At 39.5% G+C, this 144,179-nt stretch overlaps 6 protein-coding genes and 1 long non-coding RNA gene across 11 annotated transcripts in view; 3 read left to right on the top strand and 4 right to left on the bottom strand.

Annotated features, from left to right (window-relative positions):
- TP53BP2 (tumor protein p53 binding protein 2) overlaps positions 1-26,493 on the bottom strand; it is a 49,533-nt gene extending 23,040 nt beyond the window's left edge. Inside the window, exons 1-3 of one of the 2 annotated variants that reach the window (XM_027738966.2) lie at positions 26,331-26,493; positions 6,874-7,021; positions 1,226-1,339 (exon numbers count right to left, since the gene is read on the bottom strand). In XM_027738966.2, coding sequence (XP_027594767.1) covers positions 1,226-1,339; positions 6,874-7,021; positions 26,331-26,357 — 289 coding nt within the window. In that variant the 5' untranslated portion in view covers positions 26,358-26,493. Of the gene's footprint in view, positions 1-1,225; positions 1,340-6,873; positions 7,022-13,359; positions 13,460-26,330 lie in introns of those variants that run through there. The other variant, XM_027738967.2, reaches the window with a different exon arrangement.
- Positions 26,494-33,127: 6,634 nt separating this feature from the next.
- LOC120324706 lies at positions 33,128-34,193 on the bottom strand. The gene is made up of 2 exons (XR_005566211.1): positions 33,372-34,193; positions 33,128-33,270 (listed from the first exon to the last, which is right to left on the bottom strand). It is a non-coding gene; the product is annotated as an uncharacterized LOC120324706 (long non-coding RNA).
- A 3,507-nt stretch (positions 34,194-37,700) lies between these two features.
- Positions 37,701-51,231, top strand: FBXO28 (F-box protein 28). 2 transcript variants are annotated; one of them, XM_027738968.2, is made up of 6 exons: positions 37,701-38,018; positions 43,815-43,924; positions 44,876-45,014; positions 47,477-47,672; positions 48,929-49,036; positions 49,536-51,231. In XM_027738968.2, exons 1-6 carry the CDS (start codon positions 37,716-37,718, stop codon positions 49,928-49,930), a joined length of 1,251 nt encoding a protein of 416 aa, XP_027594769.2. In that variant the 5' UTR covers positions 37,701-37,715; the 3' UTR covers positions 49,931-51,231. The 2 variants fall into 2 exon arrangements, with proteins under 2 accessions (XP_027594769.2, XP_027594770.2); XM_027738969.2 differs by lacking the exon at positions 48,929-49,036.
- Positions 51,232-55,328: 4,097 nt separating this feature from the next.
- DEGS1 (delta 4-desaturase, sphingolipid 1) lies at positions 55,329-60,323 on the top strand. Its single transcript, XM_027738962.2, has 3 exons — positions 55,329-55,509; positions 56,236-56,978; positions 59,098-60,323. The coding sequence occupies exons 1-3, from the start codon at positions 55,428-55,430 to the stop codon at positions 59,242-59,244; spliced, it is 972 nt and encodes a 323-aa protein (XP_027594763.1). The 5' UTR covers positions 55,329-55,427; the 3' UTR covers positions 59,245-60,323.
- A 5,268-nt stretch (positions 60,324-65,591) lies between these two features.
- On the bottom strand, positions 65,592-103,582 carry NVL (nuclear VCP like). The gene is made up of 23 exons (XM_027738960.2): positions 103,489-103,582; positions 101,505-101,578; positions 100,323-100,375; positions 100,142-100,235; positions 99,205-99,259; positions 98,411-98,677; positions 96,889-97,012; positions 96,519-96,595; positions 96,099-96,233; positions 94,956-95,057; positions 93,014-93,131; positions 92,417-92,561; positions 89,480-89,750; positions 87,023-87,241; positions 86,286-86,390; positions 85,435-85,497; positions 84,126-84,245; positions 83,321-83,420; positions 76,266-76,372; positions 72,532-72,608; positions 70,947-71,035; positions 68,045-68,115; positions 65,592-66,494 (listed from the first exon to the last, which is right to left on the bottom strand). Exons 1-23 carry the CDS (start codon positions 103,567-103,569, stop codon positions 66,450-66,452), a joined length of 2,592 nt encoding a protein of 863 aa, XP_027594761.2. The 5' UTR covers positions 103,570-103,582; the 3' UTR covers positions 65,592-66,449.
- Positions 103,583-103,602: 20 nt separating this feature from the next.
- Positions 103,603-135,682, top strand: CNIH4 (cornichon family AMPA receptor auxiliary protein 4). 3 transcript variants are annotated; one of them, XM_027738964.2, is made up of 5 exons: positions 103,603-103,729; positions 105,054-105,122; positions 106,159-106,271; positions 110,837-110,977; positions 111,520-112,620. In XM_027738964.2, the coding sequence occupies exons 1-5, from the start codon at positions 103,661-103,663 to the stop codon at positions 111,545-111,547; spliced, it is 420 nt and encodes a 139-aa protein (XP_027594765.1). In that variant the 5' UTR covers positions 103,603-103,660; the 3' UTR covers positions 111,548-112,620. The 3 variants fall into 3 exon arrangements, with proteins under 3 accessions (XP_027594765.1, XP_027594766.1, XP_039244484.1); XM_027738965.2 differs by lacking the exon at positions 111,520-112,620 and adding an exon at positions 130,236-135,682 and having other exon boundaries at positions 103,624-103,729; XM_039388550.1 differs by lacking the exon at positions 111,520-112,620 and adding an exon at positions 118,359-120,099 and having other exon boundaries at positions 103,624-103,729.
- WDR26 (WD repeat domain 26) lies at positions 116,213-142,932 on the bottom strand. Its single transcript, XM_039388548.1, has 11 exons — positions 139,593-142,932; positions 138,898-138,995; positions 137,933-138,089; positions 133,246-133,384; positions 129,076-129,216; positions 127,664-127,783; positions 126,753-126,898; positions 126,175-126,253; positions 125,474-125,603; positions 122,689-122,874; positions 116,213-121,232 (listed from the first exon to the last, which is right to left on the bottom strand). Exons 1-11 carry the CDS (start codon positions 139,724-139,726, stop codon positions 121,207-121,209), a joined length of 1,356 nt encoding a protein of 451 aa, XP_039244482.1. The 5' UTR covers positions 139,727-142,932; the 3' UTR covers positions 116,213-121,206.
- Between the last annotated feature and the right edge of the window lie 1,247 nt (positions 142,933-144,179).

The following is a 144,179-nucleotide window of genomic DNA, read 5'->3' as shown; positions in this document are numbered from 1 at the left end:
TAGTTTAAAAGCACATTTTTTTTTCTCTTCTTAGCAGTCATTGTGTCAGTAAAGATGCTACTTAACTAGACTTCTACTTTAATGCTTCTATCAAATTACATACAGTGTTCAGATACCAAATACCAAACTCGTTTCCCTGTAGGACATACATGTACTACAGGATGAAGCCATGACTGCTACCTTCTTGCCCATTTGATACCTATTTAAAGACCATCTTTCTGTGAGATTAACTGCAGAGCTCAAATATATTGCTTAGCAATGCTATGGCCAATAAAATGACAATAATCCTAATACTACAAGCACCCTGGACTTGAAAAAATACATCTTGACAACTAAACTGCTCTGTAAGATCCTTAGTAGGTAGAAATGGCACAGCTTCAGCTTTTCGTGCACTCATTCTATCATCAGTACACATTTCAAACATCAAGATATGTTTAGTCATTTAAAATATGCTGGATACAAAGCCACTTAACAGAAATGCAGTATTTCCAACACTGAGGAAGATTATTAAGGATGAAAACAGGAAAAGAGGATGAAGAAGAATCCAGTAGACTGTTTTAAAAGTCTTAAAGATTCTAATGAAAAGATAAATGTAGGATGCACAGAAAACCCTTGAAAAGCAGAAAGTAACTTCCTAAAAACCTTCCTAGGTTTTACATTTAAATTTACAATGCACAGATATTACATTCTCAGAGAACATGACCAGGCTGTTCAGTCCTGAAAGTAATGCAAATGTGTAGATTGTAGGAGAAACTTTGAAGAACTCCATCTTTTACCAAGTATGCTAAGTTTATCACCCTGGTAAAGTATTATCCAGGTGAAACATCCTGAGCCCAAAATATAGATTACATCACTAGCTAACAGTTTGGTTACTAGATTTAAAAGAAGAGACCATCACACATCTCTAGATATTTTGCTGCAGAAAATATATTTAACACAGGACACCCTCAGACGATGCAGGGATAACCAACTCTAGAAAACCTGCAGGAATTTCAATCTGGATTTAATATTCCCAGATATGGCAAGGAAGGATGAAGTCTTCACAAAAATAGCCAGTTTTCTGTTGCAAGCCTTCTTGGTTCATAGGAAAATAATGGTCATACAAGAGGGACTGCAACACTGTACTAACTACGAACGTTAATAAGTTACATATGCAAGCTGTTTCCTTAACCTCGAGGAATGAAATGAGACTTGAACAAATGAACCAGCTGAGACCAACACATACCTGCTTCCTGGCAGGGAGAGCGTTCATGCCGAAGGAAGAAGCGAACTTCACTTCTCTGCATCCCAAAGCGCTGCAGGATATCCAGCATCCGTTCATTATCGGCTATGGGACGCTCTGAAAAGGTAAAAAAACAGCTGACTACTGCATCCCATCATAGCTTGGGCACATACCAAAACAAAAATATCCATCCATCATCTTTCATTTGAACACCTGTTATTACACAGGTGCAGTGGGTACACATAATCCTTGCCCTCACCCAAGGCATTTCTACTTTTCCCTTAAGAAGCCACAGTATCACTCATTGCTTCTGAAACTAAACCAACACCTCTGAATAGCAGACCTTTAAAAGTCCACCCCTGAAGGGAAAAGCTGAGGAATTGTCGAAGCCTGAGGGAAAACAAACAGGGAATTTAGACCTTTCAGCTCTAGTGCCTTTCTTTTGTATTTGCAAATCATCTTGCCCACTCACCACTACAGGAAATGTGCTGGTGCACCTTTTGCTCCACTTCTTCAGTACCCCAGACAAACTTATTCCTCAGTCATTCCCACACCCTCCTCAAGGGCACTGCTGCTTTGATTCCTACAGGGACTCATTTACTTCTTAATTCCAACAAGAATTAGGAGAGATGCAAAGATAAACTCTAAGGGAAGAGGGAATTCTTCCTTTTACTTCCTAAGGATCACAATCCAACGCTGGATGGCAGCCCTTGCGCTCAAGCTCAGGCAGCAGCACTCAGTACCCCGAAAAGGCTCCCAGGCAGTTCCCAACAGGCCTGATCCTCAGCGTGCCAGCACAGCTCCTGTCACTTCAACTGTTCTCCTACAGCTCCTGTCAGACATAGATCTGGCTCATTCTCTTGGACAGCAAATTTCATGAAGTTCAGATCAGACGCATTTTGAAAGCCCTATTTCTGATAAACCTTGAAAAGCTGAACTACTCTGGATTCACAGCTCAAAGTAAAAAAATGATCAGTGAAAAGTGAGTCCAATAAGAACTTGCCATTGTCTTTCAGACAACTGAGATGAAAAAGTTACATGCACAAGTTCCACTGAATATCCTTTCCTGCTCCTATTCCCACATTCAGGATTCAGTCATATATCCTATTTTTAAGCCGTACTCATCGCCTTTTGATAATACAAAAATCTAGTGTGAGCCTATATCTACCAACTCCATTTAGTAGTACTGCTATCTTTCTGTATTATCATTCTTTCAAAATTGACATACTTCATAGCTGGGCATTCACAGACAGGATATAATTAGAATTATTTATTGGCCTCTAAATCTTCACATAAAAGCAATTTCTTTTGCTATTCTAGACATTTTGCCATAATTTTTTCTGCCTATTTTAAATGTGATGGTGATGGTGTGGCCAATATATCATTGTAGTGAACTTTACATAGTCAAGATACTGTCATAATATCTTCTAACAGCATTGGGGCTCATGATCAGGTTGGACCCATTTGTGCTAGATGTCAGACAACCAGAAGAAGTTGTTCCTGGCCTGAGAAATGAGACAAAGAGTGAAATTAAATACCACCATTTTTGCACTAGTTTCATTTTTCCTGACACGGCTTTTGTTGAAAGTTTCCTTTCATTATTTATGCAAAGGGAGGAGAAGAAAAAAAGAAATCAGAGAGTAGTTCATTCACATTCAATGGAGTCTTTCAAAGTCACTATCTTAATATGAAATAATCTTTTCATCAGGAAAAATTGTTGGCATTAAGTATAAATGTTTTCAGTTTCATAAGAAAAGGAGCTACTAACATGTTTTCAGCATGTGGAAAGCTCTTTTTAACATAAAAGCATTTCTTTAAATGAAAATGCTGCAGCTGTGCTCAAGCAATCTAGGAAGGAAAATTTCTGGAGTCACTGTCAAAAGAGATTAGCTTTACAGAATAAGCAAGTAGGTCACTGTTACAGAAAAAGCAGTCTCTTGGCGGTTACTTGTCTAGACAGCTAAAAAAGCTCCTCATCTGCTAAACCTTAATTCAAGAAAAAAAAAGGCAAAAACAAAACAAAACAAAAAAATCAACAGTACCACTGTCAGATTTCTGACTTAGAGGATATATAGCAGGCTTATGAGACAGATTTCTAGCAGCTCGGCAATACCTCAACTGAAACTCTATAATCAAGGGAGATGCCCTTTACACAAGGATTCTGTCAATACTGACTTCAAAGGAAGGTCAGAGAGATTGTCAAATACCAAACAAACGTACATTTGGAAAGCTCAAGAAGAAAGAATAATCAGTTTTCTTTTTTAATTCCCTATCTGTCTCATAAAGACAAAAAAAACTTTTATAAACGCACACACCTTTTGACTCCTTTCCACAGTGGCCAAGGTAGTAACCTAACAGAATTCTGACAAAAATAGGAAGGTCAAGAAATTTGAAGAATATCAGGGCAAAATTTCAAGCAAAACTGGCAGGACAGGGAGAGTAGTAAACTTGCCCTCTTCAGGGAGCAGAGTGCCTCAAGCACACTTGCAGTAATCTTTCAAAGTATGCTTAATAAGGTCTGACAACAGAAGCTAAAATTCCTGAGCAAGAGTCAGAAAGGAGAGGAATGATGTAAGAAGGATCCCAGTAAACTCAAGTCTGAGAAGTTGTTTTCCAACATAAATCTTTTGTTTCTACTCCAAAAGGTTAGCTGTCCTGCACCATGTTTGTTTTAAAGCAGTTTCATTTGTTCAGTGTAATATGCAAACAAAACAGAAGTCATGGCTTATCTTGGTAAAACAAAACAGCAAACTTCGCTGACATCTAAAATGAGATTAGCTAAAAGTATTTCTCTTCCTTGCTGCCCCCTCCCCCCAAAAAAATCCAGGATGTACATGGAAACATATCTTGTAAATAGTTGTTCCTGGATGTTATAGAGATGCTTAAGAAAAAGATATATTTTATCCAAAACAACTTGCATGTATCCAGTACTAAAGTATTTAATGTTACTGATTTGCGACTACTGCATTTGTCGTTAACAAGTACAACTTGAAACTGTATTTGAAACTTCAATAAAAGTCCCACACTTTGGTCACAACAACCACACACAGTGCTACAGCCCAGGGCAGAGTGACTGGAAAGTGGTCCAGCGGAAAAGGATCTTGGAGTTGCTGTGGCTGACAGCAGCTGAACATGAGCCAGCAGAAGGCCAAAGGCATCCTAGCCTGTATCAGCAACAGTGTGGCCAGCAGGACCAGGGCAGTGACTGCCCCCCTGTACTCAGCGCTGGTGAGGCCACATCTCAAATCCTGTGTCCAGTTCTGGGCCCCCCCAACACAAGACAGACACCGAGGTGCTGGAGCGAGTCCAGAGAAGGGCAACGGAGCTGGTGAAGGGTCAAAAGCATAAGTCCTATGAGGAGCAGCTGAGGGAGTTGGTGGTGTTTAGCATGGAGAAGAGAAGGCTCAAGGATGACCTTATCACCCTCTACAACTACCTGAAAGGAGGTTGTAGCCAGGTGGGGGTCGGCCTCTTCTTCCAGGCAACCAGCAACAGGACAAGAGGACATAGCCTCAAAATGCACCAGGGGAGGTTCAGGTTGGACATCAGGAAGCACTTCCTCACTGAAAGGATAATCAGGTATTGGAATGGGCTGCCCAGGGAGGTGGTAGAGTCACCATCCCTGGAAGTGTTGGAAAAACAACTAGTTGACACAGTGGTATTCAGTCAAACGAATTGTATGGTCTTGGAGGTCTTTTCCAATCTTAATAACTCTGTATTCAGTTTTACACACACTGCCCAGTGTTTGTATACAGAAGTAAATAACTAGCAAATATGACAGAATCAGTGGAGGTAACTAGAATAACTTGATTTCTAAAACAATTGTCAATGTGTTCACTGTAGAAATAGATGAAATGTTGTCTTATGACAGTAGCTGTGCAACTAACATTTAGATATCTGTTCTCATGTATCTCATGACGTCTTTGCAAAGACTAATCTCAAAAAAATTCTCTGCTTCACACTATGTTTCTGTATCCAGATTTATTTTCTTACATCTCCTTGACTATCAGAGAAGCTGATTACTTCATCATATGAATAAACCTCTACCTATTATAAGGTCCCACTCACCTAGAAGTTTACTTTTCAGCTTAACATGACCATTTGGACACTGAGTACTGGCACACTTCACTTTTCTTTTACTACAGATGCTATCCTTTGATTTCAGGACAATCTCACTGCCCTTTCTAGTATACTCTACATCAACATCTCCAAAGCCAGTCAAGAATGCAGGTTCAAAAAACACAAGGAGAGGAGCTGCCTACTCTAGCAGGGCTCCAACTTTAGTAAGGACAGGAAAACCCTGTACCTCATCACAACCACCTGTACTCTTTAACAAGCTGTGGGCACTAAGGCTAACTATAAATTCAGTAGCTTTACCTAAACCTTTATTTTACTTTTCTTTCACTGTAGACTTTGTGTTGATTTAGACAAAGATGTATGATAAAAATACATTCCTAAAAGAACTCTTCCCATGCTGAATTGACAATTTTACTTTACTATTATTTATGAAAAGATACTCTATTTCCTAAGGAAAAGAAAAATTCTGTTCCATTTTTTCAACTTAGAAATATCAGAAACATCTCTGTCAGAAGCAGCTAAATATCAAGAGACAACCCAGGCACCTCACACTATTAAACAAACATCTATCTCACCAGAGACTTCTTCGAACAGATGTGAGCCTGAGCCAACAGCAGAGGAAGACAGGAATATAAGCCCTTATTATCTGATTCTTTTACAATCTTGTCAAAGTATCTCAAAAAAGTTGGCTCAAGCATAGCGATTTTTCATGACTTAAAACCCTGTCCAGGATTCATCTATCTTATGCCTCTGGATGGCTACCAGCATCTAAGTAGTACCATGGAGACAGGAGATAGTCCAGAGTCCTTTCCCATTTAAGCCATGAGACTTCAGCCATACTTTAGCTTTTCGTTTTTTTGTTGACATGTTCTCCAGTTCCGGTGGAGCACTGCAAGCTAGGCAGATTTGAACTTCCAAGACAAAAATCAGCCAGAACACAGAAAAACAAAAATGACCAAACACAACCCGCTTTTCCACAGGCTTAAAAGGATAGGGGTTAGTCAAAAGTAGCTTCTATGTCCTCCCTGCCACCCACTTTCTTTAGAGAACTTCAACATCAGGTCACTCCTACTAATTATGCTAACACACTCCTTCCCATCCAAACTCAATTAACACAATTGGTAACAATGAAGGTGTCATCTCAAAAAGGAAGTTTTCTTTTGCCACTGCAAGTGAAAATAGCTGTGAGGTTAAAGAAACAATTCTGAACTGGTCACACAACTGCTAATACTTAGTACTTCAAAACCCCCACAGAGGCCACTGGGACCCCACTGCAGGGAGAAGGGGGAAGAGAAAACAACTTTCTCAAACCCATCAGAGATTCATGTAAGGCAGAGAAGGGTTGCATGGATAAAAACATCTGCATGCTTGAGTCGCCTCCTTTTGCTTTGAACTCATTTTTGCAGAGTGGGCCTTTCTGTGGGTGCATCATCACACAGCCGGTCTGATGGACAAATTAACAAAATGGTAATGCAGAAACCCTCTGGGACAGGATCACTTCTGTCAGATCTCCGTGTGCTACCTTATCAGAAGCAGTGAATGCCCATTAATTCACCAAGTGCCAGCTGACCTACCTGAGCCACACCACACTTCAGCCAGGTGGCACTCGCTCTCACCAGGCTCCTTGCACAGCTCCACCACATCTCTGCAGGTTGTTTCGGGCGTGACTGGCACCTCGGTGAAGTGCTGCTCATTGTTACTGAGGTATACGGTCAGAAACATCTGGAAAAGACAAAGGCAACAGCACACAGTTACTTTGTAACACAAAGGCAGACTGCAGCTTGGAGTCACAACCCTCTCAGTAAATGAATTCTTTCCAACACAATTACGTAATTTGTTATCAACTACCATGCGCACAGATTTCAAAACAAAACCAAATTTCTTTTTAAGGTAGAAGCGAGAGATATTAAAGAAGTAATCCCGTTTAACAAAATTACATTGCTGGAGGATTAGGTGGTTTTAAATCTGGACCTATTGGTCCTTGCTTCTCTCAAGGTGATGTGCCAGAGCTCCTCCCACCTCACTATGTGTATATACTGCACCCATTTGACACAGCAGTAGGAGAAACAGTCATCTAGAGCTCAGAAGTACTCTTTCTAGTGAAAAACAATGGTAATTAGGTCTGGTATTCCCAAAAAAAAAAAAAAAAAAAAAAAAAAAAAAAAAAAAAAACAAAAAAAAAAAAAAAAAAAAAAAAAAAAAAAAAAAAAAAAAAAAAAAAAAAAAAAAAAAAAAAAAACACCAGAGCTTACTATGCAGGCAGTGAAGTGGAAACGTAACTTGCATTTCTGTAACACATTTCATCAGAAGGTTTCTTAGGAACACAAGTCAACTAGTCAACTTGCTATTCCTTAAGTTAAAGTCTTAATACAAGGTCCCCCCAAAGGCCATTCACAGAAAAGCAAGGATATTTCACTTGGCTTCCTCTTCACAGCTGTCGAAGGATCCTTGATTTTTGGTTATTCTGTTTAAACATACCACACAGCTACATGTTATTCTTGCTCGCATCTTTCCCGCCACAACTACAAAACGACCACTCTAAAATATTTGTTGCCATATTTTATAGAAAATATTGATGATTACTGCCACTGAACACCATATTGCTATATACTATTAATATTAAACTGCTATCAAAGTTGAGCTGCCATCTAAAAATTCACATCAATTCTCTTCTGAGACCTGTCCTCAACTTCAGTATCAACTGGTTGCTATTACATGAATTCCAGGAACACAAAAAAAAAAAAAAAAAAAAAAAAAAATCAGTCAAATATCTCCAGAAAGCAATTGCTCCACTAAGCATTACAAGCAAAAGAAACCTACACAATTCAGTCTTTTTCATATAGCTGGGAAAGGTGTTTCCTCAGGAAAAGACAAATCCTTGCTGGTTCTCATTTTTTAGAGGGTGAAAGGGGTACACATCATTACAAACAATAGTCCAAAAGTCAAAAAAGAGGGGAAAAAAGGGAATCAAAATCGAACAAGGCAAGAGAGATATAAATATCCATCTAAATAAATTTAAGCAATGATAAGTCCCACAACGAACCCACTACCAGAACCATTATTTCTGTGATTTTGTGTAAATACACTGGAGCAAGTACTCTTTATGCCACTGCAAAGTGAAATTTAGCTTCATGGTTTTAAGAACCCACTCTGGGGAATTCTTCTGGAATACAACCATGCACACACACATTCCTGATGTCTCCGAAGTCTTTCCAGGGCTCTTTTGAGTGCCAAGAGCCCCCCTCCACCCCTACGAGAGAAGCTGCCTTTACTCTTAAAAAAGTCTGTGAAAACACTCCACACACAGCATGTCTTGTTACAAGTACTTGGCCCACTCGTGGCAGTATAAACACTTGCAAACAGTGCTTTGGGCCCTGGCACTGCACCAGACTTAGCATGCAGAATTTCTGACCTCTGGTTTTGCCTGGCTCCCCCAGACAAGGGTCTCTGATAAATTCCTAAACACCTTTCTTCAGAAAGGAAAAAGCCCGCAGAGAGCGAGCTCAAAACTGCCTGTAATCCTTAGGAAAATAGCTGAATTCCCCCCAACCCTTTCCTTGTCACATTACTGGGGGGAACAAAAACAAACAAAGAAAAAAACGAACTTGGAGCTTGTAAAGAGGGAAATTAGGAGAGAGGATGTGGAAAATGCAAAGGCAGCAACAAAATTCTGGTTACTGTCCCGACGACAGAAGCCAGTGAACTCTTTAACCCTGTGGAGAGCAGGCAGGCAGATGGAGCAGGACACCCAGTGCTTGAGGATTTTTAGCTTGAACCAAGGCTGCTGCTCCTTCCACAGTCCTGCTCTTGGAGGGGAACATCCTGCCTGCCAGCCAGGGTCACAGCTGCTCAACCACGGGCAGCAAGGAATTTGTTTTAGCACTGCTCCCCTCTCCAGGATGCTTTGTGTGGGCCAGAGCTGTGGCAGGCAGGCAGGATCAGTTTACCACACACACTTATTATATAGGAGAGACAAGCACAACCATTCTGCTGTTTACAGCACAACGAGGTACTGACCTAAATTAAGACAAAGCTTTCCAAGCAGGAACTCTGACACTTGGCTTTAATCTTTTGTCACTGAACATGCTACCTCCTAGATGCAGTGTTTCTAGAGGAGGCTGACAGGGAAGGATGCCAGGTGCAGCCAGGTAAGAATATCTCCTAATCACAAAAACTGGGGCAAAAGAATATAAAATAAAACAAGAGGCTCCCAAATAGCTTTATAGCAGGGTTATATAGGTGTGTAAAGCACGTCAGCCCTTCACATTTAATGCTGTACAACCTCGCATTCAGAACACCACTAAATCACACAGGCTGTGTATCTGCAATAACATTTGTTAGTTTTAAAAGATGAGCTCACAGATGGGAATTAAGAGAAAATTATAAAAACCATGGCATTATACACAAAGCAGACCTAATTTGACCCTAGCACGGCTGTTCACTCTTCAGTGTGCCTGTCTATATCCAGTTGTTAATCCTTAGGATTTAGCAATACAGACAACTACACAGGAAGGATCACGAGTTGCCATTTCTATCCACAATGCTCAGGATAATTACTAATACATTAAGCCAAGAGCACTCAAACCTGCTGTGTGGGGGCCATTTCTGGGACTTTGTAGTGTCTGCATTACCTCTATCCCACATATTCTAGGAACTAAGGGGGGGGAAGCAAACAAACCCTGCAAATTCCCTAAAAACATACCTCGAAGTCCTTAACTAAAAGGTTATGATATTGGTGTTACCTCATTCTGCTTCCCTTTAGCTCCAGGGACAATGCTGAGATGACTAAGTTCTCTAAATAGCTGTGTTCCTCCTCTCACACCAAAACAGTCCTCACATTTATCACCACTGCCTGCACATCTGCAAGGTCTCCTGGGGTACCCTGCTCCCCACCCGGCCACATCAGAGCTCTGACCAGAGAGTATCCATCACAGAGATGTCTCTCCTCAGAGAAGAGTGGAAATGGTAAAGAAACTGATGTGAACCAAAAGCCTACTCTGGCTTCTGGGTGCTGCCCATCACCCTTGGTGGCCGCTGTGGTTTGCACCACCTCACACCGAGATCCCAAGAACTCACCCTCCTCCTGGGAATGGTTCAACTGTGACATGCATTAACCACCCTAACAGATTATATTGCAGTTTTATTGCTGTGCGGCAAAGAAAAACAAAGGAAATAAGAACACTCTCATGTCACCCTTTTCACAAGTTGGAATCCTATAGATTTCACCAAGCTGGAGCACAAAGCAGCCTCTTGCTCCTCTGCAAAACCAAAGTGGTTAAGACAGTTGTATACAGGCATCCAAGAATTCAGGGAAAAAAAAAAAGAAAAAGATTCAGTTTCAAGCTAGATATAAGTGAAGGACTTGACAAAAGAAATGAGAAGACAAATCACAGTCAGACCATGAACTTCTCTTTAAGACAGCATCAAGGCAAACACTGAAATAGCTGACAATTTCATATAACCCTGGATCAGGGCTTTTTTCCTCTACAGACTTTTAAAGAATGAGTTTTAGGAATGCCCAGCATATAGACTGAGCATTTTTAAACCAAACTCAGGTCACTAAGTAAGCTCTAAACTAAAGATTTTCCCCTCATTCCTCACCTCGAAGACAAACTCATTATTTATAGGTACTGGAAAGCTTTAAAATGTGAAAGCACTGCAGTACTGTGGCATACCTGGGAGAAACCAGGGATGTGTTGTGTACCTACTGAAGCACTTCCTTTTAAAATCACATCACAGATTTCAGCTGACTCTGCTACAGCTTAGAAAATAAAAGTTTGCAGTTATGGAGCCACCAAACGAGGCAGTTCGATCGGCTGCACCAAGGGCAAAGAGATGACCAAGGTCACATGAGCTAAAGGAAGAAAGAGCTCTTGCACAGAATGACTGCAGTGTATGACTTATAAACAACTGGATGGCAGAATACTGAACATAAAGGAGGACTTCATATCTCAAAAAAGCCTGCCACTTAAGACACAAATATAATAAAATCCAAATTTGAGTCTCCTCAGCATGAAATTTTGTTTCAGCTCATATTACTCATGCATCACCTCAACTACAGCCTCCAAGTCTGGATGGTAGCACACCCATGAACAGAATATAACAAGAAAGGAACCAAGCAGGAGGACAGAAGAGGGCATCAAATCAAGCAAGTCACACCCTATTTTATAATCCTCCATCTCTCTTCTGCACCGCAGTCCCAAATAGCCTTACATTTGCCTGCAAATCTGACCTATTCATTGCTAAGCTCATCAACAGGAATTATACGAGTATTAAACATAACAGATCTCAACATCTGCAAATACATTTTCAACTGAAAGTAAAAATTTAGGAATGGCTAACTCTACAGAAGTGCAAGGCTATGGTCACACCACATTTTGGCTCCTGCTTTGTTGCAATACACACACACACACAAAAAAACACCCAAAAAAAGCACCAAAACCAGAAGAAATAGCTTCCAAACACATCTGGAATACTAACCTGAGCAGACACATCTTATAATTTACATCCATCCAATGAAATATCATTTCATATCAAAGGCCTCACATCACTCTTCTCCTTAGATCAGAAGGCTTCAATTATTGATTAAAGGGGGAAAAACAGTAATGCAATTTACTTTTCAGCTTTGATGGTGTTTCTCTAAGGATAAGATTTCTCTTACTCCTTAGTTATTATAAAGCTGATGTCACACATCTTAGGTATTAAAAGATGTTAGACTGGACATTTTCTAACTAAAATACTAATAACATTCAATTATTTGGGATGCAAGTATTCAGGGGAACACTATTATGGTGCATGGTCCAAATTAAAATACAAGCACTTCATTAATTCCTGAAGCTACCTGAGTTTAAAGGCACATCCTTCCCTCCTCCCCCAGGTTTCTAGTGAAAGATCTAACTCAGATCATAAAATGTCAGCAATGAACAACAATCAGCAAAACTCAGTCCCTTGTAAGATATTATAACCAAGTAGAGAATATATTTTAAAAAATAACAACCCTGCTTTTCAGTATTTGCTGAATTCCTAACTTTATGCAGTCTTCCTGCACAGCATGTAATATACAATACAAACTGTGGCATCTATTCACATAGTATTCTTCATCTTCAAAGCATCTTGTGGCCAGGAAGTCATGACACAAGCAAGCAGTTTCCTACTTTACAGGCAGCGAAACTGAGGTGTACAAGAAGGCAAAAACAGAGACAATCACATTATTTGATAGCCAAACAAGCATACTGCCTATGGAAATCATGATTCATTTCATTACCTTGCATTAGAGCTAATACCATAATTCTGTACCACATTCCATATTAGCTGCATTTTAGACTGAAACCCAATACCCTTGAACCACTCATTACTAGTGTTCAAGGTTTTTATATTTCCCTAGCACAGCTAAATAATGGTCTTAGCTTGCATAACACATTTTCTTAGCTCTCATTTTTAAGGACGCATTAAAAGTCACTCTTTCGGTATTTTCAAACCTAAACAATTCTAAGATTCTATGAATTTACATTGTGAACTAAAATGTATTTTAGAAGTTAGTTCTAGTTAGCTGAAAAACTAGCAATATTGAAATTTTATAATTAATAGACTATCATATTTCAAGCAGGTGACAAATAAATAACTGCTTTCACCCACAGTTTCAACCGTAAATGAGCCTTCCCTGATAAACAGAAAACCCCTTCAAATAAAGAGTTTTAAATGGAAGTCTTGCATCTTACCTAGTGGGTACACTGATGCTGCACCTTCCCAGATGGCCACAAAGAAATCAGCAGCTAAAATAGGTATTTTTGCTGACTTGATGCAACTTTCTAAACAACAGAAGACAGCCTGCACAACAGTACATTTTCCTGATCTGATAAGCAGCATTCAGAGCTGGTGCAGTTACAGCTCTCCATTCAATGCAAAATATACTACCATAATAAAGTAATTCAGCGATTCTTTTGCATGAAGTTCCTCAGAGCCTGAAAACAGTCCTTCAGGAGGCAACATCCTCACTTATTGTGCCTAAAGATTAAGGTAAGCGAAAGATTAAGGTAAGCAAAAGATAATAATAGACTTACTAGAAGACAGGCACACAGGATGACTGCTATCCCTGATCCTTTTCATATTCAGCTGTTCAACAAAGGTTCAACAGAAATGCAGAGTAAAGTTTAACATTTGTCTACAGCCACACCCAAACGCTTGGAGTTCAGTCCTTGCCATCTCACCCGCCGCATACACTACTCCGTTTATATTGTACTGGCTTTTGGCCATAAATACGAGAAAGGAAGTTATGATGCAAGGTAGGTGGAGTACAGTAGGAAGCACCATGGGATTGTTCAGATTATTCCCAGTCTATATAAAGCACAGCCCTTTTCCCTTTCAATTGTATCACAGCAGAAAACAAGACTGAGCTTTTACTCTCAATGGCACGGTAGTTTCTGCTTGTATAGATTATTTTAAGGATAAGTTTATCATGTATTTGTATTCTATCTTTGGTAAAAATGTCAGTTTTTTCCAGGACTTAAAATACAACATAGATCTATGTGCACTTTGGGGGAATGGGGAAAATAAACTGGAAACAGCAAAGAAGAAGCTTCCTTTTATTTCTCCCTCTTATCCTTAATGTAGAGAGAACAGAATCAAAGCCATCTGCTTTTGGTACAGGCTAGTTAAACTGGGAAAACACTACAGCACAAATGCCACATTACATCTCACTATCAGGCATGCATCTGAATCATCATTAGGGGAATCTGAAGAGCTGCAAGGAAAACAGCCTGAGTTCTGGCCAAGTATCGTTACTGCCTGAAATTAATGGATGCAGGTTTGCAGTCCTCCTACTTCACGGACTTCAACCTCAAAGACAGAGCTCAGTGCTTCAGTTCAGACTTACTAATGAGGAAGATGCAGTTACAATCTTCATGCCAAACCTTGTAGGAAATCATCACCTTAGTTTAGCCATTTTGATTTTGTGAAATCTATCAGGCAAAGCTCAGGACTGGTAAATACAGGATTCCTGACCTACATACCCCCTCTTTCAGCAGATTATTACGCACGAGGTCATTAAGAGAGCTTTCCCAACAAAGACTTACTTTGAACCCAAGTTATGGTTTTCGACTTGACATTTTTCTTCAGGCATTTTCACACACAGGAAAGTAAAAGCCCTCCCATAAGTCCGACACCAGAAGGGTCTACGCAAATGAAGCTCACTATTTTGGATGAACACTGAGCGCAGCAGAAACGTAATTCCCCTCTCCTTAGTTGAGATACCACATAGCACACAAGGTAAGAATGCTTCAAGCAAACTCAGCTTTTAAAGCCACCTATACTTTTGCAAGTAATTTTTGCATCATCAGCATTTAGTAGGAAAAAACAATATCTAAAAGATACAAAGCAAACAAACCGGCCTGTAAGATATATAAACTAAGTTGGTTTCAGTAACACATGTAGGAAACCACAGCCTTTTACTGAGCACCCACATTTGCCAACACATCACGTAGAGCTCATTCTGCTCAGACCTGAATCCACACTTGGATTTGCACCAACGTAGTTAAACAACTGCAAGAATTCAGGGTAAACAAACCCTGAATATATTCTTCATATTATACCACATGGCAGCACGTTGACAGATCCCTTACCACTGCCATCTGTGAAGATCCTCTCCTACAATAAAATTGCCTCCTACCCCACCGTACTCTTTCCCTTTCTCCCCAAATCCTTCCTCGTGGTTCCTTACAGACACTCCTTTTGCGCTGTTGTACACTTCACTGCTGCAAGCTGACAGTCAGAAAACCAAGTCTACACATGGTGTTTGGGCTTGTACTGTTGGTGTCCTACTTGGAGCCTGCTCCTCCTCCTCCTGGAGTTAGTAAAGGAGAATTGGATCTTTGGAGGCCTGCTCCTTCAGGCAGACTCTGCCTCAGCCTCTGCGTTCAGCACCAAGTTACAGACACTTGGTACACAAGGAGAAAGAAATTAATATTATTTTCAGGCAGATAAAAAAAAACGATACCATGCAATTCTTACAATAGATACCGTGGTGTGGAAAACAGTCCAACTCATTCAACATAACCACAGGGGGTTATAGTTCCTCCTCCTCCCATTCTTCACTATCGCAACACGCATTGTGCCCAACAAGAGCCTAAAGCCAAGGCAACATCCAAGCATAATGAGTGGGGTTATGAACTCAGGCTTAAGCCTGAATCATCCCAATTTTCTGTACTTGCGTCAAACCCAGAGGCAGTCTTTGTACTAAAAAAAAAAGAAAAAAGCAATAACTAAATAAAGGAAAATAAAAAAGAAACTGATTTCCTCTCGCTGCTCTAGAGCTTTGCATCCATCCCCCCCTCACTGGGAATAAGCATTAGGTTCTCCTGGCCTCCTAGATGGCCAGAGGCCAATAAAAGGGCATGCAAAGCGTGCCCTGTTGGGACTCCATGAGAATCACACCTCTCAAAACAGTCCCTTCAAACACATGGACACTTTCACAGTGAAAAGAAAGCCTAGTGTTTTTACTGGTAATAAAAAAAGATTTAGTACGAGACAAGACCTTTCATGGAGAACAGCAAAACCAGATCGACATCAGGGATGAAAGCATATTTAACACAACCTACACAAACAACACAGGCTATCACAGTAATTCTGGCACCTGTGCCACCCACAACACACGGCCCACTGTCTAAGACACCAACTCTTCCTTGGTTTAAAAATACTCATTTTCTCCTTTTCCAGCCAACACATAATAATCTCACCAATAAAAAGACAATGAACATTCACACCAGGAAGCACTCCAACCTCAGCCCATCAGTACGTGCAAGGTTAATGCAAATTTGTCATACAACAAGTGTCTACCCATACATCAGGCTAATTTATTACCTTCTATTTACTGGTACCAGGGTGCTGTGCTGGTGGGAGCACCCATGGGGGAGGTGGGGTATTGAAGCAGAAAAGATGATTTTTTTTTTTTGCGAGTCAAGGTCCATCTAAAACAGTTCAAAAAAAAGAACAAGAAAGCAGATGGTTTGCGATATAATAGCAACACAAATCATGTAGCGAGTCAGTAAAAAAAGAAGCATAGAACACTCATTTACTCCAAATCCAGCAACTTCATAGAGCTCAGTGCCAAACACTTTTGAAAATACATCATGTCAGTCACTCCCCCAGGAAAATAGCTGCCAAAATCTGTGTCCCACCTCCACGAAACAGATCTACAACCAAACCAAAACACTCATGATGTGCACAGGTAGGTCAGAGGATACATCATTTCAGGCACCTGCAACAGTGACACATTTAACCACATGGGCAATTCCAATGTGGAAAAAGTCACAGGACACACTGTTTGGGCTGTTCTGTGACACAGTCTGATCAGTTTGGTATCCTGAGGTGCATTACTACAACATGAAATTCAGAGGCATTTTAACACACCACAGGTTGACATCTCCTTTATGCTGTAACCTCAGAACACGCTATTCAGCCACCCACCTTCAGGACAAACAAAAACCAAACCAACACAAACCAGGAATTTCAGACCACACAGCACAACAGTGTGCATGCTTTACTGCTTCCAAAATCAGATCTGACTTCCTACATATTTGCTGCTACGATGGAGAGGCTTCCTGTTACGTGAGCTCCTCGGCCTCGCCAGAATAAATTATATGTATGTTAGTCCAAATTAACCCCTGCAGCGAGAGACGACACAGAGATGGTGGAGAAATTCCCCTCTATTACCAACTCTCAAGACAACATGGAGGTTAAGGAAAGCATAAAGTACCATTTGACTGCTACAGCTCAGCCAACCTAAATGGTGAGCTGAGAGAGGCACATTGTGGTCTTCTCAAATCTGCCCCCTTATGTATGATTACGCAGCCACACGGCAAATCGCTTCCACTGTATGTCTTTTAGTTGCTTGTTGCCTTTAGTGTAGGCAGCATTTCCAGCCAACCATCACCGAACTCCTTACTAAATTCAAGGGGAAGCTACAAGAGACACGTGGCTTTGGGTGTGGATGGAAATCAAAGGAACAACACCATCCATTTCAGCAGCATCCTACTATTAAATTAATTAGGTGTAATGTCACACCACAGCTTCGCAGAAGGGCAGCTCTTTCCAACACACCACCAGCTCTGGGTGGGTACGCTCCTGTTGCAATGAAGTGCACCTTGAAGAATGACCTTCACTTGTCAGATCCAGATGACTGCCAGCACACATGGCATTGCAGGCAACCAACACAGGCACCAGCCATGCCAAAGATGACCAGCATGAAATGCCTATGCTTGGTGATCATATCTATTTGACAACAGCTGATGTTATTATTCAAAGCCATAAAGGGGTTTTGTCCTACTACTTCTGGGCTGCAAACACACGGGAAGCCATTAGTGACTGAAACAGCACACATTCAGCTGGCACAGGGGACGCATCGAGCTTCTGCACCAAAACAGACCGATCCTTTTCGTTATTTTGCAAGTTAAAAGAGGTTGGTAGGGCTATTCTAACACTGAAAATGATGGATTGCCAGATGGTCTTAAGTCGACTATAATGGGATATGTACAACCACAGCAGAACTGGGAAGGAGAAACCTTGCCCCTTCAACCAGCACATTAGCTCAAGCACCCTGCTTGATCTAACCTTTGCTCCTGTAATGTGGAGCTCTACATACTTTAACTTCTATCGAAAACATTCAGCTACTGTAACAGAAGCTGCAGAAGGGTGGCAGATTGTAGAGTTGATCACTGTCTGACAGGTTTTATTTAAGTGCCGCTCACTCCCCAGAGCTCTTTCCAGGCAATACCAGGCTCTACACAGACATGCCAGATGAGAAGTGAAAGGAGAGCAGTTCATCAGGGCAAGGCAGCAGGCCCGCCTGGGTGGCTTTTGGCTTTACATGTTGTCACACCAAAGTCAGACAAAACGAGCTTTGCAGATGGACTTGTGTGAAATGGTGGTTGCTTAGGTGGTGTCACACCTATTTCAAATGAATTAAACAGAGTTTAGTCAAATAACATTTACATTATGCCAGGCTCCTCTTGCTCGAAGAACTTCAGAAATTGTCCCTCTCAGCCTGTCACTATTTGGTTGCTCATTCAGCTTCCCTGGAGGTAGAAAACTCCTCTAACCCAACATCACTAAATACTATTTGCAAGACAAGCACTCTAAATAACAATGGGTTTTGTACAACACAGGTAAACCACTCTGCAGAAGGGTCTCTTGGGCAAGACCTACATACAATAGCAGAGGAATAACAATGCAGAAGCAAGAAGCATGGAGTGCTGTTTCCATAGCTTCCCTGTACAAACCTTTACTTGCAGTAAAACATGTTCTCAAAAGGCTGAAAGATACAGCAGGGGTAATGCTGATAAAGTGGTTATGGGGCAGCATGACAAGCAAGCAAAGTTCTTCAGGAACACAGCTTATACATGACCTCTACAGCTTTTGGGATTTCACAGGAAAGCTTCATAGCATTCTCCAAGGAGGTTTGGAGCATTTGGCCTGGCCCCTACACATTCTGCCTTTCACAACTCAGCAACACCTCCCTCCCTTCCCTCTGTTACAGCCAGAAATCCATCATTCCCTGCTACGTCAGCTTTTCCTGAACACTTGATTATGTTGAGAGACACAGTTTTACTACAGCTGAGATCAAGAAGCTCTAACAAGTTCTAGGAATACCATCCTTTAGAGGGTCTACCCTGCCCTAGGAGACCCAAAGATGGCAAGAATGGGTTTCACTTTCCTGGAGAAGTCTGGCAGGAGCTGTCAATCACTGCTCTCCATGGCTCAGATACTGATTTGGGCAAGATTCTGCGTTCAGGGCAGCACACACTTATATAGGATGGAGAGCAGGGTAAAGAAAGGTCTTTGCACACACTTGAAAAAAGGAAAAAGCACATCAGACAAGCCACCACTCTCAGGCAGCAAGGAAAATAGGAAGTTATAACTGTGCACAGGTATGACAGAAACAGCTGAATGAAGACCCAGCTACAGGGACTAAGAGCCTTCCTGTAGATTTCTGTGTGATTCACTAGCCCAGCCAATTTCCACAGCTTCAACTTTGTCCAACAAAACTAATGAATAGGGGTTGAGATCCCTGTGTGTGTCACTAAACAGTCTTGTGGCTAACTAAACCCAAGAAGGGGACAATCATCTTTGCAGAAGTTCAAGCCTCCACACTTTTGAGAATGCAAGGGGGATACTCTACACCCGTGCTTATGTGAAGTCTTCCAGCTCCTTGTTCACACACAGCATGTCTGCAACCTCTTCACACACTCACAGGTTGCTGCTACACTGGAGTTATTGAGCACATTGGTGGTTTGGTGCAGAATAGAGCTCAAATGGGGTAAAAATTACAGCATTAAAAAGGAACCCACTGAAGAAGATGAAAAAAAAATGGATTTTTCTCTTCTAGATGACAGAAGGAAAATGAAGGTAAGAAAAATACACGCTTTCAGAGACTCTTCCTCAGCTTTCAATTTGAAGAAACAAAGGGATTTAACACTCTTAATGCAATAGAGGAAAATTAGTAATCTAAGCTTAGATCTAAATTACTCCTTAAGCAGTTAAGCCTCACAAAATAAGAGTATCAAAAGACAAGGGAAATCTCACTTATTCAACAACAACAGAAAACCCCAAACCAAAACCCTCACGCTGCCTCATATCCAAGATATGCCTTAAACAAGGAAATGGGAACATTTACATGTGTGTGAAGTCAACTCTTTTGAGGACTGTTCTCAAATGTGGAACGCAACTACCGCCAAGGTTCTCTCCCCATTTGTGATCAACCCTATAGAAACAGAGGTGCAGGTGATGCAATTACTGCAAGATCATTTTAAAACTTACACTGGATACAACAGACTTGTATTCCAGACGCACCACAATGTACCAGTTGGTTTGACTCGGTGGGTCTCCCAAATCCCAGGCTGAACTCACCACATGACCTTTAACAAGGAGCTTGAGCTCCCTGCAGCTTCTGCTCACTTTATTAAATGTTATAATCACATCAGTCAGTATTTTACAGACCAAATGTTTGATATGGAATAACTCAACGTCAGGAGCTTTCAAGTCAGCTTTCAGTCAATTCCATGTAAATGTGCCCATGATTTTGCACGAGTTTGGGTATTATAACCCAGATATACTGCAGACAAAGGCTTTTAAGAATCAATTTTATAATAAAGAGAACCACATAGAATGAGGGATAACTGTAGCACATGCTTGATTTTAAAATATCTATACTTTACTTTGCAAAAGGATGAAATAAAGACATAAGAGTAGGTTTTAAAAAAAAAATTAGAAAAAAGTAAAGTTTGCCCCAATCCTCCTTTTTAAAACATACACCAATAAAAGCTAAGGCATTGCACACAGCCATCTATTGAAAAGACCATATCATATGATATGGAAGCACCACGGTAGCAGAGAAGAAATTGGTACAGAAACAACATAACCAGCTCAGCTAAAAAAATCCTTGGTATTAACGCCACAGCAACAAAATCCAAAAGGTTCATCTTCAGACAGCCCTGGGTTCAACATCCACACAATACCACTGCTGTGGTTAAACAACTGATGAGGACACATGCATGACTAACTCTAAACAGCAGCAGCAAGATCCTGAATATTAATGATTAACAAAATGCAAACAGCAAAAGCGGAAGACTAGTTTCTGCCCTGTAACATGCCAGAGTCACAGTTGCTGTTCTGTCCCTAATTCACTCCCTGTTTCATCTCCCATGAACATTTATCCCAAACTACAGCAAGTTATCTTACAGTCTTTTAAACAACATTTCAGATCTTTCATGTTTCACAGAAAAGTCTGAAACCTCTACAACAGTTAAGCCATAGTGACTAAGGTAATTAAGTATACTTCACGTGATGTCCAGAATTTCCAGTGACCTTTATACACAGTATCATCCAACTGTTTGGAACTGAAGATCAAAAAGACTTGGCCTGACTCACAAGTGACTAAGCTGAGAGAAACCAGGCCTGAAGATAATAAAACTGTGAGCAAAGAGAACAGTTTTATCTGCTCTTTACCTCACGAATAGGAGCATCCTCCAGAGCATTGAGTTAGTTTTTACACTTCAGAAGACGGTGAAAGCCCACAGATTAAAAGGATCTGGTGGTTCCTTTGTTATGAGTGGGCACGTGCAAAAGGAAGCAAAAAGTCCTTCTCCAACGGTGCCACCAAGCCACAGGAGGCAGCTTGAGCCCGTTTCCTCGGGGTTATCCGACTCCTTCTTCAGAGACGCTGTACGGCAGCAAGGCACAGCTCTGCCCATAATTAAACAAGCTCAATAACACGCACAGTGGGAGAGAAAGGAGCGTCCCCAAGGCAGACTACTAACAAAGACAGAGGCTAGACAAATGGAGCACTTTCAGCACTGTTTCTTAATCAATAATTTGAAAGGAATGCCAGGCACATTGCCATTCCGGTAGTTTATTTTGCTGAAATAACCTTTATACCTGCCTCTTTCAAAGTCCAACTGACTTGCATGTAAATTAATCCCACAAAGCAGAGATCCCATCTGACAACACTCGGAAGGAAGGAGAAAACAAAACAAAACTCCATGAATTATCCACCCATCCCAAACCTCATGACTGCACATTAGCCCTTGAAACTGTAAATGCAAGAGCCCCACAAGGCACTCACACCCCGAACTGTTGAACAGATCAGAAGCAGCATAATTAGCTATTCCCACGGCCTCCACAGCTTGATCTGGTATGAATTTGTAATATTGCCCTTCCCCCATTTCTGATAAAAGCCACACAAAGAAACAAAGATATTTAACATACTGTTGCATAATATAACACAAATTGCAGATGGAGGGCTAAGATATTTAAAAAGTCATATGAGAAATTAAATGCATTTAAAACTATCCCTGAAAAGATTTTTAACTGGATGGGGAAAAAAAAAAGTAAAAAAGATCTTGTAACAACATGAAGGGAGGGGAGGGGAGAAAGAAAAAGCACTGTGGGAACCTCAAGGCAGAGTTCTCTGTTGAGAACAGGTCACAATCTGTAAGGGAAGTGCACAAGGTTTGATAAGTTTAGAGCTAAGAAAGCTCAACAAAACAATCACCTAAGCTTTATTTAGCATTCTAGACAAGATACTTAAGCACTGAGTACCACATTATACTGTTTTAATACAGTATTAAAACTTTTAAATTATTAAGGGAAATTCAGTTAAAAGAAGACACAACAAGCTAAATCCTCCAATCAGATGAAGATACAAGGCATATTCTCAGAACAGCTCACAGTCTGAAATCCCATTCATGCATTGAAATCCATGAAAGGGGACAAGAAAAACAGTGTTAATGACTGATAAACCTGATCAGAGATTAAATAATTCAAAGACCACAGGAAACAAGCCTGAGATCCTACAGTTCACTTACTGTTATCATAACAAACTCTACCAGGGGTCAGTTTGTTTATAAACTTATAGCTGCTCATCTTACAAAGGGCAAGAGATTCATTTCTGCTAAAAGTTCCTTAGTTAAACTGCCAGAAAAGTGTTTCCTAAGAAAACTGCCAAAGATGAGCTACTACTATACTTTCAGTAATTCAGAATCCATATGGCAGTTCCAATTAACAACCTAACGGAACAAGTAAAAAACCACTACAATTAAAGCTGTTTTGAAGATAAAAAACACACATATCCACCGAGTAGTGAGCATTCTGCAATGAAAAGATGTACTTTAAGTGCAGTGCTCACTGGACATAGCAACTCTGAGAGGACCACTTGGGACAAGACGTTCAACAGACCTTAGGAGGAAAGCCTAACTCCTTGTGGTATCAAAGTTGCAGTGTTACACTTAAAAGCGCAGCTTAACCTTTTTAGAAAAGAACACATCATCGTCAGGAAACTTCAGATTCAGAAATTTCAGTCATTTCTGATGATAGGAGGCAAAACTTAAGGAATTTAAGTGCTCTCCAGTCTGCCAAGTTACTCCCTAACAATACAGCTGTATGTCTGGATCCATCCTGATCTCAAGGAGGCCCTCCAGTAACTACTGCACATAATTCAAATTGCAAAATGGACTGTTATCTAGATCAAGGGGGTTTGATCCAACAACTTCTCTGGGCTTTAAAGGGTAGCTCAATCTGTTTTACCTCCCACTATCTGACAAAAACAAAAAAAGCCCCAAACATTTATCCAGCATGTATAATGACGCAAATTGTTTCTACATGCTCATTTTAGGGTAATAATGTAAAATAAGGGAGAGAGATCAATTATGCTGCAGAAAAATATGCTATTTTAGAAAATGTTTCCAGCTCCTTTTCACTACTTAACAGTACTAGTCACACTCCCACAAGCCTTCACAGATGAAAGGTGAGACAACTTCACACAGCTTGCCAGCATTAACCCTGTTATTACCTTCATCAGTACAGCTACACACAAATTACTTCACAGTACACCCTCATGCAGAATTTCAATCACTGTCCTGCCATATGGTTACAGCAGCAGTTGAGCTCCTATCTGTCATTACCACAAGGAAAACATTCCCATTTCAGGGTAGTCTCCCAAGAGCACGAGTAGTTATGCTGCTACAGCAGTTTCCCAGCTTTGCCCTGGCAGCTACTCAGAGGTGAATTCCTGGCTGGGCTCACATTGCCTGTATTCCCCAGTTGGGGTCACAAACCGTTGTTTAATCCCTCGCCCACGCTATTCTTCTAGAACACAGGAGATGGACCTGGAGCTGAGAGTTAAAAAAAATCTTATACTGACGATTTTATTTGCAGGTGGGAAAAAGAAAGAGACATCTTAAGAAACATTAAGAAAGAAACAAAACATTTTGTAGATGGCTTGAGGCCAGCCTACTACTCATTCAAACAATGCGGATAAAGATACTCAAGTCCATGAACACCTCATTATCACATAAATACAAGAGGACTTTCTTCAAAACCCTCATTCTCTCCCACCTCAAACTCTTTTAATTTCTTTGTTAAAAGAGGAACGAGGTTTTATTATTATTAAAGATGAGGAAATCTGCAGAAACACTTACCAAAAAAAAAATAATAATGATTTCTGACACTGCATTTTCCAGACTTTCATATTCGCATTCATGTAAGAATACTTGATATAAAATGCTTTCAAAGTGGCAAGTGACTGTTTATGTGTCCTGCAGTCAATGGACCAGTGCACTTCTGTAACACCCTTAGGCACTTTTGGAAATCTTATCCCTCTGAAGACTATAACAAAACTGACATTTTTTTGTTTTGGGCTGCTGTTGGTTTGGGGGTTTGGGTTGGTTTTTTTTTAGTTGAATTTAAGTTCTAATACTCACAATACCTATATTTTTAATTCCTTAAGCCACTTTCAACCTTCACGTATCTTTCATTATTCACAGTAAACACAAACTGAAAAGGCTGCATTCATCCCTTTATTTATGTGTTAAAAAACAGAATCACTAATGAGTTGAGTCATGAGCCAAAGAGAAGTCTGAGCCATCGGGGCAATGCATATTCTGGAACTTGTCACTTGCAAATGCTGATAGGGTAAGACTGCTCCTGCTTGTTTTCTCCTTTATTTCAACTCAGTGACAAGGAACTCACCAGCAACAGGAGATTTCACTGTTATATGAGGGCGCTTACCTAGCTTAGTTTTGACAGGGATTGAATTAACACCTTATTATATTTACTGCTTGTTTTCCCAAGTTTTCATAGGCAGACACCACCACTGTTGCACAACACATTAGCTATTTAATCTGTAGTTGGGCTCATATTCTGTCTGTTCCTCTTCATTAGCTACAGCAATAGTCACCCTACTCAAGTGTTCTGCGAGATCAAATTATCGCTCATTATTTCCGCCTAATTGCAGAGGAAGAACCTCACACCTATAGCAAAACAAGCTTCCCTGAAACACCCATACCCTTTCAGCACGGATTCCCAGTTTCACCTTCCAGTACAGTTCCTTCCTCGCTTGATTCACCCCGTTCCTGAAGAGTTAAACTGGAAATAATCTTCAATAGAAGAGTGCTGCAGAAAGAACTACCTATGCGTGCAAAGCTACTCGGTATCGAGCCCGGTAAGACAGGCCGTATCGCCCGGGGGAGGATGGCACAGAGAAGACTTTAAAGCACCCTCAACTCGAACTAAACAGGTATTAAGCTTGTTGGAAATTTCTGCAAATTGTTCAGTTTCTCTAACAACAGACTACGGATTTCATGCGGCATCCCTGCTGGTAAAACCAGGTATTCAGTGGCAGGTGTACTTTCAAAGGAAATTATTTTACGCCACCACCTTCACATATATTGTGCTGGAAACTAAGCAAAGCTTCTGTGCTTTGCTTTCATCCAACCTCAGCTGACAAAAACGGTGTAGGTTTAAAATTCATGTATAAACTCTTAGAGGAGGTGGTGCTCCCTGTGCCTTTTGAAAGTGCTAAAACAAGAGACACCTCCCAGAGCAGGGCAGGTTTAACACACACAGCCGCCAACAGCTCCCGAAACTCTCCCGGCCGAGGTTGGGAATACCTGCCCCCGAGAGCTCCTAATCACTTTGAACCGTAAACAACATGGACACCATCTTCCTCTGGGAGTGCGGGCACTCCAAAACAAAACCACCCCAGCCCACAGGAGCAGCAGAGGCGGCTCAAACCAACTTCAAGAACTTCGTACTATTAAAAAAAAAAAAAAAAAAAAAAAAAAAAAAGCAAGCAGGATCCAGAGTCGGTGCCCGTTTACCCCTCCGGGCGAGAAGCCTTATCCCGCCGGGAGCAGGGCGAAGGGAAAAGCCCCCGGGCGCTGTGGGCCCCCCTCCACCGCCGGGGCCCCGCCGCCCCCCCCTGCCCTGGCCCGGCTCCAGCGGGCCCGTCTAACAAGTTGATCCCGGCGTGAAAGAGGAAGAAAAGGAAAAGCTGCGGGAGGGAAAAAAAGCCGGGAGGGGGAGGGGAAGCCCCCGCGAGGCCGCGGAGCCCCGTCGGGTGGGAGGGACGCGGGCAGGGAATGCCGCCGGGAAGGAGGGTCGCCTCCCGCCCCCCTCCACGTCCACAGGATCCATTTTCCCTCCCGCCGCCCCGCTCCAACTTTCCGCGCCCCGGGCAGCCCCCTACCCGCGCCCCGGGACTCACCGGCATCATCTTGGAGCCGAACCGCATGGGGGCGGCCGGTCCGGCCCCGCCGCGGGAGTCCGGCGGCGCGGGGGAAGGAGGGGCTGCGCTGCCGCCGGCACGACCTGTTGCGGGAGGCACCGTGCCCGGCCCGGTCACGCCGCCCGCCCTCCGCTTTGTTCCCACCGGGAACCGCTCTCCCGCCGCCCCCGGCTCCGCTCCGAAACTAACCCCGGCCCGGCGAGGAGGAGCCGCCGCGCCCCGCCCGCCGCCCACCCCCGGGAGGGGCCGGCCCGCCCCCCGCGCCCGCCGGGGGCGCCGGCCCGCAGCTCCACGAGGGAGGTCGGAGCTCCCGGGGCTCGGGACAACACGAGGTACGTGAGAGTCCCCACGGGTCACCTCCTCCTGCACATCCCGCCGAAACGCGCCGGTTTCGGGGCCCCACGCGGTGCACGGGCACGGCCACACACAGCACCACTCTTCCGTAGACCGGCAGCGGAGAAGCGAGGGTGGGAAGCCATCGGCCAACGTCGGGCTTCAAGAACAGAGCCTCCCCTAGTCTGATCTGCGAGTCCCTGCCTTCCCTGCTGCCTCAGACGGACAGTCCTACCGATAATCCCCTTTTAGCTCCTCGTGTACCTTGCCAGTGGAGCATCCCTGCCCAAAACGTTGTGGTTGGACCCGGCAGTCGAACTACGGTGGTCAAGTCAGACCTCGCTGAGATGCCAAAACAGTCTTTAAGAGACCCATATTAAGGTTGGGCTGCCCAAAAAAAATATCCCCGCGAATCCTTTACTCCCACTTAAGAGTGGGGGAAAGAAAGTGTTCTCTTCCCTGAACCAGTGTGCAGGACACCCGTTTCAAACTCAGGCACTTTGCTACACCACTTCAAAAGCTCAGGGAAGGCTTGGAAGAAAAGTATGTTCTATCAGCACCGTTACAGGGCTCTCTCGGCAGGAAAACCAGCTCCATCTGTTTTTCCTATTCGCATTAGAATCTTCGCAGTAATTAGAAAGGATAAAAGCGGAGAGGATTAGAAGTTCCCCGATGAAGGAAGAACAAAACTAGGACCTAATTTGTGTACAAACATCTCTTTTTCTAAAGCAGTAAAGAAACTTTGAGAGCGCTGACAAGCCCCCCAGGGACTCTTGGGCGATTACCAAGCACTGTTTAATGCAATGCTGCTGCAGCGGGGGGGAACGGGGCAAAAACCCGGCGCGGCCCAGCCCGGCCGTGTCCCGGGACCGTGACTGGCACCGGGACCCGCCTTCCCTCCTCGCCCCCGCGCCGCCGCCGGCCAATGAGGAGGCGCGGCCGCCGGCATGACGTCACCTCCCCCGGCGCCCATTGGCCACCCGGCGAACACAACGCGGTGTCTCCCGGCAACGCCGTGACGTCACGGCCCCGCCCTGTCACCCTTCGGGTCCCGGGCGGCGGATCCCTGTATTCCAGGGGGAAAACCCGCCGCTGCCTTGTTTCCACGCGGTTGTTTGACCCAAGGACTGCAATCACCCAACCTGAACCGCGAGCAAAGTCCCGCATTCCTGCTCCCTATGGCTGCAGAGCCTATCTCTGAATTCCAGCTCTTTCCCGTGGCCCCGATTTGCAGCTGTTATGATTCACTTTTCCACACACGGGGGCCGACCTGCCCACAGAAGGTTTATAAGCCCAGTTTTCATTTGGTAGTTTGGGTCTGATTTTTTTTTAAACTTACACTTTAAATTTATTTTACAAGATAAAAATGTTACAGGCCAAAGTACATGGCAACGGAGAACCAAAAGTCTTAGAATCATAGAATCATTAAGGTTGGAAAAGACCTCGAAGATCGTTGAGTCCTCAACCATTAACCCAACACGGCCACATCTTCCACTAAACCATGTCCTCAAGCACCACACCTACACATTTCCTGAACAGCTCCAGGGATGGTGACTCCACCACTTCCCTGGGCAGCCTGTTCCAATGCTTGGCCACTCTTTCAGTGAAGAAATTTTTCCTAATATCCAATCTAAACCTCCCCTGGTGCAACCTGAGGCTATTACTTCTTGTCTTATTGTTTGTTACCTGGCAGAAAAGACCAACCCCCATGTCGCTACAACCTCATTTCAGGTAGAGCGTGATAAGGTCCCTCTGATCATCCTTTTCTCCAGGCTGAACACCTCCAGCTCCCTCAGCTCCTCTTTATAAGACTTGTGCTCCAGACCTTTCACCAGCTTCATTGCCCTCCTTTGGACACACTCCAGCCAATGATTCTGCAAATCTCTGATGAATTTTTAGAAGCATCTAGCTGGTAAGGGATAAAATAAGGAGTATGATCTTAAGTACAGACACAAATAATTTCTAATAATAGTTAGAATATTAAAACATCAATTTCTAAGCCTGTAAAAAAAACCTGGAAATGGTTAGGCAAAAATCAAATAGAAAGGATATTTCAGATGATGTATGTGGTAGCTACATCTTGCTAGTGCATGCCTTTTGCAGGTCAATGCACAGAAGACTCTTCTGGCTCAAGTTCTAATTTTGACATCTTCCACACAAATCTACAACCCCATCCCTGCTACGGAAATGAAGCTCCAAGGGGTGCACCTATTTATTTCCAGTTTTTGTCCAGGCTCTGTGACTCATACACTGTGATGAAAGCTCACAGTGCCATCTGGTCTCTCCCTTTAGATCCCAGCTCCTCTCCAGCAGAGGGGACAGTGCTCGCCAGGTTTGCAGGTAAAGCGGGGTCAAAACCACCTGCACCCGTGCCCATCTCAGCAGCACTGCTCGCCTTCCCTACAGCACATCACATCTCTGCCTCTCACAGCAATTCAGGCATGATTTCACTAGGTAAGCATGACATGAATTTCCCACGATGGGTTATTAATTACAGGAAAGGTTTTTAGGTTTATGAGCAGGGAGTCAGTGGTTCCCCCCCAGTGGGCAGAAGTACGTGAGGGTTTCTGACCGCGAGTTCAACCTCCAGCGTGTCAACAGTTGGAGATAACTGGGTCACACACAGGAGAATTGGCAAGGGGCAGCTGTTCCCAGTCCTGCATACATGGAGCTATCACAAAAAGGAAGAGAAGAGGAGATCCACAGGATCTGGAGCCAACGGCACAGCTGAAGCTCTGCACCTCTTCCCTGGTTCCCACTACTTTTGGCGGCCTGAGCGGAGAATGCTGCAGTTGACTAAGACCACATGCAGTTCCCTAGAAGCAGTCACAGCAAGGGTTCAGGGGAAATTAATACTCATGGAATGGCTTGAAAAGTATCCAAAAAAAGGAGAAGAAACGCCACCAAACCACTAAACAAAAATGTGGCAGAATGATTCTTCTTTCCAGGAGAGATCTACTCGACCTGAACCACGGAAACTTGCAGTATCAGAAACACATTACAGGCAGAACTGGTAATGATAACCAGTAGAAATCAATAGCATCATCTTTTCTTGCCATTAGTCTTGTCGTACAATGGGATCAGTGGGAGGGGGCTGGGAACACGCTGCTGTAGTTCATGCCCTCAGCACACCATTCAACCCAAAAACTCCAGTTAATTCCTTCAGCGCTGTATCTAAGCAATTTTAACAGTAACTTCTCATCTTCTGCTCTACCAGACTGCTTGAAACTGCCTCCAGACCAGTAAAGTCCCTTGTTACAGTCCTGACATAATTAGAGGTATTATCAAGTAACATATCTAATATGTAAAAATTAAAAAAAAAAAAACAAACCACCAAAAACCCCAAACAAACAAACAAACCAACCTGTACTTGCTCGTTGTTTTTAATAAACCCTTTAATTCTTTAGAAAAAACATTGTGAATATGATTTTTAGACTGTTTCTAAGTCAGTAATTTCAGAAGTTTGTCAGAAATCAACAGAACAGCATCAGTGTTAGAGGAGCAGGAAGGCAGCTGGTTTAGATTTGCAGTCCACTGCCACCTACTGTTAAAACTCCACCAAGTCAGACTTTTGAGCTCTGATTCATAAGGGGATATAATTTAAGAGCTCAGGAAGAAGAGAAAGCTTTGGAATTGAGATTGCTGTGGAGGAAAAAAAAAAAAAAGGAACATGCCAAGAGAATTACTCACCTAAACTCTTCGGGCTGGGCCACAGTAGCCTCACAAGTCTGGATTCTTTGCAGCCATGTTGAACTTCTGGCACCTAATTTATATAGCTAGTCTCCAGCTCAAGATAAGGTTTTCCCAGACAGTGATTCAAAGCAAAGGCCTTGACTAGTCCGTGCTTTCAAACTTCCTCACAAAGAGAAAAAGTATCTATAGAAAAGAAAACTGATGGTTTTACACCTTCAGCACCTTCGTACCATTCTGCTAATCCACCAGCTGCCCTCTAGTTGTTTTTAGATTAATTTTCACTATTTATTGTCACATTTTTACTATTTAATTTGTTTTAAAAACATTAAAAAGCAGACCTTACAGAAGAAACAGTTTTGGGGAAAACACACAACAACAACTGATGTATCTCCCAGCTGGAAAAAAAAAAGAAGTTCACTAGTTCATAGAACCATTAAGGCTGAAAAAACCTCTGATACCATCAAATCCAGCCATTAACCCAAGTCCACCACTAAATCATGTCCCTAAGCACACTCCCAGGGATGGTGATTCCACCACTTCCCTGGGCAGCCCATTCCATGCTTGACCAAGTTCCAAAGTCTGCAGATGAGATTTATGAACTCTTTAAAGAAATCTGCTATCAACATCAGCTAGGACATCCCATGTTACCCCAGTGGCTGCTTCCAAAGCAAAAGCCTTTGGTCTATGTCATATTAAAAGCAGTACATCAAGAAGCATTTAGCAGGTGTAAATTTTAAATTAAGAAACAGTGGCTTGCCACAACTTGCATCAGTCTAATTCTCTAAGCGTAAAGGTTTCCTTGGACATTGAGGAGTGATAGTGGACACACCTTCCTCCTGGTGACAAGCTACTTCTCTCTAAAACATCTGTGTCTGCCAACTGAAATGAGTCTCTTCAGCTGTAATCCCCTTTAGGAAGCTTATCACATCAGTGCATACTTAATGCACAACATCATCAGGCCCCTACTTGGATGGTTTGTGTTTTGTTGAAAAGTATGTTTTGTTGTCAAAGTCCATTTTGATTGTGACATATACTTCCTTATCCACACAGAGATTATATTGATTCAAAATCTAAACAAATAATCATATTCTGTCACATTCCTATGCCACAGCTCAAACAAAAACTAGAGTTTCACAACAGGAGGAACAGCTGAGTTACATTTACCTCACTCAAAGGCATGAGAGCCAGTCTCTTGCCTTGTGAAAGCACTTACTACTACACAAAGTGAACATAAACTTCATGGTCACTTTATATATAATAAACTGGTAACACACCTAAGCAACTACATGAGACAAGAAGTTCAGACTCTGTAACTTTAAAGTTAGTTAAAAATTATTTCCTGCTTAACTTTCATCCTCTCTGTAAACTAATCCCATTATCTAAGTTGTGAGAGTCCCACATGCACCCACTGCACAAAGTACATAGTCAATCATGTTACTCAGTAAATTAATAATTGCACAGAGCCAGCAGCACTTGGAAACCAGCAGCACTGAGAAAATACTTTAGAAATTTGCATCAATTTTGCTGCAACCTATTCAGCTCTTAAGCAGATCATTAAAAAGAGTTTCAAAGGATGATTCTATAAAAGCAGAAAGTGTCACTAATATCACTCTACACAAGCATGACTCACAGTAAACAAAAGTCTTCTGTTTGTTCCAGATCAGCCAGGAATTAATTTCAGTAAACTAAAGCTTCTCCAACTTCTCAAGTTACTTGCTCAAAGAAAATTCTAATTTCCTCACTCTAAATTCTTTTCTATGTAATTTAAATTCAGTGTGGCTTTTTTCCCTCACAGGTAATTTAACAACTAGTCAGCTAAAGCAAGTCTGCACTGTGTCTGAAAAAGAGGAGAAACAAACTTCCTCTTCCATTAGTCCCCAGCATCTTTGAACAAAATGTAGGCTGGCACAAATTAGTGTTTTGTATGCATCACACACAGCTGCCATTCTTCTCAATAACTAAATTATATTCACTAGACACACTCTGGATTCCTGTCAATTTGTCTCAGCACAGATCCTGACAGGAGCCCCTCTGTAACAAAACGTCTGTTTAAGGCAATTAAGCAATGTGAGAAAGCTGTATCTGCCTGCAGCCGCTCATCCAGCCCCAGCAGGGAGCTGGGCAGTGAGCAAGAACAGGGAAGGAACTGAAAAATATGCTCATTAAGCACAAACATATTCAGTTGTTGCAAACAGGAATACTGTGATCAAAATCCCATTCCTTACCAGAAACTTTAGGACACTGGTTGGCCACAGAGTGACACTGAACCTCTGTCCCAGATGGCTGTTCAGAGAATGTGAACAGTTAAATTAATAGTGCCATTTTACTGTTGCCTTGTCCCTATTGCTCAGCTGCCAAGAAGCCAGACAGCTTATGCTAGCAGTCCTTCTGGAGTCAAGAGAGAATGAAACCAGAAGGATGTGAGAAAAACCAAAATTATTTCAATATCAGACCCCCCACGATTTCTTTTTTGTAAAGTGACTGCAGGACTGAGCACACCACATCTTTGTAAACATGTTCTCCTGGTTAATTTATCTATTTTCTTTGCACCTTCTCACACAGAGCTGTAGTGCTTCGCCTCAGCAAATCAAACTCTGCTTTAGATAACCCTGACAGACATGGGTAAATAGTCTACAACCAACAATGGACATTTTGGGAGCCATCTTTATCTTGTACATCAACAATATTGGTGTAGTTTGTCATGTCAGTGATGTTTCACTGAGATGAACTGATGAGGCATAGAGACATTATTGATGTCTTCACTGAATTATCTTTATTGTAGAGTAAATACATGGTAATATATAAAAATCAAGGAATTCCTTGGAACTTACATCAAAACTGAGCCCTTCTTAGTGGTGGAAAGTGACTCTCTATCCTAGGGCTTGCAAACATCCTGCAAGAGAATAATACAGAGAATTTGCAAAAGTCATGTAATTAAATTTTAATCAATTAAAACCTCCTTTTTGTTTATGTAAGTTTTTTCACCAAGCTTACTTTTGAGTACATCTGTGTGAGGATGTGTAAACATGTGCAGTCGTCTTTCAGGTAAGGTATTTTTACTCCTAGAAAATAGAAAGGGGATTTGTCTGAACCCTTACACTTTTTGTCCTCCAAGTACATCAGTCTACCTATTACACATCTACAAACCCCGATTTTCTTCTGGATTTGAAAATTTTAGTTAAATTTTTTTTTTTAAATTTAAGAGGAAAACATATTTAATGAGAGCCTGGCTGTGCAACGTGCCTGGCCTACAAAAGCTGCTCAGGATTAGTCTAGTCCCCACAATTTTAGTTCAGAAAAATCTACAGAGGTTGTAATTTTCTTTCACCCTGTCTTCTACCTGTTTTCCTTTTGCTTCTACCTCTTATTTCTCATGGAGCATCATATTCTTCTGCCTCTCAGCTTCAGCTTATGGTTCCTATCAGAAGCCAAATGTACAGTATTACAAGTAAATTAAGAGGTAGATGTACATTTTAGAGTCAGTTTCTCAACCACTTTTTTATTTAACATGTAGCACTCTGGGTCCAAAACTGATTAAACTGCAAAGGATCCAGTTAAATACTTATATTGATTTAATTAAACTGGGATTACATTGATATCTGAAGCTAACGCCACATAACAATATTTATTAATTTACCTATTAATGGAATAAAAGTTTCATCTGCAAAAGATTATTCTGTTCAAATTTACACTCCTTCTACATTTAATAAAAACATTCTAAAGGGAACTCTAAATATAGCTTTTTTCCATTTATTTTTTAATGCCTGTCAAAAAAAGACCTTTCAGCAAGAAAGACTTTACTCTGCCTCAGTGTCCAGCAGGCTGAATGAAAATGTAGTTGTTTGAATAGACCAGACTTCTTTCAAAAAAATCCCAAATATCCATAAAGTGAGCAAACTGCTGCTTCCACTGCCTTTTCTATTTTTCTATTGATTACACTAACTTAATAAAACAAATCTGTTCTCCTCCCACCCAACTTCTGCTCTTCCCCTCAGTTTTTGAGCACATTACTCCTCTTTGCTCCAATATTCCTCATTAACATGGCATTTCTTGACCTAGTTACACACTTTCCCTCACCTCCAACCCCTGCTGCTAGATTTCTTCCCGCAACCCTATTTGCCCAGATATCTGCTTGCAAGCTCCTGCTTCTCACTCTCTCTTTCTCCCCTTCCCTGAGTTTCTTCTGCTTTCTTATATTTGATAGTTACAACTTTACTTGTATTTGAGCCCAGCTCCTTCCTCTTCACCATGGTTCTTGGGTTGCTGATTTCCACACAGAGCCCAGACAAAATATTCTACATACTCGCAATAAAATTTCACAGTCCCTGCTGACCTCAACAGACCAGACTTGAATCACTTTGGAGCACAAAATACATACGGTCTTGTAAGATTGTAGTAAGCTGAGAGGTTGAATCTTTCAATATAGATACATCTGAGAATTTCACTGACAAATTTTAAGCCAAATAATGAGATTTTACAAAGACTTGTGACATAAAAAATTTTTTGCATATTCCCACAAAGAATGCAAACCAGATGTCCTTGGTCCACTCGGCCTTCCTTTTAAACCTCATATATGCAGTCCAAACTACAGAGACACTCAAATTTCATTCCCCCAAACATAAATAAAAATATTATAAGAATTTTTATGTAAAAGGAGCAAAACAATACATTTCTCTTAACATCCATCTTGTGAGTTATTGAGACATTTAAAAAAAATTTCAGTCCAGCTATACTTGTAATTCTAACATGGTAAATTCAAAACTGAGGCTATTTGAAGATTTTTAAGGTCTTACCAGCATTGCAGAAATCTAAATGAATGGCAACCCAAATAAGACAAATGAGGCATGTACCCTGCATGACCTCTAAAATAATGACAAAATGTTTGCATGTTACATGACATACAATAGACCCTAGAAAACTTGATTTCATCCCTTTCGGGAAGTATTATCAAGTTGTCTGGCTTCACACTACCCCAAAATACCTGAAAAGTGCATCCACTGGAGAGTCTGCAATGGGATTTTGTGAAAGTGCATATGGACTGCGTTTTTGCAAATTAATGCAAAGTCATGCATGCTCAGAAAAATGACACAGGATACACTGGGGAAAGACATGAACCAGAATCTGGGAGGCAGCAGAATTAGCCTACTTACTAAAGTAGACTTATTAACTATTAAGCTATGTATATAGTTGTAGTTAGTATAAAATATATATTGTTTATTGTATGAATTTATTCTGCTTGGTGATATAATAAACACACAGAACATACAACTTATATTTATTAAACATAAAGCTGTATCTTAAAAACTTGCATTGTTCAAATGATATGAAAACCAAAAAAGCATTCTTAAAACAATCTTAAATTACGTATGCTTAGGTAGGATGAAAAAAACACTTGCTTTTAAAGCATTAATGGACTGCCAGACCAAACTTCATGTGCCAAGTCACAAGTTCATAAAGGATTCTCCTGAGTGTGTCTTAAACCGCTGACTGTGCACGTGAAAGGAGATCAGGTCTGAAAAACATGCTCAAGAATAAAACCCTTGTTGCAAGATAGCCGGATCATCTTACAGCGGCATCGATGAGCTGAGGGGCGGGGTCGGGGAGCAAAACACTTCCAGATCCGTACAAGGCACACAGTGTTCTGCTCCCAAAAAGGAAATATTAATTTCAGTGCACATTTTTGGAGTGCCATTCGGATGACACACATAAAGGCTTACCCTTGCATGTGCCCTGCTCCCAAGCTAATTCATTTCCCGTTGCTTTTTTTTTTTTTTTTAAGAAAGAGGTTGCAGATGGGTTTCCGAGGAGAGGGGGGAGTTACAAATGAAAGAAATGGGTTAAGATAAAACTTCAAAGAGGAGCAGCATGACTGAAAGAAAAAAAAAGAACAGGGATGCAGCAGGCAGATAATCCTTTAATCCTGTATTATTTTAAGCTGTACCACCTTGGTGCAGGTACTACAAGTGGCCCCATTCTCCCCAAACATTGCATGGCATTTTCCCATACGCTTTGCTACAGTCACCTCTGGCATTCGTCTACTGATTTTCTTTGGCAAGTCAGTCTTCAGCAGCACCAGTTCCCCAGTCAAGCACACGCCCAACGCTGCTGATGTGAAACAAAGCAGCAGCAGCAGCCGAAGGCAGAGAGGAGGCTGGTACCATCCTTTTCAGTGGCTGTCACAAGTTCTGTTAGGCTAAAATGGTTGTGAAACTATGGTTTGTCTGTGCTCAGAAACACCAGTAAATGCTCTAGAAACAGCCCTTGGTCCCATCCCTTTGCTGCCCCAGCAATTCAACCAAAGAAACCTCCCTTATATGCAGGATAAAAAATAGTGGACCAGAGTTTGCTTTATTCTCGGTGTTCCGCCTGCTCAATAATGTCTGATTTCAAGCCGAGTTTTTTCCCAGCTGGCTCTGACCCCCAAAAGCTGTCAGCAGACCTGCAACCCCCCCTGCCCACCCCAGCTGCTGAGGGGGTAGGACTCAAAACACAAAACAGAGTGTTCACCCATCTATAGGTAAAATATAAAAGCCTGGATTACATTTGTAATAAAGATGAAGTTGCACCTCATGTAGGTGCTACAGAGGTATTTTTCCACCTTGTAGCTGCCTCACTGTAATTCGCCCACATTCTCCTGGGAGGCCACTGTGCCTGTGCAGCCGGAGCTGTCTCCAGAGAGCAGAGTGAGCACTGCCAGACTCCTGGGCAGCAGCAGTGATGGAGTTTTGGGAGGCCCTTCTCACAGAGTTTCCTCAGGAGGGAGCACGGAGAGGGAGATCATGATCTCTCCATTCTCCAACCATAGGAGATGATGGGATGCTGTACAGCCATCTCAGGGGAAGTTCAGGTTGGGTATTAGGGAAAAGCTCCTCATGGAGAGGGTGGTCCAGGATGAAAATCACGAAATAATTAGGGTTGAAAGGGACCACTGAAAATCATCCAGTCCAACCCTCCTGCCAAGGCAGGGTCCCCTAGAGCAGGTGACACACGAAAGCATCCAGGTATGTTTTTAATGTTTCCAGAGAGAGAGACTCCATGATCTCCCTGGGCAGCCTGCTCCAGTGCTCTGCCACCCTCAACGTAAGGAAATTCTTCCTCATGTTGAGGTGGAACCTCTTGTGTTTCAGTTTATGCCCTTTGCTCTTCGTCCTGTCGTCGAGAACAACTGAAGAGAGTCTGGCACCGTCCTCTTGGCACGCGCCTGGGAACGGGCTTTCCGTGGAACGGGCTTTCCGTGGAACGGGCTTTCCGTGGAACGGGCTTTCCGTGGAACGAGTCGCGCGCGCCGGCCAGTTGGCGCCCAACAGCCGCTGGCGAGCACCCCCATTCCCGGCTGGAATGCCGGGCGGGGCCGTTGGCGGCGGTTGCGGAAGGGACGTCACAGGAGGGCGGCCCGCGCTCCCCCGCGGAGGAAGGACGGGCTGCAAGATGGCGGCGCCGGAGGAGCGGCTCGTGTCGGAGGGCGAAGGCGGCGCCCCGGGCTCGGCGCGGCTCTCCCCGGCCCCCCTCCCGGAGTCCGCGGAGGCCCTGGCGCCCATGGAGCCGCCGCCGCAGAGCAACACGCTCATGGGGCTGCCCATCGTGGCCATCGAGAGCATCCTCAGCTTCCTGTCCTACGATGAGACGAGCCAGCTGCGCCTGGTAGGGGCGGCGGGGGGCGGGGAGCGCCCCTGCGGGACCGGGGTCGGGCCGCCGGGATCCGCCCGCCGGGACAGCGGCAGGTGCCGAGGTGTCGGCGGCACCGGCCGACCCCCGCCGGGGAAGGGGCTGGATGAAAGGGAGTGGGGTGGGGTGGTATGGGATGGGGCTTGATCCCTTCTCCAGGCTCGCTGTGTGCCTCCATACACGCATTCCTAAAGGGCTGTTACCGTCTCTTACTTCTTTCATTCCTTTCGTTCTCTGGGAGAAGACAGTGGGCTGCTGGAGGCTTATTTCTGCTCGTGGCTGCTTGGGGTGGGTAGTCTATTGTGTCTCATGGGTGTGTTTATTTTTACTTATAGAGCTTAAGCCAAGAAGTGTAGGAGATGATGAGCCTGCTGCTCCAAGAGCCAAACCTGTCTAGAAGTAAATGTAGGACAAAAAAAGATGTAAAAAACCCCCAACCCTTGTCTGTTTGAAAGGCTGCCTGCTTCTTGCAGTCATTGTGGTAGATCTAATAAAATACGTTACCTCTACCTCTGATCTTGATAATGACAAAAAAAGTGCAGCTGTCAGTGATGAGAACAATGTATATCAATATTTAACTGCCCGCATAAGGAGCTTGATGTAAACTGTGTCATGTTATGATAAGCTGAATCTCCTGCGAGGTTGTAAATGGAATAATAGTGAGGGAATTAATGCACAGCTTATGTAACCCTTAGTAAACGTGCATGCACTGTACTGTTTCTATTTTAAGAACTCGATTACCCCAAACTGGCTAATATTTCAAGCATATTTCTGCAGAAAATTAGACTGCTTGTGTCCTGGATCAGCAACCTCAAGTGTTGCATCCTGACTGTAACTTTAAAAAGCTTTTCAAGCAGAAAATCTGTTCTTATTCACACTGTACAAAGCACACCGGTTTCTAAATATTTCTAGAGCATGCTGTCAGTCCACTGAAGACTTCTGCTTCTTCTGTGAGAGTAGGTGGTGAGTCTTTAAAAGGGATGTAGTACTTTGAGTAGAATATCCTGAGTTGAAAGGGACCCACAAGGATCATTCAAGTCCTACTGCTGGCCCTGCACAGGACAGCCCCAAGGACCTCAGGTGGTACTTACAGTTTGAATTAAGGGAAGTACATCATATACCTTTTGGGTATACTCAGTGTTTCATGGTCTGTATTGCAGTGCCAGACACAGCCCTTGGCTGCATCTTTCCCATTCATTTTATAAATGAATGTACCTGTGGCAGCTCTCACCAGTCAGTAGAAGACTTTCTCTTTCTCTAGCACCAAGTTAGTGTTTGTAAGCAATGCTGTGTTGGCACTGAAGCTGAGAATAGGAAGGGTGATGGTGTAAGGACTAAACCAGGTGTTTAACTCTCAATGGTACCTGGGAAATAAAATGTAACACTTTTACATTTCCTTATGTAGCACCTCCAAGCTTGCTTTTCCAGAAGATGGCTGCCCCTTTCAGAAATACACAAAATCAGACTGGAGAAATGTCAACTCTGAAACATACACAGAACAATGCTGGGCGTAAAATGAAGGAAACTATTAAGTTGGTCTTTCCCTATTTTTAGTTTTTGAGTCAGTGACAGCCAAGAAAATTTATCTCCGTCAAATTCCTTACTGTTCCCTTAAACACATCAGAAGGCATTCACTGTGAACATTCTTCTGAGAAGAAAGTACCCTTTCTTTGTCAACCAGCAGTAAAGAATCGAAGCTCTTCTGCTTTGACCCCATAAGCTTAATCAGCTGGGTCTTTCAGGTGGATGTTCAGAACTGAAGGTCTTCTTTTGGCAGTTCACTGAGAGGCAGACACTGAATGTTTTATGCAGCTCTGGGTGTTGTTGGACAGAGAATTAAGGTAGCCTTTAAAAATAACAATGTCTAGGCATAAACTCATAATGAAATTTCATCACTTTCTGATTTTTAAAGGCAACAAGTAGCCTTGGGAAAGACTTGTATATTCCTGCTCTAAGATGTCTTACGCAAGCAGTAAATTTTTCTTTTCTATGAGAACTGACTTGAGTTGCATATCAGAGATGAATGAGTGTATATTATAATAAGTAGTATTGTGCTAAAGATACGTTGCAGGACCACATTAATTGAATGACAGGGAATAAATTGCTTAGGTCTCATGCCTAAGCATAAAAATATGCCCGAAAGCAGCTTCATTAATCCCTTAGAATGTGGCATCCCATGGGATAAAACATCTTGAGGAAGGCAGGAAGATATTATCTGGGGCATCAATTGGCCAAACAAAATGTGGATTCCCTAAACTAGTCACTCTGATGTATTCTCTGGATCGCAGCATTGAAGCAAATGGATGTCCTGATATCTTACTTTGGATCACCTTAGCTCACTGATCCATAAACAAAAATGAATTCCTTGAATTGAACTGGTGTTGGATCTGGAGTGTGTACAAGATGACAGACTAAGGAGTTGCCTGGGTGGAACACCAGCACGTTTTCAGATTAAAATGGAGATAGGAACATACATTGTTTATATAGAGCATAATCTCAGGCTTAAGATCCAGAAGTCTTTTTCTGTCAGCAAAGGATGAGGTAAAGAACATTTCCTGCTTGTGATGATTGCCATCAGGCAAGGCAGGACCCTGGGCCCCTCATTGTGCAAAGAAGCATTTGCTTTCCTGAGCATAATGCTTTTTGCTGTTCCTGGTATTACTGCATTTGAAAGCATAAATGAAGCACCTACTGGTTAAACAGTGAAGTAGATCTAAAGTAACAGAGACTAAACAATAGGTATTCAGCGTGCAGTCTTGTCTGATATTATGTAAATCTTGAGCTCTAAAAATTTTGTTCAGATAAAGTGAATGAGAGGGAAAGCAACAGCATTTTGCTTTCAGCCCTTTTGAGTATTTACTTCATTTACTTTCTCTGATAGTCATCGTGACAGAAACACAGAAAACCCAAAAGGTGCTTATGTCTGAAGCTGTAATGTTCTGGACAAGCTGCAGCCTAGTGTGCGTGCTGATATGGAAACTAGCTATTTTCCAGCTTTTGAAGGCTTCTTCTAAGGGGATATTTTTAGTGACTTACAGAAGCTTTGAAATGTTTACCTCAGTGGGATAATAATGAAATTCTTATATTTCAGCTTCTTTTGCAGTCACATGTCTGAGCCTGGAAAGGCACTTCCGTTCAGGTTATGACTATAGCAGTCGTGATTAGAACCAAGCAATCCACAGCCTCCTTCCACGCACACTCTGAGGAGAAGGTTAGCTTGGATTCTGACACGTCAGAAGTGACTTAGATTCTGCAGAAAACTTGTGTGTTTGTCTTCTGCACAGCACAAATAAGGACTGATAGCCTTTGGACAGCATGGCTTTAGTATTCCCAGTTCGAGTCCATCTGTATTTACAGGAATTTCTATTTTAAAGATTCTTGCTGAAGTCATCAACATTTTGCCACTTACTTTACCCCAGAAAGGCATGTTATGAAGTGTGGTGTCTGTGTAATTCCTAAGAAGAAGAATGTATAGTGATTCCAAATACTTTAGGATGTTTTATATCTGTTTTGGTCTTGATTGTCTGGTAGTGAAACTTGGAAGAAATAAGACATGCTTGAGGAAACAGCAGCTAGTAGATTGTATTATTAGTTTGTTTACAAATGAATTGGAAAATTAGTTCATAGGATCATAGAAAGTTGTTATTGCATATAAGTCAGCATGTGAAGAAGCAACCTCTCATCCTGCTTTTCACATGGACTTAGAATATCTTTCTAGCCCTGAAATTTGAACATAGGGGCTGGTTGGACTGGACATTTGAGGAAACTCAGGGGTTTCCAGCTCCCTGACTTGAATAAGAAAATATTCACCAAAATTTGCAAATACAAGTATGAGGAAATTTAACATTTTACTTTCTTACAGTCCATTGAATAGTGAGTATCAAACCGTCTTGGACTAATATGGATATTTAAAAGTGTAATGATGCTACTTTGCATATGACTGCTGACTGTGCAGTCTAGAAGAGATATATCGTTCCTATAAATACAGATGCCATACAGTTTACATGGTGAACCATCTGAGAATTGAGATGATTGGTAAAATAAGTTGCAAACAAACACTTTTTGTTTCTGGTGGTACTTGTTATCTGTTCGGCGTTTGGGTTCTAGGCGTGGTTATTGGCATAAATATGGGTAATGTCGAGAAACTGGAGCAAATAGTTCTTCATGCTGTGTAGCGTCAGCAAATGAGTAAGATTAAAAAAATCCAACACGGTTCGTGTTACCCTTGCGAGTGCCTTGGCTGTGGGAGGGTCAGCACGCTGGAAGGTCCTTTCTGCCACCAGATGTCAGTGTGCACGTGGTTAAAATCTCTCTCTGCTTCCTCCGAATCCGTAGCCGATCGTGTCTCCAGGGTTGTTTTTCCCTTGTGCCGAGTAACTGCAGAGCTGACGTAGCCCTAGTGCAGGTACTACTAGCGCCTAGTTCAGGGATTTGGTAGCATTAGAACTACAAGAATGCTGTAAAGCCCTGTGCTCAAAAACAGTATCAGATCTGTGCACTCCTAATGCAGCTCAGGAAAAAAACTGCGAGTTTCCTCCTTGCTGTAGTTGAAGGGCCAGCATTATTCCTTATACACAGGAGATGACTTAACTGGATCAGTGAATGTGGGGCAGAGTGTGCTGAGACTGTACCTCTGTAGTTTGCTTGTCTGATCTTTCTCCTTTGACTGTGAACAAGGAAGATCTAATAAAAAGAAACACAGACAGATCCACAGTAATTGCTTAATGGTTTGTTAATACAGATCTGTTTGAAAATAGTCAGTTCTCACAGAACTTAAACTAGCTGACTAGAGGAAGACTCAGAAAGCAGAACTTCTTTGTTTAGTGCCTTTTTATATAAACAGAAAGTAATGACAGGCTTTTCTGGAAGAAGTGAGAATCTTCTTCCTCAAGGTATAAACTTACATAGACTTAAAAGTTATGAGATGAAGTGTATGAGGGAAAGGAGTGTTTATTTAAAAAAAAAAGAGAAGCTAATTCATTGGAATGTGGGGTCAAAGTGGAAATTGTGCACTTTAGTACTTAAAAAAACCACCCCAAACAGTTTCTAAAACAGTTAGCTCTTGTCTGCAGAACTGAATTGCAATGGCTTTAAACTTTTGTACAAGTTGGCTTTGTCCTGTAACTGGTAACTTTGTGAAGGTTTAACTTTAAGAGTTTATTATATCTTCTGCAGCTGTTAATGTCCTTTCTCTCTAAATCTCTGGAGGAGACAGGGGAAAGAGACTATTGGTCTGTTAAATGGAGAAGAAAATACTTTTTTATATAAAAAGGAATCTCGCTTCGTGTGTACTGTGTTGCATATGTTTTTACATTTAATTGTAGCTGACTTCTAAACATAAGCTTTAAACACTGGCAGAAAACCCTCACGATTTCTTGGCTTTAAAGGCTTCTTTTTTGAAACTACAAAATACTAACTTGATCTACGAGAATCACTCTGGTGACCAAGCTAAAAGCCAGACACAAGCATTTACAAACTTCCATTAAAACCAGAGGAAATTGTATCTGCTTATATATGGGTGGCATTCAGCCTACTGTCTCTTGTTAGGCAATATCAGGAGATTAATTTGTGAACATAGCTGCTCCTTTCTGGAGTAGCATGACCATTGTTGGAGATGGTGAGGCCTTAATCTCAGCTGCAGTTTTTGCTCATTGAAATGGAGCAAAAAACAATAAGAGAGTCTTTTACTACCCAGCAAGTATGGATAAGGTAATAGTAAAAGTGACTTACAGCCTTAATTGAGCCTTAAGATTTCTTTTTACTTAAATACAGGTTTGTAAGCGAATGGACCTGGTTTGCCAGAGAATGCTAAATCAGGGATTTCTGAAAGTGGAGAGATACCACAACTTGTGTCAAAAGCAAGTTAAAGCTCAACTTCCAAGGTATGTATGAGTTAAAACTGTAATTCAATTTAATTGTGTTAGATTCTTTTAAGCAGACTACTGAAAAGGAATTTTTTAATGGCTAATTCCATTTATATATCTTGAAAAATTGAGTCATTTGGTTTTAATTTGTTTTTTTTCCAAAAGCACCTTGAGCCTAAAATTTAATTACAGAATAATGGTGTGGAAAGTGTCTCTGACATTTCAAGTAGAGTGTGTTCTGTATTACTCAGCTCTTCTGGCAAGTCAAGCAAGGACTCCTAGGAATGAATAAATGCCATTCCTTTTCATGACCAACTGCCTTCACTCATGATTTATCAAAGACTGCTTTAAAGAAAAGCAGTGACAAGGATTAAACAGGGGGAAGGAAGAGGGGTTCGACGTGTGAGCATTTCTGGGAGCTAGTTTCTCACTGAAGCAATGTATTTCTTCCTCTTTCCAGTGACTAAGTGCAGGTGCTGCTGTGTCCTATGAGATTTCCCAGAGTGAAGAAACTAAATGCTACTTACCACAGAGATCCTTTGTCAAAAGAGCTTATATCTCAACCTAAAATTTGTGGCAAGCACTACTAATATATTGCATTTATTGTGTCAATTGCATTGAAGTGCTGACCATAGGAATGGGGGAGGATAAAAATATTCACACTGATTCAGTGGTTACTGCTAGTTAGTACTGACAGCTTGTTCTTAAATAGTCCTAAATTACATAAAAACTTTATGGATCACATAAGATGTAGAAATATTTAGAGAACAAATTTTGTCTAAGAAAGTGAAGTATGCTATTACTAGCTGGTTCTCAATCTGTATCTCTTACTTCCATGAAGACAAATGTTAGTGGTTACAATTTCAAACCTCAGAGCACTTTGAGGGTGAACTTAACTTGAGCAGTGTTACAGTTGGATTTTTGCTGACTCCTTGTTAAATCAGTGTCACCTTATGGTCTGTCTTCTAGACGGGAGTCAGAAAGAAGAAATCACTCATTAGCTCGCCACGCAGACATCCTTGCTGCTGTGGAAACAAGACTCTCTCTGTTGAATATGACTTTCATGAAGTATGTGGATTCCAATCTCTGTTGCTTCATACCCGGAAAGGTAAAATGTAGACTACATTATGTGAATGCGTATCTGTGTTTAAAAAATAAGATTGTGTAACTTAACCTGGCACAGCTGAGGCGAATTAATATATTTTGTGTGTATATATATGTAAAAACTGTGTTTCAGATACTTGCAAACAAATGTACAAGCCAATACTCCGTTTTACCAGGCAGCCTGAAATGAATGAACCAGATTGTATTTAAATATTAATTATTTTAAATTTGATCTCTATTTGCCCTTAGATTCTCTCTTAATTCTGATGCTTGACTTATGGCATATACATCCTCTACAACCTTTTAGGAAAATCACGTGATCCAGGCTATCAGGAGATGTAGTAATTTAGACAGTGTGTGACACTAAGCACTCAATCAGGAATATTTTATGCACATTTCTTAAGGGTTTGAGGACCTCAGATTAATTGAATAAAGATATCTGGTGTCTGGAAGCACTGTTCTGTATTACAGTGGGTGGTGTATTTTTGTACAGTAGGTGGAATTAGTTTCAAATGTAAAGTGTGTTAAATGTGAATATTACTGAACAATTCTGATGTTCAGTACCCCAGCATTAAATATACATCATCTGGTGTACACTACCCCAGCATTAAATATGAATTATGCAAGAGAGATGTACATCGGAGATCCCACTGTTTATTAAGCTGTGAAAACAACAGTGCACGGGCCAATTGATGAAATCCTGGTCAGAGGAAGACTAGTACAGCTCAGGGATGAAACGAGATCAGAGAACATCAGCCTGGTGCTCTGTCCATTGATTTTTCCATGTAAGGTTTGGATATGTTGGTACTACATTTTCATGAGCAGATAACTGAATTGCACGGGGATGAATGGAAAAGTTATCTGTTGGATTTGGGGGCAGCATGCAGGCATTTTTGCACTCAGTGTGGTAGGATAGGCTGTGGGCATGTAATGTATTTTTGTCTTGAAGAGGTAACTTTTTCTGTACACTATTGTTGACTTGATATTTAATTCATTTTAAATTAAATAACTATAGTGTAATATATTCTTATTTGACTTTGCATTGTATTTTTATATATACCATGTATTTTTAAAAAATTAATATAACAAAGTCAAGTGAACTTAAGTCCTTGATACTCACCTAGTAAATTAAATACTTAAAAGAAATGTTGCCATACTATTTTGAAGAGTAGATGGAAAGGCATTACTCAGTCTAGACCTGGGGTGTGCAGCAGTTGGGCAAGTGAGCTTGCCAGCCATTTTCCTTATGGGCACTGACTAGTAAGGACCTTGATTGTATTTCGATATAACTGCTAAAAAGTCTGGATTTTTTTTTTTTTAATTATTTACTTAGTGTATGAATTTGCTAAAGCTGCTGCTCTCTAGGCACAGTTACCAGTTCACCAGAGAATAATATTTTGGTCAATCAGATTCAAGGCTTAGTGTTCACTTACAGTCTGTGGTTTCTGTCGCACCTGCATTGCTTCCCTCAAGAAGTTTTGCCACAGAAGTGCCAGGAGTTGAATTAGCGTTAGAATATGCAAACCCTGATTTGAGGTTTGGCATCCTGTGAGTGTTCCTGGTGATAGCAGAGTCTTGCTGCAGGTTTTATATTGAGGATGTTGTTGTTAACAGGATATAATGTGGGTGAAATTAGGGAAGTCTTTTGTAAGTTTGTTGCTTGGTGAGAAACTTTAGTCTTATCTAGCTTTTGCAACTTTTTAGCTAAGCTTTCTTTATCAAAACACAGCTCTTATGATCTGTGTTCTTCAGGAAACTCTTCAGCCATTTGTAATCCTGTGAGAAATACCTGTGTAGTTTTGGCTGAGAGACCAGCACTCCTATCTTGACGTGTCTCAGACTATAATTCATAGATTAGTGACACACCTTTCATCTCTCTGTATCTCTCCTAACCAAAGGGCTTGTTTGCCAAACCTGTTAAGGGAGTTACGTTTTCTGTCAGTAGTGGATTGATGTTTTCTAAATTAATGTCTTTTGGACTTAATCTGAATTTGCACTATTTTGGGTGTATGCAAGTGGACTCAAGGAAATATTTACAGCTCTTCAGACTGACATAATGCTAATTTTTCCTACTTCAATTATGTGTTTCATAAGTAGCTGGAGTAGTGGCTGCTCTGCATTGGGGCTTAGAGCATCTTGCTTCAGGTTCTCTATAAGGAAATTATTATGCTCTGCTGAGTATAGATTATGTAACTTAGAAGTCAAGTATGGCTATAGTAAAACAAAATTTTGCATAATAAGCATTATTTCATGAGTTTGAAGAGAGCTGTTGTGATAGACTAAGTGAATAGCTTCTCTGATATATCATGAACAGCACTTCATTTCAAAAAGCTGATCTAGAACTAAAGCACACAGTGGTATGCAACTGTTATGTGATAAAAGCCCCTGAATATGCCAGAATTTTTAGAATGAACTGAAATAATCTTGCCTTTATCAGAAAATCCTAATTATTCTTAAATGTTTTAGGTAATAGATGAAATTTATCGAGTGTTAAGATATGTAAACTCTACAAGAGCTCCTCAGAGAGCTCATGAAGTTCTTCAAGAACTAAGGGACATTTCCTCCATGGCTATGGAATATTTTGATGAGAAGATTGTTCCAATACTGAAAAGAAAGATGCCTGGGTCAGATGTATCGGGACGTCTGATAGGAACTGCCCCAGGTATTAATTCCAACATATAGTTAAGTTTTATTTAGTTTTTCTGTAAAAATTCACAGCACTGTATGTTTTTAAAGCTACCTCCCTTAAATATGAGCTGTATTACATAAATATTGATGATACTTGTTTCTTAAGAATGCTAATTGAAATTCATTTGCTTTGAAATTTAAGGAGCCTTTGTACTACCGAAAGAACAGTCACTTCAATGCGTGTTAGAATTATGCATAGTGTGTATTCCTTAAACAAACGCTTTTGTGCCACCAATGAATGAGACTTTATCATTGCATTTGGTTGAAATTTGGCACATGAAACGACAACTCGATGCCTTTTATTTTTAGGACAATCAGCAAATGAATTTGCCTAAGCTGTTGTAGTACATAGAGAGCTAGAACATACTTGTATGTACTTTTTTACTTTCTTGGGGCACTGTTGTATACACTAACAAGCAAAATACTTACAGGTAGTAGTGAAAAGACAATAATTAAAATAACAGTCTATAAGTAAGCAATTAAACTGGTCCTTCATATAACCTTTCAGACTTTCCAGAACTTTCGTGAACCAAAGTCTAAGGTAGTTGCCTGGATGGCCAAAGGCAAAAGGCTGGTAAAAATGTAGCATTTTCCCTGCACAGGACATCTTCACACTTCAGAAACTGTGAAATTAGCTCCCTAAAAGAATAACTTAATAAAAATTAAAGAAAAAAAATTACATCTTAAAAAAAAAAGATAGGTCTAACTGCAGGAGATGCTTGCTCTTTCTTGTATATCCTCTCTACCCTTTTAGCCATGTGTATACCAGCTGTTAATTATACGTTCATTTTTTAAATTATATATGGTTTAATTTTCTTTTTTTTATTATATATGTTAAATATATATGTTAATATATATTGAGCCTCTTGGGTGAGGAAGTATTGCCCAAAACCATAGTTGAGGTCAATTGGCTTTTCAAGGCCAAGGCTTTAAGGTGTATAAAAATGCCTGTCTCATGTTGAGAGAGGAGCATAAAATCTCCAAGGGCAACCCCTTAGTGCCATGTAATGGTAGCTGTGCTGGCATCCTAACTGACAAAAAAGAAGAGGAAAAGGAGGATGACTGTTCTAGGCTGTTCCTGACTGTTCTGTCTGCGTAGCACTTAAAAGTTGCATCTTACTTGCACAGCATTGCTTGAAGAGTAAAATATCAGAAAAAGTGATAGATGTCTTTTATGGCAGAAGAAGTGAAAGAAATTATACAGTAGCTGTTAGTCTCCTTGATTTGCAGGAACTTTATTAGAATCAACAGTTCCAAGCTCAGATTCCAGTATGACTTTAGTACTTAGGAAGAGTGATTCTAAAGAAGCATGGGAAGTAAATTCTTTTCTTCTAAAATGTAAGTTACACTGAAATATCTTGTTAAGCCCCAAATCAGAAAATTTTAGAACTTTAGCTGCCTGCAACTAAGACGGCAGATTTTTGCTGCTGTAATGAAAGATATTTATTTACTCTAACTATTCTGTATAAGTAGATGTGTTGTGGGTTTTTGACTTAACGTCTGTGACAATAAGTCTACAGGACAATATTTCTATGCAATTTTTGATACAGCAAAAGGAGGGGGGCTTATATACAGGAAATGAATGATGAGCTGTTTTTGAGACTATAAGTCTGGAAAAGCTGAAAAAGCTATAAGTATTTTTAAATTAAATTGTGCTCTGAGATTACCACACATTCTTCTTAGACCCCTAAATGACTGTAAAGCTGTTTACATGTTCATATAACTTGCAACCGGTGTCCAGATTCATGTTTGGGGAGTAGGGACAAGCAAAATGTGAAAACTGGGACACAATTTTTACCATGAAGTTTTAGAGGACTAATCATACTTCTCTCTGAAGTTCCAGGGCCTTCTGCAGCACTGACAACAATGCAGCTGTTCTCCAAGCAGAGCCCTTCCAGGCAGGAGGTCACCAAACTCCAGCAGCAAGTAAAAGCGAACGGCACGGGCTTGACAGCACTAAAGCGGGAGATCTCCGAGCTCCGCATCAAAGTGCAGGAGCAGCAGAAACAGCTCCAGGATCAAGATCAGAAACTGCTTGAGCAAACCCAAATCATAGGTGAACAGAACGCCCGGTTGGCTGAGCTTGAGCGCAAGCTGCGAGAGGTGATGGAGAGCACAGTAGGAAATTCCTCAGGTTCTGGCTCAAATGAACAATCTCCTAGAAAACGGCGGAAGGCGGTGGATTCCACAGACTGTCCTAGGAAATCTAAGCGCCTTCGAAACAGAAAATAACTTGGGAGTAAATGACACCTTCAGGAGGATACACTGCTCTAGTAGCCCAAGCAGGTCTGCTTGTTTGGATACTGCGACCAGCTTCATGGTGTCACTTAGCTGCTGGCTCTTCAAAACACCTCTTAGACTTGAACAGTTATTTTCTTTCATTGACTTTTCCCCTGCTTTCTCTATGGGTGGGCCTAATGCACAGAATCTTTAATATTTGCAATAGTTACATACTAACCAGACCTGCTCTGTTATGTTTTGAAGGGTTAACCTTTTTTTTTTCCTGTGCAAACGTGTTTAAAGTAAAGTTATTTGTGTTTATGCATATGTTCACAAAAAATCTTAAATAAATTGTCTTAACTGACTAAAAAGTTAAGCGTAAAAACAGATGTCCTGTTCACTTGAAGGAAAGATCCACTTTTAAAATCTTGTTTTTGAGAACTTGACCTTTTTCGTTACAAGTGACCTTGTCTGGAATGTCTGAAAAGTAGTTAATACTTTTTGGGGTTCTCTGTAATGAGTAAAACTGACTTCTTAAGCTACAGTATTGGCTATATATTTTTGTAAACTTACAAGGAAGGGCCTTCTATCCAGTCTTCACATGCACACACTCTGGTTCTAGGTCTTGGGAGCCATATTTTACATTTGCATGGATAGATGCATGTACAGCTTAGTCAGCCTGCCAAAAGCACTTGCCTGAAATTGTTCCAGACTCTGGGAGAGAGCACAGAGACCTGTAAAGCAATTTCTTTGTTCCTCAGCCATAACTTAGCATCTGCTTTCAGCACAGCTGCTGTTTTACAGTGAGGTGGTGTTAGGAGGTGAGTGGCAGGAGAGTTTGAACCCTGCCTGTAAGGCAGGTATTGTTGGCCAAAGCTGGAGAGCTGAGAAGAGGCCTTCACTTGGTTCATAGGCCAACGTCTAACACGGATCAGACAAATTGTCCCTACGCTCGCCAAGCTTGGGGGACAACATTTGAGTGAAATGCTGTTTTGTGGGAAAACTGAAACTATTTTGTGTGTCTGTGTTGGGGTTGAGGTGGAAATTTCTCTGTAACACTGATGACAATATTCTAAGCTTTCCTTATCCTAAAAGGTAAATAACTTCAGACAAAGCTTTAATTTCTTTTGCACTTCTGTTTTGAGCTTGTAACTGGAAAAGCATGTCTTGCACTGTTCAGTCTCTCTGGTCACTTTAACCACCTCAGAGTTGTGTACAGTGATTATTCCCCTCCCCATCTGTATATTTTTGGAAACTTATACAAATACCATTGTCCTTGGTTTTGTTTTAATGTACTAAACTATGTAGCTTTATCATTTGACTTATGTTTTCTTTTTTTAAACTAGCTGCTGCTTTGGGTTTAGGTGGTTCTGAATTCAACTTGGGATGGCACGGAGGATGCAAATGCTGCATTTGTAGCTGTTCACAATCTCAATACTATGGGTTAAAGTGCAAGTTTCTCTTTCATTTTGTACAGCTGTCAGCATAACACAGTGACTGTACTTAAAGCACCAAACAAACAAATCAGAAATTGTCTGGTCAAATGTTACATAATCACAGAAAATGGATGTTTTTCCTGATTTTCAGCTACAGTTTTTACTTCTAAAACATATTGGCTCATAGCAGGAGTAGCGTTGCAAATGCCTAACGTTTCGCAGACATTTAGTATTCAAATAAACTTCTTGAATAGTTTGAGCCTTTTTTAAAAAAGGCATTTTTTCTTAAGCGTCAAGGAAATTATAAAAGGTTATCTGAGGGAAGACTTAAACTATTAAAGGAGCATTGGCTGGTACTGGTTTTCTACAGCTCAGAATTTTTTTTACCATTAAGAATCTCTTTAAGATAGTTACCTGCTCTTCAGGTTAAAAATACTGGCATATACTTTAAAAAATAATTTTGAATCAAAGGGTCAGCATGACAGCTATAATTACTGTGTGATACAAATTCGTTTAATGGTTATTCATGATGAAAAATTCCTGTAATGGACTGTTTACCAGCTATTTGTGGTGAAATACTTCCAAACAAGTATAAACCTGTGAGTTGCATTTACTGAAAAGGTTTATTCATACATCTCTGAATATCTTTCACCTTAGTTTCTTTATTAATTTCTAGAATATGCAAACAATTTCCCTCCACCCCCTTCACAATATACGAATAGTTTCAGGTTACTCAGGAGTAACATTTATTTATGTGTCGGGGAATCTCTAGCTCTGCGTAAACTGAGCTGGAAACAGCAACAGCTTATTGGTACATGAAATGTTCTCTGTGAATGTGCCAAGTGCCTACTTGGAACCTTCGACTCAAGGAAGTGTCACGTGCTCCGAGTTTGCAGGTGCATCCTGATTATCCACGTGCTGATGAGCACAGTAGAATGGAACGAGGCCCCCGAAACGTAACAGATCTGTCACAGATGGTTACAAGGCAGCTCTGGAAATGCCATGGCAAAGGCACACCAATGTTTTGTGTTTCACTTCCCAGGGAGGGAGGCATCATATGGCTCTCCCTCTGGAATATACACCGCTGGCACAGACAGAATGGAGAAAACAGGATGAAGTAATAGTTTGGAGAAAATAGCTGCAGCGTTAATTTCTGACACCGTATTGTCCCTTATTAAATAGAAAGTATGCATTTGCAACATGCTGATAAATTGCCTGGAGTAAAAACTAAATCACTTTTCATTCTAAATGTCTGTGCACCTTTACATGAGTGGGTGCATCGGCCTGGAGAAGTGTAATGTCTGTAGTGGTTAGTGACTGTATAATCTGTGAAAGGCAGGTGTAGTTTACAAAATTACATGAAAAATTGTTTTATTTGCAGCCACTGTTCAGCTTTAGTACTTGTATCAAGGGCTGAAACTGAGGGTTGACGGGGAAAGCAATTGTGTCTTTTATAGTTAGCTTCTTAAAATAACTTAAAACTACTAAGGCCGGTTTTCCTACTTTTCTAAAAATAGCAGCTTGCCTTGAAAACTTTTTTTGTCATAGTAGGGTTGGAGACTCTTTTTTTACAAATTTTTGTATCTAGTGAACATGGCGAAAATGGGATCAGAAATGCTTTTTTGAGGGAAAAGCTGTTTGCAACCAGGTCTTGCTTCCCAAATGGAACAGCTTGTATGTAAAAGGAATATGCAAGCACCTTCCAAGCAAGGGCTAATGGATGTCATAGGTGGAAGGAGGAAAGACTACCTGCTTAACAAGATAAATTTCACAGAATAAAGAACAGGTAGAAACAAATGGAACTTCTTCAATTCCTGATATTTGCTCAGCATCGCACATTAATCACTGAAGTTCATTAATGTTACAAGGATGCCTGTGAATAATTTCTTAACATAAAAGGTACGACAGAACTGAACAGAAACTTAGTTGCTTTCACTGAGATCAAAGGGGGAGCACTAAGATTGCCTAAAGAATTTTCAACATTAAGAGCTTCTTGGAAACAGGATGACGTAGGATGTAGTCGAATGTGTCGTGAGACAGGAGACGGCGGCCTGGTTTCTTGGTGTTCCTGGTGGTATTAAGAAGGTAACTGGCAAATGACAGTGGTAGATTGTTATTTCATTCATGAGTTAATTCGGTTTGGACTATTTTACAGCAACATGTCTGCTAGGTGTCAACTGTTCTGATACTCTCCAATTGCATTCCTGTGCTGCTTTTCACCATACCTGGACCAGCTTGCTTCTCCATGTGCTCTCTGCTCTTGCAGTTGTCCTTCCTGGATCTCACCTTCCTCATTGGGCAGGGATGCACTGCTGCCTTTGGTTTACATGTAACTGAACATTCTAGGATTTTTGTTCTAGCTTTGTGCCAGCTGAAGGCACACTAGATACTGGATGTCTTTGTCTTTGGAAAGGAAAATGTCAGAAAAACTGTTAGCTTGCTGAAGACCTAATAAATCTGGATTTGTTACACAGACTGTTTAAAGCAGAAAGACCCAGTGAGTAAATAGGAAAGACACTTTGCTCTCCAATACACTTTGGCAATTAAATTTTCCAAAACTTTCCTGTTTAATATTTTTCTTAGTCTTTTAAGCCTTGTTTAGCTGTTCTGGAATGTGTAGTTTATAAATCCGGGCTCTTCTATTTAGTGGCCCTACTGAAATCTGTGACCATTTACAAACCTACATGCGTTTGCAGTGCTGTAAACCTGCCTCCCCCAATGCTCCTGTTGGCCGAGCTGCAACCTCTCTCATCAGCTGACACATTCCTCCTCTTGGCAGGATCCTTCCCAAGGGTGAGAAGGTCTTTAGCGCAGTGATGGATAGCAGTGCTAATATTTGAACTACAAGAAGGGAACACTTTCAGAAATGTTACTCATGGTGTTTGGAGTGCAGCTGAGTGGAACACGGGTGACCCTGGCAATTCTGCACGGGCAGCTCAAAGGCTCTTCCTGGTTTATTGTGAAACGGTCACTGACCGAGAAGTAAACCTTGCAAGGTCACAGTGCCTGGATGAAATCTAAACATCTGGTTTGCCTCCTACACTGCACCAGTCCTCAAGGAGTCTGCAGAATTCAGATCCTGTGGCTAAGGAGGGAAAAGCTGTGCACGAACTTTTCCATGTCTCATCCACTTACTCCGTTTTTCCCTTCTAATTCCCATCCTAATATGCACAGGTTAAAAATGCGTGCAAACAAAACTATTCACAAAGGTGTTATGTTTCTTGGATCCTGTGCTTTGTACATTATTTAGATTGCAAATATTGTCAAGTAGGGATTGTATTTCCCCTTCATGAGCCCACTTGCACATGGGGCTTTTAGCAGCCAGTACGCATTAGCCCTTTTTATTAATTATTACAAATAAATTTTAAGTGATGCAACATAAATCTTGAGATACTAATAGTACATTAACAGATAAGGTGTAATTTAATTTGTGATAACTTTCTCTGCTGTTTTTGTCATTATTACTCATGTAGAGTATTTTGAGTGGATTTTCAATCTACTGATTTAGATTATTTTGGGTGGACAAGTGAAATCCCAAGCAAGTAGTCATGCAACTTCTATATTAAATACTCTTTGTAACTGAACTTCCCGAAGTCAACATTATGTGAGAAATACACGCAGGGACGGATTAAATGAAGGTCAGTTCTTACAGAGGAATTTGTCAGTGAAGTTCTTAGAATATCTTACCACAGAAAGAGACCTTGGCGCAGGCGTTTTGAGTAGTAATTAAATACCTTTAGGCAGGGGTCTTTAAGCACGGGGTTAAACCACGACAGCAGTACAGATTTTGGACAGATGACGGCTGTTCCTCACAACCTCCTTCCCTTCCCGGCGGTGCCGCTGTGAGGGGTCGCTCCCGCGGGCTGAGGGAGCCCCACCCGGCCCCTCAGGGCACCAGCAGGGGGCGCCTCCCCGTCGGGAGCGCGCCTGACAGCGGGCGGCGGCCAATGGGGGGCGAGGGCGGGGCGGGGGGCGTGTCCGCGAGCCACCTCCGCGGCGCTATAAAGTGCGGTGCCGGGGGCGTCGCGGAGCGGGCGTGACGGGCGGGTGTGAGGGGGTGCATCGCTGCCGCCATGGGGAACACCGTGGCCAGAGAGGATTTCGAGTGGGTCTACACGGACCAGCCCCACGCCGACCGCCGCAAGGAGATCTTGGGTGAGGAGTCGCGGTGCCGCCGCGTCTTGCCGCCGGGTCTTGCCGCCGGCTACGTGGCGGAGCGGGAGGGGGGGCACACACGGGCACCCCACAAAATGGCCGCCCGCGCCGGGGGGCGGCGGGGCCCGCGGGGGGCTCCCGGCGGGAAGAACGGAGCGGCCGGAGCTGGGCCGGGCCCGCGTACGTGGAGGCGGGAGCTGCCGCCTTGGCGGCGCTGGCGGGGGAGGGGAAGGGAAGGAGCGGGGGAAGGAGGGAGGGGGAGGGCGGCGGCCGGGGTTGTCTCCCGAGGGGCCGCCCCGCGGAGCCCTGCGAGCGGTCAGGCGGTGTCAGCACGGAGGTGACACCCCGCGCTCACGGGGGGGGATAACGGCGTCCTCCAGTGCCGCGCTTAATGCGGGGCTGAGCTCATTGCAGCCCTTCTGAATCGCGGGTGGGTTATTCGGTTCAGAGCCATTTCCTTCCTGGGTAGGCTGGAGGTGACACTGGTGCTTGCCGTGTACGTGTCTAGTTGCTGAGCAACGTGAAAGTGTTAAAATGACTTGATTCCGAGTGATTCATTATAGCAGCAAATATCACAAGTGGAAAGGTCATGCGTTTTCATTACCTTTGCAGACAATTCCTAATTGGGAAGAAGGGAAGGAAAGGCTCTATGTGCTGTTGTAATCTAGTTGGGGTAGTTGGCTGTGAGGAGAGCTTCGAAGTAACTCCTTTTTCTTTCTCATCTAGCTAAACATCCAGAGATAAAAGCATTGATGAAACCAGACTACAACCTGATCTGGGTGGTTGTGCTGATGGTTCTGGCGCAGTTGACTGCATTTTATCTAGTTAAAGACTTGGACTGGAAATGGGTAGTCTTCTGGGCATACGTGTTTGGAAGCTGTATTAGCCACTCCATGACTCTGGCTATTCATGAGATCTCTCACAATAGTGCCTTTGGCAACAGCAAAGCCATGTGGAATCGATGGTTTGGAATATTTGCCAACCTCCCTCTTGGTCTCCCATACTCCATATCCTTCAAGAGATACCACATGGATCATCATCGTTACTTGGGAGGTGATGGAATTGATGTGGACATTCCTACCAACTTCGAAGGCTGGTTTTTCTGCACCCCATTTAGGAAGTTCATGTGGATTGTTCTACAGCCTTTTTTCTATGCAATTAGACCACTCTGCATCAATCCCAAACCCATTACTCGACTTGAAGTAATCAATTTGTTGGCTCAGCTTTCCTTTGATGTTGTGATCTATTATTTATGGGGAGTCAAATCCATTTTTTACATGCTTGCTGGTTCAGTACTTGGACTTGGGTTGCACCCAATTTCAGGACACTTCATAGCTGAACATTACATGTTTTTAAAAGGACATGAGACCTATTCCTACTATGGGCCACTTAATTTGCTCACTTTTAATGTTGGCTATCACAACGAACATCATGACTTCCCCAATATTCCTGGCAAGAGCCTTCCATTGGTAAGTTTACTTCCAAGGTTTTTCTTAAATTAAGCTCTACTTTAACTTGAAAATTAGGTAGAACACTGACAGAAGAATAGAAGTTGGGAGATAAAAAAACCCCAAACAAAACAACAAATAACCAAAGAAAAAACACAACATGAGTGATAAAGGAGGTAATTACTTAGCATTTTAGTGGTATCTTCAATAAGCTTCCAGTGTGCTGACTGCCTCTTCCATAAAAGGAGAGGGGAGGAAAAGCATGTCTTATGCTTTTCACTAACTTTAGCTTCCTGTAATTACAACCTGTCTTCTGATTTCTTCGGTTTGTAAATATGCAGAAAGCTAGTTAAGAAGTTGCAAATAACTTTGGATATTTGTTGTCTCTGCAGTCTTAAGGACAGTGTTGTAATGTGTACTTATCCTTCAGTTTTTCCTATCAGTGACATTCTCTGCGGGGGGAAAAGGAGAGGGTTTGAGATTATGTTAATGTTTGTTGTACTGTTGACAAATGTTTAATAACTTTCCGGTCTGGAGCACCTCAGTTCCCTCTGGTAAGAGCCTTTGAACCCTAAATAAGTATCAGCTGACAGAATAATAAGTATCATTGACAGAATTAAGGCTTCTGTGCCATGACTTAGACCTGTCATGTCTGCATGAGTAGCAGAGGTGAAGTTTCTTCTCATTTCAGTCTTTGTTTCTTAAAGGCAGGAGTTTTGTTCTCATTGTATATGTGTTTCCCAATTGGAGCACAAGCTTCAGGGGACATTAAATTTGCAATTGGACAGCAGCTGTGGTGTTGGTCTTGTAGCTTTGTTATTGCACTTGGCAATAGTAAGACCTTATGAGCTTGCCCCTTTGGTGGAGTCTAAACTTTTTATTTCTGTTGTCAGTGGTGGAACTGTAGGTGAAAGAAGTATGCCAGCACTTTTAGCAGGGCAGGTAGATCATGTAATTGGTTTGAGGTTTTGTGTGTTTCTTGTTTTTAATGACAGATGATTGCTCTTATTCATAGATTTCATCTTTCAAACACAGCAAAAGTTGCTTTAAGTCATCTTTTATACTTAGGTCTGTGCTGGTGAACCAGAATTCCACTTCTTGCAGAGGTACTTCAGCTATAAATAGGCACGAATTTTTTCAAGTATTTAATTCCAGGGGTAAATACCCAGTTCTGCTGCAGGACTTGTAATCCACAGCTCTGATAAGAAAACAAAGCCTTCTTTTAGAACAGTGTAGTGAATCTGATTGGACTGGACTCTGCTATGCTGTGTGCTAAGATCCCTGAAGTCCTGAACACTTGATTCCTCAGCACTAGTGAGCTGAGGAGTGTTACTGTCGAATAAAAGTATAGATACAGTATTCTATAGGTGTGATGACAGATCCAAAGGATCTTTGGCTTCAAACTAGGCATGTAAATACCTTGGGTTTGTTTGTTGCTTACACAGATTAATATTATTGTTCTGACTAAAGCTATGGAATTTTGTGGGAAATCCTTTTTTTGTTCTGTTCAGGTTTTTAAGGCTTCAGGTGCTTGGCCTAAAATATCAGTAAGGACACCTAACTGAACCTGCTGCTCTCAGTTTAAAATAGTGGTTAAGTCAGCATGTACAGCTGAGAACAGTCTTTGGAAGCAGTTTATATTCATTCTTTAAAGTCTGTCTCCATAAAGGTTCCTCTGAAATAGAATTTTTTTTTTCTTCTGAATGCTGAGGTTTGAAACTATATGTAAGAATAGCTGTGTTAAAGATCTCTTCCTAGAACTCATAACATCCTTTTTTACTGGTACTCATATACCTATGAGTCAGCACTGAAGTGAGTCATCCCCTTTCAATAGCAACAAAACCACTTGTTTTTGAGAGCTTTATCATCCTGTGAGTAGCACAGTGAACAGACTTTGGAGTGCCAGAGGAGTTTGTTCTGGATATCTTCAAAAGCTGCACGTGAAGTTTACGTAACAACTAGGGAATTGCTTTTTCCTTCAAGAAACGTTCACACTGTGGCACTTGTGGCCCTTCCTGTATCATCTGACATCTGAAATGAAAGCGCTGTGCATTAGGTTACACATCGAGGTTACAATTTGCAAAGTTGTCGGAATTTGTGCTAATATAACTGGTAAATAAACGTCATATCTCTTCTTCAGGTGAAGAAAATAGCGGCTGAATACTATGACAACCTGCCACAATATAACTCTTGGATAAAAGTACTATATGACTTCGTGATGGATGACACAATCAGCCCATATTCACGCATGAAAAGGCAATTAAAGGGTGAAGTGAAGCAAGAGTAAACTTCTGGCAACCAAAAAACTTTGAAATGTCTGCTTGCTTTAAAGTGGCTGGTATAAAGGTCTCTTGCTAAAGCTGTTCACCTGTGTCCTGAATTAAGATGTACAGCAACATAGCAATGCATCCTTAAGGACTTTGTAGCAGACTCCTACCAGCTATAACATTCCTCACAGTCCTCAGAATTGTTGGTTTAATGTATCTCTGTTTGCCTAAGGATCAGTGTTATATGCATAATGCAAAATCACTTTGTTACAGGATTTACTTTGGTAGGTGTTAAATCGATATAAAATATGTCTGACTCATAATATTTTAAAAGTTCCCAATGTACTATACTGCCCTCAACATGCTGTTTAGATGACTGTAGTTTTAAAAGGCTGTACTTACCTGTTAATTCTGAACTAACATAATTTGTTAACTTAAACCTTCTGTTGAAAATGTTTCCAAACTTATGGTTGGAAGAGCTAAATTTGCACAGAAATGTTAAGTCTGCTTTTGTTTGAATATGTAATATGTCATTTGAAGCATTGCTTTAAAGTTTTAGCTTTTCTACTTAAAGTACCTTAAAGGAGCAATCTGTCAGAATGAAACCAGTATCCTCGAGATGGCTTCTGTGACTTCTTTGTTGAAAAAAAAAAAAAAGTGGGGAATTCAAGGGTATTGCCAACTCTGTGGTCCCCCTTACTGCCTGAGCTGCTTATGTTGGCATATAGTGTGAGCAGGTGGCATTTAGGAAACTTAAAATAACTGATTTGGGTTTTCACATTGGAAAAATTGTTACAGTTTGAGGTTTTTCTCATCTTCGAAGAAAAATGATTACCATGTTACCATGGTTTTAAATGCCATAAATATTTACACTCATTTGGAAATCTGGCTTGTATGGAAAATGGAATAGATTGAAACTGATATTGTTCTGGCAAACAAGGCTTGCTACAACCACTGACAGTTTTACTTATTGAGCATATTAGTAATTTATGGTTGTTAAATAATCTTGTTTGGTTTTTTCCTCATAAACCTACAGTACCCTTCATAAATACTTGTCTTTCTTACATATTAAAATGTGGTGAGAAGTGGTGATATCAAATTCCCTGCTTAAGAAGTTTTTAATTGGGAACAGAGAATGGATAGCCTTGCTGAAAACCGAAGAATCTCTCCATACCTCAGCACAGTAGATTTGCCTTCTACCATCTAATGCATTGATGATGGCTTTAAACAGTTAAAGGTGGCTACAAATCACCCTTAAATCTCAAATGGTCATTCTGTGGTATGTTCTTCACTAACCTGAAAGATGGAATCTGAAGAAGGTGGAATTTGTAGCCGCTGGTCTGCTGCAAGTAACTTAATTTTAGATGCCTTCAACTCTTGCATTTTGGTGTGGGTTTTTTAGGGTGTTTGTTTTTTGTGAGGATTTTTGGGGGGGGTTTTGTTTGGTGGGGGGGTTTGTTTGTTTGTTTTCTGTTTTTGTTGGTTTTTTGTGGTTTTTGTTTGGTTTGGGTTTTGTGGCTTGTTTTTTTTGTTTGTTTGTTTTTTTTGAAGAAGGTGAGTGCTTGAAAAGAATGTGTTGGTACATCTTAATCTCTGTTCGATTGTGGTCCTGTTCTTAATGTGTGTTTTGTTTATGGGCCCTTGCCTGTGGCTAAGCAATAGAAATGGAATGAAAGTATGCCAACCACTTCCAAAGTGACTTCATTGTGCCAGGAACATGAGAGATAGCCAGCATATTGCTCAGGGTAGAGTGTAATGTCAAAATATATGTTGTCCGGTATTTTTACATGTAATTAAAAAGCAAAGATTAAAGTAATATTGGGTGAATTTTTGATTGGTCCCCTTATGCTGAAAGACTTAAGCTTTAGAGAAATTTGGTATTTTTAAAGCAGATTCAAGACCTGTTTTATTGAGTGGTGGTATAGATGAACTATAAAGAATTGCTGCCTTTCCTCAGGAAAACTGACTTTGGTTGAAATACTTGTATAGGTTTAACAAGTTGCAAACCGGTTTCTTTTTAAGCCACTTAATTTAAGAAGAAAAGGGTGAGATTATCTCTGTTGAGGAATTATCATAGGTGGATGAAGGATGGAAAGCGTCTCCGAAATTTTTATGGCTAAGAGCTAAAGTTAAGAAATTCAGCTATCCTACATGAATACTTTAGATAACCAGAGTTCAGAGTCAAAATTTTATAGCTACTTAGTTACCTATGTTGTGGAATCACTTTCTGTCCCCCCAATGGGTAGTGCAAGTGTAAATTCCTGCTTTTAATCAGGACTGAAGTTGCCATGTCTCTTGTTTAAAATTGCAAATGTTGCTTTAAGGTGTTCTGGCTATTCTTTTCCAACTCCCATTATAAACACAGTTTTTCACTTCAAGAGGTGCAGAATAGTGGGGAATTCTGAGGGAGATATCTATGCTTGCCATAATCTTTCTGAAACATCTGCCAATGGCTACCTCTTGGAGAACACTTACTGGATTAGGTTAATCTGAGCCAGTAAGACTTAAATTTGGATCTAAACGATGGTCCAATTCTTGCAAGCATTGGTAAATACCATTCTTAGGCATATAATTCCTGTGTAATATGCAAGAGGCCTTGGCATCCAACTTCAATAGTCAGGGTTTTGCCAAAAGCAGATCATCTGAAAGTGAACCTACAGGGCAGCATAGTTTCATCCCTAAAACACAGAGTTAGAGGCACTTCTGAACCACTGGTGAAAGTAATTAAGAACAGCTGGGCTACTTGATTTGTGTTTGATATATTCTAAATGTACAACTGGTTTCATCCAGTCATACTTAAATGTGGGGTTTACTCCAATGCCATGGCACAGAACTAAGAAACACTAAGATTTTTTTTTAAATATACATACATCATTAGTTATTGTTTTTTAAGGAAATAAATAGTCTTCATTAATACAATTAAAATAGATATGGCAGAAACGGGTTAGTATAATTTTTGAAACATTTTATCTAAAAGTTGGAGGGAGCCCTGACTAACCGATGAAGAACAAATGAAACCTAAAGAGCAGTAAGAACCCTGACAGTTAACCCAATTTTTTCTAAATCTATTCAGATGGAATGAGTTAACTTTGTTTCTACTTGCCTGTTAGGGTTTGTTCCTTTCTGTGTAACTAAAGCATCTCAGTTTGGCAAACATCTCCTTTATGTGAAATCGGCCAGGAGTTCAACTGCCATCCGAGTATTTTACCTGCAGTTAAATTGGGCAGAGCCCTGAATCCCCTTTAGGGCTTTCAGAGTAACTTGCAGTTTTCAGAGGAAACTTCCTTGCATAGCTTTTAACACTCCCTGCCCCCAATTATTTGAAGTTGCATAAGTGGAATAAGTTGTGCGTCCTGGAATCTAATTGTACTAGGCATTAGTTTTCCCATAGGACAGGCGTGGGTATATCCTCCTTTCAAAACAAGTCTTGCCTCTGGCATTCTTGTTTGGCTGTTGAACCTGTCTGCTCCCCGAAATGGGCGCATCTTTCTGGCTGCAGATCTCTGTGCTTTCAGATCCCTGGCAAGACTTCCCACCTGGCACTAGAGGTCAGTTGAAAACTAGTTAAGACTTTCAGTTGTGTGTCTCAGAATTCTTCTGGTGATGTCTTTGTAGCTGGTGAGCACATAACACACACATGAAAGTTTGCAAGTGTTGCAAAATGTATCTGTTCTAGGTAAGTGGCCACTGTCAGACTATGAGGTCAGTGATTCACCTCTGCCTCCTTGACTTTTACTCCCTGTATCACATGAAGAGGCATGTCACAGGAGAGCTTAAAGCTGTTCATTCCTTATTTAATGATGAAGTTCAACAACCAATAAACATCAGCGTTGTAGACTGCAGGCTGCCATACTAATCCTGCTGGACAAGCAGGAGAAAAGTCACTTCCCAACAGCAATCTTGTCTAAGTAGCCTGACACAGCTTCTGGAAAGTGTACTCCTCTGTAATTTGAAAGTCTCAAAAGACTTATGGCAAAGCAAGCTCTGCTGTTTTAGCTCACACTGCAAGGCATAGGAGCCACTTCTGGGTCTGCCAACGTTGCTTTTGTAAGATCCTAGGAAAAATCTGATAAATAGGTGTGGCTAAATCATGTGCCTTTAGCACAGTAACCTGCAACTCAGCACACAGTTCTCTTCAGGAGCAAATCTTCTATTTCACAATGAAGCCTGAAGTGGTATACAAGACTTTAGTCAGAACAAAGGTGTGGGAAAAGTTTCCTATTGAGCCAAGAATGAAGGCAGATTTTTTTTTTTCCTCCTGTTGACAGTTCTCTGCACTACCTCTAACCCCTATCCATGCTTAAGTTAGCACCTACTCTGCTCTGGGACAAGATCATTATTGTGGTTTAGATATGTTGCTAGCCTCAGGAAAAGGGAGGGGAGAGTGGCATGATGAACAATACCGTGATCTTGTCACAACAGAAACAAGATGACTAGAAGCAGAACCTCTAGGCATGTCTGCTGGGAGGGGTGATAGCTGCATATGCAGAACAAAATATTTGTCTCTATTCCGTAAAAAGGCTCAGTTCCTTAAAGCAGCTCCCATTTTCTGTGTACAAAGGATCTCTTCTGTACAAAGGATCATTGTTTTTTAGTGATACATACTATAGCCCAAGCAGAATTTCCCACAAGAAAAAGTAGCAGTGTGGGTGCACTGCTCCTGTGAACAAACAGTTCAGTCTTTGCTCCTTGATGCACACACAGCCCAGGCAAGGCAAGCAAACAGGATATGGACACTTGACTGATCTGGCCTTTTCTGGCTTTTAACTTGACTTCAGGTTTTCCTGTAAATTCAAACCCTCCTGTACCCCACTTCCCCTTCCATTATCACCTGTTAAGAAAGAAGAATGATCATGAGACACCTTGAATATTAAACATGTTTTGTGTTGGAACTCTTGACAAGACTAAATTGTTATTATGATTCCTTGAACAGTATTTCCTTCTTTCTTGCTCCATATATACACAGGAATAATACCATTGTGAGAGTAAAGGAAAATTTTAAAGTGAATAGGCCAGGGCTTGAGAACTTCATTCCTTCCTAAGCTCATCAACCGTAGCTATCCTCAAGTATGGTAGTAGGAATCCTCTCTATATATCCATAAAGGAGAAATCATTGATTCCTTTGGATTATTATTAGCAAAGGCTGAGAAAACTGTGTTTGTTCAGCCTTGAGATAAGAAAGCTTACGGGAGACCTTACCACTATGTTCCAGGGGTGGCTACAAAGAAGATGGAGATTCTCTTTTTACAAGGAGTCACATGGAAAAGAGGAGGGGTAATGGGTGCAAGTTACTCCTGGGGAGCCTCCAATTGGAAATGAGGAAAACTATTCCAACAGCTGATGGTTTCAGTGTGAAAAATCTCAGGAAAAGTGGTAGATTCCCCAATGTTGGACTTGTAAGATGCAGCTGGACAGGGTGCTGGGCCATCTTGTCTAGACTGTGCTTTTGTCAAGACAGGCTGGACCAGATGATCCTTGAGATCCCCTTCCAACCCTGCTACTGATTGAAAACAATGATTCTCCATCTTGGGTTTCTGGGAATCATAGTAATTCCTGAAGCCCCAAGCCGGATCTACAATTAAAAGCAGACATGTCATCTTCTGCTTTATATACAGGGACTTAATTTGTTAGTCATAGCAGCCAGAATTTGAGTCACTGAGGCTCCAGCTTCCCTAGGAGAGGGAGGGAATGTCACACCATGTTGAGCAAAAATCACAGTGCTAAGTTCAAGCTGCCATGAGTGTCAGTATTTTTAAAGTGCAAGTCTGTGGGGATTAGTTATGTGTAATAGCCTTCCACATCTACCTTTGGGGAAAAATATGCAGCAAGATCTGTTGTTAGATAGCAATGCTGAGAAGAATTTAGGAGGAAAGGCACTATTCCCTCTCAAAAGTAAGGTCAGCCTTAAAGTTAGACCAGGTTGTTCAGGTTATGTGTTTAAATGAATTATGATTTGTGTAGATTAAATTATCTTCTCCCTCTTAAATGTTTAAGTAAGTAGGGGGGATGCTTACAGATCAGATGTTGCTTACAAAAACTATTTCACTGGGTTTTTTACATGTAAATTTCAGGACTTCAAATAATTTTTAAAGTTTAATGTTATCAAACTTAAGACTTTCTATGAAATTTAGTAGCAAAAATCACCCATTTCCTTTTCTGATCCTTGACTGATTGTAGTACTTTTAGGAAGAGGAGGGCTTATCAGAGGAACTGAGATCAATGATTAAAGAACTTTGTAGAATGATGATGGTGGTAAAAAAAAATCCATTAAGGCTTGTTTCAGAAGTTGGTTGCTCGGTATCCATCATTTTTCAGTGTTCTGTCTTAACTTGGATACTTCCCAGTTTGCTGAAAGTTAGGACCCTCCTTCCAAGACAGAATTTCTTGTATTCAAAAAATAATAATAAAAAAAAAGATTGAGGCTCTTGGCCTGCTTTTTAAAACAGTATCATTTTCCTTCCTCTAGAGGATACCCAAACACTTAACAAATTCAAATCTGTAACAGAATTTTTTTGCTGTTGCAGATTTGCCTAAGAGAAATAATTAACAACCACACTGTTAAATAACTCTTAACTGTTTCAAATGTTTCTTAGGTTAAATCACAGCACTTCTCTGATTTCCAAAGTTTACACTCTCCAAGGTAACTCTGAGACAGGCTGCCATCTGTGGATAGTTTCTTTTGATAAGGCAGAGGGAAGCTGTTAGGAGCTCTGAGAACCTGTGCTGGCACAATCATAACATATCACTGTCGTTGGAAAAGGCAGGATTATTGGTATGACAACATGCACTGCAGCACTTTCCCACTCTACTTTCACAGCTCTGTCCTCCCAGTGATTATTTCAGAGTCCTTGTTCTGGAAAACACAGCAATTTTCATTGATGGTGGGAAACAGCTATTGGAGCAGTGCAAACACTTGGAAGAATTAGCCTCTGCCTCAGAGATTCCAGGGCACTAAATATATCAGAATGGCATTAGCTTTTTAGCACTAAAAGCATTCATTTTAAAAATGTAAATGGTTATAAGCAGGAGATGTGTATTATATCTTTTATTCCGGAGACAGTTAAATTAAGGATGGTTTAGAGCAGTAGGTTATGATGATCTTCAGGTGCAGTATAAAAGTTGAGACAGTACAGCTTCTTTCCAACTTGTCTCTTGAAACCAGGCGTGGGCATTACAAAACTCTCCGCCAGTGCAGAATAAGTCTCTTGGGAATTGTCCAGATGTATCACCTGCACAGTGACTGATGCAGTTCTTCATACATTATTTGATCCTAACGGTGCCAAGATAGGAGGAAAAAGTACTTCAGACAACGGTAAAAAATTATGCAATATTTAAGTGATTTTATTATTTAACTAACTGAGGTATTATTTAACTAAGTGAAACAAGCCAGCTATATGAGCCACTAGCTGTATTTTAAAACACTTACAAACGAATACAACAAGGCAAAAGCCCACTATCCTGCCTCATAAATTAGGTTTTTCAGTGACAGTCACCAATGATGTGTAATCCACAGAAGCCTCTGGCAGAGTTCTTCCACTCCACATTGCCATAGTAGGTGAGATGGCAGCTTCACTGAGAAGGTACTGCCCTCTTAACCGTGGGAGCTGCTGAACTGACACTTTGCTCCCCCATCTAGTTCTGCCAAACTGAACAGACAAGATCATCTTTTGCTAGTCTAACTTAAAACTGTAACTGCTCCTCAACCCTTCTTACTAGTCCCTGAAAATGACAGTTTTGAGGAACAGAATACTTCCACTGAAATAACTGGCTTCAGAAGGGAAGGGACTTACTTTGGTTTGAGAACAACTTTGTCTTCAAACAACTTCAAACAACTTTGTCTTGCCAATTAAACCAAGCAAGTTAACCAAACATAGAAATGTGTATGGGATGGAAGAGATAAATACACTAAATCAATGACAAGTAGCTTTTTTAAAAAAATTTTTCAGTGTTCATAGAAAGGTGTTTAGAGTTTTGTCAGACTGAATTTGTCTAGCAGATAGGAAGAAGCATCTGGAAATGAGAGATAAGTATCTTGTACTGCAAAAGATATTTCAAAATACCCAACTGACAAGTCTTCAGATGGATTTAACCTCCCTGGCTAGTGTTAAAAGTGAATATATTAATGTATTTTGGCTGTAGCACACTCCTGGCAACATACAGAGGCCTATAGACAAGCTCTGCAGCAATAACAATTCCTATATATATTAACTTCTCAGTTATAATAATTAAGATGATTGAACAGCTTTTCTTTCAGTCATTAAAAAGAACAGGTCATGAGGACACATTTATAACAAACTTCCTTGACAAATGCAAAAATGAAAAGACTGATACAAAATAACTAAGATGATAAAGTGTATTTTATGTCCTATGGCCAAATTATGTCTCTTGCACATGACCAGAAAAGGTTGAGCATCTTTGGGGGTCACATCCATCTAAGGAAGAAAAGGTATTGGCAGGGTGTGGTGCAGTCTAAAGGCCTTGACTTCTAACTGAAAATTCAGCAGATATAAGAGGTTAGGGCCAGGTCAATCACCAGTGTGGGAAGATCAGTGAGAAGCCCAAGGCTCCATACTAAAAGATAACCTTGATATCTTGGTAATGCATCTACATGCAATGCATCACCTGCAGCTGGAAAGGGAGGCTTTAATTTCTGACTTTAACACAGATACCAGGTTTGTTTAATGCAGAAACAGGTAGTGTCCGTTTGAAATACATCCAAGTATGCTGCCACCAAGTAGGCTGGAGACCTCCAGTCTCCAGCATAAGAACAGTATCCTTTCCAGGGAGAAACACATCTTACATACTTCACTCTTATCTTACCTTTTTGGATACTGAAGATTTCACTTTCCTAAAAGCTTCTTCAAAGTGTTTATGGGAAATCTTGATTTCTCCTTAAAGAACAAAGCATAATAAATTATTAAAATTGCAGGCAAGTGACAATCAAGTGACCGTTGCGTGTATTTTAAGGCAGCAATCATGAAACCTAAGTAACTGCATGTGCTACTCAACTGGATGAGATCTAATTCAATAGTGTTATGAACACCTGAACTCTTGTATTTTATGTAGACTCCTGTCTCTGATTTTAGGCAAGATCTTAATCCCTCTATCCGTTGCAACTTAAGCCAAAGAATAACTACTTGTTTCAGAAAGTTATTTTAGGTATTGGTGTTTCTTCGTGCAGACTGAGAATTTCATTCTCAAAAATGCTGAGTTAAACTGCAGCTTACATCAAATCCAGGTAGAAATCAAGTCCCTTAACCTTTCTGGAACGGAATGTCTCAAATCCTGCTGCTTCCAGTTCTGGACTTTATTTTCTACATATATTTAATAAGCTTCCCTGTTATTTAGGAAGTACCTAGAAAACATTTTGTTACCACTCTACTTGTACTAATTTCTAAACAACTGACTTCATATCATTGCCTTCTCTGGCATTACCCAGAAGTGATTAAAAATTTCACTTCTACAACTCCCTGTGTTTATGCAAATTGCCCTTTTGACCTTAATGCAGCTATCCACAGTAATTATTCATAATAATAACCTTTTGAACAGGTTTTTTCAGTATGTAAGCATACATCAAATAGGTCATGGATTCCTCTGCTTTCACAAACAATCACCTTGTTTAATCTAGAACTAAGCATCCCAAGATGCCACTGCTATAAAGATTCATTACAATGCTAACACTATGCACAGGTATCAGATATGATAGAAATACAAATTATACACTTTAGGATCAGTTTTGTGCATTTTTTCCACTATTTCATCAAGATGCTCTTGGCTTTCACTGCCACTATTTTGCAATGTGAAATGGGATGTGCCAACATGAAAAAACTGTAAAGATTAATACATTTTGAGTCCAAGTTTAACAAAAATCTTCTGCTAATATACTAAAAGACTACTTAGCAAATGGAAGGTACTACATTAAAAATGAGAACTTGTCTAAGGCATTGGTGCTGGAATCAGTTTTATGCACCATCTTCAGTGGTTTGGAAAAGGGAGGCAGAAGTGAAACTCCAAGTTTGCATATGATAGTGAACTCTTCTGGCAGTTGTTAGGAATTTCCCTGAGACAAACTGCAGTTATCTGGCAGCTCATGACATAATCAGCTCACCTAGGCCTGTTCAAGTTGGAAGTAGAATTCATGAATTCTTCTAAGAATTATCACAAAAAGGATACCTTTCCATTTCACTTTTACAAGGACCTTCAAGCAAACCACTGCTTCGTGTTAAAAAAACCCACACCCCTGAATTTATTACAGAGGGAAAATATCAGGTATAACAAGAAGTTGCAACAGAGTTTCTCCAGAACAGAAAGGAACAGCCATAATTGCAAAGCCCTGACCCTGAGGACACACAGCCCCCATCCACAGTCAAGCACAGGCTGTGGGAGGGGAGTCAGTTGTGTGTGTCCTGTCCTAACAGTGAAGGAAGAAATTCTCCACTCTGTGTACACCCTTTTGAGGATATAAATGATCAAGGTCTCAAATTAGAAACCACCTTACACACTTTCATACCAGTCAGGGCTGACACCTTGGAAATCCCAGGACATTCCAAACAAGCAGCTGCTACAAACATGCAGATCAAGCTATGCATATCTTATGGACTTGCTGGCTGCCTACACATCCATACCATGAGTGCTCAGGCTGCAATCACTGAATTCAAGTGATGAACATCTTTGAATGAAGCCTGTTGTATTCTGTATAATTATCAAAATGAACAGGATAAATTCTCATCTCAAATCAAGAGCTTTGTCCATCTACAGCAAGCAAAATAGGTAACCAAGTCATACAATGGGGAAGATTTTTATAGTTTGTTTTTTTCCTCCCTTTAAATGAACATGGGTTGCCTGAGAACAAGGAACACAAACATTCTCCTCTATTAACCTACTGTCAAAAACCAGACGAGACTGGATATGAACTAGATCAAAAAGAATGATTCAAAGACATTAAAATTCCAGCATGGTTCTTAGAAATCAGGGGCATAATGAAAGCCTAATGTATTTTCCAAGGACATAATCTGAAAAGTCACAACTCCATCTTAGCTTTGCATTTTGACTTATAGGTAAAATAACAAAGTTACTGAAACCTAGACAGACAGGCATTTTATATAAAGTTTCAATCTATAATTTTTTAAAAAAACAAGAAAATAGAACTTAAAAACAGAAAGTGCAGAGAGATAATGAAAGGGCACACACTCTACTTGAAACAATTTATAACTCCCTGTTAATGTCCTGGCAGGAGCCACTGATGAGCTAACACCAAAGATCAAAAGTGGCACTCAGATTTTCCAACTAATTTTATCCAGTTACACAATGCAACTGTGTTCCAAAGGTAGGGAATCAGTATATGGGCTGCTTCCAACTGCCCTCAAATCTGCAAATACATCAGTCTTTGTAGCGAGGTGGAAATTTTCAAAGAGGTATTCAGTCTAGTAAATAAATTGTCAGTTTATAACAGAAACATTTCTTTAAGGCTACAAGGTTCAATTCTTTTAGAAAAAAGTTTCTTCTGAACCTTCAGCATAACCACCTTTCCTGTACTCTTCCCTACCTTTACTTCCAAGATGCTTATGTGTTCTTGTAACAGCTCTGACTTAATTTTAATTTGGCTCAGAAGCCATCAACTAGTTACATACATAAATGTCTTTATGCTTGTCTTGAACTACTTTAAATACTTTACATTCCATTTATCTTGTCACTGTTAAGATTTTTTTTAAAGCTTTCTTACCTTTCTTGCTTTGATTATTCTGCAGGGCCATTTCCTCTCTCAAGGCACAAATTGAAGCCTCGCGCACAAGAGCAGAAAGGTCTGCCCCTCTACAGATACAAACAGAACAGGTGATTTTAGGATAAAGTGCTCTTTCTTTTGCTGATGGCATATAGAAAGGCAAAACACTAAAAATGACAGTAAAAAACTGGTTGTGCTGTCAAAAAACTTCATCTTAAGAACATTGGAAAGAGGCCTGATGACTACTCAGTCTGCAACCTTCATTATGGAGTGACGTCCTCCAGATATTAGTCACAGATTAAGATCAAACAAATGGGAAGCAAGGGAAGAGGCAAAAATCCTACTCAGCATCTTTAAAAATGCCAAGGGATTGATTAATACTGTGCCACTTGGTGGGAACATGACTTTTTTTTTTAATAAATCTTATGAAAGATTCAAATGAAATCACTATTACAAAAGGGAGTTGTGTTGCTCAAAGCTGCAGCAACAATTAACATGTTCCTAAAGTAACAGTATCCACAAAACATGGTCAGATCAGTGTTTTTAAGTATTTACTTCCAGTTTCCTGTTACTGGAACAGCTGGAAAGCTGTTGAACTTCTCACAAGCCTTTAAACTGGTGAAGTCATTGAACTAAAAAAAATTTTCACAATTAACTCCCTATACTTCATTTGGGGGTGATAGGAATACAGCTGTATTTAAAAAAAAACAAAAACAAAACCCAACCAGACAAAAAAATTTCACAAAAATCCAAACCAAAGAAATTAAATCCCACAACAAACTCCCTCTCAAAAAAAAACAAAGCCATACCTCAAAATACAAATAAACCTAAACATCAAAAATGACAAACACAAAATCCAAAACCCCACAATAAAAATCCAGCCCAAAACCCACACACACTGGACCAAAAAAAGTCCACTGAGTGAAAAAGAAAGAAAAAGTACTCATCTTTCCCAAGTAATATTGCGACAAGTGGCACGTCATAAACTTTATAGTTTATGAACTACAGAAAATTATTAAGTATTAATAAATTAGTGAATAGCTTAAAGCTTTTTGAAGTTTTATAGACTGTAATTGCAAATTGTTCTGACAGGTATGGCCATCAAGCTTTCCCTGAACCCAAACCTTGCTATTCCAAAGCATAAGTTGAAATGGGCCCTCATTGCTCTGTCAAACATTGCTTTCAGCTGTGTGACAGAACAAGTTGGATATGGCTGTTTGACCAATTCGCTTTCATCATCATTGTATATAGGTCCACAACCTAAAGAGAGCTCTTTTATCCTCAGATTATGCAAGAATTATAAAATAAAACCAAGCAAAATCAGGAGGCCTCCACTGATCCGTATTTACAACATGACGAGGACTATTCCAGATGAGAAAGACTTTAGCATCCATATATTCCCACCAACTCCTTGGAAAAAAAGCACAAGTGAAAAGCAAGAAAAATAGCATTAAGGGCAAAAGTTTATAAAACCTGAAAATTAAGAGATCCACTTAATAATAACAACATAACACACTTTCAAATGCATCAGAAGACCGTTGGCACTGCATATTAAATATTAAAGTGAAAACCAGAAGGAACTCACGTGTAACAATCACAATGTTGACTGTAGGCAATTTCTTCAAGGCTTACATCACTACCTAGTGGAGGCCGGGTGCCATCCTAAAGGAGTTGAGGTAAGAAAAAGAAGACAGGAAAACATTTTTATACATGCCATCCCTGAATTGATTAAATTTCATTAATCAGGAATCATATTGGGGTCTAACCAATTTCCTGAACTATCCACAAATACTAATAAATTTAATCTAAACACTAATAAATTTAATCTCAAACTGACACGAAGGGTAAGCAGGCTTAAAACCATGTAATTATGAAATAATAAGCAATGCTAAATTTTATCTTCCCACCAACAGATTAGATTTTCTCTAAGGAAATGTTGACCAGTCTGTCACAGGGCATTGGAACACTGACACTGTTCCATAGGGGGATGTGCCTTTAATAACAGCTGGTTGCATCAGTAGTGTTGTTTAGTTGAACTTCCTCCAGTTTTACTATGTGTTGAAATCAAATAGCTAAGCAAGAGTCATGTAAAATTAGTCTTATCACTTTTAAGACTGAATGAACTGTATATCTTTTATATTCCAGATATAAATTTTCAAACTTAGAAGTTTTCCATTCTAGATGTCGTAGAAGTTTACATATACTGTTCTTACTGCTTCCTCCAGAAAGATCCCAGAAGTGGGTTTTGTTATTATTTTTGCATCTCCAACAGCAGAAAGTATTGACCAACATTATAAACTGTATTTGAAACTAGACAACAAAATCCAACACTATAAGCTTAGAGATCTCCCTTATTACCCTTAGACAACAGTAAAGTAGTATCATGAGAGTGCAGGGATTCAAGATGTCTCTCATTGAACAATATTTGAGTTTTGACAGTTGAGAACACCTTTTTATACAATTGATAAGTTTGTGCCAGAAACTCATTTGACAAAAATGCACAAATTCATATACTTATTTTCTGACTTCTTCAGAGGAACTAATCTATCACAACACCTTCAAGAGGAAAAAACACAGTTTGTAGTAACTGGCAAGTTAAACCCCTTGAATTCTTAACAGACACTAGGATAGTCAAGGACTAGGCACAGTAAGGAAAGAATCTTGAATGAGTCTTTGGTAGAATAACAGTTACAAAGGGAAAAAAAACCCAACAAACCAAAACCCAAACATCCTAAAATGAGAGACTTTAACCTGGAAACAAGGAAGCCTCATACCATTTCATATGGGATAGTCTAGTAACTGTTGTATGAAACTGCAGGCCAGAGGCACCTTCTCTGCTAAAAAGGAGTGTTTTACCCAGGGCTTTGAGGAGCAACATGCATTGGGCACTTCTTGCTCTGCCTACTCTGTGACAAGCTCAGCAGTCTGTGCACCAGAGAAGCTTGATGCAGCTTGCAGGAATGTTACACTGGTAACCCAAACATGTGAAGACAGGCTTCTCTTGCATAACTAACATGCGATTTGAAATGACTGATTTGTACAGGTTAACTGAAACAAAACTCTTTCACAACAAAGCTCCAACCTACATTTAGGCTGTCTGCCTGACGACTTATTCCTCCTCCCAACTCCCTTTTCTGCTCCTCATGCTGCCTTCATAAGCATCCATGTTTTCATTCAGCAACAGTTCTCAGTTTCCATATGCTGTGCATGTATTCCTTGGAGATTTCTGGGAATGCATACTGTCATCCAGAAGCCACTCAAACATTCTTTCTCTAGCCTTGCGCAAGCACGTACTCAAACTTTTCAAATTTCCTTGCCTATAATGCATGGATGAAATCTGACAAAAATTGAGGTATTTTAACACATTTTCTCCTCTCCCTATTCCACGTTCATCTTTCAGATAACTCCTACACATTTTTAAAGATTTAACACCTCATTCACTACAAAGACTTGTGACCAAAATGTTCAGACTAGCATGAATTCAGTAGGCATGAAAGCATCTTGCATTCCAAAAATAACAAGCCTTGATAACCAGTGACAAGATCCACAGAAACCAAGCTGGTAAACAGGATGCAATTTGTTGCTTATATCACAAGAAGACCCATAAACAGATAAGGCCACATCAAAGATTACTTGTCAGCAGAAGACAAAAATACTCTGTCAATGGGATCATAACAAGGTTACAACATTCCATGTGCCACTCCTCGTGGTGTTATCCAACAGGAAGATAAGGCTGTAGCCACAAAGATTCCCAGGAGGAGCAAAAGATGTTTTTCAGCAACCTTACCCAAGATTTATGGCAGCTGAAGTAAGCACAATTCTGAACTGTTTGACTCTTAAAGGGAAACTGAAAACAGTTCTCTCAAGCCACCAGTTTGTCATCACCAGTCAAGAGGAAGCCAAAAAAATCAAGTGAGGACTCAACACAGAGTTCCTTATCCTCCATATTTCCCACAGGTGATCCTAGCCCTACTAGGTGGATGTGTGTATCCACTATATGTGGCTGTGAGAGTGAGAGCAGGTGAAATCTGTGAGAGAGTGAGAGAAATCAGTTCTGTTTAATACCATCTTCTTTCCCCCCCGCCGTGAAGTCTCACACCAAGCTTTCCTGCCCTATTTCCCCACATACCTAATTATCTTTAAAAATAAATTTTGTAAAATAAAAAAAACAAATAAAATAAAAATAATAATTCCTTACAGAAAAATGATTCATGGATGTTACACTCAATTTCTCTCAACATCTTGTAAAGGTCAATCATCTTTATGAACACGGTTGTAGAAAGTATTAACTGAAATATTTTTATAAAACTTAGAAACAAACTGATCTACTGCAACTAGCAAATGGGGGAATACTTAATGTTTTTTCATCCCTGAAGCAGTGCACAGAACAAATGAAGGGAAGTCTAACATCCTGAATTTGTAATGAGAGTTCATCTTTTGAACAACCATTTTGTCATGAAAGAACATGTTTGAACGAGTTCTCACTCTCTGAATTCTGAATCAACCACTGCCTGCACCACAACTTTAGCTTACACAAGTCCGAATTAACTTTTATTACTAATTTATTAAATAATTTTTGCCACACTTTTCACAATGCAGTGTTATCTTTCCCCTGTAGTGAAAACTTTGTCTCCTTTGCAGCTCAAAAAGATATCTGATAGAACACCTGCTCTTAACAATCAGTGTTGAGCTACTGGAAAAGTAGGAAATATCCAAGTAATTCATAATGCTTTGTATGTTCTTTTTTAAGGCCTTGATTACTGCTGTGCCATACTTGGAGAAATACATAGAATTCCAAAATCCAAAATGCTGAAGTGGCAGATTGTGCTGTTACCCACAGGGAGGACCCATGAAGGCACATATTGTACATTTTCACATTTACTTTAACCTACAACCTCTATCACCACAAGCTCCCTTTAATCCTGAATGCAAATAAATGTCACAACTACTGTTGAGCAAATACAGCTGGAGCTTGTGAATCATTCTGGTGAATGCCTGGAACCCCCCAAAAAAAGCTTAGAAAACACTTCTAGGCCCAGAACTCACACAGATAGGAATCTTTTAATTAAATCTATTCAACCTGTGACCATAAAGGCAGCAGCTTCCACGTTTGACAGGTTTGCTTTACTCAAGATTTATCAACTCCTTGCAGTTTCACAGCAAATTTGACAGCAGATGGGCTGATGGTTTATTTTTATGACCTCATGTAATATTTGAAAGTGTTTCACGAGACAGGATCCTGCGATTCTTTGTAAAATTTACTTTGCCTCAAATCATTCCACCCAACTTCAAGATAAGGATTTATTTCCAAATACTCACTTTGGTGATGGTCTTTAAAATAGCCAGTCGATCTTCAGGTGGTGGCAAACCCACATAGAGTGTTTTATCCAGTCTACCAGGACGCAGGATTGCTGGGTCAATTATATCTTAGGGAGGGGAAAAAAAGAAAAAAATCATCCAGAACTGAGACACACCCTTAGGAAAGTCTACACATGAGAAGGAACACACGCATAAAAGTGTACCAGGATTCAAAGAAGCATTTGTGCTATGATGTGAAGCTCTGAGCATTGAAGTGGCTGACTGAAGTAGTTTCATCTTTGTCAAGTAGAAATCTCTACTACCCAGTACAGTTAAGCTGCATCTGCTCAACGATGGCTCATAAATACCAGTTTCATCTCTTCACAAATGAATACAACTCTATATTTGGCAATACAGAAGTAGAACATTTTTTCTGAGGAATTCCACATTAATTCATAACAGTTTGTTCTATTGGAAGGAACTCTATCTGTATTGCAAATCTGCTTGAAAGGGACAGTGATAAATCAAGAATAACAAGTACACAGGGCCAATCATAACCATCCATATGTAAACTTAATTTTACTGGTCATTTGCATTTCTGCTGCACACTAGTTTTCTGAATGGTAAAATAGGAGATCCGTGAAAACACAAAATATAGCTGCCAAGTACAGGATTTGTTTCCCAGGAAGAACTGCAGACTCCAAATTTATTATGTGTGGAGAAGTAAGAAACACTATTGTTTTAATTTATTTTGTGATAAAATTATCACAAATGTTTCTAGACAACCATTCAAAGCTTAAATATATCAGAAATGTGTAGCAGCCTTTTAGCACCACAGGCTGTGGACTGAATATCCACAAACAGTAAGTCAGGATATATTGACTACTGGTATAACAACAGATACAAACAGGGCATATAACCTGTGAAGGGCCTCAATTCCTTTCTGTACTTCAGCACAAACTGCCTGCATTATGTTTCTGAAGGCTTCTCGATGCCTTATTTCCCCATCTACCAAAAACCAATAATGATATTAATTGCTCTGTTTCACTAAGGAATTCTATTGAGTCACCATCCCTGGAGGTACTTAAGAGATATGTAGATGTGGTGCTCAGGGACCTGGTTTAGTGGTGGACTTGGCAGTGCCAGGTTAATGGTTGGACTTGATGACCTTAGAGATTCTTGTCCAACCTAATGATTCTATGACTCTATATCCTACATGCCACAGTAATGTGAACAGCAAAGCCACAAAAGCACTCACAGAAGATATAAATAAAACTGTACTTTTACTATAACAGACTGGTTTTAAGCACGTGAATTATAAGGATGTGTGAGGTACCTGTTGCCTGAACCTTTCCCAGAAGTAACAGTTGATAGTTACATCTAAGTCTTAAACTGGAAGCTATCAAGGCCTCCAAATAAAGCTGCCAACACCCTCACATTCGTTACACCCTCTTGACAAAATGTAGCTGACAGACAAACTATGTGCATTTGGGTTTACCAACAGTGAAGAACTGGGAAAAGTGAAGTTGTTAATCCTTCCGGTACAGATGTTTTAAAGAAAAGAGAACACCACCTAAGCCCTAAAACCGCAGGATGGAAGCACAGCTATCCCATTTTTGCAAATGAAAAAAGCTTGTTTAACACTGTCAAGACTTGGACTACTTGATCCTACTATAATACAGTCTTGATTCACTTTTTAGAGATGCTCATAGTCTTGTTCAAGTTACTCTCTCACTTATGCTTAAAGGACAACTCCATTATCTTTCTCTTGGACAAAAACATATTTTTTTTTTCCCATGGTATAGCAATCATGTGCAGAAGCATCTATGGAGGCAAAAATCAGCTATTGCAAATGCAACAACAATGGTGAAAAAAAAAAAAAGGAATGCCTTGATGTATTAATTTAATCCAGACCAGATAAAACAAGAGTTAAACAGAATCGCTGCCACAGCAGGCCAGACAAAAACATGTTACTTATATGTTTGTGCATCTTGCTTTTGGCACAAGTGCACTTTCCTGTTTTTGTGTTTCTGTGGATGGAAGTCTTGTCACATTATTAATATAAGATGACTAAGTTCACTCAACATATCAATTACAAACCTCAAAAAAAATACTCTCAATGAGGATTGCATTACAACAACGTGCACTTGACAATTTTCCCATTCTGAAGTTCCAAAAGCTCTTTAAAAATATTAAGCTTGATACAGAAAATACTGTTTCCATTCTGCATGCTGAGAACATGGTACTTGCCATGCTATTTGTCCAACAGCATGAGGTCAGTGATACAGTCTAAAGATGCATTCCTCTTTTTGCATGGAAATGTTAACATTGCCCGCATTCAAAGAGGTACCACAACTCACACTAACCAGATAAGCTGCAGTAATGGTGGTTTACAACAACAAGGCCACACCAAAGTTGAAAACACAGACCTACACTCCCCATCTCCTTAGGAATCCATTCACTTCACTCTTCTGGTTGAGACCTGGGCCTGAAGTTCTTGAAAATTCATGTCACGTAACCCAGAAAATTAGTATTTACTTATTGGACAAATTTACTCATTAGATCCACTTCATATCCATTTAAAAAAACTGAATAATGTTCTCCTTTTAGGAATTTCAAAGCATTCCACCCTGATAAATCATAATGCTCTCTCCATATCTATTATCTCAAAACTTATCTAAACAGAAGAGAGTCAACTCATTTTAGATACATTTAACATTTTAATGAAGTTAAGGTAGTTATCATAGATACCTCTTTCAAAGCCTATTATTATCTCTCAAGTTGGAAGGAAAGCGAAGCATGGAAATGTGATAAAACACAACACTCCTTTTTCCAAGTGGTTGTCTCACAGAAGGACTATACTTCTACTAAGAGAAATGTCCAACTAATAATTTTCTGTCTTTCGGACGTGGTCAATGGCATTGACTGTGTCATTAGAAGACACTGTATCATTTTCCAAATAATTTGACAAAATTACATAAGAAGACATTTGGAGTATATCCATCCCTTGCTTTATTTTAAAAGGTTAAAACAGGCACTAATCTTTAGAGAATTATGTAATATTTCACTTTTCTACACTGCTCTTCAAACTACTGCAAAATTTTACAGAATCATTGAATTCTATTGAAAGTATCTTTGCATGAATTCCTATATTTTGACATTCTATTGTTGTACAATAGAACTTCCAGTTGATTATTCATGTCTTAACCCTACAGGAGTCCACATTTACAGAAGTTCAGTGCATACCAGCAACAATGACTACTGTGCTGAGCCCATCAAACTTCTCCTGTACTTACTAGAGCATTTAAAAAATCCCATTTGAAGTATATGAGATCTAGGCCCTCACATTTGTGATGTTCTGAAATGCAGGATCAGAAGCCCTAAAAGGTTTTCTGAGACTCCAGATGAACACTGTAGTTAACAACTGAAGTTACTGTGAAAGATATGTAACATTCAAGGGCTGCTGAAAGGCAGAAATATAATTTATGTGAATTGGAACTATTATGAAAGAAATTGTTCCATGCCTCATGTATTAAGTGCTTTTCTTAGATCTTATCTTGCCTTTAATTCAGCAACATGTATAAACAGGTAAAAAAAACCAAACAAACAATCCCCCAAACAAAACCGTAACTTGTCAAAGACTGAAGATTTTTTTACTGTGTTTCAAAACACGTGGTTCAGGTGAACAGCTCTAGAAAACTGACAAACTTGCTAGAAGAAAAACAGAACTCACTGAAACTAGGACCATTCTGAAAGACAAGAGCAGGCAGGGAATTTTACAAGAATTAATTAAAAAAAGCTGGAGGAAGAGGCCATGAAGAAAAGCAAAGACATCATCACACTTCACATCAAGCTTAAAAGCACTGTCAGTTTGTAGTGTTTCACTTCTTTCCTGTCCGTTTCCTCATGTTACATCAATTCCTTAGATCCCAGGTAAATTCTCTAAGAGTTTATAAATGCTCAAAGCCTGGGGAAGTAAGAGAAGAGCAGAAAGCAGCAGTATCTGCTGAAACTCACATTGATAACTAGAAATTTGTGGGATATTATAGGTATTATTTAACAGTAGTACTTGATGGTTTTGTAGTATTTAATCTCAGATCTCGGGAAGGAAGTAGACTGAAAAAGAATAAAATAATTGTGACCCATAAAGGTTCTAACAGGACAAGATATTTCTGCCTCCTTTTTTTTTCCTCTCTCTCTAATGACATTGAGTGCTTAAAAGTTTAATCCTGTTCAGACAGCTTGACATTGGTTCTGCATTTAGGTGGAAAGAGATCGTGTTGGGAATTCTGCATCCCTGCTAATTTAGAAGTAGTCAAGAAATATCTACAGAGGACTTTCAAAGTCACTGAGTAAATGCAAAAAACATCCAAATATCCTGCTTTTTAGGGCACATCAAAGGCTTATTTCAGCACTGCCAGAATAAGAATTACCACTTGCAGATTGTATATGATAAACAAAGGAACCAATCTACTGTGCCTACCTACCCTTTTGGTAAAACAGGAATTAGAGCCTTCCAAGTCCTTAAAAGCTCTTATAAAAAAAAGAAGTTGTCAGTCTTGAGCCTAACCCCCTTTATATGGGGTATATAAAACACCACCATTTCACAATAATACCTTGTCACAGATGCCAGCACCACACTGGAACTGCTGTGCCAGGAACATACCTTGGTGCCAAAGGTGGTTGAGCCACTGCTATCCTACTGCTATTATTATTATCATTGTTATTATTGTTGTTGTTACTGTTATTATTTAATATTAGTCTCTGAGATGACAGTGCTAACAACACACACTAACATGAACAGTACCAGCAAACAACTCTCAAAGCTAGCATGCCTGCAACCACTCTAGAAGAGAAGCGTCTTGAAAAGCCATTTTCTCTCCCAATAAATTACACTAACATCAATTAAAAAACATGAGAACTCACACTTCACAGTAATAGTATATTATTCAGATTTATGTAACACAATCCCCCCACCAGCACCTCTATTCATCATAACTATGACAGAAAAATCTGTCATACAAATGTCAGACTTAAAGACCTTTTCAGGCACTGCAACTTTCATTGTTTGTGGGAATCATTTAAATATAGTAGCCAGTATAAGCTGTGCTTCCCCTACAGGTCTCTGCTTAGAGATTTAATTCCTAGGGCAGTAAGAGTGCTCTGCTAGAACAGACACTACCTGCAGTGTGCTCCTATAAACTAACCAGACCATACTAGAAAACTTTAATTTGGTGAACAATGCCTCTTCCCTAGGCCCAATAAAAAGTGCATAAACTGAGAAAAATCATTTCCCCAATTTAACCCCAACTTCAGTAGAAGTTGCTCTGATAAAAGCTGCATAAATTGGAAACTGTATTTTCTCACACTGACAAATGCAGATATCACAGGAAAAATTTATGGTCTAAACCTATCCAAAATGTTATTCATACACACAGCTGATGTCCTTCTGAAGCAAGAGATCCATCCCATCCAAACTGCATGAATAACTCTCTCCTCTAGCAGAAGCTGGGTGTGCCAAGCTTGCTCATTCAGAAAAAATTATTTTATTATGTTGGCAAAACAACTCTTTGTATCTTTATCAAGATGAAACTGATTTCCTTTTACAGAATTTGCAGATACATTTATACCCTTTAATTGGATGATTGTATTTGTTATCCCTGCCTTTGCATTTTCTTTACATTTGGCATTTTTAACTCAAATTCACTTTTTTTCATTGATGTCACTGACTAGTAATACACCACCAATTTCATGCCTCACAGATTTTCCAGCTGCCCTCAAATATTAGTCCAAACATCATTATTCAGGGAAGTTTTGTAGTTTTAACTATTTCTGTATGGTAAAACAGTACATCTGCTACTGCAGCTGAACAAGGCAATAGAGACTTCTTAAAACTGAAAAAAAAAAAAAAGAAAAAAGAAAAAGAGATCCTCAAACCATTCCAGAGGTACTTTATAACAACTTAATGGTAAAAATGCATCCAGTATAAGGCTTAAAGGGAGGGGTTAACAACACTACAGATTTCACATATGCATGAAAATGAGACCCATAAGTACTGAATCAGTGTAAATCTAAATCGGGGAATTAGGACAAACCTGCCACAAACAAGTATTCATACCTCGAAATTAACATCTGAGCAACATTTATTCTAAACTGGCCCTTGTGAAGCTACTGAAGTGTTGCATTCAGCTGCCTCCACAAAAGGAATCCTGAGCTCAGAACATTGCCACACACACAGACCAGCCCTAAAAGCACTGGCCTCGTGTATATCCTGCTGAGGTGGAACTGCAGGAAGTAAAGCTGGATGCTTCCTCAACTTCAGAAGTGTTGGAATTCCCAGCCCAAGCTACCAGTCAGAGATAATGACAAGTCAGTAATTAGATATGAAACCCTTGAGAAACATGAATAAATAAGCCTGCTTGATAGAAATGCCTGCACTAGCATAACTAATTTAGGGAGAGATCTCTTTCCTAAGGCAACTTGATGACACTGGTAAGAACACCCTTGGTACATCCAACTGCATCTATATATAGATGGGCTACATTGTATAACCTTACTCTCTATTCTACATTGGATTAGATAAGTCAGGATCATCAAATTCATGCCAGGAAAATTTACCACTTTAAATTAAAGAACTGGTACAAGCAGATACAGATTTAAGCACCTACTGCTCATCCTTCACCATGTAGAAGGCTTGAGAGTCTAAGGTTGCTTTAGACAGAAAATCAGTTTAAGAATTAAAAAATTACATAAATTACATTTTAGTTCTCTGTTCTTCTTTTATGTTCCAAGGAGATAATGCAAAGTTCAAAGCAGTCAAAGGTCTTTCAAAGCACTTTACAGCAGTGGTACCACATGCTAATTAAGACACGTTCTAAAGAAGTTGCTTCATCTCACACTGCCACATGAACATGACACAGATTAACAGAGCAGAAAAGGTTTGGATTTGAGCAGACACTGTAATTTTAAGGACAGAACAAGCTTAGTTACAGAATTCAAATATTTAAGAACATGGGATTTCATTAGAAGAGAATCAAGGATGTCTGATTTCTCATTTATGATTTTTGGGTCCTTACCTGGCCTGTTTGTGGCAGCCATAATGAAAACCTGCTGACGATTCTCCAGACCATCCATCTCGGTGAGCAGCTGGTTAACTACTCGGACACTGGCTCCTGACTTTAAAAGGAGAAATTTGTCAACAAAATTGAGGAAATGGTGGGAATGTGAATATTTCAAAGTAAAAGAAACAAAAGATCTACTAGCTCCCTGCACTGAAATACTACTCAAAGAAAAAGTTTCTTTTTCACACTTTCACTGTAGCTGCATTCTGGATTCCTTCCATCCTACTCTTAGCGTGTTTCCATCCCAAATTCATGCTATCTATACACCCGACACACACTTTTAACATGTGGCAAACCTCTTCTTTCCAATTCAAACTAAAGTGCTCACTTGAAGAAGTACATACAAGTATTTATACTAATTGTTCTGACATCTACCTCAAAAAGACAACACAAAATTTCTCAGTATTCATTTTTTTGAGGAGAAAAAAAGTTCTCAAATATTTAAACCTCTGAAAGAGAGTATCAGATGAGCTACTGAGAGTTAACATTTAACTCCATAGTAGTGACATATTATAACCAAATTCAACAGCTTAACCTGAATCTCTCTGGATATTTTCTCTATATAGGTGTACTAAAAAAAGTATTAAGCTTTATAAAACTTGACCAAAATATTTTTCCTCAAACAACAGAATGCCTAAGAGATTGCTTTTCTTGTGAGATACTGATACCTTCTGGGTACTTCCGTGGCTAAAAAAAAAAAAAAGCTGCAACTGAAATTATTTATTTATGGAGATATGGAGATATTTTAAGACAGACTCACTTCACGGTCAGACCTCCGAGGGCACAAAGCATCAACTTCATCAAAAAATATAACACAAGGGGCTGAATTCCTGGCACGCTGGAATACCTGACGTACAGCACGTTCACTTTCACCAACATACTAAAAAAAATAAAAAGAAAGACAAATTACATTGGAACAATGTAAGACATGAAGATTTTGCTTGGGTAAAAAGAAATCATAGTTTTAAACAGATATGAGGTACTTCGCAAGGGAGAAATGCAACCTACTAACCAGTTTGCTTCTGGTAACAATCTGTTATCTCTGTTTCCCTACTGATCAAGATTTACACAGGAACTAATTATCACTAGTTCACTTTTTACAGTTTGCAGTACATTCAGAGTTTAATAGAATTCCTCCTTTCAGGGGAATAAATGTAACTTGCCATCATTCTGGTGATGAGAACTAACAAATACGGTCTTAATTAAGGACCTTGTTGTTCCACTGTTCACGAACAAACCCAGTGAGCAATGTGAACACAATGAACATCTGAAGTTCATAGAGTGGTTGCCTGAAGACACAGGCTTGGCAGTAGGGAACTGAAGAGTCAGCCAGCATTTCACTTTGAATGGTGAACTGTAGGGGCAGGGGCTGCAAAACTATAAATGCAAACACTTAATTTTTTCCACACAAACATGTTTTGATTCAATTTATGTGTTAACACAGTCTCTGAATCACAGCCAACCATTTTCGCTGCATTCCACCAGGAAATAGGGCTCCTAATTAACATAAGTGCTGTATTTCCTGCCTGTATCAGTACTTGAAATACACATAAATAAGTGTTTGAGAAGAGATTAATCAAATCCAGTATATTGATTTTGGCTTCCACATTACTGATAAACAGATCACTGCCATGATCTTTTGAGATGTGGGCTGCAGACGTCTTGCTCAGTTAAACACACTCTCTTGACTCCAAAAGAGACTGAAGTTATATCACAACACTTCTAAGCCCAGTGCTGCAAAAATTTGAACTAGAGCACTTTTATCTCTTGACATTTAAAATCTACATGCTACATAAGCAGTGATGCATTTAATTGGTTATTCAGATATCCTACTTTAGTCAAGAAGGCTCCATCTGCCCGGTAATTTAAACCAATAAATATACTTAAACTACACAGATGGCTTTTTCCTTTTCACATGAACAACTTCACTGCTTAAAAACTTAAAGCTGAGGTTAAATAAAGGCAACTTTAGTTGTACCAGTATCAGTTGTGTGATTACCAGGAATTTTCCTTGCCCCACTTTGGACAAGAATTCCATAAATAACAAAAGCACAATGATTAGCACATACCATATTTAGCAGCTCAGGACCTTTCACAGATATGAAGTTCAGTCCAGACTCATTGGCCACGGCCTATCAAAAAGGCAAAGAGAGATGCATATATGTAAAACACACATTTATCATGGCTTCTTTGGTTCTGTCCATGAAGCAATAAACAAACATAAGGGAAGGAACATAGTTATCAACTGTTTGTAAAATACAGAAAACAGTACAAAGTATAATTACATGCAATTAAGAGTGGGAGGGGAGCAGGGAATTTAGCAAGGTGTTCTCTCTTTGATGAGGCAGTGCTCCAGATTCACACTCCATCCCCTCTCATATCAGTTGAAGAATTCTCAATAATTAGTGGGAGTTAAGGAGATATGAAACTACATAAGAGCATCTGAAGACAAAGGTGAGTGACAATCTGAAACTTGAACAATTATCTACATTTACATGGAGGGCCTGTAAGAACTGAAATGCTCATGAAGGAAAACAAAAGTATTTTCAGTAAGGTAAATACAACAATTACATAAGTACAGTAGAGTGTAGAGTACTTCCAAATATATAATTTAGTTACAGTGAAATATTCCATAGAAGTGGTTATTCAATAGAGTTTCTTCTCATCCTTGCTTCTCTCTTCTCAATCAATTTATTCCTTCAAGTTTTGCAGTAATTCCCTCTCAATTCAAGCAAAATTGTAACTTAATGACAAGAAAATCAAATAACTTCAGCACAGAGGCCTAAATTTAATTTTCTGATGAGAACTGGTACAAAAGCCCAACTTCTGGCACCACCATGCAGATTCAGTCACTCCTACAAAACCATCCACTTCAAGAAGATTCTCCAGTATTTTTAACTATGTCTAGAAAATGTCTTACCTTAGCTAACAGTGTTTTGCCACATCCTGGAGGCCCTGCCAGCAGGACACCAGCTGGAGTAGTCAGGCCCAGAGCTTTAAACTGCTCTGGGTTTCGCACAGGCGCCTAAAAAGAAATTATCATAGTTACCTGTGACATAAAGCTAATATCAAACTTTTAATTTCAGGCACAGTTGGACGAAAAATCATTCATAAGCAAGTTCTTTATTCCAATTCTTTATAGGCTAAAAGAATAAAGAGTCGATCGGCATCTTATTATCTTGCACTAATAAGTACCCCAAAATGGGAGAAGTATCGTTACTGAGAGGCAAAGATTTTATTTACCCAAGTTCTAATCTTAAGGTACTCATGTTAAGAAACCCTCTGGCAGCAAAACTGCTAAGCTTCCAGCTAAGCAGCCTCCAATTCTTTGTTTGGCAGTTGCATAACCAAGGTTGGTGGTACAACACTTTTAGACTACTTAAAGATTGAGCAACACAAACACACTGCAAGCATGAATACAGAAAGCAAAATGTTAAATACATGCCCTTTTACATGTATTTAAATACAGGTAATTTTAAAGCAAATTACACAAGCCTAACTCTTTTAAATAAAGATGTTGCAAAATTTCTAGTTTGTTGCACATTAGAATTCATGAGCAGAACATTATGCCTGAAATAAATTTTAAAAACAAACACAGTTTTATTTCCTGCATAAGGGGAAGTGCAAGAAATCTTTGAAAGTAAGGTTAAGACATACCAATATTGCCATAGTCAGCTCCTCCCGAACATCCTCCAGGGCTCCAATATCTGCCCATGTCACATCAGGGATTGTGACAAAGCCTTCTCTCTTGGCAGAGGGCTGCACTGATGACAGTGCAACAATAAAATCATTCATCTCAATGCACAGCTTCTGCAGCTGCTCCTCAGGCAAGGGGTCTTGCTTCTTCAGCAAATCCAAAAGTCTCTGCAATTCATCCTTAGGGTACATGGAAAGGAAAACAAAAAGATTATGCACTAGACTGGACTTCAAGAACCATTTTAAGGGCTTTTTCAAAGCAACACTTCAACTATCAACCACAGTAATAGTGATTTACATATTTTATGTGTACTCTACATAATAATGATAAAAACATTCCAGGAAAGCTCTGTGTACATTTAGCACAAGTGAAAGCACTCAGTGAGGCTAAAATCTTGATTTAGATATACAGAAACTGAGCTAGCATGTGTATTTTGTCTTCCAATTCTTCCTACTGCTCCTCCCACACCGATTAGGAGAAAGTTATTTCCATGCTGAAATTTCCAAACTATGTATTATTTACATGTATTAATTCTGTTTTTAACAAGAAACTGCTTTCAAGAGAAAAGTGAAAAACTCTGCTGAACAGCACAATTTCAACAATTTGCAGAATATTCAGTTACAAGTAAACCTTTAAAACTCTTAACACACTTCTAGAATATACACTTTTATTTAACACAGTCTGATTTCAAGTCATCAACTCATTTCCTCAGCCTGATTAGACCCGGTTTTGTAATCAAACCCTGATTAAGTTTGGGCAAACAGAACAGAGATGCAGGGTAATGCTTTTCTACACTGTTCCACGTTGCAGACCACAGTGCCCCAAGGAGGTAAGTTCCAATTTCCCCAGTCAGTTCCTTACTGGGGAAGTTCCTTACCCTAGAAAATACTTAATCCAAGAACTTTATACCTTCGCAACATAAATACATAAATACTGTTCTAATACACAGAGGCAGCATCAAAGCAAACTGGTACTGCATCACGAGTAAAATTATATCAGGATTTTCACTATAAGATAGAGGGAGAAAAAAGTAAAAATTCTGTTAAGTTTCAACACTTTTCCTACAGCGGTATACAGGAAAAGTATCACTTCCTATCAGTTTCAACCAGGACAGCTCTACAACTGAACAAAAAGAAACAGAAGTCTTTATAGTGTCTGATATCCCTCTTAAGCCCTCCCTCCTCTTCTTAACAGAACCATTAAGAGAAACTCTGAAATAGCCAAGACCACTGGGTTTGTTTACTTGAATTGTGTGAATGATTTTTAAAGGTTTTGTATGTTTATTTTTCCATTATAAACATAATAAAAGGGTTTTAATGACAATACCCTGTATTAGACTATGTCAACCTCCTGCCAGCTATCAAAATATGGCTTTGTTAGGATTAGACTTCCTCATTCTCAATGACCCCTTTGATGATGGTGATGTTGATAAAAGCTGCAACTACCTGCCCTTCCCCACTTTCTTTTGGCTGCATCAGGCCCCAGGAAACACTGGGAGGTTTGCAGTATGGTTATGTTACAGTAATACAAAGGCTTACTACAGCTTTTTACACTGGATTTTGCAATTACGGTAACAGATTTCTTTGTCAGTCCCTCTAAAAACAAAATCTAAGTACAATGTGGATTTAAGCCTACTTTTTTTTACTTCTCTAGGCAAATCTTTAGGAAGCCTGCACATCATAAAGGCACATACAGACTCCACGTTTTGAGAAATAGGCCCAAGGATTTCTATATAACGTTGTTGTGTTTCACTAACCACATCATGTTACTTGGGCCATAGAATAATTCTGGCACTAGAAATGCTATTTTCTGCAACAGAGTTCCAGGTGTCCTGCAAATTAACAGCTCATCTCTTCCTCAAACTTGGTACAGGTACTAGATACAAATTTGATTTACCTCAAGTAAACACATAGCTGGAGGGAAAACGCAGACTGCTTAAATATTTACTCTAACTCGACCAAGTCAGGGAAGAACCCCAGGCATCATAATAGAGATTTCACTGAGGGCACAGCAAGTAGCTTGTGCAGAAAACTCAGTGCAAGTCTAATATTTTTAAAATTCTGTTAACAGTTGACATACTTTTGAAGAGAGATACAGCTGCCCTTTTAGCCTCTGCTCTGCTAGAAAACAAAACAACACAGCACAAACAACAACAAAAAAATCCAGTGGAAAAACCACACCTTGTATAAAACATGAATGTGACTTTTAGGAGGACTGGGTTTTGAGAGCCACTTATGCAGACCCATTACATGGGTCATTAGGAGCTAAGCTCCTGTCTTAGTAGCTGACATCTCTAAAACTAAATTTAATATTACACTGGCCATAGATGTTTGAAAATTCATGAGCAACGACTTTTATAATTATAAAATGGCTCAACCCTTCAGACATTAGAAATACATGCTTCAAGGAATAAATACCTTAGGAGGAAGTTCTAGTTGTTTGGTGCCCTCTTCCGCCAGGATGTCTGCTCCCATTCCCATGCTTTCTTCAGCTGTGTTTCCTCCAGCCTGTGCGTGTTTCCTTCTCTGTTCCTCAGATTTGATCAGGACCCTGTTCACTGTGCACATCGCTGCCTCTCGGCACAGCGCCATCAGATCGGCTCCCACATAACCCGGAGTCAGCCGTGCCAAGTGACGGAATTCAAAGGACTCGGGGAGCTTAAGTTTTCGACACAAAGTCTGAAGAATTCTAATTGAGTAGAGGGAATAAAAAAAGAAAAGGTGAAGCTGTAGCTTTGTTTTTTTAGTATGTATGAAAACAAACAGCATGGATTTAAGGACTCTTTCAGTCCACCTGAACTGAAAAAGTACAGCGGGAAGTTTTCGCTCAACTATGAAGTAACGAACACTGAAATCCACAAAAATGTGCTATATATTTCCTTTTACTTCTTCAAAACTAACAGCATCAACCAGGCAATGCCGACCGGTGGGTAAAAGCCAGTTTTGGTGAATCTAAGTATTACAGATTCTTTAAACTTCAGTTTATGATTCCAAATCGACAGACTAGGTCTCAGAGTGTACCACAGAGATGCACACAAGTTATCCATTAAGATATTTAACTTTGTGTTCCTAACTACATTAGTCTGCATAGTCTGTTCCATCCTATTTTTAGTTATGTATTGAAGAACACTCATGACAAACTATTCTGCAAGGAGCAAATGAAATCAGACTGTGTGGCGCCCTATCTTCTAACCTTCAGTATCTTTCCCTGGCCATTGTCAGTGGAATTTGTCAGCAGATATTTCCTGTACCCCCAGTAAAACTTCCAATAGTTTTACTGTGCACACAGCTTATGTGTGCAACTCGTGTGTTACCTCATCCTCGCTCAAAAGCTAAAGTTACACCTACTTATGTAGTTCCCTCACTAATACAAAACAGTTTTATGTAACTGACAGTGAAGTGCCAAGCTCTGCACTTTTTTTTTTTTTTAATGGGAGCTTTTTCACTCCGTATCAAAGCTGAAGCTTTAAAGTCTTCTTTAAGGTCCATCAAGACTTCTGGCTGCTCTTCCAAGGCAAGGACAACTGAAAACAAAATGGCTGGTCAAAAAAAAAATGCAAAAGCCAATGTCACTTCACAGAAACTGGCAGAACTCTGAGGAAAGGGATCAAATCGACTTGTTTAAAATGGGAAAACATCACTTCATTGGGAAAATATTTTAAAGAGGCAGCACAAACCAAAGAAGTGAAGATCAGTAACATACTTTCTAGTTCCCATGAAACTAGTTTAAATTATTTCCAGATCAAGTAATGAAACTACAGAAAAGTTATGAAAGAAACACATGATTAAGCTATTCAAAACTCTGAAATTATAATGTTCCATCTGTTTGCCTCCCCCACTGATAAGAGTCATCTTCTCTCCTTTAAAGCTTTTTTAGTGATATTGGTGTGGTTCTCAAGAATTTTTCAACCTGTCTGACAGCAGCTGTAGCTAATCAACTGAGTCAAAGTGCAAAAAGTTAAGAACTATAAATGGCTCGTTCTGAACTTGTGTCCTACAGATATTACTTTCTTTCGTGGGCTTCATACATGTATAAGAAAACATGGCAAGTAAAGCAAGATCTCCAGATCCTCATCCTACTCCACCCTGCTAAGGCTGTGGAACCTCAACTAAGCAGTTCAAAGTCTGCCTTCAGCAAGACTCCTTTATCCTAAGTCAGCACATTATAAGGATTTCTGTTTCTTTACAACTCTTTCATTTTAAAATAAAGGAACAGCATCGTCCCCATGCTTCCTGTCAAAACAAAACAAAACAGAAAAGCAGGGTGGGAGGGAATAATTTAAAAAGAAAACAAAATCAACAGTAAGCCTACACCTCCAGGAACATAAATACAAACAACTGTACAAAACAATAGTACGAACGAATACGACTACTCTCCAGCCTGTGAACAATCTCTACACACTACAATGACTTTGCCATTCACAACTCCTGTCCTTCAAAGCATTGCTATTTCTGGGAATATCACTTTGAACACGATCCTAAGAACTACCACAGAATCAGAACTCTCATCAGTTAACTCTTTAGTTCTGCCTCTAACTATCTGCGTGTTTTCCCACAACAAAGAGGACCATAATTCCTATAGGGCTGTAGATCTGAAAGAAGGGAGGAAAAAAATCCAAACAAAAACCAACTTCGAAATATGATTAGTTGAGGTTGAAGGAACTTATCCTTTAACTTTCCTTTCCTTTCTGTAACAAGATAACCCACAGCTGTTTTTAAACTTCCCTTCCTGTGTTTTCTGCTGTTGTGGAAATGAGTAGCAGTTCCTTTAATTTAATTTAATTTAATTTTAATAAAACCAGATTTATTACTTTTAACCTAATCTGACAGTCACAGCTCTTTGGAGAAAAAAGGGCCAGTTACACAACAGAGGATGCAGCTCAGCTTAATGCCTGGACTGGTGTATTTCCATGAGGACTGGAATGAAGATTCTAGGTTTGTTGCTTAAGGTATGTGCTTGAGAGGACTAAAAAATGGGCTATACTTATGTTCCTAATTTAATGGTTACACAGGGAACACCAAAGACAGAATGTTAACTTCCTGAAAAAGAAAAAAATATACATTTGACTCCATGATCTATACTGCTAAGGCACTTGAAAACCCCTTAACGTAATGCTAAAAGCAGATTTGCACACAAGAAAGGAAACTACTCCAAATGTAGACATAGCTACCAAGACAAAGAGTAGATGCACACAATGTCTTCTGCACTTTTTAGTCTGTGCTGATCCACAGGTGTGAACAGGCACGAATAGGACAAAATATAATAAAGTACTTTTCTTTAATTCATATGTTAACTTACACATTACTTCCATAATTACTAACTAATCATAAATAAGGTTAAAGTTCGTAACATACTTTTCTCTTGCCCCTTCATCTGGGATCCCTAAACAAATTTCTCGATCAAATCTCCCAGCTCTCCTCAGCGCAGGGTCCAGGGAGTCAGGTCTGTTTGTTGCTCCGATAACAAGGACCTGGGTAGTGGCAGCCACATTATTCAAGTCTAAAGGAAGGAAGGAAGGAAGGAAGGAAGTTAATACTCATGCTCACTGTCCCAACTTTGTTCCAGTATCTGTGGGACTCTGTTTCTGCAGCACATGATAACACTCAGCACAGATAAACTAACCCACAGTCACTGCTGTTTATCTTTATTTCTACTACCTAAAACTTGCATTTTGAACAATCGAGCAAAAATAAGCATTTCAAATTAAATTCAACAGATATTTCCATTATTTCTGCTTATGCAACAGACAGCCTTATATAATGCTAGACAGACCACTGTGAAAATAATATCAAATCTATAAGAATCTTCCCACTGCTCCCCACAGTGCCAAAACATGAAAAATTATTACCACTAGCTCCTCTAAAGTAACAACACGTCACTACTGAAGTAAAGCAGACAGTGAGCCTGATAATCAGAAATTTGAGCTTAGCACAGATGTTCCTGAGACTGACCGTCCATACAAGTCAGGAACTGAGCAACAATCCTGCGCTCCATGTCCTTGGATGCAACTTCTCTTTTTGGGGTGATTGCATCAATCTCGTCAATGAAAAGGACACACGGTGCACTCGACTAGGAACAAAAAATATTAATAATTACAAAATGACACTGGCAGGGTGTATTACAGGAAAGAATTTTTCCTATTTACTGATCTATAATTATTATTGTCAATCTGCTGCCCAATCAACTGCTCCTGGAACAATTCTATTGTTCTTTCTGACTATCTGGAAAGTCACCAGACTATGAAACTGTGCTGAGCTGAGCCTATGGAATAATTAAGGTGTGAGATTCAAAATGTCTCTACACGCTGTTTAAAATTTAAATACACCTCTGTGTTGCTTTATGTTCCCCACAAATATTCCATTGTGACTGACTGCTTAAGTCCATAAATGAAAACCACACAAGAAAGGTCTGGTTTGGGTTTTTGTTTGTTTTGTTAATGACATTAGAGCTGTGGAATTCCAAGAGCTAATGTTACTGACACACATAATGAAACAAAAGGAGCAGTAGGTGGTCATGTGGTCATGTAACTTCAAGACTACTACAGAGCCTGACCGTGTTCAAAAAGTAAGAATGAGCAGTGAGAAACTCCTACAAGTGTTCTAAAATCCCACATACTCCATAAAAAGTCAACACTAATTTGGAATAATAATTTGTGTAACTAACAGAATGGTGTTTAACTGACAAAAGATTATTAATATTCAGAAAAAGCACTAGTAGTACAAAGGAATACTTAAGGAAAATACTGGAATCATCTTCCAAAGGAGTCCCTTATAAAAAAACCGGGTTGCACACCCCACGCACTGGGTGTTATCAGGCACCAGCTGCGCCATCTACTGGTCACTCCCTTTCCCACTGTCTGACAGACGGGAAAAAGCCACCAAGATTCCACAGAACCTGCATAATGTGGAATCGTGTCTTTTATCCCTGCACAAAAACTGGTACCAAAACTGAGTGAAAAAGTTAGATTTTTTTTAAGCTTATTTTATGCAATAGATGTAAATTCTGCAACAATAATCTCCCCTCGATCACTTGACATATAAAAGATATGTAATTTCTAAAAACTCTTTCCCATAAACTATTTAATTTTATTCTAAACAACATCTTAACAAGGCTCTCTAAAAATGAAAGTGCTGTATGAACTGGAAACATAACAAATGAACAGCTTCACAAGCAATCTTTTTGCCCCGTTTAGCATTCTTTTTTTTACAGAAAAATACTTTAAATACCTACATGCAGTCATGAGGGAAAGTAGAAAAATGGAATAAAGTTGGAAAACCAGAACATTCTCAGAGGTCAGAAACAGAAAACTGTCTTCATGAAGTAAAACACTAGCCACATAGTAAAAAAATAATCTGCATTTGTTTAAATTAAAATTATATCAACCTGTCTCGTTTTCATTGCTTCTTAGTATGTCCAGAAGTCACACCAAAGCAAGACTTCAACTGTACCTTGTCTAATGCTCTTATCATATTTGTTCCAAATTTTCTACTTTATACTTAGACCCCCAAAGTGTCTCACATTCACTCAAACTCCACGCCACACAAAACTAGCAAAAAAACCTGTAACAAAAAAGCACAATCAACCGCTCTTATTTTGTTTTTTTATATATCAAACCAAGCAGCTCCAAATATGTAAATAATTTCTGTTGCTCTCTTTACATTGCTATGATGAACTATCTTTTGTCAAGGCTTCAGAATAGTAAGCTTTGTGCCCTATGACATCACGACAGTACAATGGAATTCTGCTCACAGGAGGGGAGACAAGTCATGTGTGCAGCAGTATAAGGATTCACTCACTAATATTCACCCAAAGTCAAACCACAGCAACAAAGTTCGAATCCTTACAAAGAAGAAGATAAACAATTCACAGTGCAATTTCCAATGGGTGTCTCACCACAGCCTGCTCAAACAATTCTCTCAGTTTCTGCTCAGATTCCCCTGACACTCCAGACACAATCTCTGTCGCAGCCACTTTCAACATTGGGAGCTCGAGTTCCTGGAAGAGACAAGGAATATTGTATGATACATCCAGAGGTTAGAAACGTTGGCTGTCCTAGGAGACAAATATTTTCCAATATGACATCTTCTACACCTACAAACTATGCAATCAAGACTGAAACCTAAAGAGCTTTTAAAAAAAGATAAGTAGCATCGTCCAACTTAAAATGGGTCTGAGCCATTTGTCCAAGTGAATGGAAATGGATATGAAAAAAAAACACTTTCCCTAACTCAGGTAGAGAATGACTGCACTGTCAAATAGCTTTTCACCTTGGTTCCCAAGCCAGTCCTTCACAGTGCATATATTTCAGTCCGTGCTTGGGCTCCTTTGTTGAAAAAAAACCTGTTTATTTCTATGCATAACAGTGCAAGATAAGCCCCACCAGGTTTGGTTTCCTTAATCCTGCTCCAGAAACATGGGAGCAGGACTGTACAACAAGGCACTTGTAAAACACACACTCAGTGTTTTCTGCTATTAAAAATAGATAAATACAATGGTGACTTTGATAGACTGTAGCACAGTAGTGCTACAGGTAGTGCAGTCTCACCACACACCAAACTATCCACACCAATGGTGTCATATGCTCTGAAAATGTCAGTTTGACACAGGCAAGGCAACATCCAGTTTGGAAATTCAGGATGGTTGGTTAACGGATGCCACCCAATAAAATCAATGTAATGCCTCATAAAAAATGGTAAGGTCGAGTCTAGACTTAAAATGAAACACTATGGTAAATTTAACCAAAAGTACCTTCCATTTATACCCTTCTCAACACCTGTGCCTATACTGCTGTCCTGGGAATGCCTCAGAACAACTTAAAATGTAAAACCCTGTCACTATGTCTCTTCTTTATATATGAGGTTCTATCACGTACAGATTCAGATGGAATTCAAACAAAGTGAGAATTAATATTTTTCAGACTATCCCAGGAAGGATAAAGAAGTGGAATGATCTAGCCTATCATGAAGGAGGACTATTTTCTTTCTCTCTAAATATAATTCAAGAAAAGAAGAAACTGTAAATTTAAAGCTATCTCACCCCAGCAATTGCCTGTGCAAGTAACGTTTTCCCACAACCTGGTGGCCCATGTAAAAGAAAGCCGCGAGGTGGGACCACGCCTAAGTGGTTATAGACTTCGGGATGACGGATGTGAATGAGCATCTTGCAGATTTCCTGTTAAGAACAAGAAAAACCTTCACTTAAATTACAGAAATTAGCATTACAGATTGCTGCTATTATAGACAGGGCAAAGTAAAGCAAGTTCTGTTTATTAATCTGATTTCAGTGACTGCTTAGAGAAAGATTAATCCAAGGAAAATAAACAACCTTCTTGTTGTTGGTATAAGCAGCTCTTCTCAGTGCCATGCAGAGGAATTCTGCAAGACTCCTTCTCTGTCATTTTTCACGTGACATTTCTTTCAGTGCATCCTGTAGCCCACCAATAAAATTTTAACTAACCTTTAAAGTTTCATCGTTGCCTCCTACATCCTCAAATGTCACTGAAGGGCAATAAAGCTCTGGTCCCTTACTTCTCACTGTTAAGGAGGAAAAGTCACACAAATTTAAACACGGTACAACAGTAGTTGCTAACACCAGACAGAAAGGTACTAAGCCTTAGCTAAGTTAGCTATGTTAGCCTTAGCTAATTGTTATTTTTTAGTAGTAGACACAGGACTGAAATATTTTTTTTAATATAACATTAAGGCTAAATTTTTTTTTAAAAAATGCTTGAGATCGCTTCTCTGTGCCTCAAAAAACACTGCTCTGGTAACAGATTCCATGGTCAAATATCGTCTCTGTTTTGAGTAACACACAAATAACTTCTCACCTTTCTTAAGTAACATGGATTCAATTTCTCCATCTACATCTGGAAATTCTTCCTTTTTTCTTTTTGTTCTCTTGCCCTTTGTCTTCTTTCTTTCACTCTCCAAGAGAGAATATTCTGCTGATTTCTAGGCCATAAAACCAGAATTACATACAACACCTTTTAAATCAATGAACTTCTGCAAATACTTAAAAGAAGAAAATGTGTGTCTATGATGCTTAACTTACACATATTATATAAATAAAGACAAGCAAGGCAGGAATTTAACCCCTTTTGTAGAAAGTCGTTTTTGTACTTAGGATTTTTTCCCTTTTTAAAATGGGATGAATAAAACTATACAAATGTTTTTACTCCATTGGAAACAATTTTTATTACTAGTAAGTCACAAATGGTTATACAAAAATATTATTCAGTGCTCACATAAGTTAACTGCACGAAAGAAAAGGACTATTACAAGATAAAAGAAATAAAAAGTTCAATGATGAAAGCTGGGGAGTTTTTGTTGGGCGTTTTTTTTAAAAATACAGTATTGCAAATATTTTACAATTTGAAGATCTCTCTTCTATTCATTTTCTCTAGATGAGAGGATGCAGTACTACTAGGATAAAGGAATGATTTATCAAATCTGCCTATTCAGTAAGCATTTTGTGTAATTAGAAAGGCAGATGTAAATGTAGGTCTTCCTTCACATAAAAAACAGGCTGCTGAAACATCTGGTCAGTCAAGCAATACAAATGTTAACTCACATACACAAATGGAAAGCTTTCAGCAGCTAAACAAAATTGTTTTTTTCAAAATAAAAAAATGACTGGGGTGAAGGAGGGGATCACAAACTGGGTAGTATGTCTAGATGGGGAGTAGAATCTATTTTTTACTGCTTTATAAATCAATGCAATTTCCTTTCATCTTCTATAACTTTGTCCATTCAAATAAATTCCACTTTCTCCATACTCACAAAGACTTTAACACATGCTGTGGCTACAGCAAGCCTCATGCCAGGTAGGCTGATCAATGGCAAATGGAATAAGTAACAACTACTTATTCCTTTCCACTGATCTTTATCTCAGTATAGGCACTAAACTGGGCCTCCCTAATACTGAGAACTGCATTTTCCTCAAAAAATGTGGAGGAAATTCATAATCTCGTGTCTTTTTACCTCCCATACAAACATGCTTGAAATAGGCCAGAAGGTTAGAAAAATCACTTCTGACGTGGTAGAACAATGGGCTAAGACACTCCTTCTTCAGAACCCAAGCTAAAAACAAGTACTCTACTAGGCTTAAGCCAATCTTTCTTTTCAGTTTAACATGTTCACTATCTTTAAACACAGCACGCATGTTTGTAAAAAAAATAATATATTTAAAAAATCCAGAGAGAAAGACTGTCTTTTTGGTCTTAGAATCACCCTTCAGAAGCCTGTCAAGTTACACAGGAAACACAGAATGGTTTGAGTTGGAAGGGACCTTACAGATCAATTATATTCATGCTTCTAGTTAAATCATCTTGGGTTTGTAAAACACAATACCTCAGAAATCAGTTTCTTTTCATCTCCTTCTCCATCCTCAGAAAGGTCAATGAAAAAGTCTTTACCACATGGAGTTTTATCAATGAACCAGCCACCATCAGAGATCCGTGTTTCACTTCTTGCTCCTGGTGACACGGTGCTTGTTTGAGGTGCAGGTCGCGCAGGAGGAGGGGTTTCCCCTGGGTCAGTCTTTGGAGTGGTTGGAACAGAATCGGGATTTCCTTTCTTATATAAGCTCAGCAGGGAACTGTTCATGTGATTTGTAGACTGCAGATTCACACATTTGAAAAGAAAATATATGGGACAGATTATAACTTGGATTATTTGCAGTAAGAGGCCAACGAAAACTATTTCATAAATACAATTTAGCATTATCCCCATGGGAAAAAGAGGCATGCATCTCCCAACCCACTCCTCTCCAAATCAAATGACTGCATATAAAAATCTGTCCTCCTTGAAGGGGCAGCAGCCTTTGCAATTCATCCTGAAATGACCCTGTTAATTGGCAGGCACCTCTTTTTGCAGTAGTTGGGTATGTCAGTTCCTTTAATCGTTTCATTCATTTGATAAGTCTTTCAGGCCCCCACTGTGCCTTCCTCAAAAGTGATTCCCCACCACAGGTTCTTCCTATTCCTTCAGAATTCAGTCTCCTTTCAGCTCTATAGATTCTCAGTGGGAATTGTCAACTCTGAGTATACCTCCTCTCTTATCTCCACTTTTAAATTCTCCAAGTGCACTTTTACAACATAGAATCATATATTATGCAAATACAAACGTAATAAAATACAACTTACTAGATCTTCTGGATAATCATCATAATCAGAGTCATCTGTGGTACTTCCAGTAGTCCTTTACATGGAAGGAAGACAAAAACTCCATGATTATCAGAGCAGAACTGCGAGACATCCATAAAATAAAACAAATGCAATTTCAGCAATGTGGCTCCCCACAACTATGACAGGCAGCCTAAAGCTGGAGAGAAATTCCTGACTTGCATGTTTCAAATTTTCTACTATTAAGAGTTAAAAAATACATCCTTTCCAAGTCTGTGATGAGTTGGATCAACTTGTCAGCCTGGCTGAAAGACAGTCCTAAAAAAAGGTGATGTAGGATCACTCTGACTCAATTTACCAAGAGATCACAGAATCACCAGTGCTGGCACAAGGCAAGCAGTAGCAAATCACTGCTGAACTAGACTAGTCCTTCTGACAACATTGTTCTAATTTCCCACAACATCCTTAATATCTATGACAAGTTAGAGAAACCAGAACAGTCCATGAGACCATGCACAGGTTTAGGAGTCAGGAAATCTCAATTCCCACTGGTGATTTACTCAGAACAGCCTGTCTTGTAGTCTTGTCTCTGAGATGTAGACAATATCTCTCACTCTCAAGAAAGATTAAGAACAAAACAGAACAAAGGAACTGAATCACAGGAGAACTGAGGCCTTGTGTGGAAAACTATCAAAGATGCCCCAAGGTATCCACCAATTCAGGGCTGTATGTTCCCCATAACAGAGAAATCATGATTAGCTCTAGTATCTGCTTGTCTCTAGGGACAAAAGTGATTCCAATAAATACAGGTAACTTCTGAAGAAGACAGGCCTATGGGATATCAAGGATCTACCTGTAACCTTGAAACTACCAAAATTTAATAATATGAAGACAGACAGCTTTAAAGAAATGATAACACTAAAGGCATTATTAATCTACTGGTAAAAATTCATCTTACTCATTTTTCTCTTGTCTTGCTCTTTTTGCCACATGTTCAGCTTCTAAAACTGCTAAATCCTCACGTTGTTTTTCATTACTGATTATTCCAAACACTGAAAGAAAAAGTTCAAACATTTAAGAAAACAGCCAAAGCATAATCAAAGAATTTGGCATCTTGGACACAACGCTAAAAGAACTACCTTTTGCAACTTGTATTCTAAAGGCATTTCTTTTTCTTCGTCCATATTCTGCACTGAAAAAGAAAACCAAAATAAACATGTTACACCAACTGATTTTTCCCCCCAACATATTGTCATTCTCGTTGAAAAAAATACATGCTAAGCTGATACCCGAACTTCCACACAAGTTCTTATTAAAAATCAACTGTGTGAAAATGTGATTGCTTTTTCTTAAGACTGGAATATCTCAGTCACGGGGATGAAACCAAACCACTAACCTATGCTGGTCTCTAAGAGGATATTTACTAAAAATTATCAAGATCCTCTTTAACTGCAGATACAGAGAAGCAGCAAGGTACAAATGAGTACACTGGATTCTATTTCACAACATTAACAATATTTTAATTTTAATGCAAACATGAACATATGGACAAAGGACTATATTCTAAAAAGGACACTCCAGTAAGGAATAACCATGTTAATTAATAATGGTCACTATGAGAAATTCTGATTCAAGAGTATCCTTAAATGCAAACAAAAATCATCAGCCTTTTACCTTCACTTACTGAAGGTGTGTTTTACTTACTTGCTTTAATACAACACCCAACAGAGGCAAAACAAAACCCCAAGACCAATAAGCATCCTAAGCAAGGGGGTTTGGCTCATTTTCTCTAACAAGGCACAAATAAACAGAGCACACAAACATGAGTGAATACACTTCTCCACCCTCATTAATCCCCACCTTGCTCCCCACCCAGAAAAGTGTAACAGCCTAAAAATAACTAGGCAAGACTGATTGTCCTGCTGAGCAACTGAGCACAATACAATGTTGTCTTGGGTCCTGTATCTCTACCCTGTCCCTGCACTGAAGAGTTATTTTCCCCTCATATTTTAAGCTCACTGGGTCTAAAGACCAACATGCTGCCATGCATCTTTAGCTGTTGATTTAAAACAAAAAAAATCAACCCACGACTAGATCGTGTAATCCCAGTGCGTTAATAAGATTTGTGTTACTAGATATATCAGCAAAGGGAAACACTGGAGGGGAAATGATCTCACTGTTTCAATCAACCTCAACAACTGGCAAGGATGTTAACATAACAAAAATTATTTTTTTAAATTAAAAATACATGAATGTAAAGTAACAAAATAATATACTCGATATTTTAAATACGGAGTATAAGAATACAAGTCTTGGCTCACCTGTAGGTTTTCTGCAAATCAGATGCTAGGACTCCAATGTCAACATACTGCCCACATTTACTGCTTGCAAGATACTGAAATGAAGAATTTTAAGCAGGGAACAAAATTCTTGTCAATCACTTCACCAGAACAGCTAGACCACATGTGCCTATTTCAAACTCTGTTCTTCTTAGGAAGTCAAAATGAAAATCAGAAACAGCTTTTCACTGCCTTGCAACACACCAGAGAGTATTTCCTCTGGAAATGGGAAATGCTTATTAAATCACAGATAACTAGGTAGCTTCATTTCCCCAGGAAAGGCAGTATCCTTCATTTTGGGGCTTTTGGGGCTGGGTCAACTCCAATGTTTTTATTTTGTAAGAAAGATGACTTTGGAGCCCACACAGCATCCTACTGTCAATCCTAAAGTTCTTGGTTCCTCTCAGCTAGTCTCCTTTTGGTTTAGATCTCCTACCCAAAAAAATGAAACCATCTATATCAATCAGCACGAATACTGTCGTAATAAGAACTTCAATCTTTACAAGATGTTTCAAGGAATCCTATAGGAAAGTGCATTAACAACAGTGAATTCTGTCAAGCCTTCTGTTATGACAGCAGTTAATCCAACCCATTTCCAAACCACAATTATGAAAGTGTGAGAAAATGTACAAAATTCCATGTACAACTGTACTCCATTTACTCTCTTTCCCCACTCTCCAAATCAGGAGTGAGACGGAGTTTTTACACTGTAAAGATCAATTCCTTCTTAAAAAGGAGAAAGAAAACAGAGAATCTCCCTAAAAGATATGGTATCACAGATGTCACAGTGAGGAGAATTTCAAAACTTCATTTAAATTAATAACTCTATTTAAAACAATCAAATTGAATACAGAGTTATCTTTTAAAATTATGTTAAACTTCATGTCACCCAAGGGCAGCTACTGCCCTGTAAGAAACATCAAGCCTATCATAAACCCTACCATAAAAAGGCTTTACCACTTCAGAATAGTCAAGACACAGTCACCGTGATCTTGTAAATTAAACCAAGCAAGTTCCCTCAAGCAGCCACTTGCATTTTAAGGAATTAGAAGTGGAGTACCCTAATACAGAGGTATTAGGGTGTTTAATTTGCAAAGTCACCAGAGATTATCATAAGACATAACACAGCACTGTGCCACTTGAAGGAATCACTGTTCTCCCTGCTCTTCACACATGTACTAGGGAAGTAATTTTATTTTCCCCTTTTATTTATGTATTTAATATAATAGCTTTTTACATGTTTCCAAATGTAAACACTTAAAATTTGCCAGTATCACGGAATGACAGAATCAAATAGGTGGGAAAACACCCCTGAGATCATCAAGTCCAACCTATGACCGAACACCATCACGTCAAATGGACCATGGCACCAAGTGTTAACATCCAGTCTTTCCTTATACACCTCCAGGGACAGTGACTCCACTGCCTCCCTGGGCAGCCCGTTCCAATGCCCAATCACCCTTTCTGTGAAAAAATTCCTACTAATACCCAAATATATATATATATATATACACACACATATATATACACCCCACGTATATACATATATGTGCACATCATACATATGCACATATACCTAGATATGTACGTATATATACACACATGGTATATTTATACACTACTCATTGCACGCTTGAAGCAGCAGCCACCCGCAGGAGCAGAACTACTGAAGAGGACGGAAAGATGTGCGAAAATAAAGCGAAATAACAGAAAATTTAAGAAAAAATACCACCACCACCACCACCACCCCCAACAAACAAATAGACCTTTCTAAAGCCTATTTAAAGGCTCTGGGAGGTAAGGCCGGACTTTGGTCCCCTCCAGCCCCTGAGCGGGCCAGATGCTCAAGGCCCCTCAGCGGGCGTGGGACACACGAGCCCCCCCCGCCGCCAATACCGTGGCCGTGGCCGTGGCCGTGGCCGTGGCCGTGGCCGGTGCCGGGGGTGCCCGTGCGGGCGGGCAGTACCTGCTTGACGCGCTGCTTGAGCCGCGGGTCGATGGCGCGGCCGGGTCGGCTCCTCATGGCCCCCCGAGGCGGGGACTCCATTTCCCAGCGGGACCCGCGGCCGGGCCCGCCCGGGCGGGGCGGGTCCTACGGCGGCCGGGAGGGCCCCGGGGGCGGCGGGCGCGGCGGCGGGATGGAGTCGGTGGTTTTCATCTTCTCGCTGATCGACTGCTGCGCCCTCATCTTCCTCTCCGTCTACTTCGTATCCTGCTCCGTGGGGGCGGGCAGGGATGGGGCACGAGGGCGGGCCGGGGCCGGCGGGCTGGGGGCGGCGGGCCGGGGGGAGCTGCGCCGGGGGGAGCTGCGCCGGGTCATGGCCGCGGTTCGGGGGCCCGGGGTGCAGCCCCCTGGACCGGGGGATCTGGGGAGCCCGGAGCGCCTGGCTGCGGGAAAGCGCCGCGGGATTCGGTGCCCAAAGCATGTTGGGCTCTTGGAGCGCGGGGCGGGGGGCTGTGGGAGCACAAGGAGCTGTGGGAGCACAGGGAGCGGTGCCGGCGCCGGCCCTCGGGAGCCGCACGGGCCTAAAAAGCGCGGCCGCGCAACAGGGTTCGAATTGCGAGGGTGCCTTGCCTTGTCTTAGGCGTGTGCTGCGGGCTGTGGGGCTCCGAGTTCCTCGACAAACAGGATTTCCATCTTCTTTGTTAGAGACCCGCCCGCAGCCTTTGCTGCCTGGCGTTGTTGCAATGTAGAGGCACAGATTTGGCTTCATTTTCTTTACGTTTCTCAGTAAAAGCCAGCTAGCTTTTACACCTCTTTCAATCCTAGTGCTATTTCAGAGTCTACCTGCTGCTAACATTAACAAGTACAGAAGCACTTGGGAAAAAAATTCGGCCTAGAAGGATAGATTATTTGTTGAAAAATGAAAAGCCTTCACCTCTTTTTTTAGGAATAGAAAAAACTGTTCATTTCCTTGGAGAAAAGGACAATGTCTTTACAGGACATAGCGGGATGATGTGCACACGTGCATCTTAAGCCTTTTTTGAGAGGACTTTTCTGTCTGAAATATTCATATTTCAGTTGCTGAAAGTTCATTCAATAATGATGTTACTCTCTTATTGCCTAATGAATTATTAATTAATCCAGTGTTGCTGTAAGTGTTAAAAAAAAGTAGATTCACTTATTGAATCCAAACTATTTAGCTTTATTGTGAGGAGAGTTTAAAAAGTGCATTAACTTTTCGTTACTTTTAAGTTCTGGCTTCAAGGGTTGTATTAATAAATCTGATACTAAAATTACTGAGTTTGCCTCCCTGGCTTGTTGTAAGGGTTGAACTGAACTTTAGCATTTGTGCAACAGTTGCCCTTGGGAAAATATCATAAAATTACTTGGCCTGATAATAAAATGTAGCCAAGCTTTCTACCTGACGTTGGAGTGAGTTGTAACTGATTGAAATATGTCCTAGGCAGATCAACATGGAACAAGATGTCTGCAATGAGAGCAAGAGGGTTCTCCCCAATTTATTGGCTAAAAATAAAGCTTTGTGTATTCCCAGTCACCATACAATGTTTCCTTATCTTGGACTCCAGATAATCACACTATCAGATTTGGAATGTGACTACATCAACGCTAGATCATGCTGCTCCAAACTCAATAAAGTAAATTGTTCCTCATTGCATTTAATGTGGTTTGAGAAAACCACATCCTTCATCTCAGCATCACAAATAACTGGGGTGTAAATGCATACCTCGAGAGCCTCAACTGGCAGTATTTTGCATACATGCTTTACTTCAGCCTGCCTGTCTCTTTTGGGTGCCCATCTTTCAGCAAATTCAGTCACAAAAGGCTGTTGTTCTGACCCCTGGTGCTCCAGGATGGGCTGCTGCCTAAACTGGTGGGACTGAGACAATGCTTCACAGAGCTCTTGAGTTCTGTGCTTTGTTCTTGTAGGTGGACCACACCAAGGGTGTCTACTCATGACTGAACTCTGAGGTCTTCACAGCAACTTTCTCTGATCTGTGTAATTTCTAACCTCTCTTGAACAGTAGAGTTTTACTGTGATAAGGAAAAGTACCACTTTAAACAAATCTGCTTGAAACTGTTTGCATTAAATCAGTGTGGCCTTCCCATGTATGTGTGTTCACTTGGATTTAAAGGTATTTTTTTCTTAATGAAAGAGAGAAAGGTACAGGATACTATCAAACCAAAAACGTGTAGTTGCAAGGGGCTGACCCAATTTAACTGCAGTTTTCATATTGATCAACATTTTTATCTGTTCCAAGCCTGAGGCTTGTTTGTACGTTCTGTGTCTGTGCAGATTTTAATTATCTATGTTCCTAAATCCACTGTTCTCTGCAGTGATTTCAAATGAGCACTGTATACTTTTTAACTCGCTTTTTTAAGTGCTTGTGTAACACAAGTTGTGTGCAGACAGCTGCTGTGATGCTCTCCAGACATGCTTGGATAAAGCACCTCTGTTATAATATCGTAGGCCTTGATTTCTGGCTTACTTGCCTGGAATCTGCCTGAAAGTATTAATTTCTCCACACTGTGATGGAATCACATGCCTCTGCCATGAATGTTTCTCTCTTGAGTTTTGCATGATTAGAATGAGATGATAACTCCATATAGATCTCTGTTTCAGAAAGGAATTTACATTTGTGTGTGTAACCCTTTTCTTTTCCCTTTTTACAGTGGGTGGTCCCTGAGGTGATTGGCCATGCTGTTGTAACAGTATTAATGCTTATTTCATTGCACTGGTTCATCTTTCTCCTTAATTTGCCAGTAGCAACATGGAATATATATAGGTAAGTGCACAGGGGTTTATGTGCTTTTTTTTCCCCACTGTTACTAGTTTAGCTTTAAGTGTAGTACAAGGATAAATAATATGCTATGGTGAGATGTTTCAGTTGTTTTCTTGAGCTGCTACTAGTCTTCATTGATCAAACTAACATAAAACCTCTTCTTGCCATTAAAATCATAAGAAACCCAACAGTGTAAAGGATATGAAACTTTTGGCCTTTCCTTTCATTATCCCCAGTGCCCAGGAATCTTGATTTGTGGGTCATTCCCAAGTTCATAGGAAATAATAGCATATTAATTGGGATTATGAAGTACTGCAGAGTTGTTAATGTTTTTCATGCTGTGCCTACGTGCGTGATATCGGCATAAAAGTGCTGATGTCAGCTTGCCTGATGGTTGTAAAACCACTGGGCTGGGGTGTTGTCCCCCACACAATGTCCTCCTTCATTCACTGACTTGTCTCTCCCTCTCATCTGCACTGGTTTTGTTCCCCCATCCTGCCTCTTTGTATTTGGAAAGGTTTGCAGACTTTTCATCCTAGGAAAGCTGTCAGTGTTACTGGTCTTTGTGCCCTGGGCTGCCACCCCTTGGAAATGGTTTAGTTATCAGTAAGGGTTTAGTTATCAGCAACACCGGGACTGTGAGTTCAAAAACTTCTTTTTATCTTGTATCATTTGATGTTTGGAGAACTGACCCTTACAGTTGTTAAACTAATGAAAACTGGGTGTGAATTTGTCAGAAATTATCTCTAAACACTGTACTATGGGAATAAAAAAGTTTAAGGTACAGGTAGGAAAAGTTTGCTGTAATTCTTGTTTGCCTGAACCTGTTAGGGTTAACTAGTTGCAGGGGTGGGTTGAGTCACTGGTAAAATTAAAAAAGAAGTTCATAGCTCTCATCAAAACAAAGTTGAGTATCTCTGTACTGATAACCTGGCTGTTCTTGGGCAAAATAGCCATGCATTCATCACCCTTGTTTTCTGTGGAATGCCAGCGAAGCCTTCAAATGTTTCTAAGCCGGAGTAACATACGACAGTGTAACTTCGTGCTTAATAAACAAATGTTGCCTAAATGTACACACGTGGGGCATGTTTTTGCCTATTTTTTTTGGCCACCCACATGTACAGCTGTTACACAAAGTGACCAGTATTCTGTTTGGTATCTGCTGGCAGCTTTGGAGTTTGATGTTTCACTTAGGCAAGGATGTTTCTGCAGAGACACTGGAGAGAGAATGGATTTTCTTTGAAGCTTTGAAGCTTTCCTTTACTGGTTACCCTGTTGCTGCTTCATTTGGTGTATTTATGTTAATTTTTAAAGTAGCACCTTGCTTTCCCTTCTAAACCCTGTTAGAGTAAATTTTCGAAGATAAATGATTTCTATTTCCACACTTCATGCAATAAGCTTTGACTGCTGTTTTTATTGACAGCTCTCATTTTATATTTGTCATACATGGCATAAATATTCTGAATATCCTAAAATCCGGGATTGTTTTCTCCATTTTAGATATGCAGTGTAGGCAATAAATGAATCTGACAATATGATACTTTGCCTGTCCTGCCACAAGAAATCAAAATGTTAAGCCTATATCACTAATCCTGCCTTCCTTCTGTGGATTGAGGAGTTTCACTCACACTAATAGCCTGGATTATCCCATCTATAATGAAGGAATTAGAGATTTGCAAAAGCAGGTGTGGTGTTTAGCATTATCAGTTCATCAGGAACTGTAGTGATAGGACAAGGAGTAATAGATTCAAACTAAAAGAGGGGAAATTTAGGTTAGGTATATGGAAGAAATTCTTTTCTGTGAGGGTGATCAGGCACTGGCACAGGTTGCCCAGAGAAGTTGTGGATGCCCCATCCCTGAAGTGTTCAGTGCCAGGTTGGATGGGGCTTTGAGCAACCTGGTCTAGTGGAAGGTTTCCCTGCTGGTGGCAGCGGGGTTGGAACGAGACGATCATTAAGATCCCTTGAACCAAAACCATTTTATGATTATAAAGGAAGTCTGAAGATTTGGGATAGAACATACATTTGACCCAGTGTTCAATGGGCAAGAGGCATGGTAGAGAATGGTGGACTGTAAAGTAGTTGGAATACCCTGAAGAGAGGAGAAGGTGTCAGTTAAAGTCGGCTCAAGTGGGAACAGATGAAATGTGAACCCATTAGTGTGAGCTGCAAACATCTGGCATCAGCTAAATGTTTTTGCATCTTCTCAGTATGTTACAGTATTTCTGCACACAAATTCAGAAGGGTTTATTGTCTATTCCAAAATGATTACAGAAATAATTATATTGAGACTGAAGCAGTCTGTGCTTTGTAGTAAAAATGATAAAGGTAGGATAATCTCTTCCTGTCATTCACTTTTCTTCAAAATCTGCCTAATCTCAATGAATGAATGGCAGTACTTGCCTAATTTACTAAATGTCTCAAGGATTTCAGTTGGAGGAGAGAGATTTTGTGCAAAAGGGGCATCAGAAATAAATGCTGAGAAGGATAAATTGGTCAATAATGCATCAAGGGAGACTTTCAAACATGTTTATTGTAACATCCTGCTGGCCCTTCTTGTTCAGCATGCTCAGATGATCATTTAATTTGGGGTTTTTTTGATGAATTTTGTAGTGTCTCGAGTGAGACAGTTTTGTCTTACATTCTCCTTGTTTTAAAACTCTTAGGGAAGTGTTCAATTTTTTTCTTTCTGCTTTGTTATATAAATCTTGAGAGGATAGGTCCAAATAATGTGATTCTTGCTGTGTCTTTAAGTAGATAATACTCATCTTAAAACTGAAAAAGTAAAAAAACAAAAAAAAAATTCTTAAAAATGCAGGTAAAATTCTGACCAGAACTTCTACATCACTTTAAAAATTGTGTAATCTAGAGGGAAGTGTCCTGTTGCTGTGGCAGCAGCTTCCACTGAATGGAAATACTGAAGGCAGTAGTGTGTGTATCCATTAAAGCTGACAGTTGTCATGTTTGCTGTAGAAGTTTTTTGGCTGTTTAGAGTATGACAACTGCCTTGAGTTGGGTTTGTCAGCATTAGCATCGTTGTATCCATGACTAGTTTCCTTAGATATATGTAATATAAGCTGTCCCAACTTGTGGGCCTCTAGGAAAAAATACCTCACAGGTTCTGCAGTTAAGTTGCAAAATTTAAGTGTTATCATTCTTCCTAAAAAGCAAAATTAATACATGCTGCCTTTGTGGCACTCTTATCCTAGACATGTAAGAAAATTATGCGCCCTATTTCTAGGATAAATTGGTACAGGAAACTTGTGTTCTTCCTTTTATTCCAATTAAATGCCTTCCATTCCCAGTAAACGGACAATAATGTCTGTTGTACTACTAAAAACAGAACAATCCTTTAAAACTTCAAATTTAGAAGAGAATTTCAAACTGGAATTTGTTCACATGAACTATTTTTCATGGGACACAACTGTATCTGAAACTAGTCAAATATGCTGCAGTGCTTTTTAATACCTCTGTGTGAAGGACACAGACTGTGGTCTTACTGGGTTTTTTTCCAGTCTTGTACTGCCACTAGAAAACATCTTTGTTTCTTGTTCCCTTTCTTCTCCTCCTGTTATTGAAATGAATGTTGTAAGAGGTGAGGAAGTGCCTTTTGGAGTACAAGTGTTGCCACTTGAGTACAGAAAGAAAATCAAAGTCTTCTGTTCTGAAACCATTTTTTTGCTCCACAAGGAGTTAAATTCCCATATAGAAAGATTATTAATCCAGGAAGGTAAAGACTGTATGACATCTCAATGATTTAATAGTACTGCTCTAGCTTGAGCTCAGCAGGAGTGAGAACTTCATCTGCTCCTATTTTCTCCCATGAGAAATGCTTGTGACAAAAAACCACGGTGCTTGCTGAATTTTCACAGGACGTAAGCATTGTGTTTTCCAGCTTCATTCTTCCTTTCCTTACGTTTCACTTGGTTTCACTCAACTTTTGTTCTTATGTGAGTTTGGGCAGCAGAACTTCTTCAGTTCTGCCCAGCCTCTCATCCTCTCAGCCTCAGTGTCAGTGCTGAGATGTGACAGGGTGGCTGTGACAAAGACAGGAATAATACACAGATCCTTTGTCTTGTCATACACCATCTCATTTTGACAACCAGAGTTTGGGATTATCTATATGAGGGTTTTTTGCTAAATAAATCACTAATTCTTAGCTAAATGAAGTCTTTTCCAGTCCTTTTCATCTAATGCATCTTTCCACTGTGGGTGGATGTTTTCTCCATGACAGCAAGTAACTGTGAACAGCAATTAACTGGAATTGGCTGTTACCTGGAATCTCTCCCATTTATACATGGGAAGCCAGGCTGACGCTTTTAGTACTTCTTGTCCTCCTATTTTTTGTTTGTGGGTTGTACTGGCAGACATACATGCAATATCCTAAAACTGAAATAGAATTAAAAAAGAACTCCCTTACCTTGAATCATGAAACAGCTCTTTAGATGAAATTCTTTTCTGGGAAAGCTCTCCCCCTCTCCTTCTCCTGACATTCCCTAATGATTAAATGACTACGTTTTTGGGTTTTGTTGTGTGGTGTTTTTTTTTCTTTATTCTTAAACTTTCAGGTACATTATGGTGCCAAGTGGAAACATGGGAGTGTTTGATCCCACAGAGATCCATAACCGAGGACAACTGAAATCACACATGAAAGAAGCCATGATTAAACTGGGCTTTCATCTGCTCTGTTTCTTCATGTACCTTTACAGGTTAGTTTCAAAAATTGCTCCCAAGGAACAAAGGAATTGTCTGCCAGCTATTTTTATCTCTTCTATTCTACTGTAATTGCTGGTATTCTAGTCTTATCTTTTTGCATCCTGCTAAGCCTCAGTAATATATTTTGACAGCTATCTGTGGGCTCATTATATACCTTTATTCTTTCTGATCAGACATTATTTGGAAACTCAGGCTACTCCTTAATCTCTAAACCACTACAATATAAAGAGTTACATGCTTTGAGTGCCTATAGTAAGTGGCCTATTTAGAATGGAAATAATCTTGAGGACCAAGTTGATCTAAGTTACAAATGGATGAGTTCTGTGATGGGGCCACTTACTACAAGATGGCAGAGCTGCTGTTATTCTGCAGCAATATTACTTCTGCAGCTCTTGTCCTCATAAGCAAAGCACACAGCAGTTGCCTTAAGTTTCTATTTCAGGCTCAAGTGCAGCTCTCTCATGACAGCAATAGCTGTTCCTGCTTGCACATGCTTCAGTAATCCACTGGTATCATGTTTTCTGTTTTGTCACAGTATGATTCTGGCTTTGATAAATGATTGAGAAGTTGAAAAAGAACCATTAGCTGCCAAACTGGGTCATCACTCCAGTGACTGGTTGTGGAGCCTCAGACACCTTCTGAACACACCTAGATCAGTGGCGTCATGCAGTATATTTTTCCTCTTTGAACAAGAAATATTTTTCTGTATTTTTAACATAAAATATTTTCAAAAGACATTGGATTTGTGTAGCAGTTGTTTTTGTTCCTTTACAACCCAAACTGCTGGAGTTGCTGTTTCTGTAAGATGCAATCCTTGCTTACAGAACTGACCTTTGTAGGAATTAAATGGTGAGAAGGGAAACTCATTTCAGCAGCATGGGCTGGTAATGATGGTAGTTCCAGAACAAATTTAAGTGCAGCTCTGGTGTCTGCTTCTTACTGAAAGGTGTCAGGATGTGCCTCTGGCTGTCAAGCTGTCCTACTCAAGCCTAGTTTGAAGCAGTACCTGCAACACAGATTTCAAAGTGGAATAGTAGCACAGCTTGCATCTTTGTGTCAGTGTTTTTTCCAGGTAAAAAACAGTGGAATAAAAGTTATGCTTTTCTCCCTTTTCACCCCTCCCTCCAACAACCTATGTGAAGTCATTTTTGGATGGATTAAGATCCCTTTGGTGGAAGTGACACCTGTGTGTAAGAGTGAAAAACATAAATAAGAAACATGATTAATACTTGCTTTTTCCCTTCAACTCCTGTTTTGTCACTGAAGTACATCACAGACCTTCACATAAAGTAATCATCATCTTGCTGGTTGGAGCTGGTTACAGAGCAAAAGACTATTTGCAGTTGCTACTCTATGAACCTGCTGTTTCCATATCCAGTGAGGTGAACCAAGAGTATGTCTAGCTCAGGGAAATGGTCTGGTAAACCATAACCCCATTTATCCCAATTCTGATGTGACTCTGCTTCGATGATACCAGCAAACTCAGTTCTTTTTGTGCAGCTCTTGCCTCAGTGATAAGTGTATAAACCTGAGTTTGTACCCTCACTGTCCAATAACTGTCTTTAAACTTTTTTATATGTGCTTGGAAATAGGTCTCTTGAAACAAACACATCAATTAAAACACTTTAAAAATACACTTCTGTAATTATGTCCTAAAATTTATGAGCTTTTTCTTCCTTAAGTACTTGGTTTTTTAGTGCACAGCTGTAATTAACAGATCGTTTTCATGGCCAGCAATGAAAAAGACAACTCTGAGGCTTGATTTCTGTAGATTCCCCGTGTTCAGTGTTTGTTATAGGAAAAGTTTGGCTTTAAATTTGTGATGGATGGAGTCCAAGTTCAGCTGTTGTAAAGATGAAAAACTGCTGAAAATCATGCTTGTTAAAAAATAATTAAGGAAACAGCTACCCCAGCTGTATGCCACTGACTACTTTAAACCACAAAAAAATCAAGCTACAGAAAGTACTGCCCTATAAAGCTGAAACTCAGACAGGATGTCAGTCTGGGAAAAGGAGAGCAAGTAAAACTTAGAGAGCAGAAGGTAACTTTTGTAGCAGTTTATGTGGCAGGCAATTAAATTATTTTATTCATATGTGAGAAAAACATACTACACATTTTGGGTGCTATCTGTTAGAAGAAAGGGCAATGTGGATAAGCTAATTAAGTCAGGTCCTTGCTGTAGTGCTGACAGTAGATATATTTCATTAATGTTTCACACTGAGAAACATGAGCATTAATCTGCAAGTCCATCACTTAAACTAGCAGCTGTGTATCTTATTCTAAAGACATGATTTTGAGGTAAGAGCTTTATTATTAATGAAAATGTTTGTATGATACATTGTCTCTGATGATTTCTAACTAGTAGCACCTCAGAATTGCAGGGATGATATTTAGATAGAGTAGACCCATTCCCCAAGGAAACTGGTAAAATTTATCACTCACTATGAAAAGCTTCTATTCCCCTACCCAGACAAGTGTTTCTTCAGAGATGGGAGCAGGACAGAGAAGGATAAGGGAAAACAACATATCTGAGGTAAAAAAAAAATGGGGATGGCATGTGTATTCCCTGACCTAGAGGGATGTTATTGTGGATTCCTCCCCAATTCCTCAAGAGTGAATTATTAACCATGATAGACCAACAAAAAAAAAAAAAAATAGAGATATGTTTTCTAAGTGGGGATTGTCAAATATTAAACAATCTATACTTTTGTAGGAATGCAAACTTCCCACCTCAATTTTTTAATATAAATAAATTCTCTCTTCATTTATATCTACCAACTGATTATAATAGTTGCAAAAACCTTGGTAGCAGGTTTCAGAGACTACAATTCTGCTGAGTAATTCCACTGGTAATTTCAAAGCCTTCCTATTGTACAGGATCCTTTCCTGCCTCAGGAGAAATCTTCAGTGTCAGCAACAAGAAAAATATATTTGTAATTGCTAAAACTGTGGTTCATTAGCTAGAAGTAGAGATCCTACAGTCATCTCCCTCATGGGAGATCCACAAAGCACAGAAATTTTATGATAGTAAAAAAAAAAATAAATCCCTATTTTCTGGGTCTCCCAGAGAGAAGAACAGGGTAATTTAAACCCAAGCTTATTATACACAATTCAAGACAATTAGAAATTTTGGACCCATTTTTAATAAAAATTCATCTATCACCATAAATGCGTGTGAGACCAAACACAGATCCCTTCCTGTTCACTCACCAGACTATATTTCCCTTTGGAACTGAGGCATCCAAGTATAACTTCACGGAGGAACCATTAGCTTATCCTTCAAATGATTAGCTATGATTTAGAGAAAGCTCTTAATCCATGAAAACTCTAAAGTTGCCCTGCAGGGATTCCAACTTTTAACAGATTATTGAGCTTTTTTCTCACTCCCAGTCTTCAGCCTGGTCAGCTTGTGAAGATGACAGTCACTCCAGTTTTCAGAGAGATGAGACAGCTATTAAGAGTTCTGCATTTGAGGGGGGTTAGTTACAATAGGTACAATTGCATGTTTCCTCCTAATTATTCATTTCAGTTACAGACCGCTGGTTATTTAGCCTGGTTTGTTAAAGAATATACTTGCCTCCTCATCCTGGTATCTGTTTTTTTTTCCCTGAAGTAGTTCTGTTTCAGGGAACATAGAACATCAGTGGTATAAGCAGTAGCCCTAAGAACAGTTCTACATGGCAGGTTAACAATCAACCTGAAAAACTGATAAGCCCATAAAAGCAAATCTTCATCTGTTCAGGATTGTCAAAGCTTTATTCTAATTCTTTTTCTCTCACAAGAAGCTCTCTAGAATTTTGTACAAGTGGCAGAAGACCATTTTTGCCTCCAAGTATATGGTATGATGGCCACTGGAGGTAGTGATAGGAAAATGTGGGCTATATATATGAACCACCATGCAGTTATCAGTACATTAACCATCTTATCTTTGGCAGAAACATTAGAGCCATACAAACCTCAGTGGTTCTTCTTCAGAGCATTATAGGTCTTTTAAAGTGAGGACACAACTGGGATTGCCATCTCTGATGAGTTGACAGCCTAAGCACGTGCAAGACATGCACAAGAGGCACATCAGGCAGCACAGAAAGCATAAGCCAAGGTGTAAGAGAAGTATCCTGCCTCAGGCAGAGTTTGGATTTAAGGTAATTATGAAAGGCACATCTACTCTCAGGTTCTTTATGTAATTCTTTTTAATAATCCGAAGGATTAAAAAAACCAAAACCAAACAAGAACCCAGACCACAGCAGTTAATTTTTAATCTTACAAATACTGAAATGTCACAGGTCTGTAGAATTCATATCCCTGTTTCTCTTGCACTCTTCTGACCCATTAAAGGCAGACAGGACAGCAGATGAAGCACAGTTTTTGGCTGGGTTTGTTAGTAACTTCCTTCATCTGCTGCATTTATGGCTTAAGTGGGTCTGCAATCCAACAACCTTCCTGCAAATACCAGTACCCAAGAGAAGTGGCACAAAGCAGGACATGGAAAGGAGTAAGGCATGCCCCTTCTGTTGGCAGCTGCATTTAAGCCATAATTATCTATACATTGCCTAAACTGTACAGGAAAGAATAAAGTTAATACAAAGGTGCTACTAGAGGGAGTAAAGATCTTTTCTAATCAATACATAAGTTCTAAGAATTAAAGAACGCGCTTCAGCAAAAGGTTTGAGTTTGGAAAAGCTACAGGGAGTGGAAATTGAGGTACAACTTTTTATTTAACAGAAATAAGCTGTAGCTGAATGGAAGTGCAGGATAAAGATGAGGTTCTGTTTTAAGGCACAGGGAGGAGGGACAAGAACACCGAGTTAGTTGGAGGGAACAAAGGCAGGAGATGCAAGTGCTTTATCAAAAAACCCAGTAAAACCCACCGATGACCTAAAGCAACCTGCATCTGGTATTTAGGCAAGCTCCAGCATTAAGGAATCATGGATTTCACGGAGCCTCAAAGGAGCAGGTGGTCAAAAAGGGAGATAAGCACAGATTGGGACATGAGCAGGTCGACTGCTGAATGTCCAGTGAAAACACAAGCATGAGGTGGGTTAGAGCCAGACATCAAACACTGCAAAGCCTGCACACAACACCGGGTGACTCATCTGCTCAATGGCCACAAGTTAATTTTCCTAGCGAGGAAGTGAAATACTACAAATATGGAAGGAATCTATAATTAATGATCAAGAAATTAACATCCAAGTCAGTCATATAAGTGAAGTTAGGGAAACTAAGAACTATTCATTCCAGTTATTTATTGTTTATTGAATTGAAAGAAAGGGAATACAAACATTTCTGTTAAGTGCTGTGCACCAACATGGAAAAAGTGTTGTTTTTGTTTTTGTTTTTTTAAAAATCCTAATAAAAACAAATCAGAAGTTAATGTAGTTCCAATTGAACAATTTTTAAAGATATGTTTAAAATACTACACATTTATAAAATAAAAAAGTTAAAACGGTGTTCTGTAAATAATTAGTAAAACAAGTGAAAATAAATACGAGACCCAAAGTTCTTATGTTTTTAATGTAATATAGCAAAGAAATTTTAACTACTTAATAATATCCGAGGAGAGTAACAAAAATCCAGAAAGTTTAAGAACGCAATCCTTTGAAACATTTAATATCAGTCCATAGCAAATAGTCATTACATACCAAAAGCTCTAAGTGTTAACTAGTTCCACCACAACTCCATATAAATCTTGACAATTTAGAAATCTTGAGATCAACAATAAAGTTCTTTTCTTGATCTCTACAGCTTGGTTTGTAAGTACATACATGCTTTGAGGATCCATTTTGTCCCATATGTTTTCAAGGAGCCAATAACTTTTTCCATCTGTGCCTAAAAATGTTAAGTTTCAAATCTAGCACATATACCCTAAGAATGAAAAATGTTTAAGAAAAAAGATGGGGCACAATGAATTTCAAATTTATAAAAATATACTGATATTAACCAAAACCTTCTGGTCAAAGGACACTTCACATACACACGACTTAAAGTATGCAATAAAACATGACAAGTACCTAGAACATTTGGTTCTCTGTCTGTTCATGGAACACATGCACACACACATTCATACCAGATGGGAGGAACACTCTCACAGATGTTTTACTGAATCCAGATTATCTGGATTAATTGACAGAAAACTTGTCTACAGTTTATTTCAACAACTAGAGGCAGCTACTGCAGCAGTAGTTCAACACTGCACACTTCAATTAAGTCCACCCTGTTTAAAAAAAGTGTCATAGTTAATGATTTTTCTTTCTAAACATTGTTAAAAGTAGCAGTTTTCAAAATTAAGTATGGCAGCTGAAAATGGACTCAAGCCAATGTGGAAAAGACAGGAGGAGGTCAAAAGGAGGATTAGCCATTTATGGGATGGGTGTTCCTCTTAAGTCATCTCAAAAAAAAAAAAAAAATCAGATACAAGTGTACTTTGTAGCTAAAAATATGGACAAACTATTGAAAGTGCATTTTTCCTCCTCCCCCTTGAGTTACAGTAGTTTGTCTGTTGCTCAGTAAATTCTGCTTTTTATGTCCATTCTTCTCTCTCTACCTCCCTCCCCATTTGGGTCTACAACATATCCCCCTCAAGCTACAGCTAATTGTTCGAGTCCCGGTTTCCTGCTAAGGAAGCCTTTAAAACTGACTTTGGGTGGGAGTATCACTTAGCAGTGTAGAAGTTACACAACTAGACACAAACTCCCAACAGCATACGGAGTTTTATTAAACATTACCTGTTTGAAGCCAAGTTGAGAAGTAACTGGCAAGATCTGGGTAGATTTCTAGCTTGCATCTTTGCTCCAATCATAAAGAGAAGTTAACTTTAAAGTTGGAGAACTTTAGAAAAGACAGAGGGAATTTAAAAACAAAGGTGTCATTTCCCCCACTACCCTCCCCTCCAAAACAAGAACACAGCTACCATTTTCCCTTTTGTGCTCCATTGTGCCCTTGAAAATTACTTACCTGAACAGCTAAAGAACATTCAGATAATAAAATGCTTCAGCACTTCTTTTTTTTCCAAGATCTGCCTTGATAGTAACCTGGGGCTACTGTGAATATTTTAAGCCAAGAGGTGATCAGAGAAAGTTACTAAATGAGTACACGCTTACAGTATTTTCCTCTCTAAAACCATCGGTCTGTTGACTAGAAATACAGTAATTTATTGTGGGTGTGTACTTGTTCCAGCCTTAGACTCCAGCCTATGAACATTTTTAAGCACATGGAAATCAACACGCTGCAAACGAGCAAACTTATTTGGGTTTTTTCCCCCACCCCACCCCAGTCTCATTTTACAGTCTGTGCACAAAAAGTATTGGTACTTTTCAATTCACATATTGTGAATATGTGATGTGTTTGAAATGGTTTAGGTTCCTCTTTCATCTCCAGGTTGGAATGGTAGTCATTGCTGCTACACCTATAACGGCAGTTTGCTGTGGGACCAAGTAGTGTGGCAAAATGCAGACGAGTCTCACCTTTCTCTGCTCTCTGCTCATCACCCGTGAGGCGCTGACAGCGATGCAACACCTGTGACTGAGACACTCTGGAAGCAGTGCCATCTGCTTGGAGCTTTCCTTTACATGGCATGGCTGCACCACGACACTAAAGGAGAGAGTTCGGAACACATGCCTCTCCCTAACTCTGCTTCGTAATACCTGAAGTGTCCTTTATGGGTACAAACCAAGTACTGAAGAGACAGGCAGTATTTGGGCAGAAGTACTAGGTTTAAATTTCTAATTTCATTGCAGTGGAAACCAGGCACCAGCACACACACACCCCCACACAGCTTGTGCCACGTAAGGAGTCCCACTCTGATTAGTTATGGCCACCACATTAAAAATGCCTGTTGAAGTGCATATGAGAATTTAAATCTCCACTTGAGATTTGATCCAGCCTTCACCACCTCCCTAGAGTTCCCACTTTATTCCCATGAGGTAAGCAAGTAGTGCCAGACCATTGTATGAGACATTATTAAAAGACATCAAAACCATTACTCTCCTTAATCTCCCTAAACAATGTTTGGTTTGAAAACACAAGTTCCAGAGTAAGACAATACTAGAATAACTTCCAAAGCTTCACATACTGGCATTGCTTACGAATTATACCGTGCTTTGAACATGTAACACACTGTTTACAATTTAGGTAGTTAATTTTTCTTTAAAACCCAAAGGTTTGGCTTACTCAAATTTGATCTTCGGAACTTGTCTGTTTCCCTGCAACACCAACACCATAGGAACAAGCCTGACTAATCCTACACTGTCTGACCTAGGAAGAGAAACAAAGAGCTTCCTCCAGAACTAATTCATGGAAGGGGGAAATGATTTATAGTGTCAAGTTCACATATGTATTCCCAGTACTGTGGAACAGTAATTGCTATCAAAGCATTCACCTTAACTTTAAGGCTGATGTACTGTAGACTGCAGATAAGAACATTAAGTTCCTACCTGGTTTTGGAGGTACTGAAAGACTAAGGTCAGATTTGGGGCTGGTCTCAACCATAGTATCAGAATCTTAACTCACACGTAAGTTTGCACACAAGGCAAGAAAAACACCAACCACCTGGCTGGAATCTAAAAAGAAAAAAAAATAAATCTAACCTTCACTTTGGTTTTCTGGGAAATACCACATTCCCATTCATCAAAGTGGCTACACTTTTCCCAGGAATTCCGGCAAACCTTCCCCCATCCTTCTTCCACACATGACTAATAAGAACACTAGATTATTATCTCATTAAAGGATGAAGTCCACACCTCTGTTCACACGACTGCATGGCATGCCCTTCCCTGCTCCCTCTTTACTTCGCAGCAGTACCAACACTACCTTTCCACCCACGGTGGCAAAAGGGAATCCAGTGCCATCCCATAATGAATTTGTGTGTAGTGCAGAAGCACAGAGATGCCAGGCCATCTGTTTACACCAAAAAGAATAAATATTTAAATTATAAATGTCTCTGTTTTTTCCTTAACATGGGATATTAGTGGAACTATTCCTAGATGTGTCAAGTTGTTTACAGCACCAGCTTGCAACAAGGTCTGGGAGGGGCATTTAAATCCATAAACTTAAAAGTATATTCTCAACACAGAAATCTATACACCTTTGTTTATCAAATAAAGAAAAATTTCCATCGTAATACAAGTGTTTAATTATGATTTGTATGTTAATTACTTATACAAAATGTTGACTTTGTGAAGAAAGGACCTTTCAACACACTCCTCCCTTGAAGTGCAGTCTACCTTTTACAACAGCGTTGTTGCATATATTTATGTAATTTAAAAAAACCCAAAAAGACCTTTCCTTGTTTAAACTTAGTCTGGTGGTGCAGTCTGAACATCCTTTTTTTTTTCCTAAATAATACAATTTATCTGTTAAGATGGACAGTGAGTTCCTCCATCTAAAACAAGCTTCACTGCCTACACAAAGCTCCTTCCAGCCACTGCTTCTGATTGGGTCTCAAGACACTCCAGAAAAGCATCAGTGATACCGTGTTTCATGACACTTCTTGCATTGTTTTAATTCCAAATGTATACAAATGAAGTCATTTTAATCCTATAAATAATTTATTTTTAAAAAATTGTGCTGTTAACCCCTTTGCAGGGCAACGAGCTATGTGAAAAGTACAAAACTTTTTGTCAAATGTGATACTGAGAGTGCTTTTGACATTGTTCATTGGTTTATCATCTCAATTTATATATATACTGCGCAACGGGCAAGGCTAGAATCCATGAACCAAGCTGCAAAGATCTCAAGCTAAGTAAGGCGGAGAGAGACTTGAGAAACAAGAGAAGGAAATACTTTCCTATCCAATGTATACTCTTCAGACTAAAGCACTCTTTCTATCAAGCCTTCTAAACTGTTAAATAAAGTGTTCCAAACAAGCATTTAAACTTCATTACACAGAAGAGCAACAAGAACAGTAGCCTGCCAGACAAAAAGGCAGGAGGGAAAAATATATATACTGAGTTCAATGGTTAGCCTGAATGTAGCACAGTTCTTCACAACCGATGGGGGGGTAATTTCAACACGGTGTCCAACAAAGTTCTAAGGACGTGCTTCATCTCGACTGGTTACTATGAAGCAAGGTGGTAAATGTTTGGCCCCAACCGGGCTTCAGAAATGGTTCTTTTTCATGACGAGCATGTCTGTCCAGCTATCAATCATGTTTGTTTGCACCAAATCCCAAGCCATTTAAAATACGACTAATTAAGTTAAACTGAAGTCGTCTGCTCCAAATTCGCCATCAACTATCCATGCTACTGCATTCCTCTGAGCAAAAAACAAAAACATAAAGAGAAAGAAATCACAGCTGGAAGATCTTAGCAATAGTTAATATTTCTGTTATAAGGTAATTGCAGGTACAGTGTATTTACATAATTTTACTGAACATGCATTAGGTTAATTTAGCTCATACTGTAGCTAAATTCCATGCTAAAAATTACTTATTTTAGATAAAATTATTAATATCAATCTAGAAATTAATTTAGCATGTTAAGTGTGGGTACTCAAAAAGCCTCTGTTCCAAAGAAAAGTAACACATTTGCATTTGAGTTCCAGGGGAGTGTTCTAATTACAAAGCTGTCTTGCTACCCATTTAAGATTCCTAAGTTGTTAGGTATTACTCTGTGCACCTATACCTCTTGCAAAAGCATTGCTGTGAGAAATCTATTTTCTGTTGTTTTGGTATTTATGGCATTTATTAGTTCATTTTCTGTAAGAACTAAGAAAGAGTGAGCAAGCCACTAACTAGAGAAAACCAAACAACAAAACCATGAGTAAAACCAACTGGTGGACAGGTTCTGAAGGTACATTCCAGGTGTTACAAACAGATTAGCCAAACTGGTCCACCTAGTTCGAGACTGGAAGCAGATATGTCAGAAAGCACAAGTGTGTAGGGAGAAGAGGTAATTCTTCCTCCTAATATCCTTCCAATTTTCAGCCATTTTTACTTAGGGGACATTCTGAACTAGAGGTGTTTACTTCTCTAGTAGCACTAAATGAATTTCTTTTTGATTACTCTGCCCAGGTTCCTCTTGAACTTATATCCACACCCAGTATTCATTAGGTCCTGTGGCAATAGGATATACTGTACTTCTTTTTAATATCCACTGCAAATACATATTCAACCTGGTAGTAAGATGCATATAAACTGCAGAACAACTCCCCAGCAGTCATCTCATTAACAGTCCTGGGGGAGGCAAGAAGGGCTGGGAACACATGCACATTTTGACAGCACAAAAACAAGCGTTCTCTCTCCTGGACACATGTAGTTTAGTAGATGGTTTAGTAAAGGTTCAGTTTTCTAGATGTATTCCTAGGGAAAACTCCACACTCTCTCCAGACTTTGGAGATTCGTTTTGTAAGCATTGTAATACCATTATTCAACTTGCAGTGTGATTATAATGCATTATTTAAATTTTAATAACATTTTACGTTATTAAACCTTAAAGCATTGGAGGCAAGATTTTTAAGATGTCTACATAAATAAGTTAATATAATCCTGAGGTCTCAGTGAGACCACAGTTTTCTTCTATAGGGCCATGTCAGAATAATTTTAGAAATACCAGTTCTTTCCTTTTTATTCCACAGCATAAATAATTTAGATAAAAATCAACAGTCATACACTAAAAAAACAAAAAAAACAAAAAAAAAACACAAACCCCAAAAAACCACACCAAACAAAAACCCCAGTAACTTCTTTTTAAGTAAACACACAGGTTTTTACCTTCAATATCCTGGTTGTCTACGAAAGGCGCTGGTCCCCATATTCTAACAGTGCCATCGTCGGAGGCGCTGGCCATCATGGATGGAATCTGCGGGTTCCAGCTCACACAATTGACTGTACGTGTGTGCCCCGTCAGCTCCGCAATCGGCAGCTCACTACGCTTGTGCCAGATATATACTTTGTGATCTACACAAAACACACATTTAAAGAAGACTGAGAAACACTGTCCTGCACAGGCTGATTTGTTGTATCAAACAGCACTTCCACACAAGCTCTCAGCAACTCGGCTCTCATTAATGTTGCAAAACCTGTGCCTAAAACCCATGTCCCAAGTGTGCAATAGCACTAACAAAATTTTTATTCTAAAAGCAATCAAAAGAATACAGGTCAAGCTCTTCCATTAACACCTGCAGGTCTACTATACTAGGTATTTGAAGAAAAACATCTGACTACAATGTTTTACAATGCAAATAAGAGAATACACGGCTAAAGAGAGAAACCAAGCTAATCTTGGAGTTGTAATCTTATTCAAAAGGAAGATTTGATTTTTTTTCTCCCCTCAAATAATTGTATTTACAGATTAGTAAAGGTATTATAAAGTTATGAGTACCAAGACCTCCTTATAAGTACTTCCCGTTAATGACTGCTAGATAAGATCACAGCTCTATAGTTTATGAAAAACATCTTAATACTAAAGACCTGCAACACTCCAGTGAAAGTGCAAACAGAGCAAATGAGGGAGGGAAAAACTTAATGGCTCAAATTGTGAGCTATTACTGTCTTTAACAATTATTGTGTGGTATTTAGAGATATCAATTTGCACATATTAAAGCAGGTGCAATAAACAACCCTACAGATCTTATTTTGTGATGGGAAGTTTTAAATTACTTCTAGCAACATCCCTGAAATAGAATAGCAAACTGGTTAGACACTCTACTGCAATTTCTAGACAAGTGTATTTGGCTTTATAGCCAGCCACAGTTCAGAATAAATTGAGGGTGGGAGTGTGTCCCAGCTGTAGACTAGCATCCTGTAACAAGGCTGTGGGTTTACCTGTCTAGTAATGTCTGTGGAATATTCCAAGCAGAGCTGCACAAACTGAACTAGTATGTATTGCAAGTATTACACAAAAGCCTGGTATTCACGTCTAGCATATCAAATGGAAGTATTTTAATCTATTTGAAAGGCTTTAATGTAGATGTCACTCTGAAGGCTGTTCGCAAACAAACCAATCTTCCTCTGTTCCTCCTCCCAACCCCTTATAAAATAAACTTGCTCTCTGACCTACCTGCTAGAAAAGCATCATGGACCATGTGGTAACAACTGTCTTCTGCTGAGCCAGCTCACTTCAGTGTACCACCTTTACATGTACTCATATCGACACAAATGTTCTGGTTGTGCTTACACTCCACTTAACCATTGCAAGAGACTACATATCCATGCAACCAACACCAAACAACACAAGTCACACTCTGCTCACACTCTGCCTAAACACATACCAGTATTTTGGTTTGGAAAAAACAAGTTAGCTACATTAAGGCAGCAGTCAATCTCCCTCTCAGAGACCTCTATTTTCTTCCTATTGATGCAATGGTGAGAAAAACCCCTACCTAGCTGACAATATGCTTTAAGATGTATTACAATGTAATCAATTACTTTAAAAGAGACTATGACAATGTGATCTGTTATTTTTTAAAACAGGACTTTCTCAGTAGTCCCATTTGCAACTTCAGTACAAAGAGGCAAGAGCTTGAAAGAGTTCAAGTCTAAGTAGATAACGTACCATCAGTTTCAACTACTGCTCAGTAGTTTTTAGACAAAGAAGATAATAAAGAATAAATAAATGGGGGAAAAAAGGACTGGTGCACTACAGTATCTATACCTACACATAGTTATGGCTAAACAAATCCTGAACTTTTGGATACTCGGGTCTCAAACCAAGAAGCTTGTTCACCCATCAGAAGAGGTTCACACTGGACTAGAAGACTAGAGGTGCTGTCCTTCAGTCATATTCGACTGGATATGCTCAGAGGGTGAAACCTGGTTTTATTTTAGACGTATTTGGTATTTTCCAAAAAGAATAGCAGTGTTTCCCAACATCCTAGTTACATAGCACTCACAGTGATTGTTGACATATTCCAAGAGTAATTCTTAGTCCTGCATAAGCTTGAATTTTAAGTGACCTACATGGCAGGTGACTGCACTATAGTGACAGAACTGAACCAATTCAAGATATAAACCTTTAACAAATTTCTGCTCTTGCCACAGACAGTTGAATAAAAACACACCACAAAGCCTTTGATCACCAAGAAACCCTACCAGACTACGTCAACAACTGCTTAATTTGAGACTACTGTCTGCAATTAGAATGACTACTGAAATTAAAATAACCTCACCACACCTGTATCTTCAACAGGCAAATGAAGCTGTTATTCCCCAGGAGTACTTTTTGTTCAAACCATAAGTCTAAATATCACACCACAAAAAGAAAAATCCTCAAGAACACCTCACCCACTTTTAATTAAAATTGTGCAGATGCTTTTGCTTTAGAGGAGCAACACCAAAGAGTCATTAATGCTTTCTACTAGTACCATCCTCTCAGAAGATTCTTTCTGCTAGCCCACAATTACTTCTTGAAGTATGCCTCAATCTCAGCACACCTCAAATTTATTTCATGAACCAGTTTGCTTGCTTTTATAATGTTGTTAGCAACTATTACTGACAAAATGAAGGTATAGGAAGGATATAGCCTTCCAGTTTTCTGCAGAAGGGAGAATGGTGTTACCTTCACTACCACTCGCGATGAAATCTTCATTATGACCTCCGAAACACGAGTGAATTGTGTAGAATCCTTGTGTAACACCTTGATACTTTCTCACTAAAACTCTGTCTTGTAAGTCCCACAAGTGAACTCCCTGGAAATAATAAATATAAGGAGTTTCATCATAAACATTATTAATGGCATTTTTTTGAACTATGAGAAAAAAATTAAACATGAAAGTACACTACTTCAGAGCCAACCTCAGTACTGTTACTAGATAAAGACAGTAAAGATGTATCAAAATACTAAACTAAACTTTCAGCCTTTCGTCCCTTCCATTCTGAAAGCTCCTATTCTTATCCAAGGTTCCAAAAGCAGAATCAGATAAATAAAATATAATTCTCATGCCCCTAGACTTTTTCACCTGCCACAATTCTTGCTGTACCTAGCCTTCTGATGCAAAAGCCAGTTAAATAACATTTAGCAGTACATATTTCACAACATGAAACTCCTGAGTATAAATCAGTCAAAAAAAAAAAATTCAGTCTCAAGAATAATTGGCTTATTTTCAGAAAATTCCATGCTCTACCTATGAACATTAAGGCCTTCATATTACATGATATACAACTGATTAATACCGAATATCCCAACTCACATCAAAATATTTAAGAACAGGAAGCATTTGCAAGATTTATTTGCATTTCTATTCAACATCACCAACTCACCTGAGTTGCTACATTTAACAAAGCTAAACGGCCATTTTTTGAAATAGTAAACGACATAATAGGGTGATCTTCTTGTACTCTGAAATGACAGGACACAAGTGTCAAGATAACTAGATAATGATGCAACACCAAGGTAAAAGGCATGTCCTGTATCTGCAGTATTATCGGAAAAAATAATTCTGAATTTGAAATTAGGTATATCTTTATACATCAGTACAAGCCAGGTCTGCAATAGCTTGCTTATATTTATGGTAAATCCCAAGACCAAGAGACTTCAGACTTCAACTCCTAAATTCAAGGCAGAATCCTCTAAAACATGCCAGGAATTGAGAGGACTACAACTCTTGATGACAGAAATGTCAACACATCCACTCAAGTGCTTAGAAGTTATTTCTAATACTTGATCTAATGCTGCTTGCTGGAACTTACTAGTTCTTGTCCCATGCTATTCTTGTCTTCTTTTAATACTGAGAGCATTTTAATAATTTGTTTCCCATCCTGCCCCCCAAACCCTTCCTCAACCTTCTTCTGACACTAAGAAGCAGGAATTCAAAACCAAAGAAAGAAGTAGTAGTTACATGTTCCTGTCTGTGAGATCCTCAAAGTTATAACCCCGAATTCGCTGGTGTGTGTCCGATGCTAGAACAGTTTTCCCATCACTCAAGCACCAAAGGCATTGTACTCTCACCCCTTCCCAGGAGTCAAGGAGATTACCATCTAAATCCTGATCAAAAGAAGAAAAAAAAGACACAAACAAGGAAAAAAAAATGAACCATTAGTCTCAGATCTCTGAGGAGTTGTGACACATCTTTTTCACCTTCTGTTCAGAAAACTGCTACAGAAAGCAATCTCACCCTTTAAAAGGGAGGGCTTGGTTGTCATAACTGAGGGCTTCTGTAGGAATCTGCCCTGGAGAGCTGAGAATCCCTTTTATCACTTATTTTCTCGTGCATGACATGTGCCATCTACACCACATCACTGAGCTGACCTTTGCAGTGAGTGAGGTTTACATACTGCGCTATTATTCCAGGCACCAAGTCAGATGGCAAATAATCAAGAACAGGGTGAGACTGTGGACCACCATCCAAAATCAACACTACTCAGATAACGAGAATTTCAAACTCCTGTTTACACGAGCAAAGACAGCATGCAAAAACTAAGAAAGATGTAGTCAAAATTCTATGGAATAAATAACATTTGTGGACAAAAGCACTACTTTTTATTAGTGTATTTTCTGGAGAAGCTAAGAAAAAATTCCCACACCACAAATCCTCCTTTAGGCAGACCAAAAATGCTCAAACCCTTCGAACTGCTACACACAGAAGTGCTGCTGAAATACTTGCATTAACGTATTGCTTCTTTCAATTACAAAGGATCGGAAGCTTTAGTGTACACACACATGAAAAACCTGCAAAAAATACGAACCTCAGATTTGACCAAAATTTAATTTCTTGCTTTGTTTTCAATGGGACAGAGGCAGAGAACTTACACACTGATAGAACTGTCCACGCTGACCTCCCGTTACAAAACGCTTCCCATCAGGATTCCAGGCCACGCTTGTTAAACTGTCTTCATGAGACTGGCTCATCTTTGTCTTCAGCTCCCCAGTCTGTAAAATAAAGGTAGCAAGGTCTTATACCAGAACCCTTTCCCAAAATGGCACTGATAATTTTATCTGACACGTGTAGTGTTTGGTAGTGCATGTACTTCAACATGTTTATTAAAAAGCAATACTAACCAATCAATAATGCAGTAAGAAGGCAGTACTACTTTAGCATCTCCAGTGATTTTGGACTTTATTTGGGACAATTTCTTTTGTCCCTCAAGTCAACAGAGATGGTGTATCAGACAACTGAAATATTATGAGCGTCGAATGAAAAGAAATTACAAGAACAAGTCAGGAGCAAGAGAAGCACTATCAAATGAAAAAAAACAAACAAACACTGAAAATGAGAGAAGGAGACTATAGGAGTAAAAGACAGATGACAAAATACATTTCGGTAAGAAGCTAGGAGTATCAGTATTTAGATGTTTTCCTCCCCGAGCTGAAGCTCTCCAGGCCAAAATTCAGCTTTCATCCCTAGTGTATAATGCTACCGTTTCACAAGACAGAACACCAATGAGTAGCTTACCATTGTCAGAACAGTAAGGGCTTCTCTCTATTCCCTTGTGCCAGCTCTAGTGCTTTTCACTGAGCCAATTTAGTCAATTAAACAGAAGAAAAGTGTTCCAAGGGTGAAAAAAGGGAACATTTTTGTTTTAGGAAACTGAATTAGTTCAGAGTCCAAGACAGCACAAGAAAGACTATACAGCTCACAACTGAGGCAAGGGAAGCTTTTATATCAACTCAAGTGCCCATAAAATTCAACAGCAAAAAGGGATTTGCAAATTCATAAAGGAAATGGCAAAATGCCCTAGTGTCTGACTGAAAGACAAAGTTCTGAAATCATAAATTTAAGCCTCTGTGGATCTTACTTTTGCTGCTTGTTAAAATCATCAATGAGCAATTGCTTCCCTTCGATGATATTTCTGCCCTCTGCTTCTCTTGATTAATTTGCTGTCCCTCTCTTCAAAACCTCTTTAAGGTTCTATGCATTTACGCCATCCCTCCTCAGAAAAGATCCATAACTATATACACCAGAATTGCTGCACAATCCCAGGCACTTAGACTTGAACTCTAATTTCAGTTCTGTACAAACTGAGTACAGAATTTGTAGGCTGCCATAATTATTTTTTCAAATTAAAAGGGGGGCAGGGAGATCAGCATCTCTTCTTTACACTCAACACCTTCGCACAAGTTTGTAGCAGTTACTTCTTTCACACCTGAAGTATTCAGAAATTGAAACAAAAGCAGCAGGCTGACCACAACGTTTTTATTTTTCACTCTTAGTCACCACTTACTTCTACATTCCAGAGCCAAAGCTCAGAACAATCATCTGGGCCACAGGCAACAAGGTAGTTGTCATCCGGACTCCAAGCAATGTAAGAGACCCCATACGCGTGACCTTCTAATGTCTTAGGTAGTTTTAGCTGGTGAGTATCCTGGAACAAGAGAGATACTATTGAGACAATGCAAATGAACTCCTACTAGATTTCACATATCCAATGTGTCCAAGTACAGCACAGCAAGTTTACTTTAAGCAACTTGTCACACCTGTGAGACATGAATAGGTTCCTACTGGAAGAGCAACTACCAGTTTACAGAGCAGGGCCAGGAAAGGAAAGCTTCTAAGGGCAAAACAAGAACACTTGTAGGTATTTTTGTTCTAATCTTCTGTGATTCTAACTGCAAACCTCACAAAATACCACTGTGAACAAAGTTTTACATTACATTACACTTGCTTTAGTACATAAGATTTCTGTAGTGTCAAGTCTTTCTGCATCTACTGGAATATGAAAGTAATATTATCTATATTTTACATGCTTAAAAGGCATGTTGGAAGCCTGGTACAGTTAGACAGAACCAAAACCTTCACGTAGGCTGACAAGGGAAAACCTTGAAGTGCCAATATTTTTAGAAACTTGAGCGTATCTTGTGTGTGCTGCTCCAGGAAGAAGTTTTACAGAAAGATATTTTTAAAAACTTCCTTGAGAGGTGTTCTTGAAGTGTTGCCTACAGCAAGCTGTTTTCTGCCAGATTTAGTGAATGAAGCATACTTGGCACATGCATCATCTTGTATCATCTTTATATTACAACTGTTTTACTGCTGCCTTGTCAGAGGAACTTGACTTTCAAGAAGCTTATAAAGATAAATAGTACAGTGAGATACTGTGAAACAACCACACATTGGCTTCCTAAATACAGAAACATGCTTCAGTACAGTATTAGCACTGACTCCTGACAACAACATGCATATACAGAAAGTAGAACAGAGCTTGTTAAACTGCTGACAATTTTTGTGAAGCCTCTTGGAAAAGGGAAATCAAAATTGTTCTCCCTCTCCCGTGGTTTTTCTCTGCATGGCAGATGCTTATATCTCCAAATTTTTTTCAAAAAGAGTGACTCATTTGAAAATCTAACTTGATTTCTCTAATTGTTCCTTCTCTTTCCTTTGTTTCAGTATTAATCAACAGAGCACCTCTTGATTCTGCAGAGGAAGAATAGAAGAAGAGTGACCTGAAGGACTGTTCTGTGGGATCAGCTGCAAGGGATTTGGTGACTCTCAGCCAGCCTGCAGCTTTGAGGGTTCTGCTGATGAGAAAAAGCAAATTCCTCAAAAGAAAGTGAGATAAGAATAATCTTCAGAGTACAGAGAAAGAGGGGCAAATGAGTGGACCTCCTCAAGACCCCTTTTCCATTCTAATCACTACTCCTGGACTGCATTAGACACAGCTGTGTCTGTAGCCAAAATGATCTGCAAGGAAACTGAATCATATGTGACATCATCTCACATCCTGGAGCTTGTCTGCAAATAATGCATTTCTTCTTAGAACAGAATTAAAGTAGCCAGTCCCTTCAGCATACTTGAAACTCATTAGGAGCAAGACATATAAGATATTCCCCTTCTAATGACAGAACTCTGTGGCTGTTCCTATCTTCCATACTGCTCTCATACTTCTCTCCAAATACAGCAAAACTGCTATACCATGTTTTGCTCTAAAACAACAGTCAGTGGAATTTCAGGCAAACTTTCCCAAATGTAGTCAATCTACTTCCCACCCACCACCTAAAGAAATCTCAGGAGTTCTATCCCTTACATTATCCAAATTTTTTGTTATGTAGAAACAACTATTCAAGCATCAGCTTAAGTCTGCAGTTGAGCTCCTTGGCTGAAAAGCCAAAAACCTGTCAACAGTTTTCTGAAAGTGCAGGAGATTTTTGTAAGGAGCAAGTTAAAGGAGAACTCTCAGAAAGAGAGATGCAAGCTAGGAAAGGTGATACACCAAGTGTAGTTACCCTGTGTGCTCTAAAGATTCTGCCACACGGCGTAACAGTCAAATGATGCATCGATGCACAAACCAAGTTCACTCAAGACATTATTTAACTCTGTTGAGTCTGAGTAAGAACTTTGAAATTAACAAACGAAAATGAAAACAGAGACATGGGTTAAGATAGACGCACCTACATGTCTAAACTGAGAAAAGAAATAAGAAATTCGTGGTATGAAATGAACACATTGAAGCAGTGTCATTACACTTCAAGAAGGGTGATGAAAAAAAGAAAGGGAGAAATTAAGGATTCTTACACACATGACGTGTGTGGAAAAACAAATACTGTTCATTTAAAACAGTCTTCTCCCATCACTCACCCAGACAGTGTTGAATAGATGTTTCCATGTAGTTTATATATGCAGGTTAGAATAAATCTAAATACCTAAAGCCTTGAAAACCTGATTAAACTTACAGTTCAAAAGACATTCTCAACTGCTACAGGAAATGTGAGAAGAGTGCTCTGCCAAATATGAAAATGAATCCTTTGAGTTATATGGCCTAGTGTTATTGAGACATCCACCTACTTGAAAGGGTTTCAATTTCTTTTTTAAAGAACTCAAAAAAAGAAAAACTGACAAAACTCTATAAAGCTGCTTTCCCACTAGCTATTTTTTAAGAGATTTGTTTCTTTAGCAACCCTTGTTCAAACAGGTTAGCCTAAAACACTCACAAAATATTTGTTTGCTTTTATTAACCAGATATCAGCTAACAATTAACTGTAAGATGTGCTAAGCAAGATGTTTGGTATTAAAATCCATCAATATAAAAGGAAGATGGGTGTCTACAACCAACTGATAAGTTAACAGCAAAAAACACTTGATCATTAATTTCTTTAGAATTACTGTTCGTTAAAAAACCAAAACCAAACAAAATACTGATATTTCCAAACTAAATAACAGAAGTCAGCTTTGCTGATATGCAGCTCTTGGCCCAGCACATGCTGGTCCCAGTAACACACAAATCACAGCAGTTCTTATGCCTGAAAAAACCATGGCGTTGCTGTTAGTCCACAGGCTACACATCAACTATGCACATGAGAGAGGGTTTTAAGTCCTTCCATCATTTTAGTACCAAAAAGGACTCAGGCTGTATGGCTTCCTAACCTGAAATGGAAAAAAATAATTAAGTTCAGCTCTCAAATCCTACTGAAAATCAGCACGGATCTGAAAAACCTTTCATCTTCCATTTCACATACCAGGTACAGTTGTGTTGGTAAAAAACTGTAAGAACCTCATTTCTCATAGTGTTTTACAAAAATTAGCAACTTCAAATGTTGTGTGCATATGTTCAAGTTCATTCAGTTTTCAATTGTTATGAAATATATGGACATACTTTCATAATCATTTCTATGAGTCAATTAAAACAGTGTCAGATTAAATTAATCAATCTTTTTATTTACGTAAGAATAGAAATGAGTAGGAAAAATATATGAAATATCCTACAGCTACTTTAAGAGAAATAGTGCCCCATATTATCAAAACCTAAAACTGCAGTCTGTAAGAAAATGGATGAGTATACTTCTACGTGCCAGTGTGTTTAAATCTTTGTCTAAAGACAAGGCAAATCTACAACAGTGACTAGCATGAAGTACTATACTGATACAATTTTTAGTTTAGCACATACCATTTCATTACTCAGGGATAAAGTAATAAATGGTGAAGTCAATAGAGTATTTAAATCCAAGTGTACTAGTAGCAGCAAGATAACAGAAAGGAATTAGTCACTTAAAAAACCCAGAAGTACTCTCAGTAAGGGTGATTTAGAAGAAAGGTTCCTCACTGCCATGCTCCTTCCACTCTCACCCAGTGCTTCTCGTGGCCTTCAAGCTGAGAATCTTCCCTGGAGGGCAATAGCAGGCTCTACCCCGTGGTACCAATTAGGAGTACACAAAGTTCCTGCCCCAAAGCTGCCTACAGTTCAAGCCTAACACTCACCATCAGGTTTACAAGTGTCCTCCTTCACTAATTTACACTGATCAGGATCTTCAGACTCTTACATCCCAGAGAAATACCCAGTCAAAGGGGTTACAAGTACCTGTTAGCCTGTCCTACCAATGTCCTATGGTTTCATCCTAGCGAGAGAAAGCCGAGAGGGAGGGGAAAGACAAGTCACAAACATTTTAACACTTGGCACACTTACTGGATCAACCTGCCATATAATAACAGTTGTGTCCTTCGATCCTGTTGCTAATTTAGTGCCATCGTTGGAGAATTTACAGAACCACACTTCATTACAGTGCTCCGTTAGTATCTGCTGTGTATAGCATGGGAACTGTTTCCTGTGAAAAGAAAGGCACAAATTTGCAGATTAGTAAGAAAGCAGCAAGACATTTTTTTGAAAGTCAAGCTAGTAAAAAAAAAAAAAAGAACCAACCAACCAACCAAAAACCTTATTTAAATGTAAGGCCACACAACTCAGAAAATTCCTCTATTAACAGCTGCTTCAAATAAGTACAGAATGAAGTGTCTTATCTGGTAGCCATCAAGTGACTGTAACCAAGTCTAAGAATGCAGAACTATTCTTATCTCACTCACATAAACTGTTATGCTTTCATATAGGTTGGAATAAAACTGACCTCATTAGGAGGGTACCAGCACAGAAAATACTGGAGTCCAAGTCTCTTTAAACCCTAGGTGCAGTGTTTCAATTACACATGAGGTCTTTGTAGGTATCTAACTCACTTAGCTATATCTTGCCCACTCTTTAGAAGTGATTCTTCTGTAAGAGTTTTCTTCTTCTTGAATGTGACCTCGTAATAAGTTAGTTGTTTCTTTGCCTTCACTTTGTGCTATTTTTCACTTTCTTTGCAGAGTACCATATACAGTATCTAAGCATAACTAACAAGATACCATAGAGCTTGAAAAGTTTAACTCACAAAAATCTACATCATTTCATAAAATGTTGTGTTTATCAAACAAAATATTACATGATAAACTACTGAAGAGGAGTCAGAACATTCCTCTAGAGCTAATATTTAATAATCTAGTTACACACTGAGAACAGTCAAAATATTAAGTTAGGCAAAAACTGGAGACATATTTCATTTACATCTTGCCTATAAGCTCTCTATTAAGAATTTCAGAGCTAAGATAAAATAAATACAGGCTTTTACAGCAGATATAAGTAATACTGCAACAACTGCAAGTTCATTGTTCAGAGGCACTAAATAATAGTCTCACAGACATTTTTTCTTGAACTCCAGGAATCCTGAAGCGGTTCAGTCTTAGGCTGAGTTTTTACAGCACCCAATAGAACAGGGCAACACAACTCTAATGGGACAGGATGCTACTAATGTAATGTCAGCCTCCTTGAATGTGCAGTTGTAATTATAACTGGAGATAAACTGGCTTAAAATCCCCCCAACAAAAACACAACATGTTCCCCCACACCAAAGGAAATGAAACAAACATTCCCCCCCAATCATTTGAACAGAAAACTTCCTTCCTTCACGTTTGTGTTTAAAAATACAGTTTGGTGGTAGCCAGGCTGACAGACACCTGAAAAATTACTTCTTACGTGAAGCTAGAAAAAGTTCTGCTTAAAAAAAGGTCTATACCTTCTTGGTAATTTTCTTTTACTAGAAGAGGCTTCCTAGTCCATGATTAAAGACTATCGAGCAGCACTGAACAACCACAGTCTCATTTCCTGTCTTATGGTAGAGGGGGATAAACAAAATGTACATATATATATATATATCTGCAGTTTGCTCCTTGGGTATGTCTACTTACTTGTTTATAGAGAAACACAAGTGTGTTCTGCTCCTGCTTTAAGCTGACCAGGAACTGTCTAGTTGCCACTGGAAGAACACTGAACCCAAGGTAAAAAGCCCCACCCATGAAAGAAGACTTTGTTTTCCTTGAAGTCTATATGGAAGTAGGCAAGCCCTTACACAGACATGTGCACCTACAGGAAGAGTGTTTCATTATTATTTAGCCATATTATAATAAGTTAATGTTTTTACTCAGGGCAACAACTTGCTCTAGAAGGTGAGTCTTTTACTGTAACTCATACAAAGTACAAGGGCCACACTGTGTCCCAGGAAAGCCTTTTCAGCATATTTCATTTTAAAAAAGTACTCTATGGAACAACAGCTCTTGCATTTTAAAGCTTAAGAAAAGCAGCCAAGGTTTTGCAGACATGAAAAGCAAGCAGTTATAAGATTGGAATACACAGTTTTATCTTCAGATGGCTTTTACGTTCCTAAAAAGGGCAACAGTTGGTATAGCTGCTGGAGACACATCCCAATACTGCATTATGCTGCTCACAACCCAGTCGGAGCAGAGCACCCTCACAAAAAGTTCTCTAAACTAGTAGAACATACAACTCAGCAAGCCTGACTTCAAAGACAGCACAGCTACATTAAATAACCCTTCTGCAGAAGGAAATAGCAGCAGTCTTGAAATAAGAAACCAGAACCAGTTGTCTAACAGTTTCTGGGTTTGGTAATTAGATATTATTGTAGCTCTAAGGTTTTTCTTTATCTTTTTTGAAGTGTTTCATTACAAAATGTTCTGTTCAGCACAAAACACCTGAATCATGTTGTTCACATACTGAAATAAAGCATCTAATAAAGTTATCTGTTGTTGTATTACACAAGTTCAAAATTACAAGTAAAGCACCAACCAGCTACCTTTTTATCCTGTACATACAATGAAAGATTTATTCATCAACAAAAAACCAAACAAACAAGAAAAGCCCAGAATAACCAACAAGGCTGAAGGCTCTCAAAACCAAAAATTACCATCCCCAAGAACATCAGTTTTCTATTACCAAAATCTCAGGCACAATAAGATGAAATCCTTCGCTTTCACTCCCAGCAGTTTCTCACATTCATCTCCCAGTCTTACAAAGTAAGTTTTAGTTAAACATTCTACCTATTAGTGCAATTCAAGCATGCTTAATCAAAATACTGCATAAGTCCAAACCAGATTAGTTCTAACTAAAAAAGGGAAAGTTGTCAATGTTCTATCATTTAAGTAGTACAGGACTTAAATTGTCTAAGCTATTAGACTACAGTTACTTCTGTCAGCTTCATCAAAATTTGGCTTCCACTGTCTAACTCACCTCAATATGCCCAAGCATGGCAGCACGTACAGCACACCACACACTGAACTCAGACCCTGCAACAGGTAGGTACAATAGGTTGAGATGAGGACAGAATGGAAGCCTTTATTTTCAAGTGGACTTTTTGGATATTTTTTTTGTTGGGGTTTTTGTTGTTGTTGTTGTTTTTTTTTTTAATTACAGTAATTGTGAGTATCTAGGTATGTGTATATACCAAATATGCCAGTTTAGGAGGTACTACTTAAGGTTAAAAAAATAAAAGACATCACAAACAAAATCCCAAACTATGGCCAAACTTTCATGTCAGCAAATAGATTCAGATGGGTAAAATTTAAGCCCAGATTTGTTGCACGCAGTAGCTTTTATATCCGGCTCTACTTAGTCTGACTTCAGTAAACCACGCTCTTCACAGTCAGCTTGAATGCTCTTTGGGGTTTGATTAATCACATCAAACCCACTACAGAACACCCAATACTATTTATGGACTCGTTTAAAGACTAAAATTAAATCTCTGTTTGTTAGTCTTCTGAAGCCACAATATCAGTATATGATCATTTCCTACGGCTCTTAAAGTGGGCAACAGTCAAATGTCTGCACACACATACACACACAACTGCTGAAACAATGCAATGTAGCAAAACTGCAAGCTAAAAAAGTTACTTGAATACACAAAGTGCCAAAGATGATAATTTTAAAACCTACAGTGAAGTACTATGGAAATCTGCATCTTTAAAAAAACATTCCAAGAAACACAAGAATGTAAGTCAAAGCAGCTGAGTTCATCAGTTCTTAATTAGCTTCCTCAGATGAGCCAACCTTAACATGAAAACCATTTCCCTGTAAGCCCACATGTTAGCCTGTTACACGAACAAACATACAACAGTATCCTATACAACCTCATTTTCTAGGTGTTCTGGCCTTCATCCCCTTATTGCAGCATGCACAGCAGTTTTCCATAAAAGCTACACTGAGTTTTTAGGTCCTTAGCAGAATTTTGCTGGATGAAGAAAAACTGCTCAGGTCAGCCATTTGTTAAAAACAAATATCTTCCTGTTTCATGTCTACTACAGTGTGGCATTCTGAAGGTTCAGAAGCAGCATCCATTTTGTTAACAAAAAAAACATTATCTACATAGTCTAAAGAACCAATAAAAAGGCATAAGAGACATTCAATTCTTACTGCTTCACAATTCTGAGAAAACAGTTCTTTATATTATATAAATCAGAAACATCTATTGCACATTTCTCCTCTGCTTTAGCCTTTGTGTCTAAAACCACCTGTGTCCACTACTAAAAGTTATAGCTGAAAGTTGAGTTTATAAAAGTATGCTTCTATAGGCTTTCTGCATTACAGTAATCTTGAAGACAGAGTCTGGATAAATAACATACTAGTGATTCTCCAGTAAAAAACCACAGCAATCGTATGTTGATGCATAAATAGACTGGTTATCCAAAATTACAAGAAACAAATGGCTAAGGATTAGCCTAGTACTATCTTCTATTCATACTCATCTGATTAAAATTTTAAAGCTTTAGTCTGACCCCACTATTCCATATCCAGGTACCAAAATGTCTCACACACACCTTCTCTACTCTCCACCTCCACCACTCCTTTAATGAGAACTGTCTCTTCCCAGTAAAATCCTGTTAAACCAGCTCAGAATAGTTATCAGGTTCCTGCTAACAGTAGGTACAACCAGATTACTTTAAAAGACAAAGGAAACACACTGCTGCCCATCTTAAAAGTCGTGAGGGTTTCTTACCTACTACAAACGTGATCTATTAGCAGCGAGACAGAATCTAGATTACTATCTAGTTTCGTATTATGATATAGGCACCGGTCCCGTTGTAGTTCCACAGCCTGACGGAGCAGGTTCTGTAAACGCCTTGGAGGAAGCATCACTGATGGGGGTAGGTAGGCTTTACAGGAGTTATGAAGAAAAAACAAACACATTAAAAGAAAAAAAAAAAGACTTATCAAAAGCAAGTTACAATAAGAGCATACTTTGATTTGAGTGTTTTTGGAAAAGACCTTAGTAAATAAAGTACACAGCTTGTCGAGTTTACAGCTATACACCTGGAATTAGAAGCATGAACTCCTGGAAAGCAGAGCTGTATGCAAGGTATCCGTAGTTATAGAGTATGTTGCTGTGGTGGACAAGCACCATTTACACAAGCTAACTCAGTATTTTAAAAAAATCAGTAAAATTATAAGCCAACAGTATCAGCATAAGGAATTACCTATTAACACTATCAAAACAAAGAATACCATGGGGTTCACAACTCTGATATACAGTATTACAACAGCCACAAGAAAGAGAGAGGAGAAACTAATTCATAGTGAAGTATGAGACCACTGTCAACCAATACTAGTATCACTAGTGGTTTTAGGCCACACTTAAGTTTTCACCTCTCGCTACAGCAAGCATTTGTAACACACACACACCCACCCCCCACACTCACACCCCTCCCCGAACCACACATTTAAATCACTGCATGCAGCAGAGGTAAGAAATAAGAGTTTCTATTGCAAATAGTTTATCAGAGACAGCAAAAGGTTAGGTACAGAAGACCAAAGGGTAAAGGCACCTAAAGGCATCCCCATTAACCAAGAAATACCAGAAAAGCAAACAACCAGTAAACACAGGTAAAGTCAATTCCCTGAGATATGTAAGATATATGGGATTTACAGAGGTGAGAAGAAATGCTAAACACTAGAACATCTTACTCTGGAGTTTGTCCAAAAGTTTAGATCTGGAAGCTGTTCCTTTCCCTTCCCACTCTGCTTTTGCACGCAAGTCATCTGCATGGCTACACATCAGGTACCTGTTTAAAAAAAGCGCACACACACCAACAGACCAAGTCTTTCTGGAATCATTCGTTTCACTTTTGAGCATGATATAGATTAACACATTCTTATTGATCTGGAAACAGGTGACTTAAGCTTGAGACTGATAGGAAAAAGGGCAGCAAACTATTTCAGAGGAAAACACATCTTCTTTAGAACAAATGTCTACAAACTGGCCATAGAAAAAGAAAACAAAACACAAGCGATTTTAGGGAAGGTAGAAATAACTTATTTTCATCTCAGAACAAAACAGATTATATTTACCCATTTAATTCAATTATAAGGTAGCTGGCTAACAATTCTCAAGATCGGATGACCATACATATGTATGTATTAATTTGGGTTCTAGTAGTATAAAAGTAAATAATCATCAGGTTGTTTTCAAGCATCTGAAACAGAACACTGTCTACTGAATAGCATTCTTTACTCAGCATTTTATCACATCTCACTACAGCTTATTAATCAACAGGATAATAGCTTTAACACAGCTTGAGCCTTCACAATGTCAGCTATCAAAAGCCACAGAACTCCTCAGAAAACTTCAGTGCAAGGGCTCTCAAAGTCCAAACACTTACCCACTGAGGACATGAATGCGTTCTGTATTATATTTCAGAGGCGTCAGTTCACAGCGTAGAACCTGAAGTGCCTCCAGGACCTTGCCATCCTCCAGGTATTCCAGGTACTTCTGCTGCAGCAGCAAAAACTTCATCCTCTGACATGACAGAAAGCAGCAGTCAGGGGAAAAAGGTTGACTGAAGTTTCAGAAAACGTTTGAGCCTAAACAGAACAGTAGAAACCATTCTACTATGCCCTTCAGAAATACAGCTCTATGTAATGTTTCATTACTCAATTTCTTTTGCTGGGTTTTCAACAACATTGCAGCAATTAAGTTACCCATGAATTTCCTCCCTGACTGATGGGGCTCTAAGTAAATTTTTATCTCATTCCTCAGATCCCCCCTACAACTTGTCTCATTTTTACTTGCTTTTTTTAGCCATCATTCTTCAAACCTTGAATTAGATAGGCTCTCCAATGTAAGATTCAGTCAAGAAAGTGCCCAAAATCAGCTATTCACATACTTAAGACTGTATGACAGCACAGAACGCAACAGGCCAACTCAACAAGTTCTCACACTGCTTACATAGGAGCAGACAAGGATTGTTTGCATAGCTGCATAACATATAGCAATAACAAACTGACACTGCCTGAGGTTTTGTTTTGTAGTTCTACCTTAAGTTGTTTTCCTTGGGTGGTGTTTTCAGGATTACAAAAAAAAAATATATAGTTTCCTATACTTAGGAATCACTTCACCTCTCTGAATTTAATCACTGTTATTTCATAGCGTTCCTTTCACCTTGCACAGTTTTTGGTTGTTTTCTTTTTTTAAGAAAATAATCAAAACATGCTATTCTAACAAATATCTGTAGATTAAAAAAAGGAAAATCAGGTATTAATTTACTATATTAAAAAGAAAAAAAAGAAGTCCTAGAAACTTCTAATAGTAATTTAGTAGAAACAGAGTTTGGTTTTTTCTAGATGAAACCAACTATCCTGTGTTTGCACATGTTCTTTACTGCTAGCCATTATCAGACAGAAACGACATTTCTGGTCCACAAAACTCACCACGTTAAAGAGGAAAATGTATGTGCTTAGACATATTGGTGACAAACAGCTTGGAGATTATGTGTAGCAAATTACATTCACTTTTCTAATGAATACACCACCAGTTCAATCACCAGTTTCCTTTGCTTTCATCAGACCTCAGGCACCTCACTATTTTCATGCTCATATTTGGTCAATGTTTACTTCGTTTCAAACACACTGCCTGCCTCCTTGAGCAGAGGGATAATTGGGAAGTTTAAGATGTTCCTGTCCTGTTAAAGCTCACATGAAAGTTTAAGGCTTACTAGATGTAAAATCCAACGTGAAAACATAAAGCATTTTCGCTTCCACAGCTCTTCAAAAGAAGGAAGTTTCCACATACAGTGCTATTAACTTACCACACAGCTTTGTGAAGAATAAAACATGTCACAGTAAAGATGATTTATGTTCAAACATGTCTGTAGTGCTCTGCTGTCCTGTACGTGACAGGCAAACCCATATTACGCTCCCTATCCAGCTCCTTAGTTCATTTGAATTTGGAATTGTTAGACCATCGCTGTCCAGTTTTTCCAGGTGAGACAACACTTTTTGATGTTCTCACACGTGAAAAACCAAAAGAAAGATATCCCAATTATTTACAACCTCAGTGGTTGGCTCCATGCAGTAGGCCAGCAGACCTCACGCTGTTTGCTTATCTACCAGCAGCAGGAGGGATAAGAGTTTCCTCTACCAGCTGTGCACATGCTCACTGGGATGCCTGGAGATGCTCAGGTAGCAGTCTCATACTGTATTTCACTCCTCTTGGTCACCTCACACTGATGATCAACACCAGATAAAAAACAGCCTGACATTTCCAGTTTGTAATAAAAACTATAATCCCTCCACCTCTTCCTTCTCCATTCACTGCATATAATAGTTATTAAATTTATATAATATTGCCATTAAATGTGATAGCCTACCTTATCTGCATCTAATTATTCTTTCTCCCTCTCTGCCTAACTTGGCACATTAATTTCATTTTGTTAGAGGAAAATTATAAAGAGCAGAAAACATCAAAACACAGGTTTTATAACACCAGTCCCAACAACTCCACGGAATACTACCACGCAGAATACTGTAGCCAAGTTATCCAAAGAAGTGTCATTTCAGTTTTGGGTTAGAAAGTATAGTTTTAAAAAAAAAAAAAAAACAGTCTGTGTCCTACGTGACTTCGGCATATCAGGAATATAAAGGCCTCCAGAACAACACAGTACTACACACTTCATGCAGGAATCTATTGTTACCATAATGGTAAATTAGAATAAAAGATAAGCAGTTTGAAATTGTAATTTATTTATAGCAAAAGGCAGGGAATAAAGTGTGGCTAGGGAAGTTAAATTGGTATGCCAACCTATTTTGATAACTGCTCCGAAACTTGCCCAACAGCATACTCAAACAATGGTATGAATTTCCTTAAGGCAGAAGTCACACTCCAGTGACACCAAATTCCCAGTCATTTTTTAAATCAGGACACTCACTGCCTCCTACTTCTTATTTCTGCGTAACTAGTCACTTAACTGACAAAGAGAGTTCACTGAACAACTGAATTTTATCATTTTCTCTCAACTACTTTATGCCCTACTAATAGTATTGCTAATTTCTTCCCAACACCACCTGCTCACAATATCCGAGACCATTTTGAGTAAATCACCTCTTCTAGAGCCCAAACAACCTCTTCTAGAAGAAAAGAGAACTGTTTATAACACTTGCTACTGTAAAAAGCACAAACTCCGCTATTTAAGTGGAATAGAGTGAGTATAAAACTCATCTGCTGCAATGCATTCACAAGAGCAGCTTATTCTTTCTCCATATTCTCTAGCTGCCTTACAAAGAAGGGGAATCAAGATTATCATAATCAAAATCATACCATTATCATCTCAGTGTTTGCAATGGAAATTCAACACCATTACATTTTTACTATTCAGACACCACCATTGCTTAGCTTATAGAAAAGACTCTTCACCTTGAAGGATCCATGGAAGAGTCCATACAACAGTTTCAGCACTGCAGTCTGGCTGGTTTTGCTCAGTTATTACTACCCCATCCTGCATTTCAAATCTAAGAGAGGATGAGGATAAAGTACATTACTCTGTTGTTTTGATAAGATAATATTTAAGTGTAGGTTGAACTCTGATTACCCTGGGGCAAAACTAAGAGGGGAGCTGGTGTTTGTTTGTTTTAATCTATGTACTATCAGCATCTTGCTTTCTTCAAAATGTAGCCTTTGATTACTAATAGGAATACGTAGTACTGCACTCCTTCATTTTCCTAACTGTTAGTAGGAAAATCCCTTCCAGAATCTTAAATTCTAGGAAGTCTGGCATGCACCACAATTCACCAGCACTAGGTAACCAAAGGTGAAAACCTCAGCAAACACAACTGGAAGATAACAGGACAAACACACTATCACAGTCAAGAAATTGGGCCATTTTGATCACTGGTTACAGTAGCGAGTCTTCAGGACTTTAATGATCAAAATGCATGATAACCTAAGTTTAGGATTAGATTTTGGTGTCACTTCTGACCTGCATATTTTAACAAGCTCCACCACAGTTTTTATTACCATACTAAGAGTCCAAAGTAAGTAAACGTTGCTGAAACAACTGTTCTTTGAAGTTAAACAGGTAACTAAAAGAAATGCTGAAATTATTAACTGATGTTTCAAAACAAACATAGTAGCTATCTACTTACAGCCTGCAGAACTAAGACTTCAATTTTCATTATCCTGTAGTCTATTACATTTGATAGTCTTCTAAAACACTAATGAAAGCACTTAAAGCCAGCCCAAAACTTATATGTAAGATTTGATATGTAAAGGGCAGAAAATATCCTGATCTACAGAATATAGAAAGGAATTTAATGAGGCTTCAAACATACCAAGTCCTGCCACATGAAGAGTAATTAATTCCAACAGGGAACTGCCCTTAATGCTTGTAGCAAGAGGGACACCATACAGGTAGGTGGAGCACTTTGCTCAATATTTATATATTGATATAAATAACATTTTTTTTATTGTATTGCCTGCTGCAGACTGTATACCTCCAGAACAAGTAAAGAGGACAATTTGAAGGTATATTCTAGATGACTGCAAAGGAATGAACTCCAGGTTTCTTCCTAGGTTCAATAAGTTACCCAAGATAGATGCCATAATATGCTTGAGTAGCCCTAAATAAGCAAAACCTCAGGCTAGCTTGAAGTTGACATTTTCTAAGCATTACTCAAGGAAAAACATCATGCTTGATCCAACTAAAGTTTTCCTACAGATTGTCTCAAGACATCTGTATCTTATATACTGGAAAAGTAAACATGACTAATCACATACTAAATAACACACAGTTGTGTTGACACAAATACACACAGAAAACTATCCTGTGTGCTACCACACACCCCCCATATCAACACACTGCAACAAAGGTTTAAAAATTGAGATCAGCCATTTCGTGTTTAGTGTTTTCACCTGTAGAACTTAGAGCACTTTGCAGAAATAATAAAATAAAACACGAGTAGAATTTTTAAAATAC

This window comes from Pipra filicauda, unplaced genomic scaffold (genome assembly GCF_003945595.2).
Source record: "Pipra filicauda isolate LSUMZ 115617 unplaced genomic scaffold, ASM394559v2 scaffold663_size174747_pilon, whole genome shotgun sequence".
NCBI lineage: Eukaryota > Metazoa > Chordata > Aves > Passeriformes > Pipridae > Pipra > Pipra filicauda.
Note: the sequence above shows the minus strand (reverse complement) of the source record. Positions and strands in the feature narration are given on the sequence as shown.

Bases quoted from the DNA above. Each gene is read 5' to 3' on its own strand.
- CNIH4 (XM_027738964.2), top strand. From the start codon at position 103,661: ATGGAGTCGGTGGTTTTCATCTTCTCGCTGATCGACTGCTGCGCCCTC. The intron at 103,730-105,053 runs GTATCCTGCTCC...CTTGGACTCCAG, and splicing joins TCTTCCTCTCCGTCTACTTC to ATAATCACACTATCAGATTT. The intron at 105,123-106,158 runs GTAAATTGTTCC...CCCTTTTTACAG, and splicing joins GCTGCTCCAAACTCAATAAA to TGGGTGGTCCCTGAGGTGAT.
- NVL (XM_027738960.2), bottom strand. From the start codon at position 103,569: ATGGAGTCCCCGCCTCGGGGGGCCATGAGGAGCCGACCCGGCCGCGCC. The intron at 97,013-98,410 runs GTATTGTGTTTT...TTTATGGCCTAG, and splicing joins AAAAGAAACTGATTTCTGAG to AAATCAGCAGAATATTCTCT. The intron at 96,234-96,518 runs GTTAGTTAAAAT...TGTTCTTAACAG, and splicing joins GCAACGATGAAACTTTAAAG to GAAATCTGCAAGATGCTCAT.
- WDR26 (XM_039388548.1), bottom strand. From the start codon at position 139,726: ATGAAGTTTTTGCTGCTGCAGCAGAAGTACCTGGAATACCTGGAGGAT. The intron at 138,996-139,592 runs GTAAGTGTTTGG...TTTTTTAAACAG, and splicing joins CGCATTCATGTCCTCAGTGG to GTACCTGATGTGTAGCCATG. The intron at 121,233-122,688 runs GTAAAAACCTGT...TTTTTTGCTCAG, and splicing joins AGACAACCAGGATATTGAAG to AGGAATGCAGTAGCATGGAT.
- FBXO28 (XM_027738968.2), top strand. From the start codon at position 37,716: ATGCCGGGCGGGGCCGTTGGCGGCGGTTGCGGAAGGGACGTCACAGGA. The intron at 38,019-43,814 runs GTAGGGGCGGCG...ACTTAAATACAG, and splicing joins AGACGAGCCAGCTGCGCCTG to GTTTGTAAGCGAATGGACCT. The intron at 43,925-44,875 runs GTATGTATGAGT...TCTGTCTTCTAG, and splicing joins GTTAAAGCTCAACTTCCAAG to ACGGGAGTCAGAAAGAAGAA.
- DEGS1 (XM_027738962.2), top strand. From the start codon at position 55,428: ATGGGGAACACCGTGGCCAGAGAGGATTTCGAGTGGGTCTACACGGAC. The intron at 55,510-56,235 runs GTGAGGAGTCGC...TTTCTCATCTAG, and splicing joins CCGCCGCAAGGAGATCTTGG to CTAAACATCCAGAGATAAAA. The intron at 56,979-59,097 runs GTAAGTTTACTT...TCTCTTCTTCAG, and splicing joins CTGGCAAGAGCCTTCCATTG to GTGAAGAAAATAGCGGCTGA.